At 39.2% G+C, this 144179-nt stretch overlaps 4 protein-coding genes across 18 annotated transcripts in view; 2 read left to right on the top strand and 2 right to left on the bottom strand.

The window, feature by feature from the left end:
* The window catches only part of GRIA4 (glutamate ionotropic receptor AMPA type subunit 4), a 216966-nt gene extending 208255 nt beyond the window's left edge, over positions 1–8711 (top strand). For 2 of the 8 annotated variants that reach the window (XM_042023807.1, XM_042023808.1), the window contains exons 15-17: positions 944–1078; positions 2414–2596; positions 7581–7748. In XM_042023807.1, coding sequence (XP_041879741.1) covers positions 944–1078; positions 2414–2548 — 270 coding nt within the window. In that variant the 3' untranslated portion in view covers positions 2549–2596; positions 7581–7748. Of the gene's footprint in view, positions 1–943; positions 1192–2413; positions 2597–7580 lie in introns of those variants that run through there. The other 6 variants (XM_042023805.1, XM_042023806.1, XM_042023809.1 and 3 more) reach the window with 4 other exon arrangements.
* A 22894-nt stretch (positions 8712–31605) lies between these two features.
* Positions 31606–38677, bottom strand: MSANTD4 (Myb/SANT DNA binding domain containing 4 with coiled-coils). 3 transcript variants are annotated; one of them, XM_042023822.1, is made up of 3 exons: positions 38600–38677; positions 35290–35918; positions 31606–33565 (listed from the first exon to the last, which is right to left on the bottom strand). In XM_042023822.1, exons 2-3 carry the CDS (start codon positions 35749–35751, stop codon positions 32990–32992), a joined length of 1038 nt encoding a protein of 345 aa, XP_041879756.1. In that variant the 5' UTR covers positions 35752–35918; positions 38600–38677; the 3' UTR covers positions 31606–32989. The 3 variants fall into 3 exon arrangements, with proteins under 3 accessions (XP_041879756.1, XP_041879755.1, XP_041879754.1); XM_042023821.1 differs by lacking the exon at positions 38600–38677 and adding an exon at positions 37450–38583; XM_042023820.1 differs by lacking the exon at positions 38600–38677 and adding an exon at positions 37183–38583.
* A 2435-nt stretch (positions 38678–41112) lies between these two features.
* On the bottom strand, positions 41113–57922 carry KBTBD3 (kelch repeat and BTB domain containing 3). 5 transcript variants are annotated; one of them, XM_042023818.1, is made up of 4 exons: positions 57835–57920; positions 50975–51107; positions 49431–49672; positions 41113–46690 (listed from the first exon to the last, which is right to left on the bottom strand). In XM_042023818.1, exons 3-4 carry the CDS (start codon positions 49652–49654, stop codon positions 45070–45072), a joined length of 1845 nt encoding a protein of 614 aa, XP_041879752.1. In that variant the 5' UTR covers positions 49655–49672; positions 50975–51107; positions 57835–57920; the 3' UTR covers positions 41113–45069. The 5 variants fall into 5 exon arrangements, with proteins under 5 accessions (XP_041879752.1, XP_041879749.1, XP_041879751.1 ...); XM_042023815.1 differs by having other exon boundaries at positions 49943–51107; XM_042023817.1 differs by lacking the exon at positions 57835–57920 and adding an exon at positions 57051–57695 and having other exon boundaries at positions 49943–51107.
* On the top strand, positions 57875–89206 carry AASDHPPT (aminoadipate-semialdehyde dehydrogenase-phosphopantetheinyl transferase). 2 transcript variants are annotated; one of them, XM_042023825.1, is made up of 6 exons: positions 57875–57967; positions 59261–59486; positions 72632–72753; positions 73414–73575; positions 80360–80437; positions 85203–89206. In XM_042023825.1, the coding sequence occupies exons 2-6, from the start codon at positions 59276–59278 to the stop codon at positions 85359–85361; spliced, it is 732 nt and encodes a 243-aa protein (XP_041879759.1). In that variant the 5' UTR covers positions 57875–57967; positions 59261–59275; the 3' UTR covers positions 85362–89206. The 2 variants fall into 2 exon arrangements, with proteins under 2 accessions (XP_041879759.1, XP_041879757.1); XM_042023823.1 differs by lacking the exon at positions 57875–57967 and adding an exon at positions 58214–58400.
* Positions 89207–144179: the final 54973 nt, after the last annotated feature.

Consider the following 144179-nt stretch of genomic DNA (forward strand, 5'->3'; position numbering starts at 1 on the left):
TTTATAAGTATTTTAAGGCACACAATGTAGCATATGAAGTCAATCCTGAGAGAGTTCCTTGAGAACTGTGAAAAAAGCACATGGATTTCAGGTCAAATAAATGTGCTTCATAACTCAGCAGTGAAGTATAGAGAAATATAGAATAGTTATTTACTACAATACACCCAAGAAGGTGATTGTAAAATTACGTATATTTAATAATTTGCTAAAGAAAATCCTCACTTTTATCTAGATTATGAATAATGTATAAAATTGCATAAATTCATATTTAGAAGTACACTGTTACTGAGCTTAGTAGTCCATGGGCATATTCCAGAACTGTATCTATAGTAAAATAAAACCAAAATACAATAATAGGTAAGAGGCAAATATATCACAATGTGTATGGTACAGTGTGCACTTTAAAAGGAAGTGTTTGTTCAAAGAAAGAACTTAAGCCTTATTTGTTATTTTCACCTGTTTTTTAAGTATCAGAAGCCCAGTCTAGATCTTTTAATGCCTATCACAAGTACAATTACTGGTTTTTGTAAAGATCAAGCAGAGTCTTGTCTGATATAAATGGATTTCTGGATTCCGAGGCTTCTGAAGAGCTTTACATAAATGCAGTTTCATATCAGTGCTGAAATGTCCCCTAAAGAGAGCTAGACATGTCATTGTTTAATTCTCCACGTAATGGAAGTAATGCTTTGCAGGAAGCAAGCAATGACATCCTGATATGTTGGCAATATACTTAGAATATTTTTTATGCCAACCAGGAAAACTAGTTGCTTAAAATATATTTTATAGATCCAGATAGGTCAAAATTTGCTGAAGTATGTACACAACTGTCATTAAAATTCAGCTTAACGTTGTTATTTATGTCTATTTCTAATGTTTTAGTGTGTGGTTTGTGCTTCTTGGGATCCATTTTCCAGGGTTAACTGTGTCACTTCTGTTTTCCCAGGACAAGACGAGTGCCTTGAGTCTCAGCAACGTTGCTGGAGTCTTCTACATTCTGGTTGGAGGCTTGGGCTTGGCAATGCTGGTGGCTTTGATAGAGTTCTGTTACAAGTCCAGGGCAGAGGCGAAACGAATGAAGGTGGCAAAGAGTGCACAGACTTTTAACCCAACTTCCTCGCAGAATACCCAGAATTTAGCAACTTATAGAGAAGGTTACAACGTATATGGAACCGAAAGTATTAAAATTTAGGGGTAGGACTTAGGGCCTACTACAGCGAGTGGGTGATGCATCTTGTAACGCAGTGTTGTGACATGTCTGTCTAGTGGTGCTTGCTTCTGAACAGAGCTTTATATTTTGAAAGATTTCAGTGCAAAGTGGTTCAGTTCTTTTGGCTGCAGATGTACAGTATATTATTCTATGTTGCTAATAGACATCTGCATTGCAAGGAATTTTTAACATGAAAAATACATTTTGAACAACTCAAAGTTGTCAAATCAGTTGAGAGATGACAACTATTTTAAATGAGAAAGTAAATATTCAGAGGGCCAGTTTTTCAGTACTTGATTGGAAAATTGTTTTCCTAAAGGTTTGCACTCTACTAGTGACAAGTTGCTGCAAGCCTGTATTATTCAATTTTGGCCCTGTCTGTAACCAAGATTTAGGATAGGCAACATCACTGAACCATAGTTAACCTAATGGAAGAAAAGGCACTGTTACAAGAAGTCTAAATGTTGTTTTACCTTCTCTCCCTCCTCCCCTCTCTGTTCCTTCACCCTCCCTTTGATACATGTTTTACGCTAATTGTGCGGCTTCCTCCCCCCCCCCCCCATATCGTGCTTCAGGTCAATTTTTGCCCAGAATAGTAGTCACAAAAAGTCACTAACCAGTGAATAGACCCTGATTATCATCCTCAGCTTTCAGTAACCAACCTCCTTACCTAGGTCAAGACTAGTGTATTTTAGACATTCATGCAGTGATTTTGGAGGCTGAAGCACTGATGCTGCCGAGCTGCGTCCTGCATAGCTCCCCTGAGTAGGTGTGCAGGGATGGGTTACTAATGTACTTGCTCTCATCCATACAGTGAGTATCTTGCCAACTAATCATTAGACAAATCAACTCTCTGACCTTTGGAAATGGTATGCAGCAGCAAATTGAGCTTCTAAATATAACTTTTACGTAGCTCCCAAGCTATGCTGGCTGCTTTATAAGTGAATGTGCAGCTAGCACCCCACTCTGTCATGCTAGAGCTCCCTTGCCTTTGCAAATAGCAAGCCACATGTCTCCTCTGTTAACAAAAATCTTCAGCTACATTTTCCTGAAATCACTGAGCCATCCCTATAGTGGAAGTAGGAAACACAAATCTAGGGAAACGAGATTAATAATATAATACTTATGATGCCGCCTAGAAAAAAAAAATGCTTGTAGAAAACCACTGGAGATACACTTATTATTTTTTATTTATTATTTATATAGCGCTGGAGTAGACGGCGCTGTACAATAGGTGAAGTGTGCCAAACACATAACAGGTCCCTGTCCCGAGGAGCTTACAGCCTAAAGGCACAGCCGGTACAGTACCGAACCATACAGTACAGAGCAAACACAGAGTGAGCAGAGAATGCTGTTTGAGCAGGATAGCTGGAGCGCTGCGAGGAATAGGTGGGTTCTCGGGGCGCGAGGGAGGGGGCTGGCTGGGAAACTCTGCCCAACACACTGTTCTGTGTAGTTTTCTTTTCTTCCCTGTTCTAGAAGGAGTCATGACCCTGGGTATATTCTGATTGTAACAGAGCTGCCAATTTCCCCATGTAAAAAAAAGGTGTTAGCTGTGCACTTTGTTCACTAGTGAAAATGTGAGCCATAGTATGTGTCAAGAGGACTCCAAGAGTATAGGCCAGTGTTCATTACTCTGAACTGGGAACCAGGACTTCCAGATGCTAATATTAATCTCCCAAGTCCACTCCCTACTGTCAGCAGTAAGGGTCTTAAAAAGAAGTAATCCTCTGCAAGTCATTGTGCAAAATGCAAGTGAGGGTGGTTTTTTTAGTGATGTGCTCACAACTCAGAGTGTCCCCAGGCTGGTGTAAAAGCAAGAATTCCAGAAAACATATTTCTTATCAAGTTTACAGGGTGCAATGCATTCAAAATATGGTCTTAAAAAAAAAAAAAAAAAAAATTAAGCTTTCATTTAAATACTGACCTGACTCCAATTGGCTGAGCATGCTAAACATGGCATGACTTGACAATCCCCACAGTTGTCACCTAGCTCTGTGATTCCAGTGCAACAGACACTGATTATACTTGCAGAATTTTTTTTAGTCTTAGTGTTTTCTTGTAATAAAAAATAGAGCTAACTAAGTTTTGTATTTAAAGGAAAGATCATAAGCACCTTACTCTAAAGTTTGGATTTCTGTGGGATTTGTTGCAACACAGAGATGAAGTCCTATTGGAAAAATATATTTTAAACAACACAAAAAAAGATACAAAAACGTTGCATTTTGTTTTATTGAAAATCATTTTTGGGTCAGTCAAAACTTCTGATAGTTAACATTTTAGGGTGCAGACTTTTAAAATTCACAAAAAAGTTACAAGGATTTTGAACAAATATTTACAGACTTCTGAAATTTTTTTCTGCTTATTTGATGCAATATTTACCTGAGAAATTTCAAGTGAACTTCTTATAAAAATGCTTGTGCTATATGTGGGAGACTTCCAAGGCACAGTCATCCTCTCCTGGCCACACTGGCAGCAAGAGGTGCCTGTGTGCCACATTGCACAGGGGGACTATGCCATCTGTTCCTACACGTGCTAGTCATAAACCCCTGCTTAGCTGGCATCATTACAGAGCCCACAATGATGGCTGCACATAATTCTGTAGAAATATGTCTGTCTTATGCATTTTGAAACCTTTGATTTGTTTATTTATCCAAGGAGTAAAGAGATCGTATTGGAACTAAAACCTGCTAATATGGAAAGATGCCTGGTGGTTCTAACCTGCATGAGTAACCAACACACTGACTTTTTAAGCTAACATCAAATAGTTTTAATGGTATATGTAGTAAACTAATATAAAATAGCTTAAATAACCCTCTTGACAATTAATGTTCATTACCATGATTTTTATCTTAGTTTCATTCAGTCAATCACGAGTTACCTCAGGGAAATTCACCCTGCCTGTGAGGCAGCTGAAAATGAAAATGAAGGACTAGTCTGTATGTGTGGACTGGTCTTTATGATAATGGACTAGTCTATATGTGTGGGATAAAGACATTCAGAGGGAGACATCAGTTGCCACTGCTGAAGGCAGGGAAGAAAGTTTGCTTTAAGGAGGGAATAATCCCAATCCTCTTCCCCTGGGCAGTAGATTTGCCATTAGTATAAAGCCCTTATTGTACAAGTGAAGCTGATACCAAGAGCAGTGAGGAGCTTAACATCCTTCTCTCCAGCTGCTCTAAGGCAAAGCCCTGCTGAGTTCCTCACCCCAAACCCACAGGCTTTTGAAGGGGTTGTCCCAGTATCCAGCCAGCCACCACCACCACCTCTCCATGGCCTTCTCGGAGGGCCATGAAGCTCAGGAACCAGCTTCCAGCTCAGCTGCCTTCTGTTGCTCTCCCATCCCATGCTGTTGTTTGTAATTAGAAAACTACAAAGAGCAATGAAAAACATCATTATTACAATTAACTACAAGAAAAGGTGAAGTGTTACGGGATGGCTCAGTAAGTGCATAATGTACTTATTTTGACTTGTATACTTCCAATTTCATAGTCACGAGAGAAAAAGTCATTAAAAGTTCATCTTAGATATTTGTGCCAAAGACACCTCCATGTGACCCAAGTACTAGAGGAGCCTGAACAACAAAAAACCCCACACAGGCTAGGATATTTGTATTACACAGACTGAGGATACCAGTTTCCGTAATTTCCATTTCCTGTTAGGAACAAGGCAGTCAGTGTATTCACGTGATTAATTCCACAACTAATTTAACCAAAACTAATGATAAATTTGAAAATACCTTATCACTATTAACCACATACACTTATGGCAAGGAGACTTTCACAGTTTGGGTAATATTCACAGTAAATTCTGAGACTTTGCCCTCTTATCCCAGCCACTCCTCAAACTGTGTCTGCATCCAGGCCATACATCTGAACTTGTAGCAGCACAGTTAAGCAGAGTATCAGCCTGGCTTGTTACCTATAGCATAGTTTAAAGTACAGAGCAGATGCTTACCTGGTTACTTGGCTTTATGGCACTGTCCCAAGTACAAGTTTGACCTGCTCCTCCTGGCTTTTTAAGTGTCTGAGTTGTCCTGTGGTGTGTTGCTGAGCTGTTGTTAGTCTCTGCACTAAGAGGACATGAGTTATTTCCTTGCAGCTTTTCTGTTCTTCTGTGGAAGGCTGCTGAGAAAGTGTTGTTCTCTTCTTTTTTTTTTTCTTCTTTTTTTGTTCTTTTTTTTTCCTTCTGGATGCCTTTTATTGTCTTTCTGTCCTGAGTGTGTTGTCAATGGCCATAAAGTTATTTAGACTGAGCTACTAAAGCAGTTACATACAACTCGTATATCCCATACAAATCTGAGTGCTCTCACTCAGATTTCCTGGTGGGAAACTCTGAATGGCCATGAACAGATAGCTGATCAATGTGCTGGAGAGACACAATGATGATGTTCTGGGAAATTTAGCACATCTGGAGTTAGCCATCCCTTTTCCACCCAAGTTTGCTTTCTAATCTGGTTTGGACTCTCATCCCTCTTCCACACTAAAGCACCTTTAGCTTTTTCTTGCCATTGACCAGAACATGTTCTCTGCACTTCTGCAGACAGAGTACCAGCACCCATTTGCAGTGGGACTCAGGACACGCACCATGTGGATCTGTACCACACTGCATTGTGTCTGTGCTTTGCAAATGCAGAGATTTTTATTTGCTGCTGGGAAGTAGTTGAAGTTTTTGGTACCTACTTCCTCATCACCTCTGCCACCCTTTTTGTATCCAGGTGTTGTTTTACATCAAGATATGTTTGGTAACAGTCCCTGTCACAAAGTACAGTGGGGGCAGGGAAAGTTCTCAAAGGATGTCCTTTACCAAAGCTGTGGGTTTTCGATGTAAGGGGAATGCCATAATGCCCTCTGTAAGCTGAGGCCTTTTCCTGAATTTGGGTGCTCTTGAAGACTGAAGTTTTTAGGGTAATTGGTTTGGAAAGTTGCTTTTAAATCCAAGCTCCCATCTGTGCCACAAACAGCTGCTGTATTTTTGACAGCTCTTTTTGAAGGAGCTACTGATAACAATGCAATATTAGACTGGTGCATTTCCACAGAAATGCACCAGAAGCAGTGAAAATGTTTGGGAGTTTTAAGGACTCTTCCTCATCCCTATATACTCATATATAAAATTAACTCCACATATCAAACACCAGCTCAGGATTTCACTGCTACCTCAGAAGAAGAAACTGGGCTCAGAGGGATAAAGTTCAAAATGTAGAGATTAGTAATAAAGCAAACAAAATGATTTAATGATGTTTGTCATCCCTTTGCTCCTATGCGAATGCACCCTCCTATCTCCCTTTTTTCCCCAATTGGTATTTCAGACTGCATCCCTGCACACCATTTACATAGCTTCTTCTGACTAGAAATCAGATTTCCCCACTAATTAATATCTTAACATGGTTATCTCTGAAATCTCTTTCAATGTAGTATAGTTTGGGTGCCTTGCTGCATTGTTTGACCTTAGACACTTACCCTAATTTTAGTCATCTGGAAATTACTTACTTAAACTAGTCCTCTTGGCTTTTTTTATAATCACATGAGAGAGCCCTGTTAGATTAGACTACTGATTTTTGGATGACTAAAGTTAGATGGCATAACTATAAATCTTTTAACAAATCCAGATTTTTTGCTTGAGTAATTTAGTCCCTAAACACGATATTTTGTTCTGATTTACCTGAAACTAAAGATTTGTAAGTAACAAAAATTTAAGCCTTCTCATGGAAAATTTAGACATAATGTAGAAAAATGTGGAAAACTGTATTTTGTCTCAATAAATTACATTTTCTTTGAAAGTTATCACCTTCTCTAATGGTAGGAAAATATATATATGAAAGAGATTTGAGGACAGTTCTCAGATTTGCTGATACAAAATATTTGCTCTGTGAAAATAAGTAACAATTTCTTTCGATTTAAATGACAGAATTGCCAGAGGGATAGCTGATACAGCTATTGCAATTTATAAACAATTTTCAGACATTCCTAGTTGAACATCAAAGCCTATAAACACCTGTGCATGACTTTATTCACAGATGCTAATGCTTTCAGGTTCCAAAAGGTCTTCTCACTGTATATAAATTTAGTTTGAAGCAGTTTAGATGAAGGTATTACCTCTTCAGTTAATTTCATGATCAAATTCAGATTTTATATTTAAATCAGTAACAATTTATTGTAATGAAATTTACCCTCAGAATTGCTAGTATTTTTTCCCCAGTAGACTTAAGTGCTATGTATTATATTTATGATGATTACTACTTTTATATTTAACATTAACATGAAAAAATGCAGATGTCTAAAATTTAATATTTTGGTGTTTGCTGTGTCCTGGTTGGCTGAAGGACAGAAACATTATAACACTTTCCTCTCTTCTGCTTCTTCTTCAAACCTAGCTTACCTTTTCTGAAGCCATAAGAAACAAAGCCAGATTATCCATCACAGGGAGTGTGGGAGAAAATGGACGCGTATTGACTCCCGACTGCCCGAAGGCCGTGCACACTGGAACTGCAATTAGACAAAGTTCAGGATTGGCTGTAATTGCATCGGACCTACCATAAAAACCAAAAAAATAATTGAGTGCCTTAATCAAACTGTGTTGGTGACTGATGGGAACACAGCACAGACTGTAACGACATGGGAGTGTCATTGATGAACTAATAATTTGGCTGAGAAAGGGAAGTACGTCCAAATGCGCCAGACATCATCAGCAACAATGTGTGCATGAGCTCAGCTCGGAAACCCAAACTCAGATTTTATATCAGGAAAATTCATAATTTAGTTTTGTTGGGGGGAGGGGGCTGGGAAGGGTGTATTAACAGCAACAAATTTCACTTGAGTGGACTTAAAACTAATAAGACTTGCCAATTTAGCGCATTAAACTGTGAAGAACGTGCTCAGAAAGGACACCATTTTGGTCTTTGTCTTGACAAAGAGAGACAAATAGCTATAGAAGTCAATGAACATGCTAACCTGTGTCTCCAGAACATCAATATATACAATGGAAGAATACTCAGCTGTTCAGCTGTAGAAATGAATCACTAAACTGTGATAAAAAAATAATAAATATGTAAATCCTGTGAAAAAATAAAGAAATTATTTACATTTTCTTTGGAAAAAGAGGAGTATTGAAACATGCTTGCTTTTTAACTGATGTAAATTCAGTAGAGGACAACACAATTCTTTTTTCTAACCATCTTAGGGAAAAATCATTGCAATAATTGATATAAAATGCCATCACTGTAATAAAATTCAGAGAATTTTTTTTTATAAAAGTTGTTGGTCATCCTCTTGTTTGCTGTTACCTTCATTCTGTTCCATCATTCTGTGTTCCACAGATTTGCATCTGTCTAATACAAGAAACAAAATGATAAAATGTTTAGAGTACTTCATCAGTCTGCAGTGTAGAATCAAAAGAGACTACGGGTCACTCATGTTACAGATATTATTTATAATCTTGTTCTGTGTAAGAAACTGTGGTTTTTGTACCCACCAAAAAGAATAAAACAACAAATGTTCTTATAATATTGACAGAGCTCGAGTTGTTTTCTGATCATTAGGGATGCCACCTGGAAAATAGAAAAGGGTTGCTCATTTCTTACAACAGGATTCAGGATCTTGTCAGAGTCAGTCAGAGTCCCTGAACATTTTTGAAGTGCTTTTAAGTCCACATGACAGAGGGACTCTGAGCAGCTGAAGAACTGTCATGATTATTCACTAGGTGTCTTAGTACCCGTCACAGAAACCCTTTCGGAGGTGTTAGGGAACCATTTAATGATAGTGTTTGTCCTCTGGGTAGGTCAAGGGACGAGATGCCAGGGAGCAAGGAAGTACAAACAACACTCCTTGAGACTGATGTGATAGATGATAGATGATAGATGCAGCCTGCTTGGTATCCAAGAGCCTCAGTTCTCATTCTCCAGCCTAGCAGTGGCACACCTGGGAAAGACTAGCAGCCACCATTTGAATAAAAGCCAGATGTCAACAGGAGCAGGCATGACTGTAGGTGCAAAGTTGCAGCAAGTCTGTTCTGTGATGCTCATTCTCCTTGGCCTCACAAGACCTGGCAGTGGTGTCCTAACCCAGAGTGTTGCCAGCAGTGTAACAGCTCCATGCCAGAGCCCAGACTGTGAGTAATCACAGCTTGTCATTTTTCCAGGCCTATGAGGGCTCACGTTCCAATGGCTTAAATTTCCCCAAGCCTGGTGCTGGTGCTTCTCTCAGCTGCCAGGACTCTCATGCAGAGGAGAGCAGGCCCCAGGTGGAGCCTAAGGATGCCCAGCAATGACCAACCCTCAACTACTGCCAAAAACAGCAGCCAGACACTACTGAGGTGATGCTCCTTCTGTGTGCTGCAGAGTAGCAAAGCAGGGGTTCATTTCAGTCCAGATATCAACTATATAAATACGAGTTTCTTGCCTCAAATACTCTGTAGACACCCTTTATAGCTACTGAAATAGAAAAATAAAGAATGAGAGTGAATGACTTCATCTTAAAGTAGAGCTTAAAACATCAGCAGCTGAACCACAGCAGCAAGAGGCTAAATCCTTCCACTCACCTTAATACAGGCTGAGGGAGAGCAGTTCTTATACAGAGCTTGACAGTGCAGGCAAACATGAAAATAAGGTGATGCTTACCCCCCTGAGGCACAATAGCTATAATGTGTGCAGGGGTCTCAGAGAAAAAGACAAATAACACTACAATGAATCACTGTGACTAAACTTACTTTGTATCCATGTCTTACTGGCATGTTTAGCACATTCATGAGTTACTGTGAAGTGTTCTGTGTTTCTTTGGCTGGGTTAGGTGAGTTGTCTGGTTTTTCTCTTTTTTGAGTAAGCCTGAAAGCTCCCTTCTTTTTACAGCTAAATTTAAAAAAACAACTTCTGGGTGGGTTGGTTTTGGGCTTGTCTTTTTTTTGAAGAAAAAAGTGTTTGCCTCCATTTTTCACAAAGTAACATATTAGAAGCTGAACAGATTGAGAGACTGAGTGTGAAGAATGCTGTCTATTTTGTTTTACTGTGTCTGTCTGTTTTCCAGGAGCTTGTCTTCATCCTTTCCTTGTCCACAACTGTGAGCAGTGCCAGGGCCGTCTTGGGATATTTTACTATCTTCCAGTGTTACTCCTCTTATATGCTCCACTGTCTCTTTAGCACATTATATTTATTTTTCACTTTCAGTAAACAGCCCATCACTGCTGTTAGGAATGTTGCTCCATGGAGCTCATTTTTAATTCCCTGAGTCAGGTTTCCACTTGTCAACGAGGCACCCAAGTCCTTTGAGAAGTCCAGTGTCAGTAACCACAGAGGATCCACACCAAGGATTCAGCAGAATTGAGCAGTGTGAGCAATGCAACTACAAAGCTGCATGGCCGTGCGGTGGCATGACCCACCAAGGGCATGTGGCCAGCAGCCACAATGGGGAATCACCACATCCTCTTACCACTTCCAAGCCTTGGCCTTGCCAAGGGAAGGCTTTACTGAAAAAAAACTTGATCAGATGAGATGGAGACTCCCACTTTGCTGATGCCTGTGGTAAGCAGATATAAATTTGAATAAAAATAAAATCTGGATGGGAAAATGCTACAGCAGAGAGAGTTGAACTACAGTTCAGGTGGTTGAGAAAGCAATCTCAGGGAACTGGTCTGCTGCCTCCACAGTAACTTACTCTTTTGTCTTACTCCAAGAGAGTAGCTGCTGCATGACTGCTGTGACCACAGAGAGCAGCTCTGGGGAGAAGGACTTGGGGGTGTTGGCGGGTGACAAGCTTGACATGTCTCAGCAATGTGCACTGACAGCCCAAAAAGCCAACCATGTCCTGAGCTGCATCCAGAGCAGCGTGGGCAGCAGGGCCAGGGAGGGAATTCTGCCCCTCTGCTCTGCTCTGGTGAGACCCCACCTGCAGTGCTGCATCCAGCTCTGGGGTCCCAGCACAGGGAGGACACGGAGCTGTTGGAGCGAGTCCAGGGGAGGGGCACTAAGTGTACCACAGGTCTGGAACACCTCTCCTGTGAAGACAGACAGAGAGTTGGGGTTCAGCCTGGAGAAGAGAAAGGACCCCTGTGCAGATGTCTCAGATGGCCTAAGGCATCTCAAATGGTACCTGTGAGGAGTAACTGAATTGTGTCTCTTCAGATGAGTTGTTTTCAAGAATACATTGACTAGATCTCCATGGAGTATGAAAAGACTTCAGACATGTAGTTGTCCTATAGATTTCTAAATTTAGCTATCTTGATGATGAAATGAATTATATCAGCATTTATCTGCTTTTAAAATAATTTCAGTTTCAATGTAATCAAGAGCAATTATTAACATTAACACTCACAACACTATTAGACTCATCTGCAAAATAAGTCTTCTGAGCTGGTGTGAATCACACTGTAGGACCAGCCTGCTTTGACATTCACTGTTCTATTAGTAGTTTTTTGTTCTACCCATTCAACCCTCCCACACTGGTTGTGTATTCTATTAAACACCTATTAAATTTAAAATCAGTACAGACTTGCTGGGTTGTCTGAGAACCTCACGGGCAGAATTAGTTTTATGCAACCACTTGTTATTGCTGAATTTCACCTAGAGACTATTCTGGGAGCCAAATGTACATGTTCTGAATTGAATGTGCCTCGGTGCAAACAAGAACAGAGCCTGGGGAAAGGAGTACAACTTTATACAACTGGTTGTAATCATTGTGTGTGGTGAAGGAGGACAGTGGTACCTGTTCATCTGTGTTGCTTAATAATTCTGTAATAGCTTCTGCCCTGACAGGATATCAGAATGAAGAACAAATATTCTTTAATATTCAAAGTGTAAGTATACTTTCATCCATGATTAGAAAATTACAGCAGAAGGGACCTCCTAAAGCTCTCGACCTTCAGAATTTACCCACACTAATGCCAACACCAAGAAAAGAAAGGCAGCCTGCAAGGAGCTGCAGATATTTGTTGTAGATATGGATTAATTAACACTGTTACCACAAAATGTGTAATTGGTATGCAACAGCAAGTTTAGCTTCAGCTGCAGTGTCTAAGGATAAAACGTCACCAGCAGAATTATAAATAGAAATTTAGAGCCACTTCCTTTTCTAAGTGAGAGGAGTGTCACAGATTCCAAATAACTTATTGATTTCATAACAGTTGCATTAAATGTAAGGTCAGGCAAGCTGAAACTAGTAAATAGGAAACATGAAATATTTTAAATTGGAAGGGATTTCTGGAGGTCAACTCCTTCAAACTTCCCTTTAAAGTAGATTCAGCTTTGAAGCTAGATCCAATTTCAAAGCTTAAGAGGCTTCTCATTGTTATTTCTATCACAATTTTAGCATCTCTAGTGTTGAAATTGCATAACCTCTCTGGGCAACCTCTTCAAAAGTTCTGACCACCCTCAATATTTTCCTAAGGGCAAAATTTTCTTAAATTTTGTTGTTATTCTGCACTGAGAGTAGAATCAAAAGCAGCAACACATATGCCAAGCTGCTTACCTAAATGAAGATGTGCATCATCACTGGTATTGCTGAGCCCAGAATCTGGACTTCTCTGTTAGGAGACTAAGGCACGTTATCATGACACTTCAGAGGAGTGTGCACTGCTGTCAGTCTTTCCTTAGGGCTAAAACAAGGATTCACACCCCCAGCTCACCAATCCATCATCTTCCACTAGCACCAAATACTGAAAAGTTTTAAAGGCCAGACCCTGATTGTCTTTTTAGATTGTTGTATCTCTAAGAGGTCTAAAGACCTTCAACAAGGCTAAACTGTTAAAGTGGACTTTTAAGTGCTTTAAGATAAGTTACACATTTTCCTAAGCCCTTGAAAAACAACTATATTACTTTTCAAGTCTTTGTGTATTTTAGCTATTCCTGTAAGGATTCCAGTGCTAAGGCACTGATTCTACCTAGCCTTATGCCTGATATTAATTGTTCAAATCCATGCATAATGGTGTAAAAACGTAACCACTAGTGTGGATGGAAAGATCTGATCTGGTGAGACTTTTAAACGTATTTTGGGGTAACTGTGTAGAAGTTGTGGAGAATTTCGAAGTCACAAGACTGCAGCGGTTTAAATCCAGCCATTCCATTAAGAGTCTTTCTACACATTACAGTAGTCATGAAGTCCATAAATACATAACAGAGGTGGTGTCTTCCCTTCTTCCCTCTTATATTCCAGCTACCTGCAGTACTGTCAATTGCTGGAATTTCCCTGACATTTCTAAAACAACTTTAAGAAAAAACAAAAGCCTTTTTGGCTATGGGACAGAATCAATATTCTACAAAAAACTTCATCTGTTAAAAGCTCCATCACAAAGATTAAGAAATAACTGCTGGAAAGCCTATAGAAAATGCAATGGCATTCTGAGAATACCAGATATTTGGGGTCACACTCAGTGACTTTAAACACCTCCAATTTAACTATCTAGGATCTTGTAGGATGCAGTATAAATAACTGATTTTAGATGACTGTTGGTGGGTGGGATAGTTTTGCCCTAACAATCCTTTCTGAGTTTCATTGGTGAAGACAACCAAGAATGACTCACTCAATAGTTGACATTTACGCTACAGGTGCCTACATTTGGCCAGATGACTCCTACTCATGGTGACCCAAGTCCAGCCAGCACACGGTGAAATGGAGTGAGTCTGGCACGTTTGCAGCATCAGTGAGACGAGCGCTAATCGGTGTCAGTGACACAGGGACACAAGGATGGAGCTGCTGCCATCGCTTCCAAACTGAATGCTTATCACCTTCAGCTACATAGTACCTGATGCCCAGAGGTCGCTTGTTTGCCACTCTGTGTGTAAACACACAACTTTGAGCTCCCTGCTGCTCTCACAGCTGCTACTGAGATACCACCAGCCCCTAGCGATGACTGCTTTCCTCCAACTCCAAAAGATTATGTTGCTGGGTACACATTTTGCTAAACTTGCCACTTAATTAATATAAGCCACTGGCAAGCTGGTGGGAACCCTGGTTACAGCAGCAGCTGGATGCCCCAAAATCTGAATTCTCAAAGGAGAGGTGAGAAGAGGTGGGGAGATATTTTCCTAGTGATAAGTGTATCTTCAGCGAACCTCAGGCATGATGTTTTGGATCAAGAGGGCTGAAGGCAGGTCAGCGCAGCGTGAGGCCCTCTGGAGGAACATAGAAACTCTCTCTGTGCATTTCACTAGATACATTTTCATTACAGCTAGAACTTGAGCCTGTGTTTCCTACAGCTCAAATGAGTTAACTCTCAGTAATAAAGAAATTTCCATTTTCATGTTACTCCATTAATGCTTATTTCTTCACACCAAGTGGAATGTCTACAGAAGAAACCCCAGCCAGGGGCAGACTGGTTTTCATCCTCATCACAGGAACCGTTCCATGAATTGGATCTAGGATGATAACCAATAAATTGGAAATACATGAAAATGACATCATTTATATAAAGACTAGATATAAGACTTCATTTCTTCATTTAGGGAGTATTTTAAACTAGTTCTAATACAAAGCAACAAAACAAAGTCACTGCATTAAACAGTGAATTGCATCATTCACAAGGAAAATGTACAAAGGTGCTTCCTTTTAAAATAAGCAATTATCACTCTGAATAATGTTGGGAAGAAATGCCTGCTCTTTCCCCAGAGACATTTCTGGTACAAGGAGGCCATAGCAACCCTGAGGAAGGAGGCTGTCAGACAGGTTGAGTTACACTGATAACCATGTCAGGTTAAGTTAGGTTTGATATTTTCCAAGTGTGTGATCAGTTGCTGAAGGCTTTGAAGTGGCAAGCGTGATGCAATCGAGTTTGAAATTCCTGCAGAGTTCCTGAACAGAAGGGGAGGTTTCTTTCTTAAGCATGCGGGCACAACTTCTAACCTGTCTCCTCTTCCTCCCCATCAAACAGAATCTGTTTCAGGAGAGAGAGTGCAGTTAAGGTCACTGCTTTCAGACAGGTTCTTAGGTTCTTGGAAGGCAGGAAGTTGATGTGGAAATGCTGCTGCATCCTTCTCCTCCCATGTTATTTGGTCACGGGGGCATGCAAAGCCTGAGAGAAGGCTTTAAGACATCTAAGCCATTAGCAAGCACAACTGATAGGATTTGGTCCATCATGCTGATGTATTTCCCCATGCACTCAGACCTGTCCACCTGATTATCGCATCCTCTGTTAGGAACTGAAAACCAGGAGTCACTGTGACATTAAATTAACCTAGGAAAAAAGAACTGACAAGCATGAACCCATTCTTCCTACTTTTGGCAAATTCTGTAGAATGTTTCTACCCAAAGAGGAAATTGGCTGATGCTTTCACTCAGCATTTTTGTAACCATGCTGTTTTCTGCAGGCCACTGAAGCTCTTTGGGACTGCATGTGGTCATAGAGCATTAGCAATTTGTGGTAAACCTGAAAAAAGCTCTCTGGAGATTTTATTCCCACAAGGCAACATAGGCTTTTGACTTTCCATCAACATGAAGTTCACCCAAACCAGTCATACTGTCTCATCTTGTTATGAGTCTCAATAATAGTCACAATCCACAGCCCACGGACACTTCACTTTGTGGACCTGTTCTACTGGTTGCTGCTTGGCTGCCTTTCCTCTTTACAGCTCCCTTGCTCTCCCCCACACTTTCCTAGTTCTCTTTCTTTATTTCAAGCCCCACTACAACTCTGGTCTCCAGCACGTTCCTGTCAGATCTCCTTCTGCCAAAGCCTGGCTCACCGCTTGGTCATGAATTTCTTTCACTGCCCTGAGTTTTTCCACCTTTGCTCACCTACATCAAGCCCCAAGGCTTTCTCCCACCCACTGGAGTTTCTTCCACTCACAGCTATTCTTTGTGCCAAGATAATAAAGGTCGTGATCTTGTCACTAGGCAGGCCTCCCTTGCAAGGCAATGTCATATCTACAGTTCTGCATGACAGCTAACCTTAGACTAATTTCTAAACCTCTAAACTGGTTACATTGGTGTCCCTGGGATTCCTTCCAACTGAACCAAATTCATCATGAAGTCCCATATCAAAATCTTCCTCTAATTCCAGCCTGATTAGTAGTGACAATAAAAGCACAAGGATTCCTTTCCATGTTCATTGCAGACAGAATTCCTAAAATTGAGAGATTTTTTTATCTACAGGAGTAGGAGGATGTTGGTGCATTTTCTTCCTGACTTTTTCCAGTAAAGCTACAGAGCCATTCAGCCTTCATTCTGCATTTCTGAGGTGGATTACTCCTGCTTAAGTCTACAGTTTTACATTTGTGCATCTTGAATTGCGTTCAGTTTTTCTAAACTATTTACCAATGTCTTAGCTTCATATGAAACTTTTCAGCATTTCATACGAAATAGAAAATAGTAAGGGACAACAAAAGAGGAAAGTATGTTTTAATAGTGAGCAACACTATTTCATTATGACAAATTACAAGTGCTATTAATATTTAATAAAATAATACTTCATTCTAAGGTTTTCTTATTAAAATGGTGATTTTCTGCATATACATGCAGAAAGAATGCATTTACAGAATTATTTTCAAAATTATGGTAATGCAATGTTTTTGTGGCATTAGCAACAGATGATTTTAAGTTTGTATAGTGATAGAAGCGATGTGGTGACTTCGTGGAACTGAGTGACATTATGGTGACAGTTTGGGAACAGTTCCTTTGTTTACGAGCTTGGCTTTGAAGAAGAGAGATGAAGCTTTGCAAATCTAAAGCTTCTCTGTGTATAAAATGCCAAATATCCTAACTTCTCTCTGACCAAATTTACAACTGAAAGAAGATAAATATTTCAACATTACTTCCTCAGGCCCATTTACTTTAATATCCCTTAGGAAAATAAGATTTATACCCATACAATAAGCTTGCACAAAGGGATAAACACCACATTTTAGTAAATTTGATATATCTGAAGGGTTTCCCAGTAGTTAGAAAACAGAAGTAATTTCTAGGCAGAATAATATTTTTCCTTTCCTGGTATGAAGTCGTCAATCAGAAAAATTTATCTTCTGTTTTTCAATTAGCCCCCTTGGATAAATGCCAGAAACCCCATTTATTCAGTAAAATGATTCCAGGACAAAAAAAGGTCCCTTTCTAGAACATCCTCTCTTATGTTCTTTGTTAGAAGAAAGAAGAGGAAAGAAAATATTTGTACATTTTCCAACTGTGGTATTGAAATTTTTATAGGGAATCAGCACATGCCACTGAGCAACATTTCAGTCAATGTGAAGACTGGTGTCAGCCCACAAAAAAAAATGAAAGAATGCCAAATTCCACAGTTCCAGCTACCATTAATGTCAAACAGAAAATGCACAATTGAAACAAAAACAAAGAAAGAATTCTAGCAGTATTCACAAATGTGGACAGTACTTGGAGCAAGTCCTTGGAATGAGTCACAGAAAGGCTTAATCTTTTGTACTGGCCTGTTCCTAGTGGTCAAGCAGAAATCCAAACATCTTGTTAGAACAAATCCAGTGGAAGATTGTTGCAAGGAAAGAGAGAGCATCTCCGGAAGCACCAAGCCAAGAGTTGTGAACAAAGGCTTGAAGGGGACTTACGGCACAACGGGGAGAAGTAGCAACAGCAGAAATCCAAGTTAGACATTTGTAAACAAAACTTTTACAGAAAGGTTGGTCAAACATGGAGACAGGCTGCTCAGAGAGACTGTGGAGACTCCATTCTCAGGGGTAATTAAAAGCTGCTAGATCTAGTTCTGAGCAACTTGATGTAACACTGAGGTGAGATGTCCTAGCTCTGAGTGGGGGTTGGTACAGAAACTTGCAATGCCCTTGACCTTCTTGCCAGTAAATGCTATTCTAAAAACATTTTTCAGTGTAGGACTGTTTCCTTCCTGTCACTGGCTCTGAAACATGAAACAGTATTGTTCCTAGAGTGGACAATCTACAGAGAGAGAGAGATAGGAACAGTCATTTTGTGGCCAAGCAGATCCTCCCTAGTGAACTAAAGTGAAAAAGGCAACAGAACTGGCTGACATGAGACTTTGGGGCCATTCTCAAAAGTACATTCCATAAGTGGGATTTTCTGATTTCCAAACCCTTTGCAGACAATGTGGCAGCAATGAGTCACAAAGATGAGGGAAGCAACAAGTTTCCTGGGACAGAAGGAACAGGCTGCTGAGCAGGAGGCTTACGTTTAGCATGTGATACAGCACTGTGCTGGGAGATGATGCGGAGGGTGCAATTTAAGGTGCTGATCATACACAAAATTTAACAGCCAGCAGCACACCCACAGATCCTGATTTGTCCATCCCAATGGGGAACTGGCATTCTTCACCAAGGATTATTCATATCTGGAAAATAAATAGTATTAAAAGGATGAGACTATATATTAAACCCTTGCTCCTTATAATGCCCTGCTTCCCTATAGACCCTTTGCTCTCTCCACTCCTTTCATGACCAGGTACCACATATTTCCCAAATCTCTTTCACTAGGAGAATCCCCATTTTGCAAGATCCATGTGTAGTTGCCTGGACTTCTACTGCCTGTAGGCACACAGTTCCCTATATAAAGGAAAGAGGGATATTTTCATATCTAAAAGAGATTTAGGGAAAAACATAAAGCCAAAGAAATGGGGAGAGCTGCTATAGCAAAGTTCCAGCAGAGAAAAGATGTGTGATAGATGCAGTGCTGAGGTGGTTAATATTGCTAGAGGGAGCAAACATTGGTAGCAGAGTAAATGCAAACTTGCAAATGAATCTTAGAATCATTTGGGTTGGAAAAGACCTTCAAGATCACTGAGTCCAGCTGTGAACCTAACACTTTCAAGTCCACCACTAAGCTATAAAGCCCAAGGGGTTGCTGTTTTCTGGTGTTTATTTTGGAAAAAGATATCATAATGGCAGGATTGCAAGGAGATAAGGAGCATCTGCCAGCATACAATATAATTTATACCATATAAAGATAACAGAAAAAACATTGGGGTGTGGGCTGGTCACTTGGTTTCACAAGCTAATTTTTGTGTGGTGCATGCTGACTCCATCTCACAATACCCACCTACCACCTGGGGTGCTTATTTTCTTGAGGCACTCAGACCTTGATCATTTATCGGCACGGACAATTTGGACAATCCCTTGCTCTTTTCAGAGACTCACAGGTTTACAGTTGAGAAGGGAAAATTACAAGCAGCTCATCAGAGGTCACATTTGTCACAACCCACAGCACCTCCTGTGCTGGTGCTTCTAAATGCCACTCAGGACTCACTTAAACCCTACATTTTCTAGGGTTAAACACAGCTTTTTTCCACACCCAGGAATTTGATTGCATTGTTTTGCCTTTATCTGCTAGAATACCCTACCCTCTGAAACCTCTCATGTAGATATTTCTAGACCTTAATCAAGCTATGTTGTCATGACGTTCTCTCAGATAAATTAAACTGATCTATTATTTAAGTAGCTGATTGTACAGCAGTTTTCTTCAACCTGGAGTGGCTCTTGATACATGCACCCTTGGGCTGTGTCAGCACAATGCTTTAGTCAGCCGTATTTCATACTCCTAAAAGCTTTGTCAATCTGAGACCACTTAGGCAGGAGGAAGAGAAACCTCTCTGCAGCCCTGTGAGACCCATTCAGAAGTGTGCAGTTGAAGACAGAAAGCTCTGCCTTGCCTGGTTTTAGCTGTAGACCTGCCTGACCTCTCTTCAGGGACGTGGCAGGTTTGCAGCCCCAGCAGTGACCCAAGTGAAGAGATGCTCCTACCTGCTGCCACCTTTCCCCACAAAAGCAGTCAGTGAGGGCACCCCCCAGACCCAACCACAGCCACCAGCCTTGGATGGCCAATCAGAGAAGAGGAGAATGAAGCCAAGCTCCCACCCAGGACCCTAGGACAGGTTTACCCCCCCCCCCCAGAGCTGATCCTGGAGCAACTGGCCAAATCCCAGGGCAGTCACAGACTGCTGGAGGGAGGACAAGGTGGGATGAGAGCCCGACCACGCTCGGCAGTGAGTTATTATCACATGCTGCAGTGAACATGTGGTGGCTTTTTCCCTGCCTACTCTTTGCGGGCCGACAACCTTGTTTCAGTGGGAAATGTGATGAGTAGGTGAATATGTCCCCTGAACTGGTATTTCAGGCAGAAAAGATTAATTTATGTATATTTGATAATTGGTGATGCATTTCTTATTTTGATTTCTTTTGGATGATTTCCTATATACCCACACATACGCAAAATAAAGGACAAAAAGTTTTTTGGCTGCTGTATTTTGTATATATTAGTAGCATGGTTGGTGGGCTGGGGTTTTTTTGCCAAATACATAAGAACTGATAAAACTTACCAAACAGACTCCATTTGAAACTGAAATTTCTTGTATAGCACTGGGAAAAATACTGCACAGGCACTAACAGTGCTGGCTGCCCCCAGACCACACCAGTAAATCTTGACATCAGCCTTCATTTACAGAAAAAACAGACCTCAGTTATCCCTCTCTGTGTTTTGCTTCTGGAGATGAACTGCCTGGTATTTTTGTGACAAAGTTGCCTGTCCATTTGTAACCCTCTTGGGTCAGCTTGGTGATGTTGTCAAACTTGGGTGCTGATGTATGGGAAACTACTGAAGGTGAATGCCTGAGAACTGATTTGAGCCACTCTTTCTGCTGCTGACACAAACATGCTTAGCTCTTGCAAACCTGATTGTCCCTGAAGAGTCTCATCATCTATGAAACAGCATCACTCAGGGCTGCAGAGGTTGATAGTAGTTACACTGGAGGTCAAATTTCAATAAGGAACAAGCCAAAAATGCTAAACTTAAAAACTTTGGAAGCATTTGGGTTTAGTTCTCACTAATACCTTGCTAGAATTTCCTTTAGTACTTGTTTAAAACAAGTTCCTACTTTGCTCAGTCCCTATTATTTCCCTTCCTTTCCTGGTGTAAAAAAAAATCTGTATATTGGGCAAAATTTTTCCAGGTAGCCCTCTTACCCAAGGTTTGGGAAATCTAAACAGGACACTTCAGTTTTACTCCCCATCTCACTACACTGGTTTAAAAACTAATCTAAAATTTCAGTTTGACCTCGAATTCCAGGTTGAATACAACAAAGGAGCAGAAATAAGTCTAGAAAAAATATCTCCAATAAAAATGGAAGATTAATAAGATCAGTGTGGAATTTACATTATGGAAATACAAAGACACTGTCAGAAAAGCAGCTTTATGGGAAGATATTGGTTCACCTGAAAATATAGTCTCAAAGCTCCCTGTTTCTTTATTTTCTGGTATTCATTTTTAGCTATCAAATTAAAATTAACTCTAAACAATGCCATTGTGCCACATAAACTGTATGTCCTGGGGTGACTGCATGCTACTGCATTCCCTATCATCTGCCCTATGCCAGACATGAATCCTGTGCCTTCCTGTGTCTTTAAGCTGTTTCTCAGGAGAGGGGGGAGAGAAGCCAGGCGAATTTTTCAGAGCAGGTTGTGCTCAAGGACACACACACTCCCCTGCGTTCTCTCACCGCTGCGGCAGAGTGGAGAAAAGAACTTTTCCTGCTTTTCCCAGCTCTCAATTCCTTTTCTCAGGAGAGAGAGATGGAGAGTTAAAATTCTTTGCTTTTTTTTTTTTTTCCACTGGCCTGCTAGCTGAAGCAAGAACTCTTCTGGACTGTTCAGCAACACCAGAACACCACCGGGAGGCCTTACACCATGGCCCAGAGGGGCCCATGCTGAACCCCAGCTCCAGAGAGGAGAGAGCCACACCCACAAAGGACTTTGAATCTACCCAGGTTTCTTCTCCACAGCGAGAGTTTTATTAGCTAACACTGTTCTTTTTCTGTGCCTGCGTGCACTTTCCGTGTTAAATAAATAGGTTTTTTTCACTTTCCTCTGAGGAATTTCTTCCCGAACCTGTGGGGGAGGGATGGCTGAAACTTGCCTTCTTTGTAGGGGACATTCCTTCCAGAGTGTTTCCGCTTTATTTGTCTCAAACCAGGACACTGTATCTGTCACAACTCTGGACCTGCTCACTCTTCTCAGACACTCATCCCAGCAGAGCTCTGTAGCCCAGGCCTTTGGCAAGAAATACTCTATCAGGAAAATGTGCTATGCAACTAACCCGAGCAGCTCCTGTCTGCCCTTCCAGTTTTATGATTTCCTTTTCCTTGGATGCAACACTAATTTTCTGAAAGTCTCACCACAGAAGTTCACCATTATTTTTGGAGGAATGATTTCGGACTAAAATCCATTTATCTCAGTATCATACAACCAGTTTGAATAACCAGTATACAAAGGACCTTACCTCTTCCTTTCTTTTTTTCATTCTCACAGAGGCACCTTTTTTTCCTTAGTAGACTTTGAATCTCTGCTGATGACATCCTCTTGGCCACTTGATAGGGAAAGTGGTTTAACATTCCTTAGGAGTTACTAGTGTTTGGTCTCTTCCTGAGAGTATCTCTGAATTCTCCAACTGTCCTGGCTCTCCACCCTTTTCTTCTTTGCTTGCTCCAATTATAGAAGCACAGCAATGATGGGGAGGCTGTGAAGCAGATGGAAAACCTGACACAGGACCCGAAATGTTTGTGCCGTGCTGCACAAGAATAATTAAGGAAAACAACAACCTCCTTCCCTCCCTTCCTGAAGGAGTGTTGTGAATTGCTTAAAGAATCACCAGCAAAGGTATCAGTAAAAACAAGTTTAATATAAAAGCGACAGCACGACAAAGTTCACTGGCAAGGTTCACCCTGCTACTTACTAGATGGTTAAAGCACAGTGAGGAAAAACAGCAAACAGAAATCCAGGGTCAATCAATCCAAACCAAAACAAACTGAAATAAACACAAAACTAGCTTTGTGGAGGCAGTCACAAAGGGGCGGACTAGCTTTGTGAAGTGGGGGGCGACAGGAAGAGAGTAAAGGATTCATATGGGATTTACAATAACACAACAGTGACTTACTTACAGGCCTAATTTACTTACAAATCCATAGTACTTAGGAATCCAGGAGAGCAGCATTTCTCTCACATTGGCTATAGCATATAAAAACTTGCATGCACACAGACCCTGTAGTCCAGGAGAGCTCAAAGGGTGTCATTTTGGACTGCTGTTTATAGGGCCACAAGAGAGTAGGCTCTAGTCTTAATGAAGTTTCATCCCGGCAGCACTTCAGGTTGGCACACTTTCTTTGAAGTTTGAGAACGAAAATGTCATTCCGCTTGGGTTCTTATTCAGGCAAAAAAAGTTTCCACGGCTGTCCATTAAAAAAAAAAGGGCAGGAGGCTGTTAGGCAGCACAAGTTCCTGGGAACAGATAGTGTTTCTGATAAGGTCAAGAGGAGCTCAGTCCAGGTACTGTTCATCATAGGCCGAAGCCTCTCGAGCATTTCCCAGATCATAGTATGGCCTGGGAGGAAAGGAGAGATGCACCATCACACCTCCCACTCATGAATACCACCCAACCAAAAATGTCAGGTGTGTCAGATTTGTAGTGTGCACTTCTGGTCCATGGGGTCCATCTCCATCAGAACCTGTATTCTCCTAAACCTCCTTTGGTTTATATGCACACACACACACGTACACATTCCTGTTCAGGTCTCCATCAACTGAAGAGCAGTAGAGACACTGCTGAGTTTTCTGTGCTTCCCTTGGTGCAGGCAATGGTGAGGATGCCAGCACAGTGCTCGTCAAGAGAAGGACCATGGCCCTGACACCATCTGTGCCATGCAGATCATTCTGCTGACCCCAAGGGAAGCTGGCAGATCAAGTATGGAGGTTGCTCCCTCCCTTTGACAGCTCCCTCCCAGAGCAGGTTCAGGAGAAGGTTTTCAAAGCCTGCTCCACTTGAACTGTTTTTATTTTTCCCTTAACCTCTTTCCGAACTCTTGGATAAAAAGCTGCGAACTGAAGTTCACAGAGTTTGATTTCTTTCCCAAAAGACTTTTGTTCTACAGGAAATAACTCTTTTCTACAAGAAGAATAAACATATGAACTACTCAGACTTAGCAATGCTCATGGATCAAAAGGGAGAGTATGAAGAGAGCACAAGGGATTTATTTTCTGAATGGATTTGCTCATCCTGAATAAAAGCTGGCATCTTTAAATAGACTGAATTTTCTTTTCTGGCAAACAGTCCAGCTAAACTGACAAGCTTCTGACTACAGCCTCCTAAATAAACAGCCCTGTCTCCATCTTGCAGAAACATTGCAACTATTATAAACACTGCTGATGGAAAAACAATCTGAAGGAAGGGAAGCTGGCGGGCTCCAGGAAGAAGGAGGAGCTGGCACGTGCACTTCGATTCACTGGAAGGGTCCTTTTGTGATAAAAATTAAGTAGGGCAAGTGTTTGCATTCACTCCTGCCTGTGGAAGAACTGCTTCCTGACAATATTTTGTTATCAAGATGATCTAGGGCAAAAAAATTTAGATTATCTACATATTTTATATGAGGTCAACTATAAATCAGTTCTTTATCTGACAATGCCTATTTGATCTGACAGAAATGCTTTTTCTTCAGTGTGAGACAGTTCAGAGGCTGGTGATAACCCTTAGCTTATCCTTTAGAAGTAAGAGCTTCCCTGCAAACCATTCTGGATTAGCCCACCTTTTACCCTTCATATTTCTGAGCCAAAAGATATCCCCAGCTCCAACCTGTAAGACAATCAGTGCTAGTTCTTTTAGCTGTAGACTGCCCTGAGTCATTTAGAAAGCCATTAGTGCACCAGCCACCAGCCCTAGAGCAGACCATGTGCCAGTGCTCTGGGAGGTATCTGCAGGGAGACCTGCACACATCTAAGAGCAACTGTACTCTTGCCCAAGCCCTGTGCAGGTCTTGAAATGTAGCACCCACACAATCAGACAACAAAAACAGATTTTTTTTTTTTTTTTTTTTTATGTTTTCCTTAGATTGGTCCATTTTTGTCTCCTGTCCTTAGCTCTGAGATTTTTTTGTGTACCAAACACAATACTAAAGAATAATAACACTTATCTATGTTTTGTCTCCTTTCTGTATTTTGTGCAATTCCTTAAGATTTGGGGCAATTGGAAGAGGACAGCCACGGTTCAGTAGGATGCTGAACCTCTCCTCCACCCCCAGCTGCTCAGAGTTGGCACAGACTGACCCCCGGGATCCCAGGCCTAAGGACTCTAATACTCCCCAGAGGTCTGTGCTGATACCACCCACCATCTTGGCTGCATCTCCTGAGTTCTCAGGTCCTCTCCAGAAATCCTGAGGCATATTCCCTAAGGAGGAATCACCAGGCAGACCTCAGTTCTGCAAGTGCTCAAGGTGCTAAAGTGTTGTTCAGCATATCTGAACCCAGGCATGGTAAAATTAATAATTCATCTCTTCATCTTTGCATATTCAATTTCCCCACTTTTTCTGCCATGTTTTTACTTTCGTAATTGCTGTTTTGATGCAACAGTGCAAAAAGATGCATACCAGAAGTGGAGTGACTGATCAAATGATCTGTCATCACAGTATTTCTCAAAAATTCTCTTGGGTGGAACAGTTTGCTGTTCTCAGAAACGACCTGAAGTCCTTCAACTAAAACAGTTTTGTGTTAGTAGCACATGTATAAAAGAGTAGTGATGTTTCCATTTCAAAGTCAGTTGAATACTTGAATCAATAGAAAAGCAGATTGATCCTAGAGAGCCAAGAAGAGAGGTGAGATGCTATCCATTCTGTAGCTGCCATCGTTCTTGGCTTTCACCCATGTCCCTGGAATTCACTTACTGACTCCATCTCTGTAATCCAGTTCCAGATCTGGTGTTTTTGTGTTGTTCTTTTATCATTACAGCTTGCCTTGCATGTTGGTTTTACTCATCTGCCATGTAGGGGATGCTGGAAGGAGCTGCTCTAATGGAAAATCCAAATCAGTGCTGTGTTTTTTCTTCTTGAGAAAGGGGAAGAGGCAGTGGAAGGCAGCCTCTGTCCACCCAGAATGCGCTGTCTGATGCCTCGTTTCCCTCTCTCCTTGTCTCTCTACTTGTTAAGTGTCACAATTAACTCCTCTCAGTGGTTTTAATATCCACTGTCACAGCAGAGTGTGTACTACCTGCTTCACCCATCTAGTCCTCCTGCTGCCCTCTTTCCATTGAACAACCTCTAACTGAATTCTGAACCTCAGACCTTTCCCAAAGTTTTGGTAAAAAATGACCTTGACATAATTTGCAGACACAGCCACCTCGCCTTGCTTTGGTGAGATGACAAAACCCCCATTAGGGTACTGTACCTTCAGTTTCTGAGGGATTTTTAAGTTTGTTATTTCTGACTAGTGGGATCTCGCTGGTATTCCTTTGCAGGGAGAATTTGTATACAAGAAGGATGGCAGATAGGATGTGAGATGGAAAATCTGAGGTGCAGCCCTGAGCAAAAGTCAAAGAGCAATGAAGACCTGAGAATTTTATAACATAAATAGGAAAACTTTCTATTTATGTTCAAAACCTAGGAATAGGTTGTGCCCTTATATCTGTAAAGATATGCAAGAACATAAATTTTGCTTTATCGAACCAAAGCAAGTCTGTCTGGACAGAAATTCTGTCCATGAAATTGGCTCCTAGCAGGTCCTTTTCAGAAAAGTGTAAACATGCCCCACTAGGATCAGGCTTTCCTCTGCCGTAACCTTAGGGCACTAGGATGTCATTTGTCCCTAAAGGCTACAGCCCTCTCTACCCTTCCTCCCTTGGTGTGGCTGTCCTGGCCATCCGTGTGACCCAAGTGCACTCTTGCACTCCATACTTGCAATTCTTCCCTTGCTAGGAAAGGGCACTCCCTGTGTCTTATGACTGAAAGTTGACTGCACTTCAAAAAATTGTTTGACTCACAAACACTTCCATGAAAGAGAAGAAAACCTTTGGAAATCTTTTTTTCACAGACCTAGCACTGAGCAATAGCAGTAAGATGATGAGCTCATTTCACATAACCCTTAGAACAGTTATAAGAAGCAGGTAATGGTTTTCTCCAGTACATTAAACAGGTGAATAAAAGATTGGCAATCCATTAACAGAATAACACACAATAGCTTTCTGTGGAAGAACATTTAATTTTTATCTTTCCCGGTTTGCAAACCAAAACTTTATAAAATGCTTTTCAAACTTCAATTCTCTCCTTTAAGTTCTCATTTCTGTAATCTCTACAGTGAGATAAATATTGGTCTGAAGAGAAGTATTCAAGTCACTAAATTGACAGAGGAGCAAAATTAAAAATTTGCTTCTTCCTTTAACTCTTATACACTCTGTGATGGGGCTATCCATCACAAGTGAGCTATCTCAGGATTAATCACAAGTCTGGCACAATGTAATTACTGAACCAAAAGCATTGTATTATATAGCATGAAATGAAATAGCAACTTTGCCTTCCACATTATGAACCTGTTGACTAATGATGGAGTGGTGCAATTAGAAAATATGGAAGTAACAAGACAAGGTAATTCACAGTCTACTAATGTATAGACTAAAACTACTGATAGAGTGAAGCAGGGAAATTAAAACCAATAAAACTGGAACAGAAAATAACAATGGCATTCTTAATAAACTGTAAAAGGAAAGGATGGAAGTGTCCTCTAAAGCAGGTCAAGTTTAAAAGGATTATGCACAGTGTCTGAAAAGAGCTACTTCTGGTCTTGTGTCAGTGGACCTATTTTTTTTTTTTCTAGTATGTTTTGTGATGGTTGAGAACTCTTGCATTCATTGGCATCATAAGTGTGACCTAGCATCAGGAGATTTTCCTTTAAGAGACTAGAGAGGAAAACCCAATGGGTTGTGGGCAAGAGCTCCCATTGCCCAGAGCTCCCTCCCTGACTGCCATTTGATGCTGCCTGAGTGGCAAAAGGCTGATTGCCGTGTCATTGCTAGATCACCTGGCGACACCAAGCCAAAAGAATGAGTGGCACAGCTAGTGCTTTGAAAAATCATGGGTTTGGTACAAATTGGCAAAAAAAAAAAAAAAAAAAAAAATTAAAAAAAAGAATAAGACGAAAAGATGAAGTACTACAAGTTGCCCCAAGTCCATACTAAAAGAATTCATCCCTGCCTCCTCCTATTTGCTTGGGCCATGCATCTTCAAATAAGCTGATTATCTGGAAACAAAAAAAAATACAATCTTTCTTTCTTTTCTTTTCCTCTTCTCTTCTCTTCTCTTCTCTTCTCTTCTCTTTTTTCTTTCTTTTCTTTCTTTCTTTTTTTTTAATCCTGGATTAAAATCTTTCCATAGTCCTAATACTAACTACAAACATTCTGAGTCCCTGATGCAAAACAAACCCATTAACCTAAGGAGTAATCCAGCCCATTTATCTTTTATCTTAATGTTAGCTTGAAACTTCAGCAGTCCCTGAGTGATGCAGGTATTCAGACTTACAGTGATACAAAGAAAGGAAAATGAAAAAGAGAAAGAAAAAAAAAACGGAAGAAGGAAAAAGGAAAAAGGAAAAATAAAAAGAGAAATGCAAGAAAAAAAAGGGAAAAAAGGAAAAAGAAAAAAGAAAAAAGGTAAATACTACTGCATGTGGTGACATTTTCTGACACCATCTGACTCAAATTCACCAATTAATTTCAGCAACAGCAGAGAAAAATTAGTCTTTCCTCCTCCCTCTTCTCCCACCTATCACTTCTGTCAAGGCTACTGACTGACAGAGAGTAGGATTTTTGAGGGTATTTTTGTGTTTGTAAAATATCAGCCCTAGGTCTGACTCCATCTTCTTGGAGCACTCCGTGCCTTCCTGCAGGGAGCTTTTGGGGGCAAATGAGCCTGAGAGGATACTCATCACTGATGCTCGTTTGTGGCAACTGCATGAACAGTTCTGTGAAAAGGTGAAGAAATATCAACTACGGGCTTCTGCTCCCACTTGCAAGGGGGATTTTAGAAAGTCTTCCTCTCCTGGCTGACAATTCCCTGGCTAGTAAACACACCTTGAGGTGATGAGGATACAAATGCTTACGAAATCCTAACCATCTCTTGTTCGTCTTAATAAATTAATATTTTATACCTTGCGTACACATTGTTTGCAGCATCTCTTTATGCACAGTGAAAGTTGCTCAAAATGTCCTAGAAATAACACAAGATCACGGACTCAAGGAGAGAAAGTTGTCTTTGAATCCTACTGTGCTTTGTCAGCTGTGTCCTGTTGGGACTGTGGCTGCTGTTCATCCTGGGTTGTTTCTTGGGGCTGCATTTACCTTTACACCATGACTGATGGTGGTAGAACACCGAGTTTGTGTGTATGTTCTAATATGGGTGACATTTACGGAGGTCAAAATCTTGCCCTTAGGCTTCACTATCAGGATCCCAGGTTGGTAAATCAAGCAATTAAAGCTTAAGAGAGTGCAGGTTAGTATTTAAATATATGACATTTAAATTCAAATTACCACAAAATGACTGCATTTTCATTATGAAAAAAGCAAGCTATAAAATTGATGTATTAAACTCTGTAATTTTCTCTAAATTTTATGTTGAAACTGTATTTTCAGTGATTTATCACAATACTTAATTTCATCATTCAGTATTTTCCAAGACGTTTTCTATAACCAAAAGAGGCATCATTTCCCTAGGAGGCTGAATAGTTTTTAGAAAACATAATTGCTTACATACAGCTCTATTAACATTTGAAGAAGTGTTCAAATTTCTGAAACAACTGAGAATTCAGAAATGGTTCAGATTTATCTATTCATTTTTCCCTAAAACCTTTAATGCTTTTGGGGTACAATTCCAAAGATGTTCAATGTAAAATACAAATCATTATCCTAACGGATAAATGGAGTAAAACATGAAGACAGAGGTGCTGGTATCAAGCAGCAGCTCAACCACCCGTTGAAACAGGAGCCAGAGTCCACATCTGCTCCTTCCTGGCCAGCCACGTCTTCCAGATAAGACTGTAGGAAATTTTCCTCTGTCCTGGTTTGGTCCTTCTGGTCACTACCTCTTGCAGAGCTGGCTATGTTGCCCCTTGTTCCTACTCTGACCCTGTTTGGCAGTCAGAATAGTTATCTAGAAACTTGGTCACCTCAGGGTACAGCAATCATAAAATACATGCTATCCCACTATCTCAGTCAATGTTCTGCACACTAGTCAGTCCTGACTAATTCCATGAATTTTGCCTCTTCCATGTTTTAAAAGGAAAAGGTAAGTATTTTCTCCAAATTATAGTAAGTTACTTTTAATATCAATTTGCTTGATACATATCATTTGTCCCTTTATTTTGGCGTATCGGATTTGTGAGGTAATGACTTGGTAGCAGGAGGGGCTACAGGAGTGGTTTCCGAGAGAAGCTGCCAGAAGATGCCCCTCATGTCGGACACAACCAATCCCTGGGAGCTCCAAGATGGACCCGCCCCTGGCCAAGGCCAAGTCTATCAGTGATGGTGCTAGCAACACTGGGATAATGTATTTAACAAGGGAAAAACGCACAGAAGCAAATGCAGCCGGAGCGGAATGACAACATCCAAGAAAAAAAGCCCCAGACACCAAGGTCAGTGCAGAAGGAGGGGCAGGAGGTGCTCCAGGTGCCAGAGCTGAAGCTCCCCTGCAGCCCATGGTGCAGATCATGGCAATGCACCTGTGCCCCTCAAGCCCATGGGGGAGCAGAGATCCACCTGCAGCCCGTGGAGGAGCCCACATTGGAGCATGTGGAAGCATCTGAAGGAGGCTGTGACCCCGGGGGAAGCCTGCACTGGAGCAGGCTCCTGCAGGAGCTGTGCAGAGAGGCGCTCACACTGGAGCAGGTTTTCTGGCAGGACTTGAGACCCAACAGGGGAGCCACATTGGAGCAGCCTGTTCCAGAAGGAATGCACCCTGTGGGAGCCACACTGGAGCACTTCATGAAGAACTGCTGTCTATGGGAAGGATTCCTATTACAAAAATTCATGGAAGACTGTCTCCCGTGGGAAAGGCCCCATGCAGGAGCAGGGGAAGAGTGCAAGGAGTCCTCCCCTTGAGGAAGGAGAAGAGACAGTGTGTGATGAAGTGATGGCAGTCCCCATTCCCTCCTGTATCACTTGCAGAGAGAGGTAGAGAAAATCAGGAGTGAAGTTAAAGCTGGGAAGAAGGGAATGCTGTGGGAAAGGTGGTTAAAGATTTGGTTTTATTTCACTCTCTTTTACTCTTAACTGATTGGTAGTAAACTAATTTCCCCAAGTGGAGCCAGTTTCGCCCATGACTGTAATTGCTGAGTGATTTCTCCCTGCTCTAATCTTCACCCATGAGCCTTTAGTTATATTTTCTTTCCCCTGTCCAGCTGAGGAGTGATAAGAGCAATTTTGGTGGGCACCTGGCATCCTATTGAGGTCAGCCCACCACATTCAGGAAGAAAAAACTCCAAAATTTTCCCCAAGGCATTTCTATCTGGTTGGTGTCTCCCTCCTTTTTCCTCTCTCAAGTAAGTCCCAGCTGACTGAAGTCAGACTCTGAAGTGCCCCATCTTTCTGACTGACTACACAAGGAATACAGGCTTCAGCAACTTTGGGGTGCTGCAGTGTTCAGTATCCAGGTTTCTCTTCAGATGTAGCCTTGTTTCTCTGTGAAGAAAGCCTCAAGAGCCATTTGGAGTGTAGTAGTCAAATTTATTTCCACTGTAGAAGCACACTTGTTTCAGTAATAAAAAAATAATCTTTGCAGAATAAAAGTAAACCTGTAGTGGTATAAATATATTTACTTGCACAAGAATTTACCTAAGTCACTCGACCTACATTTAGACTTAGTATTCTCACAGTCCTAAATTTCCAATGGAGTTAACAAGATAGTTACTTGCAGAACGATGAGAAAGGTGAAGTCTGGCTCAGTTAGGATTTAAACATACATGAAATAGTAGAAAGCATCCTTGGTTGTTTTTTTTGTTGTATGAATACATTGCTTATGAAAAATACTTACAGCCTTCAGCACTGACCATTTCTGTTCATCTAATTAAAATATATTACATAGAGAGCCACAGAAGCATCTTCTGGCTGCCTTGCAGACATGGCCTTGGTGCTGGCCAGGCAGAACCACCAATGAGTGTGTAAGTGTTCAAGCTCAGCTCTTCTTAGGCTGTGCTCAGTCTCCATGTCTCCATTCCTGACACTCCCATCACCAGCTACTGCCTTTCAAGGAACAAAGAAAGTCTAGCAATTTCCTTTAGGGGATCATCACAGACTCATTAGACAGCATGCCTGATCAATCAGTACATCCCTGTGCTACACTAACCCAGGTGCTCTACTCCATACAGCATTTTTAACAACCTGGTGAAACCAAGTCCAGCTTTATAGTAGGTATGGCTGATGTGCAACTTCACCTAATATGAATACGTCATGCAAAAAAAAAAAATAAACAACAGAAAAAACAAACCTATTTTCTGCACTCCCATTCAGTTCAAGCCATGGAACAACAGTAAACACAACTGCAACAAATTTAACTTGTACTTTAACTTCTAGATAACTCTTCAACTCTTTTTCCCAATTGTGGGGGTGGAGGAAAAAAATGGGGGAAATAAAATGTAATGAATCAATCTCATAATGACTCTGTATTCCCATGTTCTGCCTAAATTATACTTCTTTATCATACAGGCTATCGTCAGCACCATGTCCTCACAACAAATGCTGATTTATCTTGATCCTTCCTTACTGTTAGTACAGTGACAAAGAAAATACAAGGTTCAGCCTTGATCCTTCTCAAGGCCTCTATGAGGAGGACACCGAACTAACACAGCACAATACTGAAGACAAGAGAACATAACACTTAAGTTCTGATACACTGAAAAGCAATTTCACACATAAGCTCATTTATGTAGGCACACTGACATATTGAGCACCATTTTTTTGCAGTTCAACATCAACATTCAACTCTGAACAGAAGAATGTTAAGCCTCTAGGAGAGTTTCAGTATTAAGAAACAAACTACTTCTAATTTAGAAACATCAAAACACTAATGTTGACACCTTAGCTGAGACGTTCACTGCAAGTGACCCTCTCTCTGAATTCGAAGGCGCTCCTTCTCCACTTGCAAGCGTTCCTTCTCAATCTGCAGCTTCTCTGACTCAAATTTGAGGAACTGCAGCCTCTCTTTCTCTAACTGCAAACGTTCCTTTTCAAGTTTTAACTTTTCAGTTTCTAGATCCAGAGGCTGCATGATGGGTTTTTCTGTTTGGGGGAGGTCATTTTCCAGGGCAGGTTTTTCAGCATGCAGAGTCTCTAGCCTGAGTTTCTCCCACTCAATCTGAAGTCGCTCCTTCTCAATCTGAAGCCTCTCACGCTCCAAGTCCACGTGCCGCAACCGCTCCTTCTCAATCTGCAGGCGCTCCTTCTCCACTTGCAGCCTTTCGGCTTCGATGTCCAGTCGCTGTTTCTCCAGCTCCACCTTTTGCTTCTCCAGATTTATAAGCAAGTGAGAATCTTCATACGCTAGCCTAGCTTGAGCAGAGCTCAAATTTCCAAACTCTTCAATGTGGGGGAAGTCTGGTAGGTCATTTTCCTTTTTCGAATCTGGCAGAACTGATGACAGTATTTCTTCTTCTTCCTCAATAGGAAACTGGAGAGAGGAATGTGACAGACAAGAATTACATTCCAGTCTTTATGTCAGAATAAATTTGTTACACACAACTTGACTGGAAAGAACATACTGCGTTTTTTCATCTTTAGAACTATTCAGAAGTGTTTAGCTTGTATGTTGTGAAATAACCATGCTAGGTGAGAAGATTTTTCTATCATTACACAGGAAGAGAACAGGCTTTATCTGCAAGTTAATATCTGGTAAAGAAAACCAGAAAATCTTGTCAGCGAACATGCAAGAACATACAGAAAATACTGAACAGTTGTTATTACAGATCATTCAGAACAACTGATAGAAAATTGGATCTAGAAGACCATATGTTGTTCCTACCTTTCATAGAGCTGAGTGACATTTATGTAAGCCACTAGGCATTTGTTGTGACTAATTATTTATCAGAGCAGATGGATCCATTGGCTATGTGTTATGTAAGCTAACCTAACCTTCACTAACTTGGGGTATTCCATTCCTAAAAAACATTTAATACTGACATTTTTCACAAGCTCCTAACCCTTCCAACTCTATTAAGTGGATCAATAAGCAGGACTTGTTTAACCATTTTGTATTATCACATTTGCTGTAAAGCTATTTGTGACGCAGATGATGAGGTGGTTCGGACCACTGCTCTCAGCAGACTGTAACATTTTGTGTAGAATCATAGCCCTTATGTGCTACAAATCCATAGTACACAAGAGATAAATGGTCTCCCAGTATGTATGCTGCAAGAGAAAGGCAAACTGAGGAAGGTGAGTGCTCAGAAAAACCTTTGGACTAGAAGAAACACTGCCAGTCCTCTAGCATTAGAGAAGACACACACTGTTCCTCAGCACTGTCTGACAGTAGTTCTCACTACCATTTAACAGCTTACAGATTTTTTCCCAGCACACGTATCAACAGAGTTAAGACAGGAGTTGCTTCCCCACTCCTCCCACTCAAAAAAAAACCCAACAAAAAACCTCTCCCGCAAAAACCCAAAGCAATAAAAATGCCCCAAGCAAAATTGTTTGGGTACCCCTTTTTGAAAAGGGACCTATGTATTTGAAGAGGAACAGCAAAAGTATTCCAACATTTCACTGCACTCCAGCTGGTTGCCTTTCCCAGGACAGTCACTGTACTACTAGGAGTATCAACCTGTCTACAGAATCCACTACTGCTTGTCAAACTCACTAAAATTCTGACAGAGAGGAATAGGAATGGCTGACTGACTAATTCAAGCAATGTTTTCATCTCCTGTAGGTTCATTTTAAGAAATGGAAACAGTATCATAGTTCTTTCTGTATTTCATTTCTCTCTGTACCTGCAGGTAACATATACTTTCATTTGTTAAAGATGAGCCCTTCTCCATTCATCCATCGAGGCAGCCTGAATATTAAACTGACCAGTTTCCTTCAACAGTGTATTTTCATTGCATTGACTCAACTAATTCTTATTCTTATGTGTGGCACATTCAAATGGAAAATACATATGCAAAGACATACTCAAAGTTTAGGGATATCAAATCAATAATCAACATCCAAGACCTTACATACAACTGCAAGTTGCTAGATTTGAATACCATGTCTCTGAATAATATTTACTTCTACAGTTTAATTCACACATTCACAAAAAAGAAGAAACAGATGCTATGAAGAAACACAGTAAAAAGCCTTATGCTGAAATGAAGCAAAGACCATATTGCACGTAGCTCATGCATGTCAGTCACTCACTTCGAAATTCTGCGGATCCTCCTCTTCCTCTTCTACTTTGATTTCTGTTAAAGATCCACCGGCTTCTCTGAAGTCAGTGATATTCTGCCATTCAAAACTAGATTCAATTGCAAATCCCATTTTCTCATCCATGTCTTCATTGAGAGAGTCATCTAAATTGGATGAAGGAAGGTGAAACCCAGCACCTACCACTTTGATGTTTGCATTCAGACGTTTTCTCTTCATGAGTGCTCTCCAGTCAAGGTATCGCCTTTTCACTTCTGTCCCTGTTCTTTGCTCTCCTTCACCTACAGCATTGACACACTCTGCTATTTCCTCCCAAGCTTTCCGTTTCATCTCATTAATTGTTGTATTAAGTTGCTTCGAAAAGAGTACTTCTCTCCTTTTTCTGATTTCCTTAAGGAGAGTTTGAGTTTCCTGAACACTAAAATTGCTTTTTCTTTTTCTTTTTAACTGTTTCATTTTTTCCAGGCTTAACCTAATAATTTCACCACACCAGATCACTGAGATGATCTGACACTAATCAGCTACTAATATAAATAAATTTAAAAGCAAATGAAAGCAGAGCTCAGTTCTTGTGAAGTAAATTTTCTCTTCACTTTGTAGTATTTTTCTATTTGTCAGGCTTCCTAAGAGAAAAAGAGCAAACAAGATAAATCTCCAAGGTATACACCATATATTTTCATTTAACAACTTGACTCCTAAGTTATCATTTAAGGAATGTGTATTTGGAACTGTTTATTTGATAAAGGAAAACCATTTTGTTAAACTTTGAATATAAAGTAGTCACAGATAGTTCCTCTAATCTCCTATGAATTATAAAACCATTAATTATCCATCTCATGAACTGCTAAGGTTGATTTTGTATTTCCATTACAAAAGTACAGTTATTTTCCTTCAGCTCTTCAGAGTTTTGCCAGTTGGGACTTCCTTAAGACTGAAATTTGACACACACATTTCAGTTTGAATCCTAAATTACTTCCAAAAGAGCTGAAATTGTTATATCATTACCTCAAAAACATGAAATGTTTAGGGGACTGAAATTTCTGAGACACATTCTAAAGAAGACACCATTTCCATTAAAAAAAAAGGTAAATTAATATGAAAGGTGGACATTTTCAAGGCTCTTCTAACTTATCATAATCATAAATAAAAGAACTGGAGCAATCCTGTTGAGTGTCATAAAACAACTACTAGTTCAAACAACTGTCATTCATTAGAGGCATTCTCTAGAACACATCTGATACAAGCCCCTGGATTTCCCAGTGAAACATCAGCAAGACCTATATATTTTAGAACTCATGACTACTAACTTCCTGTTGGTAAGGACATCCTGCCTCTTTAACTCTTTCCTTTTTGAAAGCACACTGCCTGGTAAAGGACAATTCCTTCCTAATTATTATAAATGGGGTTAGTGAATTGTCTTAACAGTATATTTACTCCCAGAGATAGCTCTTTGTACCTTTCTGATATATTAACTAAAAAACATTATTATCTAATAAAAGCTGAGATTTGGGATATTCAGTTCTTTGCCATTGCCAGATGGTCTCCAGGATATTACTCTTCAATGAGGAAAAATGAGCTGTTACATACTCAAGGTACCTAAGAGACAGGAATGTAAATAAGCTAGGATTTGTACACATTCTAGATAGCCACAGGAATAAAAAAATAACATCCTAAATCTCAGCAGCTGGGATAGCATTAAAGCACGTACTAGTAGCTGGGACAACACTGTGTTTTGGATTAGTGTGACAATAATGTTGGCAACACACCAATGTGTTGGTTCTGGTTAAGCAGTGCTCATTTTAATCCCAGGACTTTTCAGTTTCTCATGCTCAGCCAGTGAGGAGGTGCACAAGAAGCTGAGGGTGAACCGCAATGCAAAATGCGTACCTTAACAGTTTGGGTAGAAATGTGAAGTGCTGGCTAAAAAAAAAAACCCCAACTCTGATGACATCATAAAGACTTCAAGGGTCTTCCAGAAAAGATGGCTACATAGAGCTTTGAGTCTGGGCCTGTCAGGCCAAAAGCAACCTGTGATCAAGAAGGCTCTCATCACTGTACCAAAGAAACACAAACTGTTCGGGTTGAAAAGAAACAAGTACTGTAAAACAAAGCTGGAAACTCCATAAACAGATAGAATATACATACACTGAATACCTTAGGCACAGTTAAAGACGGAAGCATCTTCATTCTGCCTCTGTCTTTTCTGTCTCCTTTGTTCATACCTTATTGTCTGACCACGTGTTGGACCAATAAAAACAGAAAAATTAACAAATCCACCAAACAAGCAATGAAGCAAACAAAAAGATCCATACATTCACCAGGACTGGAGGACTGTTGCTAGCATCACACTCGAATAATCCTTTACAAAAAAGACTTTTTAAAAAAGATGACGTCTTGATGATTTTTTAAAATAAGCTTGCAGGGCTTATGCTTGAGTTAAAAAAACATTCAAATTACGAGGACCTGTTGTCTCTTAAGTTTCTTTAAAAGAAAATCAGAGAGTCTGAGTATCTTTGCCTAAGGCTTTCCAGAAAACTTTGCGTGTGATTCCTAACAGATGGCTACATTGGCTTGGAGCAACTTACGCTTTTCTACAAAGGCTTTAGTATAAGAGAATCTGGGTGCTGCACAACACATCACCCAACGCAGCCGTGCAAGAAACCCGCGGTTTACTCAAACGAAAAAGCAGGCACAGAAGGGAACCAACACCTAAAAGGATAATTCAGCGAAGCAGGGAGAAAGCACGGAAGATGGGAAGCAGTTGGGGATTCAGGCTATTGAAGGCACAGACTTCTCAGGCCTAAGTTCCCCTTCCCCTGAACCAGCCACGGCCACGAAGGGGAAGAGAAAACCTCATCCCTGCGCGGGAAGCGCGCTTCGGAGGCGTGAGGGCGGGCACAGCCGCGGGTCCGGGGCCAGCTCGGTCCCACCCGGAGCGCTGCAGGAAAGCAAGGCGACAACAAAGGGAGGCGAGGGCACGGCCGGCTGCCCCGGCCAGCACAGCTCCCGAGTCCCGGGGAGCGGATGGGCCCATGGGCCCTACCGAAAGCCAGGGCCTCTCCGGCCGGCGGGGCTCTGCGACTCTCCCGGGAAAAGGAGGAACGGGACCTTGCCCGTGGGGAGAAAAGACGGTGGGCAATCGCCTCATCACCCCCAAGGGCCGAGGGCGGCGGAGCCCAACCGCTCTCCCCCCGCAAGGATACCGGGGGCTGCCCACACGCCGCGGGGGGAGCGCCTGCCCCATCCTCGGGCCGGTCTCGCTGCCTGCCCCACCCGGTCCCCGGGGGCCGCGCGCGCGACTCACCTGCGCCCAGCGCTCCCCTCCGGGCCGCCGGTCCTTTAACGGCTGCCGTCCTCCCATTGGGCGAGCCGCCTGCCTATCATTCTTCTCCGCACGCCTATTGGTGGTCCGTGTCCGCCGCTTCCCCCGCCCCGCCCTGCCGCGCCAGGCGGGCGGAATCCCCATCGCTCCTCCGCCGGCGGGGCCGCGCCGCGCAGATGCCGGGCAGCCATTGGCTGCAGCCGCCGCCTCTCTCCCCCAGGCCTGCCGCTGACTGGCTGCGCGCTGCCGTGGCCCGCCCCCCTCATCGAGGGACCCTCCGCGGGGTCGGGTGGGGTGGGTTTGGTGCTGCCGCTCCGCCGAAGGGCGCGGCACAGGGAGGGGCTCGGCGCTTCTTGGCGGCGGCCTGCAAGGGCGGGAGAAGCTGGGTCAGCTGGAGCGTGCGGGATAACCGTGCGGGATAACCGTGCGTAAGGCACCGGTGTGGCCGGCGGGTTTGTGATGCTGCTGCCCAGAGCGAGCGCGCGGCAACCGGGTGTTCCTCCCGAACTGGCGCGGTTTGTCATTAAAATGGAGAAATGACGTTTATCAGACACTGTAATTAAGAAATGCAGGCATTTTTCGGGAAATGCTGCATGTGTGAGCCACCACGCTGTTGATGTGGGTGAATACACACACAAAACCCTTTCCTGGAGCTTTCGGGCTTGGGGCTCCTCGTCCCCCCTACGACACAAGCTGTGTCTGGTCCTTGCCCTCTGTGTTATCTCCTGTTGCCTTGATGATGTAACCCTACTTTTCCGAAGTTACGTACTTCTATTCTGCCTAACCTGATCTGCGCATTTATTACTTTGCATATTCGCTAACAATTACTTGCTCAGTCCTTTCATTCCAAGTTCTTTCACTGGAGAGGTAGTTATTTGATTGATACAGCTTTCAATAAGCATAACGGTGATGAAACTACAGATCTCCCTAAAATGGTATTTTCCAGTTGCAGCCAACTATTAATTTACCAGTTTGCTTACAGGTAGTGATAGTTTTGCTGCCATGCTTGCTCATTGTGTACTGAAAATCATGTTAAAAAGGAAAATGGTAAGGAGTAGCGTGGCAACACTATGCCACTCTGATGGCATATATAATACAGGGATATTTCTTACTGAGACCCATGCATGAACTTGGCTTCCTTTTACATTATTACCAGTATTTTAACAGTGCTCAAGCGCACCCTAAAGGTCTTGTAAGCTAGCTCAAATTAGATTCAGGTGCAAGTAGGTGGACAAATGATGGAAAGTGGAAGTCATTAACAGTCTGAACCTCTGCCAGTCTGCAAAAATAATTAGTCCTAATTATACCTCATTGAATATCCGTCTTTTATTGTGAAGGAGAAACAGACCAAATATGATTAGTATCCATTAGAATAACTTCAACTAGGAAGCATATGGTTTCCTAGAGTAGCCATGCACATAAACCTAAATAGCTCTACTTTCTCCCAAAATAGTTACTCCACTTTTATGGAGGCTACTGATCACTGGTGAAAAATCCTGGTGTATACCAGCTTCCTCCAACAAAAATCCTTGGATCTCCTTCATTTATGTGAGCTGTCTTGAATTTATGTGTAATTTCTGTGTATTTTAATCGTTAAATCAGATTCTTTCTTCCTTGCTTTTGATGACAGTAAGAAAATCCCTACCATATGGTCTACTTCAGATGCAAACTGTTCCAAGTCCATGGAGAATTCCCTGGATCTGTAGAACATACATATACAATTTCCTTCTGATTGTGCACAGGGTTATGCAACTTGGGCTCTCAGATTTGGTCTGTGAATCCCTTCATTGTTCCATATAAGCTTTTAATATTGTGAATGCTGTTAGAATGCTTTGTACATGTCTCCAAAAGGATTTTGCTAGCTGAAAGGCTTTTGGGGCAAAGGCCTTGGAGTGCTGGAAGGTTAATCTGTATTGATTTAACTCTAATTTATCTACACAGGAGTCTTGGAGTTACAGAATTTTAAGTTTTGGAAGAATACAAGACAACACTGGGCTCCGTCACTTCATATTGATGTCATTTCTTCATGCCTTGGCATGCTAATTTTAGACTAAGTAGCTTTTATCTCCTTTTATTTAAAGCTACTTCTACTAGTATGGAAGGTCCATTTCAATAAAAATGAACACCAAGTCATTTGCAATACTTAAACTGTTAAAAAACCTGTATATCTATCTCATCTAACTAAAAAAGATACCAATTTAAATGAGTACCTTACAATGGTAAACTTAGGAACTTTTCAGCAGACAATTAAAATGAGCATGGGAACAGTAACTCAGTAGGCAAAGGATGTACAAATACAAGGTCCGAGGGTAAGTCTAAACCCCCGTCACTGCAGTTTCCATCCATGCTAGTTGCTTTCTTGGTTATAGCATTCAAAATGTTCTCCAATTAGAAAAAAACAAAAACTGAAAAGAGATTACCTGCATTAGAAACACTGTAGATTCTCTGCAGTTTGAACCTCACTGGAAAAAAAAAAAAAAAGAGACCCAACAAGGTTTCAGTTGCTTAGTGCTTTATTTCACAAAAGAATGAACATCTCGGCAAACGTGTAATATCGTACTTTCCACATATCAGCAGAGCCCAGGCAGCAGCAAAATGTTACTGTTCTCTATGCTTTATTGGGTGTTAGAAGGGAAAAAGTAAATTGAGCATAATGTTCAACTATAAATATTCTCAAATACATCCCTGTTTTCAGTCTGTTTTAATTAAAATAGATCTTATGCTGCCTCCTGTTGGTCTACAAACAGAAACATCTAAAATTAATCTCCACATTAGGAACTGCAGTCAGCACATTCTATAGCCTATACCTTACCTACTACCCAGTACTAACCAGAGGAGGTAAACAATTTTCTTCACAGAGTAATACCATAAATAAATCTAACCCAAAAAAATCTACTCCATTTTGTGAATATAATGAATTTTTAACAGCAGTAAACTGAATTATTACAAATATATTTAGAATATAGAAGACAAATTAATTAGTCCTTAAATAATAATCATCAGGTCTGTGCAAACACAATCAATAAAACACCTGAATAATTGATATTTATTATAACAACTAAACCAGTATGATGACATTACCAAAGTGCCATAATGTTTTGACAGCATTCTTTAAAAATTGCGATTACCCAATATAATCATCACTGGATATTAAAATCCCACATACAATATATATTATCTTCGTGTATACTATACTGGTCATGCTTATAATGTATTCTGTGACATAAAATAGAATACTATTGGAAATGTTTTGGTTACATCATTTAAGTGCAAATAGTAGATTATAATTTTACATGCATTTTGTATGTTTAAACATCACTATTTCAGTGAGAACATAGGTAATCGTTAATCTAGTTACTATTTTTAGATGAAGGTACTTTTTCATAAAGCTTTGATTCAAAGAGCTTTGAAAAGTCAGAAAAGATATCAAAAAGCTCACTTTGCATTAATTTTGTGACCTTTTTTTTTAATTGCATAACTGCTGTGTAGACTGAAAAATCTGTTTGATCCAGACCTACAACAGTTATTCATGCAAGTAATTCATATTCTTTTGTGTAGTTCACTGAGATTTCTTACATCTTTAGCAATTAATCACAGGGTTTGGAACATAGGTCCTTACTTCTATGAAGCCTTGTTTTTAACCATGACTTTCTAACACTTCCGCTTCTTCTGCATTCAATTCTGCTACCAGATTTAACACTTTGTATGTGGAAATGTGGCAAATTACCTTTTTCCTTCTGCGAGAGCTGTAGTACAGGCTTACCTGCCTAACTGCAGAAAATCAGTACCATTTCACAGTAACTCTTCTGTAAGCAACATTAGAAAGCAACTGACATTACTACATTATTTCCTGATCACTGAGTAAGACAGCTCAAGTCCCTGTGAAATCCATGAATAGTTTGTCAAACTGGGAACTGACATTAGTTCCTACACAAGCGTAGTGTAGAATATTAAAGCATGACTATTTTCCCAATTCAGCTTCAGTCAGTTTTCACTGTCTATACTGAGGAATATCTCACATACATCACTGCTCTGTCTAATGTCAGATGCCAATCTTATAGCAAGTAGCTGGGTGGAAGAGTGCCAAAAAGATCTGCTGTAGGGAAAAACTTAGGGGAAAGAGCATCACCTGAATGAGTTGCTTGCTGTTTATGTGATCCAGCAGTCTGGTCATGACAGTGGCAATTAAAAAACCTTGCAATTCTCTAATCTCTTCCAATTTGCATAGCTATTTATACCCATGTACTATGGGCATAATATGTTACTTTTCTCAATGCATAAATTGCATACTCATATTACTCAGGTATAAAAACAACACAAATACACAAGCAAAGGTGAATTGCACCTCGTATTCCAATGATGTGACAAGTTGCAATAATTATGGTTAATGAAGTCTCTATGCTACCCTGAGTAGCTTTATTAAAACTAAAACTACTGTTTTCCTATGTGTCTGGTTTTTCCTATTGTTTCAGTAAGCAGGAATAGTATTCTTCCTCTCTCTACTCAATACACTTGCTTTGCACTAACAAAAAGCAGTTGTGTCCCAATATAAAAATACTTGCATTTCTGTAACATGATTGTAAAGGTTACCTAGCTACATTTATTTAAAATATGGAGACTTATAATGAAAAAAAACAAAATAAATGTGGAAGTTGCCTGAAATACTGTAACAAGCTACTTACTTCTACAGAATTGACACACGTTAATACACAGAAATTATTGAGTGGAAGGGTTCTGCTCGATTAACATGTTCTCTAAATGCGCATAATTTTCATTTACATACTTATGAAAATTGTTATGATGAATGTTATCTAAATTTATAAAGGTATCTGATAACAAATTACAGAGTCAATCACAGAATTGGAACTTTCCATTGCTGACTGTTTAAAACAGAAGAATGTTCTAGGCAATATTAAGCTTTAAGCATTAATATTCAGCTTAGGTTTTGCAAAAAGTACATGCAGTAGTGATGTGACAATGAACTTACCACAGTTGTCTCGAGACATATGAAAGATGTCTCTGATGCCTCACTAAACTTTATTCATGTTTTAAACTGCTTGAAAAGGTGTGCTTAGATGTTTAGAACCATTATTTTGTCTGGCAGAAGACAACCTGCTTTCACAATACTTACATGGAACATAAGGGCTCTCAGTGTCTTATCTGGATACCTGGTAAAAAAGGAAATTCTCAGGCTGTGGAAGATTACAAATTAACTGATGAAACCTAGCTAATTTCATGTCCTCCTGTCAGAAGGAGGACTGACTTTGTAAGCATGAGATCAAATTTACTTCACAACGTATGGCTAGATTAATATTAGCACTAAAAGTCCATTACAATTTTAACATTATAACAGCTGACTACTTAAAGTTTATCAAGCAATATATAGTGTAGTGTTTACTGTGTACTATTTTAACATTTAAAATTACCATGAAGTTTAAGATAAAGTGTTTTAATTAATTTAAACCACAAGAGATGATTTCTCACCTCAGAAAAACTATTTACTATTGACTTTTAATATGGGGGTGCAGTTTTGTAACTTTGTATTTGATGTATGACAAGATACAAACTTTTCCCATAGTTAACGGAAGCAACAGCTACAGCTGGTTCTACAGCGTGCTGCTATCAGCAGCCTAGTGACTGCTTAGTAGGTAGCACTGAAGACTTCAGAGATGGAAGACTTCTGTTAGAAAACATCCTGAAGTGTTTTTTCTTTAGTCAACAACATGACTGAAGCAAAGATATCACATGAACCATCCATCCTGTAGAAATCCTACCTATCCTGCAGTATGTTATTGAAGTTTACCTTGCCACAGTTAATGGGATGGAAACGGAAAATAAAGCTACTACTAAGGCACAAGGATGGAGAAAAACTGGTAAACCTGAAGAGCTAAAGTAAGATGACAGGAATTATCAGTCTCTTCAAGTTAGATACCTGGTTTTAATACTGTGAAGGTCACTTTGGCTCTTGTCCTTGCTAAGGTCATTCTGATAAGATAAAGCTGACAATGAATTCCTCTTACAGGTTTATGAACATAGAAAATCTAAATAACACTAATGAAAATTTCTTTTAAACTTCAGTTACATAGGGAAAACAGTATCACAGTCAGTTTTCTCATTTAGCAATTTGTCTATTGGGACAACTGTGAATATTACAGAAATAATGGCACATGTTACACAACAAATTCCTCATGAATATTCTTTTTTGAAAAGTAGTATTTTGAAAATTATTCTGATCATTACAGAGAAAAGTTGTATATAAAATTAAGTAATACTGTCTGTATAATGACTAGCATGAATGACATTTTAATGGACTCTTCCAAAAGCAATCCTACAGCATATAATTTAAACTGAAAATTTAAACAAATGGGTACGTATTTCTCCATCTGTAAACTAATACTTAAAAAGTGTTCTAAAACTTATGCATTTACATAGACTCTTTTGACTCAGGAGTTTCAAAATTCTCCAGAGCAAATTGTCAGTACAGGTGACCAGGGGTCCCTATACTTATTAAACTGAATGACCTGACAGTAAAACTCAGTTAAGGCTCTTGGCATTGGTGAAACTTCTTCCCACTCAGACCTGCTACTGTGGTAGACTTGAACTTCATCTGTGATTTCTTCTGGAGCATAATCACCACCTAGTATATAAATTTTGTCTTCTGTCCCAACTGCCCCTGCATTAAAGCCAGCGCATTCAAAAGATCCTTCCCCTTTCCAAACACAGGTTTCTGGGCAAAAACTGTAGACCTTGTAGGTGGAGAGATCACATATGTACAATGTACAGTTCACTGGAACAGCTTTGATTAGAGTTGCATGGAAAAACTGCCCAAATTCTGCTACAAGCTCAGACCACTGATCAGTCATAGCATTATACTTGAAGAAACAGTCAAGAGATGGATTAAAGGCATCAGTAATCTCTACTTCTGAGCCAAGGACGTAAATTATATTCTGGCATGCACTTGCTTCTGGATAGTAGATACCTCTTGGTAATTGGCTTACAGATTTCCAGTCTTTGGAAAGAGGATTATAGGATTCTACATCCAAAAGACTCCGAGTTTCTTGAGCTCCTCTGGTCTTTCCACCTATTACAAAGAGCTGGTTTAAGGTTACAACAGACGTGTGCATTGTCCGTGGTTTCTTCATAGCTGACACTATGGAGAATTCATTGCTGACTGGACAGTAGCACCAGGTTTGGTCAGTGGCATCATGAAACGGTTCAGCAATATGAAGCCTGACAGTCCTATAACAATTCCCCTTGCATCCTCCAGTTATAAATATTTTTTCACCATAGCTAGATAAACTTGACCCTGGCAGATCGATCATGTGCGTATGTGGTAGTTCTTTCCATTTATCTGTTTTGATGTTGTAGCAGAATGTATGTCTGTTTTCTCCATCTTCATCAGTTTTATGAACAAATATATATTTTTCTGTTGTTGAAGGACGTGCATCTGGAAACAATCCACTAAAGTTCTGCACACTTTTAACTGCATCATTGATTATTACTGAGCAATTAGCACTCTTAAGTAAGTGTTCTTCAGAATGCAGAAAGTCCTGCAAAGTTTTTTCAGGTAACTGGTGTAATCTCACTTTTTTAATCAAATTAGGCAGGTATTTCTGCCGTGTTTCTAAGTTGTGTTTGGTCCATTGGAGGACAGCTTTCAACACTGATTCTTCCTCAGGGACATTTAGTTCATCAGCCTCAAGACATTTTTGTAATATCTCAAAATTCATCTCCAAAAAATCACTTGATCTGAGCAGCAATGAAAAGTGGTGTTGTACAAAATCTAGTGCATGATCAAACAAGCGGACGGACCCATAACTTTCTGATAGAGAAAGCAACTGTAAGCAATTCACAAGATCAATACTTTTTATTAGGAAGTCACTGCAAGCTTTGGAAAGGAGTGAAACTTGAAGAAATGATGACAGTTGGAAGAGCATTTCCACATTATCATTGGTTATCTCTGTTTTTCCTGTGTAAGCATAATCAAGAAAAGCTTTCACTGCCTTGGGTGATAGGTTACTAATAGTAACATTGCCATCATCTCGTTCTTTCATATTAACTTCAAACATGGCTCTGTGAATAAAATACAGAAAAGATACACACAAAGATTTAGCAAACAGAAGAGAACACTAATGTGGAAGGAGACAATCAGGGGCACGTAATACTGTGGGCTGGTCTAAAATAGGTCTAAAATATGGAAGTTCTTATATGAACAATGAATTTACTTGGTGTGTTTGAAGAAAAACATACCAAGAATAAGAACATATTCAAAGTGATGGCTTAACAAAATGCACCTGTGTTTTCTATGGATTTTCACAAACAGTGATTAAGTCTGCAGCTCTCAATGTGAGAGAAAATGTGAAATTGTTCAGGACAGCATCAGTTTCAACAGCTTAGGAAAGAAAGGCTGATTTAAAAAGTACATAGTATAAAAGCCCCATGAGTTAGGTCATGCACTGTGGATGAATATATAAAATTAAGTGGAAAAAAAAAAGCCTTCCAAAATGCAGGCTGAGCAAATGGCCAGAGAGATGATGGGTGTAGTCCTCAGAAATAAAAGTAGGTGAGGGATTAATGAGGAAAAAAAACACAAGGAAACTTAATTCTTGCTTTAGAGTTGACAGTGATGTATGAGTACAGGCCAATGTCAGAGAAAAAATGAGGTTTTGACATATGATTGCATGACACAATGAAACTGTGCAGAAAGTAGATTGTGACTGAATACAAAGATGATAGTTGAAATTGTGGAATGAACTATTGATCAGTAGATTTGAGGAAATTTTATTACAACTTTAACTGCCTTATTCTAAGTATGTAATAACATTTAACTATTTCACACAATCTAACAAGGCAAGATAAAATATCTAAAGTTTTACAAGCTGGTAAGTGCTGGTAACAGAACAGTGCTGCAATATCCCTTGCCCTACCCTCTCAGAGCCTAAGCATCAGGCTGGGAAGCAGTGGCTTCTGAATATGACACAATGTAATAGTGGAGGAAGAGTTGGATAAATCATCAAATGCAAAGGACAGAATCTGGATCATTAATACATCATAGTTAATTCATATTAAAAAAAGTGTTATATCATAGTTCAGTTATACACTTAGTATCTCTGTTGTATGGGATTTTTACAATCCCATCCTTTTCTGAAGCCAAAGAGGAAAAACATCACTGTGTATAGCACATACTTTTTGGGACATGAACATCTGGTAAAGCAGGAACTTGCCTGACTTCCTGAACAAGAACATAAAATTACAGTAAGACACCTGTGTCCCAAAGACCTCTTTGCATACTAAGTGATGACCCTTATAATCCTTTCCTCATTAACCCAAGAGCTATGAAATCTCTAATCAGGGAGTAAAATAGCAACTGAATAATACCAGTAGAAGGAGAGCAATGTAGACAAAGGCTTTGACTCTGGAAGCTAACAAGTAAGGATCAAAATATTGCTGAATCTTGGGTTTACACAATGAAGCCAAAACTTAAGAGAAGTCCAAAGGCCAGGAAAGACAAAAGGTGTTCCATTTTAAAATGTATCTAGTGGATTTAGATAATTTTTATTCCTTGAAGGTAAAAAATGGGCCTTGCATTCCAGGACAACTTATGAATCTGATGGCTGCTATTATCCGCTGTATTAACCGTTAGGAGCAGGGAGAGATCTCTCCTGGCAGATTTTAATCTGCAGAGTCTGTAAGTAATGAAAAGGACACATGCATTTCCATATGTGCTTAACTTCAGTTCTAAAAATTACCACTGGAAGCTATTTCATCCTAATATTTCTTTCTACCAGATCATCTCGGTGCTGTCAAGAAGTTAAAAACAAATGAAGTAGTTCCGTGTGTCAGAGAAAAAAACAAATCTGCTGCTACAGTGGAGAAAGTACTCATTTCATCTGCATTTCTTCTTTTTTCAGTAATTCTTAGAACACATCTAGCTGTCTTCTGTCATACATGGCAGACTCACTTAGACCATGGTATGTTCCAGGACATTTGAAAATAACACTCACCTATGTACGGGCAACCGAATTGAGGCCATTAACTCATTCCCAGGAGTCCATTTTTTCTGTTAGAGTCTTAGCTCTGTTTTTCGTTAACTGTGTTCAGAAACACTTTCAGTGTGGAACTGCAAGTGTGAACCTTTCTAATAAAAGGGTTAGCAAGGTTTCTTTATAAATTAATATTCTGTATGTGAATGATCTGGCTGTCCTTTAAGAATACATAGCTTTAAGCACCAGAAGGAAGATCCATTTCATGCTGAAAGGCTGAAATCTGTAGTTTAGGAAAAGTATGCATATCTGTTTAAATACCTCTGAAGACAATCTCAACCACACTGACCACTCATCTTGGACAAACAAAAACCAGTTCCATTCAAAAGTTATGTACAATTTATCCACAATTGCTCAGTACAAGATGTATTTGTAGTCAATCTGTTAAGTTTCGCAATACAAATGTGTCACAAGTCAAACAATATCCTTGCAGACCTTCAAGAACTGATATGGGCAACAGGTAACTCCTAAATATATTTAACTTGTGCCAGTTCTACCTAACAGCACAACCACACATGATTTGAAACTTCAGAGTTTGGATTGCTGTCAGAATCTGATTCACAGAGTCCTTGTGATTTTTTGAAAATACGAAGAACTGGCATACCCTTAAAATGATGTTTGAATGCTTTGCTCAAAACTCTGCAGATATATGTAAATTGTTGTAATTTTTTTTCACTTTTTTTTTTTTTTTTTTTGAATTCTATTCCTTCCCTCCCTCCCAGAGAACTTAGAATCTATTTCCTGCATATTCATGCCAAAAATAGGTTTACCTGAAAAAATCACTGCATGCTGCCAGTACACAACGATGACAGGGAATTATTTCATCTTTCACAAGAATTTTAAAATCAAAAAATATATTTTGTTCTCTGAACTTTTGTAGTACTTTTAGAATTTGTTGTCCATGACCTTCAGCCACTAAGGAATTGATTTTATTTTCAGGAACAGAAATTCCATTGCAAATAGGTCTGCTAATGTAATCCCGTTGATTGGCCATGTTTTCTTCAATCTATTCCTGAAATGGAAAAATAAGTAATTGATTCTACAGTCTTATTATTAAAATAAAAAAAACCAAGCAAAATCAATACACTGTAAAACAAACAAAGAAGTTCCCAGCATTTAATTTAGTTTGTAAATCCTATGCACAGTTAGAAATTTGTGTTATAAGTGATTTTTACACTGAATTTGATAATACTACTATTTTGTAAAATATATACACATGGCATATTTTTAAAAGTAAATTATCTGCCATATATCAGAGAACAATTCTACAGATAATACCCACCTGTAGGAATTTTTTCAGTAAAATCCAAAGGAAGCACATCAAGGAGTGTGTTTAATTGTCATTTAAGAGAAAGACTAGTCCTAGGCTTACCCTCAAAAACCCCCAAATTCTTACAATTTTATGTAAAATTAAGATAGAAAAAGAAAACTTTGTTACATATTTTACATTCCAAAAGGCTCATCACTCTACAGTTTGTAGTGGAAGGGAGACACAAGCTACTAGACTGCTTCCTAAGTGGATTCCCATGAGGCACTCTGGACTGCAATAACGGAATACAAACACCAACAGCCTGGCTGAATCACAGGATTGCTGGGGCTTACCAAATAGGGTCATTTAGAGACAATTTGGTGACAGTACACCTTTGAGTGTTTACTCAGTTGCAACTGATTTTGTCATGTACCTCTAGTCTTGTTAGGAAGCTTTATGTTTGCCCACTCTGAGTTTCATTTACAGTGGCGTAAATTAACTGGCTTTAGAACACATTTAAATTTAAGACCATCTCCCTTTCAGCAGCCAAGTCTTTTTTGTGATGAAAATCCCTACACTGAAGTGTGTTTTTTTCTATGGTAAATTGGCTTTAACTGGGTTTTACAATGAAAATATTTTACTCCACTTTGTCAACATAAAGAAACTTTAAACATAAGTATATTTTATTTACACCTATTTAAAGAGCTATTTATATATTCCAGATGCATAAACTGCCCTTACTGCAACTCTGAGTCAAGATTGCCTATTTTAAAGCTTAAAGAAACATTCCGATTTTTTTTATTCCAGGATTTTGCTTCCACAATTCCAATTAGAAACAGCAACAGGTAAGGGCCCACCTGAATTGACAGGGGACAAAAAATTCCAAACAAAACCCAGAAACAAGAAAATACTGGTTTTGGTTTTTAATTTCATGGAAAGGCTTATCTGATGACATGATACATTCAGAGCAAACTAAACCATCAGGCAGTCTTCTTCATGTGAGGTACTTTCACAGCAGACTGATCTATACTTTATCTAGTCAGGTAGCTCCAACCACAAATAGACCTCCATGTCTCCTGGAATAGAAGAGATCCAGTGATCTTGCTGCCAGCACTGGCACCCTTGGAGCAGGCATCTTCTCCTTCCCATGGCCAGACAATCTCAACGTATTCACTCTTTCCATTCTAAGCCTGAGGAACTAGGAAAATACAGAAGAACAAGACCACCATTTATTCTGATAATGTATGGCCTCATAAACCCCAACTTCCATAAATCATAAAACTTTTTCATATGTCAGAATTTTCTAGAATACCCTTTTCTTATGAATTTAAAAGCCTGCTCCTCAAAAGACTGAATCTTCAAAAGCAGAGTTGCTTCAATAACATTAATTTCCCACATTTGAATGAAACCTTTGTTAAAAAAGTAAGTGAATTTCAAAGTTAAATTTGGCATCAGGTCAAATAACACTTCTTCTAAAAGAAACGTAAACCTTTCTGCAAAATTCTGGAACTGACAATAGATACTAGGTGTCTTTCTCCTCTTACATGTAATTTGTATAGCAAGCTCCAACCTACAACGTGCTTTCTGGAGGTAAAATTTCAGTAATATTTTTATTTTTGTAAAGAACATGGAAACATCTACTGTAATCAAGTCCAACTATGCTATTTTAGGCAAGACATCATATGATCACTTTCATACACGCAATCGATGTTTCAGAAAGTTTTCTTTTACCAACCTATTACCACAAGAACTCTATTCCAGTACATTGGTGTAGAGACTGTAAACCTCTTAATTACACAATCAATTTATTAATGCTTATATATATTTATTCTTCTGTTAAAATTGTTATTTGACTTAATTTTCCTTTGTATACTTATTCACTCTTACAATTATCAAGAGTGTTGATATCCTCTCTCAACTTTCATTAGAATGAATAATTGTCAAACTTTCCAAGGTCCACTTGTAAGACTGAATTTCTGTTTTTCATTATTATTTCTTGCAATTTTCTCTTTACTCTGGTTTGATCCTAAATATCTTTCACTGATACAAGATTTGTTGTACAACATTATGGTTCAGATCTCATCACTGTCTCACTAGTCCAATTTGCAAATCATCTAGTGCATCCTAATCCTAATCTCTAATAGCAGTATCTCATTATTTTCTTAAAAGCAAAATTCAGAAGTGTATCTTTAATGTTTTGTCCATGATTAAGGAATGTAGTAATGAATGCTGTGCAATGACTTAGCCTAATTCATCCTCCTCTCCATTTAAAAAAATCTGTATTAAAAAAATTTAATTTCCAGATCTCTTGTAGCCAATTCCTGATTTATTTCATAATTTTGCTATTAATGTACCACTTTACTGAATCTGTTGATGATTTTAGAGCCCTCCAAACTATCTTAACAATTCAGCTAAAACTTGGTATGCTAAACAAGGCCAACTAGCATTTATAATTATTTCATGCAGTCTTCTACAAAGCCATATGAATTAATCAATAGGTTTTTTTATAAATATTTGATCAACTTTGACAATGGGGTAAGAAACATAGGGGGTGCAGACATATGTTGAAGAGGTCTGCAGCTCAGGAATGCTTGGGGAACACCCCTCCTTTTATTTGCTCCATAAACTCCCACAGGATTCCAATTACAAAGCCTGTCTTTATGTGGATTACCAAGAACCAAGCTCCAGTAAGTGGTTCATTAGAGTTGTGATCTCTTACTTTTGCTTTTTAAGATATGTCTGTGTGCTGTTCAGCAACCGGCCTTGCAGCATCTCCTGGAACATGACACAAGTACTGCTGTACGTGATCCAGTCTCTCATCACTTGACAAAACCTCCCTGTACTGGACATTGACAATCTTACACTGACAAATGCCCTCTTAGCTATTAGCCTGCTTTTCCAAAAAAACCCAATAAAACAACAAACCTAAAAAGTTAAACATTTGCCCTGGCTTATTTTCCTTGTAAGCCACCTCAAACAAGAGGCCAATTGGCCACTACAGTGAAAACTGATGCAAATTTCACAGTTGTAAAGGTCAACCCCATACAACAGATGTGTGGGGGACAAATATGTACTTCTCAAAACTATCTGTTCAGGTCTCCAGCTGAGGGGCCAGGCATTCTGCATGCCTGACAATGGAGTGGCAAGCAATGGCCAGTCTGTGTATGGCCACAGAGCAGCCAGCAGCTGATCAGAAGGCTGGTGATAGTAAGCTTATTTTGGTCATTACGGTGGATGAAATAAGGGACCACCTGGGAGCTCTGAGGGTAAGAGCATTCTTATGATCTGTCACAAAATCCAGTAATAAGGGCTGCCTCATGAGTTGTGCTGTTTAAAAGACCCCTCTGTTGTAGAATCATAGACTGGTTTGGGTTGGGAGGGCCATTAGGAATCACCTAGTTACAACCCTTTGCCGGTTTTAACACTGTCCTTTTCCCAAGACAGTAAGGGACAGAGCAGTCTGGAACGTAATGAGCTCATTGACTCAGATAGCAGGTAACCACACTGAGAACTCTGGTAAGACCATAGTCAAAATATGAGATACACACACATTCCTCTTAGTATCTAAGCTATTGGTAAAAAGCTACAAGAAAGTGTTTAAATGACCTTAATTGCATGCAAACAGCTGCCAAAACCTCACTGAATTTCTAGCAGAATTGTTTTATTTCACCAAAGCTAATGCTCCTTTTCCAAGGATATATAGAGAACGTAACATATTTATGATTGTCTTTTAGTTAGAACCATCAACAATCCTTCTTAAGTATTCTTATAATTCTATACCTAGAAGATACTGAAATGTTTAATTTATTTTCCTCTACTTTTCCTCTGGAAAGTCCAAATGACCTTTAGACTATCAATTTAATAACCTGTATATATGCTGAATCCTAGATATTATACTAGGAGACTGTAAACACAGCATACTGTTAAACTCATAAAGGAGATGAAAAACATGCAGGACAGACATTTTCAGAACATACAGGCATACACTAAAATCATAACCAGTGCAATACACCTCCTAGAAATGGTTTTCACATCCATTCCACTAAATTTGAAAGAGCAAACAGAACTGTGAAGTGACCTTTGAGCAGAGATGAACTTTTGTTCGTGCAGAGTCTGTTGTAGTTCCCACCAAAGCACTGATCATACTCAGATAATGTATGTATATTAATAAACACTTTTGCTGAAAAGATTTTGCTAAACCAACAGTCCAAATAGTCTTAGCTGCTACAACTGATAAATAAAATGATTACAAAAGTTTAAATATGCTAATGAAGTTGCGCACGGTGGAAGATGTGCAATTATTTCTTAGTGAGTAACCAAGGAAAAGATAGCAAACTAGGCAGAGGATGTGTAATAAGAAAGAAGCATGAACACCCAGATGAAGGTCCAGAAAGACAGTGGCAAAGACTTACACCAAACTGTTTGATCACTTTATAACAGTAAGATAAAAATATACATACAAATATGTATGACTTTGAAATAGCCTAGGGAATGCTGTTTTGTGAAAGTACTGAGCACACGTAAGTATCACACAGAGCTCAGTTCATACTTTGCCAGAAAAAGCCCGTTGGGGCTGTGCCTGCCTGACAATAGAAAGGAACAAAGCCTTTTAACAGGACTGAAGCTGTTCCCAGCACAAGGGTGTGGCCATTCAGAAATTACAAATAACACTGTGTGGGTAGATGCTCTCTCCTCTTCCAAGACAGCTGGCAAAACCAGTCTAAACTCAACCCTGATTTTGTACTTTATTACTTACAAACAATTTTAAAACAATCTATCTGCTTTTGTCTGAAAGCACAATACAGCTGTGCTACAGCACTCAATAATAAAAAAAAAAAAATTAAATCTTAGTACTTCTTAGCAGGTATCTTATGGGAAATAAATTGGTCTTCAATGGAACATTACGTTTATCACATGGCCTTCTACCAGCCTGGATTGTATGTCTTACTAGGGAACAAGATTTTAATAAAGGTACATCTAAGAGCTGGTATTTTACAGCACACTTTATGTACCTAGGACAAAAGAATTAAGCACAGTGAAGATTAAGACATTGTATAGATTTCTTTATAAAACTTTCAGTTATGTTTTTTCATACAAAATTTATCTGTACATTAATATATGTTCTGAAAAGGTCATTATCAGCATTCTAAGCTCTAATATTAAATATTTTATTGAGTCTACTGTATATCCATCAAAACGATTTGCTATTTTCATTCCTTGTCCATTCAAAAGGAGAGAAATAAATGACTTGTTAACAAGTTTTAAAGACACCACCCTGCACTACACATCTAATTTAACATTTATTAATATGAGTAAGAGTAGAACAGATATCTGTAGGATTTGGTGACACTTCTAATTGCTAAAAAGACTAAAAAGACAAGAGTGGTTTAAAATGTAATTCAACTATAAATACTGAGTACAAGTTCTGTACTTTTATATTCCATTAATGTGTTGATTGTCACTGACCGCCTAAGACTGAAAACATTAAGAAAATTCTAACTTCCTGCCTGGAAATGTCAATGCAACTGAGTCTCACAGGTTTTTCATAAATAACTGAACTTCAAATAAAAATAATATTCAGTCAATCATTTTAGGACAAGCAAAAAAAGTGCACAGGACATTTTGAGGCATTTAATCCACAAAAGTGACATTTATCAATAATAAATGTTGAGATAGTATTCTCAGATTGAAAGGTGACACAGACACTTTAAAGCTTTGTGTTCTTTAGAAGTGACAAAAAAAAAATCAACACGGAAAAAAACCCAGCATGGCACCAGTAGGAAGTAAGGAAATTGCACTAATTCCTGGAAGCATTCCAAGAGTGGAAGATTCCCATTCTGCAAGCAGTGATCATTAAATGCATGTTCCCGGACAAACACATGAACCCATTAAGATAAAGCAGTAAAAGCACTTAGAAGAAGTAAAACTGGTTGGATTTTATCTTAAAATTAAATTTCTTGAACTCATCAAGTTCCTTTGCAAATTATTTTCTTAGCCAAAAAGATCAAGAACTGTAGTTTTAATTTTCAGAAAAAAATGGAATTAAAATGACATACTGTACTTCTAATTCTGGCAAAAGTAATAACTGCAAATTCTGTAAAAGAAAATCACAGCTTTTAATGGCTTCTGTAGTCTGTCACTTTTGCATGTGATTAAAAATATGTGGTCTTTTTCAAAACATGCATGCAATATTGAGCATCTTTAGAGAATAATTTAATATGATTTATTATCATAGCATGTTTTACTTAAAATAAAGATCTGGGTTTATATTGATATGTCCATACTTATAGTACATATTATATAATGCATCTTGAGCTTCAGTTTGCATTTACACATGAAGCTCAATTTTTTAAAAAAGCATTAATCCACTGGTGAAAAAACTTGCTACATGTTTAAATCTTTTTAAGTAGAAAGCAGGACAAGCAAAACCTATCAATCAAACCTGAGGGGTTTTTTTGGAACTAGGTAAGATCCACAATTCATTAGTATTATCATCTATCAGTAACTAAATATAGATAAGGCCACTATTTCCTCTTCAGAGTGTGCAGAATACAAAGTTTGAAATGTAAGCCTCAGCTAGAGTTTGATATTGGCAAAGAGTATTTTCCTGGGATTTTTTCTTGACTGTGTTAAATCCTCCTCTGCTGTCAATTAACTTTGTCTATGGGTTTGGATAATACATAAGATTCTGCCATTCCTTGCTTTGCTAAATCATGAGGAAAAATAGGAATAATATTTTGAAATTAGTCAAATACCCTACTGATTCCTTGATGATTTTTTTTTTAATCCGAATGTTACTTCTGTGTTTAAAATATTTTGCAAAGGCCAATCTATACTCAGTTATAACTGAGACTTATTTTAGACACAAAGACCTTCTGGCCTGTGTAGAAACAGCAGTTTTCCATACTAACAGTGAGCTGGGAATGCTAAACAACAACAAAAAAGGAGGAATGTAAGAAATACCCGCAAGAACACAATTTTCAGTATTTTTGCCTCATTTGTACATGGTCAATACAGGATGGATGAAGCGCAAGTATTTCTAAAGGCAAGCAACAGAAAGACAGGCTGTAAATTTTCAAATAGGCCCTAATTTTTTAGCTATGGTTCAACTCCAGAACCAAAGGGCAAGCAAATTTATTACCTTTTGAGGATTTACAGATGGCCTATAATTGAGGGCACATGGGAATCCAGTTCTGACAACCATTAGAGTTCTTAACAGAGCAATGAGCACGAGACACAAAAGGCGCTTGTTCAGACAGATCCTTAGGAGCCAGAACCCAGCTAGGGTGATGCAGCGCGTTTCATCTGCTCTCGGGACAATCAGCTCCTCTTTATAGTCAATAAAAGGCAAACAGAGCCCAGCCCTCTGCGACAGCTCTGCCAGGGGCCCGGACGGCTCTCCAGCCGAATGGACGCGCTGACGGCAACACCTCAGCAAGATGCGCTAATGGCAGAGATGCGCCGGGCATCACCTGTCCTCAAGGGGTCGCGCTGCCACCAAGGACCACCTCCCCCTCCAGGGCATAACCACCTCTTTGTGTCGCACAGGGCCGAGGGAGGCAGAACTTAGCGGGCAACTACATTCTCTGTACCCCGGCCAGGGTTATCGGCCGTCTCCAGCCTCACTACTCCCAGCCCTGCGGCTCCGGCCGCCATCGCCCCCGCCCCGCCCGCCAGGGGAGGGCAGCGGCGTCAGCGCCCCTACTGCGCATGCTCAGGAGGCCCGCGCCTGCGCCCCGCGGCGGCTCCGTTCATTCTAAGGGAGGAATAATTCTGACAGGGCGGGCGGGATGGGGCAAAGGGATCCCCTTCTCTCACAGCGCGGCCCGGCCGCGGCATGCGGCGGTCTCCGGCACTGCCGCCTCTCCGCAGCCGGCGAAGCGCTAGTCCCCCCTGAGCGCTCCCTCCGAGCAGCGCGTACCCACCTGCAGCCAACACCCGCAGCTCACCGACCGCTCTGGCCCACCCTCCGCAGCAGCGACCCCAGCAGATTGGCTCCTTCCGGCGTCATTCTACTACTACTGGCACTCGGAATGGTTCCGCCGGCCGTCACTCCAGGTGGGAGCCCGCCCATCTCCCTCAGCGGGTTCCTCTCTGACGACACCACGGGCGCAGCTCAGCCGCAGGCGCCGCCTTTCCCCTGATCGGTCGGTACCTGGCGCATTCCGCTGTCGCTCACAGCGCGCTCTTACACAGAATTGGCCGATGCCCTCGGGGGCGGGTCCCCCCGTGCTTTCCGCACGCCCATAGGCTCCCGCCGGGACCGGGGGCAGGGACGTGGCGGCGGGGGGCGGAGCCGCGGGAGGGCGCCGGGAGCGCGGCCGTGCCGGGGCTGCGGTGCCGGGCTATGGGCAGCGTGCGCTGGGCCTTCCCCTGCGGCGCCTGGCGACCCCGCCGCCGGGAGTGGCTGCTGGCCGCGCAGCTGGTGCAGCCCGAGGAGAAGGACCGCATCGGCCAGTTTGTCTTTGCCCGCGATGCCAAAGCCGCCTTGGTACATGGGGAGCGGGGACGCGGTTGTCTCTCTGCAGAGTCAGCGTTGCCCAAATTCCTGACTTTTCGTAGGAAAACATGCCCTGCAAGGGCATTTCAGGGATGTAAAGCTAAAGGATATATATAAAAGTGTATATATATATATATAGATATAGATATATATATATATAGGATATATATAAAAGTATGAAGCTCTGCCTCACGGAGGAGCAAAGAGCGGTGTTTGCAGCCTCCCGTCAGTAGTAACTCTGAAAGAGTTCACATCTTCTAAATCGTGATACCAAATTTCGTCAGGAGACAAAATCAGCATACCCTGGCAGACTATACATAAGACATCAGTGTAATGTGTAGGAGAATAAAGCTGTTTTATATGATTCAGGTTTTAAATCTCGCCTAATAACATAGTAATTTAATACACACGTGTTAATTAGTCTGGAAGGAGTTACTTATCACTTCTAGCTGTTGAGTATTTCATTGTGCACCTAAGCAGTGAATGAATGTACTGAAAGGAAGGCTGTCAAGATAATTTTACTGTCCGGGGTGGTGTAAAAAGTATTTATTTGTGCCATAAAGTATCATAAATAAAGTAGAGAAAGGAACTACTGTGATTTGTCTAGGCTGGGACTGCTTTTCATCTTGTGTTGACTGTGTTAATAGTGATAATGTATTTGATATTCTGGTGAACTCTTTTGCTTAAACTGACTTGACTCAGCTTTTATAAAAGGGAGAAATTTACATTATTTGGCTAAAATATACAACTTGATATCAACGGTAATAAACCCACATTTTTTAGGCAGGTGGTTTTCTAGCAACCGCATAGCACAACAGTTCTGTATGAATCACTTCCATTTTATTTCATAGGCTGGTCGCCTGCTGATGCGGAAATTAATTGCAGAAGAGCTGTGCATACCTTGGAATGAAGTACAGTTGCAAAGGACATCAAAAGGAAAACCTTTCCTGGCCAATAACTTACTCAGTATCAATTCAAATTACAACTTCAATATCTCTCACCAAGGTGATTATGCAGTCCTTGCAGCTGAGCCTGAGCTTCAAGTTGGCATTGATATTATGAAGACTAATTTACCAGGTAATGCATCACGGTGACCAAAGCAGATTCTGCAGTGGTTGAGTACTGAACTTTTTCACATTTCCAAAGAACCAATCTGTGTCCTAGAAATTTAGTGTAATTAGAAGAGAGTGTATGAATGTATTATGTATTTGGGATTTCTAACTGTTAAATGCACTCCTCATTTATTTTGGGGTGCCTCGTAGGACAGATACGGATATATTTCCCATTTAGAGAAGCAGAACCCTGGGAAAATAAGGTCATGAATCCTGGTATGATATGGGCAGTACCAGCATCTGCAGGTACTTTAATTATGGATTTGGTGTCTGTGAGGTAGAAGCAGGGACATCTTTCGAGCTAGGGACAATGGGATCCATCCCCATGAGAACTTCATAGACTGTGTTACTCACTTGTCCCATAAGTATGGACATTTTATGTGTCAGCCAGCTGGCAACATGGATTCTCTGTGAATGTGCAGTAATGCTTAGTGAGAAGGGATCTTGAGGAGGGAACATGTGAGGTGCTCCTGGGAAAAGACTAAACTTACAAAATTTAGTTATTGGCCTATTTATATGTATGAAGTGACTGTATAGATTAGTGAACTTCAGGACCAAAATTAGGATTGTAGCAAAGTGTACTTTTAAGTAGTTTTATGGAGATTGTTTAGTTTGCAAATGTTCATCAGTGCATGACTGGGTTAAAGGAGAAACATACTGGGATTTATGATTCACTGGAATTCTAGTTTTCTAGAATCTTCCTTAAGCATTTAACCAGATATGACATTAGTAGTTGTGTTCTTAGAGAATCTTTCTTCACAATTTTTGGAGTTTCCCAGCATTTTATGCTGTGAAATACGTTGTGTTGTAAGGTAGAGATTCAGGTAAACCCCAACTGGAAAACTTTCTGTCTGATCACTTTACACCTTTTTAATGATAACTACAAGTGTACATTTTTGGATTGTCATGTTTAGCTAGGATGCACAGAAACTTTGCAGCAATCTGAAGTTCTTTCCTGTGACTCCCATCTGCTGTTGACCCTCATTCTGAAGATGGTAGTCAGCATATGAGGCCACAGGGTAGCCTTTGGAGGATCCCCCACCAGAGCTGTTACATGTTTTGTAACTGGAATTGTGTCCAGTGGGTAAGGCTGCTTTGGTACAGGGGCACATCTGACAGGACTACAGTAACACAGGGCCCAAATAACCAGATTAAGCTTGAAGCTGGTGCTTTTATCATAGCCCTCTCAGGCAAAGCAAGCAAGACTGTGTCCTCACATTGTCTTGCACACCCTCAGTCTGTTTGCTGGGGCAGCAGAGTTACAGAACAGGCCTTGATGCTGTGCAAACACTGCTGTTATTGGTGTGGTATCAGCACTGGGTTAGGCATAGACCTGAAACACAGCGCTCTACCCTATGAAGAAGGGTAATACCTGGACGCAGTGCCCTTGGAAACACTCTGGTTGGGCTGCCACTGGCCTTACCACAAGACTGGGTGGTTTTAATTCCTCATTCCAAAAAACTTGCTAGCTTCAGTGTGTAAATAGTGAAAATCAAAATATTCAAGCATTTGTATCTGAAGCTTTTCTTGGGAAGTGCAAAATTCAAATGTATACAGAAAAATCGAAAAATTTGTATGTGGAAGTAGGGATATCTTACATCCTCTGCTGGTATTTTATGCAGCTGTAAATGTAGCTGACATTTTAAAGGTATGTTGTCAATGCCCAACTGACCAGTTTTATGAAACTTGTTAAACTTTATTTCTAAAGTCTGAAGACTAAGTAATACTTTGAGGTCTGAGACAGACAGGCTTCAGTGTTTTTACCCAGAGAGAGAAAAATGGTGGTTATTCTGGAGATGCTGGTGATTCCAAAAACTGGATGGTAAAAGATAGCTCATATGTCTTCCTTTTTGTAATTACAATTTGTATTTTTGAAAAAGAAATAAGATACTAATGAAAATATGATAATTGTATGTGGGAAAGAGAGCCAGCAAATAAGTGATAGTAAGGATAGAACTTTAGTTCATATTACAGAGACTATAATTGAAAGCTGGCCATCTTTTCACCTAAAATTTTTCTGAGGAAGATTTTTGTCTTAGTAGAATCACCTGAAATTTTTTTTTGTTGCTGGGTTATGAATAGGTGACACTGACTTTACCAGTAATATTTTCTCTGGTAGTTCCACTGAGTGGTGCTCGTGTTCTGCAGTTGCTAAGTACGTTATATTTCTGAAGGTAGATCCACTATAAATCTCTTTCCTTGGAGCAGCTACAAGGACAAAGAGTTCCCTATGAACAAAGTACATTTCAGGAGGTTTGTTTGTTTTCTTCAAACGCTTTTTTAAATACAAAGTACTTCATCTTGTGATGTTATCCAACAGCATCTTGATTGAGGTCTCCAGTATTGTAGATCTTACATTCCTTTATTGTTCAACCTGCGAGCATGCAAAATCTGCAGTGCAGATATACAAGAGTATCATGCAGCTGAAAGTTTTGAGAAGTCTGCTGTTTTGTGCTATTATGTAACAAGGAGTCCTAGTGTACCTAAACGTTTTATGTCAATTCTTAATCCGTGCTATGTGTTTTTGTTTTACTTATTGTTCCTAAGAAGCCACCTCTTTCCATATTACTTGTGCTTCATTAGTAAAATCTGAGAAAAGAAACTACTACAAGACATAGCCTTCTTCTTCAGAGGTGAAGGCAGGCCACAGTAACAGCTATTCTTAGCACTGCCAACAGCAACAGTTCTGCAAAAGTTCCACAGGTATGCAACAGTTTATCACCTTTTTTCCTCTATTCAGGTATTAAAGTAAATACTATTGTGATAGTGGAAAAGGAAAATACCCTCTTCAGGCTTTGTGTGATGCTGCCTTTTGGTTATCTGGCAAGTAATTGTAGATTTAAGTCAGTCTTTCAGTTTAATTGTTTTTGAAGTATTACTGAGATCAGTGATTATTTTCTTTCCTTAGATCAGTTTAAGATGAACTCTTGAGTCATTTGGAAAAATCCACACTATTCTGTCAATTTGTTAGTAGAAGTGTCTGTGGACATTATTTGGCCAGAGAGGTAATGCATATGAAATTATTTTAAGCCTTTCACAAAAGAAATGAGGATTCTCACAGTAATATTAATTCCTGTGGAAAAAACTGAGCTTTTATTTTATTTTTAATTTATGAACAAGAAATTCTGCAACAAGTGTCAACTTGATTTAAGTGGTGTGTGGGATGTTGATTGACCAGTTACTTAAACAGTGTAAAGTAGAATATTTTCAGAGACTTAGGAAATAATTATGGCTTAATAAAGATTGCACTGAGCATTTGAAAAAAGTTTAGATCTTAGGCTCAAGAGCTTTCCTGCTGTGCAAGTGAATTTCTTTTCACGAATGCAATTTCTTAGCTTAGATGGATTTGCAAAGGTAAGTAAATTAACAGTTCATTCCATATCTTTGCAAATCAGCCTGCAATCTTTCTTACCTATCACATTATATTTACTTTGATCTGGACATCTCTAATCTCAGTTTTATTCCAGAATTAAATATTTGACATGCAGTAAAATTAGCTTTTCTCATTAATATTTTGGTTTTATGCTAGGCTTGCTTGTTAAAAGACACAAAAGGGTAAATTTTCTGCCTGTGAATTTTACAGAAAAATTAATTTGATCTAAAAATACTCCATTAAATGCTTTTTTAAGAAAGTGGGCTATTATGTGCAAACACTTGATTATTTGAAACTGGTTTTCTCAGAGGTAAAGAAATATAAAGAGAACTTGACTAATTTTTCTCTTTTTATTCTCATTATTGCATTAATGAGGTGAGGTAATGCAAGAGATGAGACCAGATAGATCTTCAAATCAGAGACAGGTCACACATGAATCAGAGTATCTAAGTTCCAAAAGAAGCTAATTACCATATGTCAGTCTAGCTAATGCAAGAAAGCTCTCTCTCTCCAAACAGTTTTAAACTGCTGTTTATTTTGGTGTATCCATAAGCCTAATTGAGTTAGGCACACCTACATCATGGTTAAGATATTTGACATGTTTTTTAGCTAGCAGCCATGTTCAGTTTTTTTGCACTTTTAATGCTTTTTTAGTTGCTAGTTTTTCATCTTTTCAACAAGAATTTCCTAACCTAGAAAGAAATTCCAAAGCAGATTGTTCTTTGTGCTTTTGTCCTTAAGGTGACTTAACTTTACCTTAAACAAAATTTGAACTGTTTTTGTTTTTATTGTTGTATTTCAGTAAATCTCATAGCAGCAATCAGCATTCAATCTTTTACTGCTAGAGATAATCACCAAATTGCTAGCTAATGTTACAGCTTTAGGTGTGTAGATGCAGTGCTTGAAATGAAGAAATTAACAAAGGGTTTGATTTAAATGTTACTTCTAATAGATCAAAGGAGTCATAATTTATAAATGTGTATGTAAGCACATAATTTTTAGATGTGAGGGATGTTAAAACAGCTGATATCCTTGTTGAACTAAAGAATCGGAGTGATTCTGTGCACTTACACTGGGTAAACAGGGAGGCATTTCTTTGTTCTTGTTCTATTTGCAACTGGGAAGAAACAGCCATCTTAAACGTATTCTTAAAGAATATATATTATATAGCAGTTTCATTGTTGTGCTTTATTCACATTCCTAACACAGTTTTAACCTGGAATTAGATGATTCTGTATTTGATGAAGCACCAATGCTTTGAAAACTGTGAAAGAAAGTTGATATTGTGATTAAATCTCCTCTTTACAGGAAAATCTCTTTATTTTCCAGAGAAACACCTTTAATCCTTTATGATTATTTCTTTAATAGAAAAATGTAAAACCATTTGGATTAAAGTATAAACTGATAGCAAAATGCAGAACTATAAGCTGTGGAGAGTAGATATGTTTAAAATGAGGGATAAACTAGCAATAAAGAAAAGAAGAATCCTTAACTAGGAGCCTTTAGTAAGAATCAGAGGTGGAACAAAGAGTAACTATAAGAATGCTTGTCAGATTGTTTTGGTTTTGTGAGGTTTTTTTTCCATTCCACACACTGAATTTACAGTAGTCACAATTTGTTACTTAATTGGTGTTTTGGGAAATTAAGTTATACATTCACAATGAGCAGCTAAATAGAACTGATTTTTTTTTTTTTTTTTTAACAGAACTAAAAGTGTTTCTCAGCCTGCACTAATGACAGTTAGCTTTGGCTTTCCAGATTAAGAAAGTGTAGCAGAAAAATGTGATCCAAGGACTAAGGTTAAGTAATTACTATGTAGGTCTTAAAGAATTGCCTTTTGAGGACTTTCTTGCTAACACTGCCCATTTCCAATAGCTTCAGCTCTACAGATACATATATTTGTTGCAAGAGCTGGAACATAGAAGCTGACTTTATTTTGTGTTGTCAGAAGGTTATTTGGATATTGACTGTGCAGGTATTACAGTTCAGAGCTCTCACTGGTTTCAAGGTTTTGAGACAGTCTTTTAGAGACAGACTTGCAGATTTTTTTAGACTAACTAATAAAATGGTAGAAACTTATCTTAAATATTTCACAACTCTCCTCAGTGAATGTAAAAAAAAGTAGCCTCAGCTGCATTTCCCTGATGTATTTCCTTTCTATGAGAAATTCTGATTTTCAACATAGCAAATATTTTTATATTTCCTCAATAAAGATGACAGGTTGTTCTTGTTATGTCAGGTGTTCAGGATAGTTTGGAATCGGGAGACATTTGCTGCTTCCATAGGTAGCTGTTTTCTTGCCATTTATTGGGTTGGTGCTGGGAATTCTAAGCATTCATAGCTATTACATGCTGTATTGCATTTTGATGGAAAATCCAATTTTGTGGTGTATTAAAAAAATCATTACTTGTCCTGTATAGTTTTCCTGTTTGTTCATCAGACTTGTTGGGTTCTGTATTAAACATGTGTATCTTCCTTTTTTCTTTCCTAGTAAAAACCAGTTTAATAAAAGCAAAGCAAACACTTGGAGATGGTATCTACAAGAGTAGATACAGGTGAATAGACCATTGAAGCTCATTAGTTTTTCATCTGCGGGCCTCTGCTTTTCCATGTGCTTTTGCCATGTTGCAGCACATTTATCTTCCTCTTGCATCTTTCCTTGTATATTTTGGCTGGATAGAAGACAGGTCCTGCAGTGGCAGAAGTTGATCTGTGTGATGTTAGGGGGAAGGATGTGGAGGTACAACATGCCAGTGACTAGCTGACTGCTGTCTCTTCCCTGTGCGAAGATCAAACAAAGCAAAACATGCTGGGTTTTAGCCGTCAAGTGGGACAAACAGTATTTCAGCTGGTGGCAAGCCAAAGAAATGGCTTTCTAATGTTTTGCGGTTTTTTTATTTTTGTTCATTTGTTTTTAAAGAATGTCCATATGTAGGAGAGATTGATTCCCAAATTTAAAACACTAATACTACTGTCATTATGTGGGGTTTTTTGGACTTCATTATGAAGGGGGCAAAGAGGGAAGGATGGTGTACAGACAGAGGTGGGAAAGTTTTAAGTGTGAAAATAAGGGATTTTTACTGCATTTGGCTGTGCAAGTCATGTTCTGGGACAGGCTTCTGTGCAGTGTCCTGACTTCTGCCCTTACAAAGCAGCTCTGTTGTTCATTACATTCATTACTGCAGTAGGATATTGTAAGGTTGAAGGACATACTCCCAGAGTGTGTGTCTCAATACTGAGGACCATTTCCATACCAAATTTAGAGGAGAGATCTCTCATCAGACTCTTTCAGGGAAACCAGCTCAATTTGAATCAGCTTGTGCTTTCTAAAGTCACAGAACTTCCCAGGCAAAAACTGCATTAGTCAGATCAAGGAGGTGTTAGAAAGTGTGAATCATGTAGTGAAATTCGTGTGGAAGATGAAGATGACTTAGGTACTGAGAATTGGCTTGGCTCCTCACTCCCTTTATCCAATATAGCATTTCATATACCAGATACCAACTGGATTCCAATGCCCCCCCAGGTTCTGCAGTGCTACGAGCTTCTTAAAGATGGGCCTGCTTTCCCTATAATTACACTGTCACTAAACACCTAACTTTTCCTGCTTGATAAACTGTGAAAGGACGTTCTGATGCTGTGATTAAATCTCTTTTTTTTTTTTGCTTGTGTGTTTTCTTGGACTAGTAAGTTGGGGGTTTTGCTGGTTTGTTTTCTTGGACTATAGTTATAGGTTTTCTTTTAAATGTTAATTTTAAAGCAAAGGATTAATTGCCAAAGATTTCAGTCACTATAATATCTCTGAATGTAGAGAAAGACCTTCTAGTATATTACTTCATAAAATGTAATAAAACTTTTCAGAGATCTGCTGGCTTGGTAGTATTATATAGTGTAAGGCTATACATGGTCAGACACCATCTGCACTTTTTTTTTTACATCTGTAGTTGTGTCCTCATGAGTTGCTTTGCAAAGGAAAGTATGTTTTTATGTTTATTTAGATTTTGGGGGTTGTGTTTTAGTGTTTTATGCAGCATAACTTCCTAAGTGTTGAAAGGGGGTTCCTGCTGTTCTGGCAATGGAATGATTGCTGTACTGTTTGATATATGTTCTGTAATGAAAAACTGATTAAAATGCCATTTTTTTTAGGGTAATTTTTGGTTTTGCTGAAATACTATGGCTACCTAGAGCTCTGCTAGCTGTGGTCATACAACTTCTTGGGAAGAGCTTAAGCAAGTAAAAGGTGTAAGCATAGACAAACACAAGTTAAGAAAGGGTTTCTTGTTTTATTACTGCTCACTTTCTTATTTGTTATCACTCTTTAGTTGTAAGTACATTTTGCTCAAAGAATTTGAGGTTCCTGAGTCATCTTAGTGCTTAAGACCCTGTGTATTTTAAATGCTCTTATTTTCTCCACTCAGAAGCAAGCTAAAACTGTGAGCTTGCACTCAGGTGTGTTTGCCTGCAAGCTCTTCAATAGCAAGTATATATTCTATTTGAATGTTTGGCCTGTAAAAGAACATGTAAAAATATTCTGGAGTCTGAACAGAATTTGAGAGGATCTGGAATTGTTTTAAAATTTTCAGATAAATGACAAAAAGCATGAATCTGTTGCAGACAGTGTGCTACTTGCCTTTAAAAATCGATCAGATAGGAGGTATCCAGTTGGCAGCTTTTAATTTTATTTCAGGTTTTTTTAACCAAGCCATAGCTGTGTCAAAACTGCTGTTTTTCCAGTCAAGTTTTAGAGGTAGAGCTTTCTAAGCCATTATCAATCTTTACTTCCTTTTGTTTTACTATCGAGGCAGCTTGCTTAAATGTTCATCACTGCTGTTAGACCCAACCATGCTAATGCAATTGAAACCTTAGCAGTTTCTCTAAAATTACAAAGGCTTAGTGATGCTAACTGGAGAGAAAATACCACACATTATCAAATTATTTCAGTCTCTTTATGACCTTTCCATTTCTACAATCTGGAAAACGTTGAGAAACTCATAGGAGGCAACATCAAATGTTCAGGCATTTTAGAGTTGGTGCTTCTCTGAGGTGTGCCAAGATAAAACACATCAGTGTAACATTATGAGAATAGATGTTTAACATACATACAATTGGGAGAATTGCAGGTTACTGACAGGAAGTGTAGAGGTCAGAGAATGTAAATCCTATTTCCAATTCACACTAAAGCTGTGTGAGCTAGTAGACTGAAAAAACATACATTGTTAATGTTCTATCTGGTTCTTGTAAGTTAGTCATTTATCTCACTAATTATTTGCCTTGTGTTGTTTTTAAACATCTGTAAAAGGGGTAGTTGGTATTAATAAACAATTAGGGCTTGGGCATCTGTTGCAGAAGAAATGTTTTCTCTGTATCAGTTTGCTTTGGTTTCCTTTAGGGACAGTAAAAGGTCATCAAATATGGCTTGTCCTACACCAAAAGGATTGTCAACCCAAGAGTCCAGCACTTGAAACAGATGAACAACTGAAGCATGAACAGATCTGTTGCCTAATAATGTGAAGCACAAGATAGCTGTTCACTTTCTGGGGTTTGTTTTGTATTTTTGTTTTGAGTGTTGATTTGGGTTTGGTTTTGTTTGTTTATTGTGTTTTTTCAGGAGATTAGTTGCTCAGTGAGCTGGCAGTAGTAGCTTTATAAGCTAGCTAGTTTCTATCTGACCAAAACAAGTTGAAGACTGTAAACCAATAAAACTTGAAGTGAAGATGGTCGGTCATCTACTCTTCTCACTATTTTTGAGAGGCCATGTCATGGTTTTAATAATTTTGGGTACAAGTTTGTACCCTGCCTTTGTGAAGTGTACACTGTATTACCAAAGCTGGCTTACGATTAACCTGATGTTTGTAAAAATGTAAAAAAACCGTATGAAGATTTCTGTATTAGCCTTATAGATAGTAATTTTCACTATTAATAGCATCCTAATTTACATGGATCTTAATTCTGATTGCCTTTTATTTTCCTACAAATACAGCTTGTTTGGATTCTTTAGCAGGTAGAAAAATGGGGGGAAATTACCCTGTATTTATGTACTATTTCTACAGTGCATTTGCAAACAGGACTAGAGAATATAGTCGGTTTTCTTATCCTTTGCTCCTGCCTCTTTTTAAAATCCGTCTTTTATGTCTGGTCTGTGGCATTACTTTTCTACAGGGAAAATGCAAAGCAGTTTTTTGGCTAGTCTTTAAAAAAAATTAACATAAATCCAGTTGTTATTGCAGTGGAAAACATGGCATTATGTATTAATGTAAATAGCTCATGAAAAAATCCAAAATGCACACACATCTGCACACATATGAACACACATGCTTGCCTGTATGTAGCATGTTTCCTTTCCAAGCTTAATGTTGGACTTTTTTTTTTCCCAGTATCACTCGCTATTCCCTCTTCTCGCTCTTCCTGAAATTTCTAGGGTATTGTGTGCTTTTAATTTAATGAAGAAACTTAACTTTTGGGTTAGATTTTTTTTTTTTTAATTCATAGAAAGCAATTTTTGAAACATTACTCAGCTTATATTCTTAAGGATCTAATGTGCTTCAAAGTTTATTAACTGGGAATGTATTTTAAAATCAGAGAAGGCAATATAATTAATGCTCAGTATTAAAAAGAGTTAGTTTGCTTTTTTGAAGAGTTCTGTTTCCTGGCATAGGCAAGTAAGAAGTACTTAATTAAGAAGTAAGTTTATTTCTGAAACAAATTGACAAGTGGGACCTACTTTAGAAATGCAAATTTAAAATCAAATAATTAATTGCTATATGGGACTTGTTCCTGTTCTTCCAAAGAAAGTTTTTCATAAATTGTGACAAGTATGTTTGAGGCATTTTAAATTATTTTTAATCAAAATAAAAGCAAAACAATGTAGCATTTAAACAGAAACTTTCTGCTACTTCTAGCTTTGCCCCAATCATATCTTCTATGTCATGAGAGACAGGGAAAGTTGAAGGGGGTTTAGTGAAGAGCCACCAAGGTGATTAGAGGGTTGGGGAACTTGACTTACATAGAAGTGCTGACAGAGCTGGATTTTGTGAACCTGAAGAGGCGAAAGTTCTGAGGAGAGGAATCTAGTCACAGCCTCCCTGAAATGTAGCTGTAGAGAGGATGTATATAGTTGTCTTCATGAGCATGCACAGAAACAGGGCAAAAGGCAGCAGGCTCAGGGTGCTTCAGGGGGAATTCTGTCTCTGTAGAATTAGTCTTCACCACCATGAGAACAGTAGAATACTGGACTAGGTTCTCCAGAGAAGGAGTGAAATAATCTTCTTGACAGGGCCCTTGGTAACCCAACATAAGGCTCTATTTTTCAACAGAAGGTTGCACCAGCTGGTCTCCAAAGGTCTTTTTCAACCTACATTTTCCCCATGGTTCTGTGAATCTGTCTTTCTCGGATAACTGAAGCAAATACGGGGAAATGGACTAGGCAGGGTGTGGTACTGTAAGTAATTTATGGAGAATAGTAGTCCTGAGTCCTCGGATCCATTCCTCAGAGCAAAGCAACTTACTGCATTAAGGAAACAGGGAGGAAGTGCACTTAAGGACAAAGTGCTGCCTGAGCTTTTCAGAGGAGGAATACGACAGACAGTGGGAGTGGAGGGGAAAGTACTGCTTGAATTTGAGCATGAGTGTTGAGAAGTGTAGCTGAATGGTTGAAGAAACCTAGGACAAGAAAAGGGTTGAACAATGAGGGGAAAAGCAGTAGCATATGGGATTGATAGGCACTTGGTGTACTAAATGGTTTAAGTATCGAGTGTATTCACCACATGTGGTTAAGTTGGGATGGCAGGACTGACAGTGCAGGAGCCTTTATATGCCTCTGTGCTGAAGGTAGCATAGTGTGAATAGTCTTGGGTGGTTTTTTCTGGTTGTCCTGGGCTACTGAAAGGAGGAGAACTCTCTGGAAGTAATGGAGGAGGAAGGGTACACCAAGATATTCTAAAATGTTTTGAATCACAAGAACAGACTGGAGCCTCTATACTGTCATATTAAATATTCAAGAAAAGAGAGAAAGGGGGGGAAAAGAAAAGTGGATTTGTTTAGAGCAGGTATTAATGTAGTTATTTTATTGTAAAATGGGCTATATAAACACAGAGGGGAAAGAAAATACCTTTCTCCAAGTTCAATTTTTCATTGTTACTTTTCATTGTTATTTTTCATTGTTTCAGGGAACTTGCATTGTGTAAGTAGATGGATATGGCATTTGCCTCAATAATTCATCAAAGCATACTTAACATTGTGGTTGCTTTTTTCTTTTACTGTTATTTTCTCCAGAGGGAAGTTAGTCCTGTCTTTAGATTGTTCTGGATCATTCTATTAGCTTAGTCCTGCAACTGTCTACAAAATTTCTGTCTAAAGATGTTCTCTTCACTTTAAAAATGCAATTGAGGGCATCTCTGAAATGTCACTGCCATGTCTTGTGGGATGTGTATGTCAGATAACACTTTGTAGTACAGTTTGGAAATTGTGAGAAAACCTGAATGTGTGCTTTAGTGTAACATTAGTTTGTTCAGATCAGTTATTACTGCTGCTAATACCTGTTTTTATTTAGCGCTTAGATATCTGTAGACAATAATCACTTTACAGAGAAGGCTTAATGGCTTTACCCTTGTTTAAAATGGGGAACATGAGCATAGAGAAGTAAAGTTCCTTGCCCAGTCAACTCAAAGAATTACTGGCACAGCTACAGTTAGAATCTGCGTCTTAAGCAATTATTTAGTGAATGGGTTCTTCAAAGTAGTGTGGTATTGGGAGGGGGAAAGTGTTTTGGTTTAAATATAATAATGTTTTATTTTAGTGAGAACACTGAATAACCTATCAAAGAAATTGTCTCAATATGTTCTATTCAGAATTTTACTATCCCTAGTAAAGAAAATAAGTTGTTTTCTGCCATTGTCTCTTTAGCCACCTGTAGGCCCAATTGGACTTGGATGCTTGCATGGGATGCTGATTAATATAGGCTATGGGAAACCAAGCTTGTTACAAGGTCCATAGAGTTCAGTGTACTGTAGAAGTGCCATTGATCAATATAACCATACACTCTGTAGGGTTGTCAACAAGGTAAATGCAGACTAGTGGGGAAAAGTGATGTAGCCACTGAAGAGCTGCTGAAGTGCCACACAGCTGTGCTTATTTTTAGACAAAGCTTAAATGTAATCTAAGGAATTTAAGGTTTGGTAGTTTGAGGCTGGGTTTTTGGGGTTTTTTTTTCCCCCTTGGTATATTTCTTACAGTTATTATGGACACCTCTCTACTTCCATTTTTCTTCCAGAGTAAATCCAATCGAAAGAGCTTAATATGTGTGTGATAAATTTGGAAGACTATGCTTCTACAAGTGCTTAAAAAAAGTGTTTCTTTTGTATCCCAGAATCCAAGGGCAGGAGGCAGAATAGCTTGATAAATTTTGACAAACAGCATGCTGTTTTATAAAATGTTACTAGATCAAGCTGTCAGATGCCAGAGACTGTATATGCTACTTCAGTAGTAGAATGCAATTTTTTTATATTTATATAAAATCAGCATTGGTTAAGTACTTTGCCTTTTAGAGAATGCTGGAAATACTGTGTCCTGAACAGTCATGAGCTCACTGCTTTGAGGCTGTATAAATTCAAATTGTGGAGCAGAGTTGGTTCATAAATTTTTGTTCTTACGAGATTTTTCTAGAGCAATAATGTGAAGTAATCCATTTGCTTATTATTACTACTCTGTTAAAATTTCTGTAAATATCTCTGTCTGATTTATAGGTAGTAGCTCAATTCCAAATTTCTTTCACATAATGAAGCGACAGTTTACTGAAGCGGAGTGGGATGTAATCAAGTCTATGAGTAATGAATGGATGCAGCTGGATATGTTTTATCGGCACTGGGTAATACTTCTTTTCCTGTTTAAAGTCTGCAAATGTGCACATTCTTTTCTGATATATTTTATTATTTTCATTATAGTAAAAATGTAATCATTTTGTAATTGCATAGAATCATAGAATGGTTTAGATTGGAAAAGACATCTAAGATCATCAAACCCACCACTAAACTATGTCCCTAAGCACCATCTCTACCCGTATTTTAAAGAATTTCCGGGTTTGTGACTCAACCACTTCCCTAGGCAGCCTGTTCCACTGCTTAAAAAGCCATTTGATGAAGAAGTTTCTCCCATTATCCAATCTAAACTTCCCTCGTGCTACCTGATACCATTTCATGTGAAGATATTCTTGGGCTTAAGATTTCAATGATTATTTTAATATCAGAATAATTTTGATAACCATAGTAGAGTAGGATTTATTACTACCTTTAAACACATAGCCAGAAAAAGGTAAAGGGTTCATATCTGTATGTGCCATTGAGTAATTTCATTTGAATTTAATGCAGCAAGTTAGGCTGGGTAAATACAATGCTGATAACTTTTTCTCACATTTACAGTAGTATGAGTCTTAAATTTATTTTGTCTACAATGTGTACTCAGAAGTAATGTTTATAGAACTGTTTGAAAACAGCCAGTATAAATAAAATACCTTTATTGTGTCTTCTAGGCCTTAAAGGAAAGCTTCTTAAAGGCTATTGGAGTTGGAATTGGCTTTAACTTGCAACGAATTGAATTTAATGTGTCTCCATTGCAACTGGAAATAGGGAAGGTGTCTAAGGAGACAAAAATGCTTCTAGATGGAGAAAAAGAAGAGGAGTGGACATTTGAGGTAAAGAATATGTTTTCACTAGTGATAAGCTGTCTCAACTCCTTATGGTTGCATTGCATATTTGATTTTTTTTTTAAGTGCAGTTTCATACCTTTGTTCTGTATAACCCCACTGAGCCTAGATTATTCAAAATTTAGGATATAAATCTGCAGCATTTTAAAGTATTTTTGATGATTGCATGAACACCCCATAGATACATTCTTTATAATGTATATTTATATTTTTCCTGTTTCTGGAATATATTTCCTGCACTCTGAGAAAGTCATCCTAAGGTATGCAGGAAGTTCACAGAAATATATTCGGACCTGATTTCTTGAACAGGACTAAGATTTTAAAGTTCTTCATCAGTTGGTCTAGAGTGGGACTAGTGATTAACTAACCCCGTTAGTGTTTATGTTAGATGTCCAAAATGGAGGAGGTGTCTTCAGCTCCTTTGGAACTTCTTGTCCACACAAGAAATGTGTGTTTTTGTGAGTGTGAATTAGCTGCTGTCTCTGGGAATGGACAGATGAAAAAAATTGCTTAATGGAAGATTAGTTTGGCCTCAATAGTCTAACTGAGTCTTGGAGTTTGGGCTTTTGTTTTCCTTCTTCAAAGTTATTGGGGCTTATCACTAAAACATCTATCCTTTCAGATTTGGTAAAAAATTATCAGTGTCATTTCATGTAGTTTAAAGGATACATAGGGAAAGAACTGATAGGGACGTGATTTACTGGTGGACCTGGCAGTGCTGGGTTAACAGTTGGACTTGCTGGTCTTAAAGGTGTTTTCCAGCCTAAATGATTCTGATTCACAATAATCTCAAATTATTTAATTACCTAAAAAAACAAGCTTTAAAAAAAAATTAAATTATAATCCCATTTCTCTACCCCCCAGAGGTATGTTCATTCAACCACTTTAAACAGGGCAAAAAATGGAACAAACTGTCAAGTGCGCTTTTCAATAAGATTATTCAGTTTCAAATACGTATTTTCATTTTGAAAATACCTATATTGTTGGAGAGAGCTGTTCCAATAGAGCTGTCTAAATGACAGATTTCTGCTGTATGCTTATTTTCTTTAGTATACAAGCTACATGTACCCTGTGCATGTGGTATGAAAGAGTGAATGTTCCAGTAATATTTAACTTCAGAGTACAAGTTTGTACCTTCACAGTTCATTCCATTCAGCATACCTATCCACTTCTGGTTTTGTGTTATTTTACAAGTCTATGCATACTAAATCAGCCCTCTTACTCAATTTCTGTATAGTATGGCAATATCAGTATGTCATGAAATTCACTAGTTGGAGTTACACTGGCAAAAGAAGTTATTGGGAAAGCCTGTGGCACATCTCGTACCAGAATGCTTTCTGTATAACTGCAGTGTACCATGGCCAAGGGAACATCTGCCTCTCTTAAATGAATTCTGGAACTCCCAGTTTTGGTCTTTGACGTGCCTGTGGTTGATTGACAGAAACAGCCTGAAGATGATGATGTAGATAGCTCCTTGTAATACTTAAATGCTTTCTAATTCTTTGAATTTTCCTTATTACTTGGTAATTGCTGCCAGAAGGTTCATGCAATTCTTGTCTGAGGAATGTCTCCACTTGCACGCTTGCCCTCCTGCTTCCTAGGAGTGCAGCATTATAATGGGGCAGATTCTAGTATTTCAAAGAAAGAACTTAATATCAAGTTTCCTTTAAATACAAGTTCAATTGGCATATAATTTCATTTAAATATTAACATTCATTAAAATAAAATAAAATGTTTTTCAGTTACCGATCTCTGGAGAGTCTAAAATTAAGCATCGCTTTACTTTTCTATCTCTTCCCAAGTTTCTTTTAATTTTGCGTTTGTTTTCTTACTTAAAAAAATCTTTTTTTGTTTCATCAGATTTTTAAAATAACTTTTTAGTTGAAAACACTGATTTTGAGAGATCTGAAAGAGTCACCCAAGAGCAGACATTAAGTCACCTGTAAGACTGCATGTTACTGATAGTCTTTCTCTTAGGTTCCCTGTTGTGCTAAGTTTGCTTGAGGGAGCTTTTTCTATCAAAGAAAAAAATATAATGACTTCACTTTTACTTTTCAGAACTGCCTATATCTTAGTGAAAGGAGATGATCAAAGAGAGCAAGACTGTGTAAAATTCAATTATCACATATTTTGTCTCATTTCAGTTTTAAAGAAAACCTAATTTAATAAAACTAGAAGGGAGAATTAAAGGAGATTTTATCCATTTAAATTACACAAAATATTCTGAAATCGCCTTCAGAAAGTATCTTGTAATATGAAAAAGACAACTTTAAATTCATAAAACCCAGTGAAAGATCCACCTAATACTTGTCATGACGAAAAGGTCAAGAGGAATACTAATGAGTCAGAACAAATCAAAGTTGACATTATTCAGACCCCTTGTAACTGTTCACAGTCAGAGCAAAGCCAAATCTAACTGGTGACAGAATTTTCTGTGAACAGTGCAAAAACATTTCTCTTATTTGATTGTAAATACTGAATTAACTACTTTGTTATGTAGTTGGCTGTTTGTTGTCCTTTCACCAAGGGTTCAGTTTTGCTTGGAGCATCTTTGCCCTCCTTCACTCCCCCTGTTTTCTGGCTTGAATGGAAGGAAGTTGCTCAGAAGCAGCCTCTTCTTGTTTGATCTTGATGGAAGGATTTAGCTTTAGGGTCTTGTTTTCATACAGTACTCTAGAGATTGCTACACAGATTCCCTTCAGCTGTTTCAGGAGTTGGAGGAAAAGAAGGCTTCGTTTAAAAGCATCAATTTAATTTTAAGATATGTCTGCTATATGTGTTGAATATGCTTTATTCATATAGATAGTGCACACTTTCCTCATTTTAAAAAGGTGGCTTTGTTTAGTAATAACTAAAAGACAGCTAGCCCAGTGAAGAGTGATAACAGCATTTTGTCAGGGTGTTGATTTAGGATGGAGTCTTGATGATGATGATCATTATGGGTAATTCTATATGCTCCATTTATTTCCTTTGAAGAAAATAAACTTGGGTAATTGTCCTAGTTTCATCTCCAGTACAGTTAATTTTCTTCTTAGTAGCTGTCACAGTGCTGTGTTTTGAATTTAGGATGAGAATAGTGCTGATAACACACTGAAACAAACTCAAGGACTCCAGTGTCTCATAGTGCCCTGCCAGTGAGCAGGCTGTGTGGTATGAGCTGCCTACTATGTTCAACTACGACGAGAGTGAAGTAGTAGTTAATTTTAGTTAAAAAAAAAGAAGTTGATTGAAGACAGTTATGACAAGTTCTGTCACTTAAAGAGATCAACATAAGTTTATAAGATAGATTTGTAGTAGATCTTTTATATGGAAAAATATATTGGCACTGGAACATATATTGGCACAGGAACAGGTTTCCCAGAGAACTTGTGGATGGCCCATCCTTGGAGGGCCAGATTGGATGGAGCCTTGAGCTAGGTGGTCTAGTGGAACATGTCCATGTCCAAGGCAAGGGAGTTGGAATGAGATGATTTTTGAGGTCCCTTCCAATGTAAGCTGTTCTGTGACTCTATGGAAAAAAATTCCTAGTTACCGATTTGCAAAATGTTAAATGTATTCATGACCCTTTTTTATTGGTCCCAGTTGTGTACAGCTGATCAGGAAGAATAACTGGATAGCACTTACTGCAATCAGTATTAAAGAAGAATCTTAAATGAGACATATGATATTTCTGTTTTGGTGTCTACCTCAATTTTGGATACAACTATTTTATAAAGGAAGGATATGATTTATCCTAAACTTCAGTCTGGGATTAAGAATCACCTAGCAGGACTACTGTTGCACAAATAATTTTTTGCATTTTTTCACAACAAATATTTGCTTGATATGTTTATATGCAAGTAGATTACTTCCAGAACATGAATTTCAAAGAGAGATTAGGTGGGTCAGTTTGAAACATATTTAGTAATTGCTGGTGTGCAACTGTAGTTGGCATCTTTCACCTTCAGTAAGAGAAGTTAATCCTGTTGCATTGCTAGGAATAAATAAGAATAGAAACATATTTCTAAGACTAGCTAATCCAACTGGATTCACTCATCAATCAATTCTGCTGGCTGGGAAGGTACAGTTTCCTCATAAGCCGTCTGTTGTTGAGTGAATTCGTAATGATTTGAATTCCAGACACATCATTCTGCTGAGTCTTTGAAATGCAATCATTCATTGTAAATCTCTGTGTGCTCTAGTAAGGCTTTCGTTCTGTGCAGGTAAAAACAAATTTTGGTCCATTCCATGTTTTCTGGTTTTTAGAGAGGAATCTTAACAAAACAAACTCTTTACCTTGAAGGAATTCTGTATGATTGTCCTCTTTTTGTTTAATCATCTATTGCCATTTAAAATATTAATTTTATAAGCTGGTATAGCAATATCTCCAGGGAAGCAAGTTGATCCACTGTTTTTTATAGTTTCACTATGTTTCATTAATTCCATAGCATAAAGTTTTGCTGGCCACTAGTAAAGGCCAGGAAAGATGTTCCTTTCTGTATTTCATTTGGATTTACATTGCTCTGAAACAGCAAAGATAGGTGAAGGGCATAGTTTGTTATGTTTTATTGTAAGATGCTGAAAAATCTTTTGTGATCACAGAGGATACATGAAATAAATGAAATGGAACCTTTTTCGTTCATTGGGCAGGGTCTCTGCAGGGAAGGTCTATTTAAACAGTCACTGCCTGTTAAATGCAGCTTTGAACTGAAAAAATATTTTGCTAACAGTAAGTAAAATACTACCTATAATATGTTTTTAGTTGCACAAACAAGTAGTAATATAAGTTGACTTCACAAAAAGAAAATTCTGTGCTTAAAGCTGTTTGCAGACTTCTGATTACAGGTGTAAGCCACTGCTGAATGTGCTGTACTGTGCTCTCTGTTCTGATATGTCTTTGACCTCTTGGAAAATGCAAAAAAAAAGGAAAGAAGGGTGGAAAATGAAGTAATTAAAATTGGGATGTAGTAATTTTTCCATCTAGAAAAACACAAAACACTCCACCCCAGAACTATAGAAATGGTTTAGCAACACCTGATCAAGCATCTAATATTCATAGTCTTTCTTATTTTTGAGGAAGTTACAGGAATGTGCACACTGAGTACAAGTGTTTATCTCTGAGGTAGCATTCTTTATGCTTGACTAATTTTCAGTTTTGTACTCTAGTAAAGGAGAGGAAAACCCAGTAAAATACTTCATAGGAAATACATTTATAGCTCTTGCAGTCATGTAAAGTATTGCTTATGCTGTAGGTTTGTTAGTGTTTCTTATATTAAATATTTTTCTTAATCTAGACAGAATTGAAATATTCATTTTCTTACTAGCACTTTGCAGAAAGGTATGACAACATGAGCTTGATAGGGTTTTTTTGAAGTAGGTGAGGGTTATAAAATTCTGACTGCTAAAGCTGTCAAATAGGCACAGTTTTGATGCTGAAGAGATCAAAGTAAAAGCACAGTTCTATTTCCTCACCAGCACCTCTCCACCAAGGCACCCACGTTTGCCAGAAAAGTCCCCCAGTTTTACAGTTGAACTGGTGCTACACATGAATGGAGCAGCTGCTGCCTTGGCTGAGCTGGGCTGAGTAGATCTCAGCTGAACAGCTTGGCAATTTTTTGGTTTTTTTATGTATATACAGGGCTGTTTGGGAATCACTGAAATGGTATCCTAGCAACTGAAGTCTTTGAAAAGTCTATATATTAGATGGACTATAGAGACGCCTGATGTGGACTGACACCATTGTTCTAAAAGACATCATTTTGTGTAGATTAAAAGGGGAGAAAAAACCAGGGAACCAACAACCTGTCAGGGGAAATAGGAGGAGATCATGGTGCTTTCTTTATATTATGATATACTGCCATTAGAATATTTCCCAAGGAAGCCAAAATTGGAGATTCAGTCTTACATCCAAGGATAATATCCCAATGATTTTCTGATTTTCAGATTAATGGCAATATTGAAATTGATCACTTTCCTAGGTAACATTCTTGGTATTCTTGATTTCTACTTTAAAAAGTGTGCATAAATTAAGTGAAAACTTTGGGATAAAGAAGCAGGGAAAAATGTATTTCCTCCCTTTATATATATATTTTTTAAAGTCAATGAAATTATGGCTTGGCTATAGAATAAGCATTGTTCTGAAACAGTATATAAAAGTCTTTGGGGTTCTTTTTCCTGAAATTGTTTAGGATGAATTCTTAGCCTTTCTAGAAGAAAACACTTTCAAAAAAAACCCTAATAAATAGGTAAAAACTATATTACTAAATATATAGTTATAAGTCTAAAAATATTGATTCATATTTACACATCACAGTTCTCAGACTGCTGTGTCAGGAGTTTAAAGTTGGGGTCTCACATGCTGTGTGAAGCCAAGAAGGGAGAGAGAGTCATTGGTTTAAGTTTACACTGATGCTGTTTTTCAGAATACCTTCCAGAAGTTCACAGTTCATCTCACTGGAAAAGGATAGCTAAGATGTAGTTTGGGACTTAAAAGGGACTGGTAAAGGAAAGCTCGGGTGACAAACTTGAATGTAAATATCTACAAATGGATAAGGTGATGGTAACCCATATTAACCAGTCCTCAGCCCTGTGAACATTTTAATGTATCTGCATCATTGAGCTCTCCAACAAAACTCCTAAAAAGTACTATTGCTTTTTGAATGTCATTATTTTAAAGTATTTTAAATTATGCTCTGCTATTGTTATGAACCATATTCTAAGTATTTATATAGTCTGTACTCCAAAAACAGAGTAAAGAAAATGCATTTACATTGCCGTTTTTCATCTTTACTAGGAAACCCGCTTGGATGACCATCATCATGTTGCAGTGGCGCTTGGGAAACAGGAGGGATTTGTACAGAATAATTCTGATGTAAGAAATTGTGAAATAGTTTCATGTCTTGGTGATCACTTGAATGTAAACTTATGCTGTAGCTGAAAGTGTGTTATCTCATGTATAGGGCCAAGAAGAAGACTTACCTTAGGCACAGTATTAAACAGAACCAAGCAGTATTACTGAACTGTTTCCCCTAGTTCTCTTATGCCTATTTCAGGAAAAATCTGGGAGGGAGAAATAGTTTCAGAGGACCGCAGCAGATAATGTCAAGTCTGTAATGCATGTATTCAGTGTGTTCATTCAAGAGAAGATTAAGTGATTTTTGTCACAGCCTGCTAGTACTCATGTGGGAAAGATGGTTTTCACAGAGGGAAATGGAAACAGTGAACCAATCTGGACTGCTAAACTTGTATGACACCTCACCAAGCTGATTTTAGTGGGGGACTGTCAGTGTATGTATCCCAGAGCAGATCCATCGCTCAAATACCATTACGACAAGATAACCCCTGAGACAAGCAGCAACAACCAACAGATGGGAAGAACAGCAGTGTTAGTCTTCGTTCCATGTGGTGTCTCTATTGAGAGAAAGAGCAAAGCTACTTAAAAGCTTTTCAGGATTTTCTGTGTAATTTAAAAAAGACCTCAGTCATGAAAATAGCAATAGAAGTCAAATTTAAGGGAGAGGCAGACTGGCAAGTTGTAGCCAAAACAGCCAGACAGTCAGCAAAGGAGAGTGTGACAAATTGCCGGATCTTTCTCTGGTGTTCTAGTTGCTCACGAGAAAATGGGTTAGTTGTCTTCTGTAATTTAGATACAAAGATTTTACCAGGAACTAGAAAAAAAAAATTAGTTATAGGAATGGATAAAAGCAGGAAAGTGATAATGCACACTTGTCTATCATGGTAACAAAGTCTATGTTCATGGATAAAAAAGGGAAGCAGGCCTTTTAACTAGTATTGGTTAGACTGAGAAAAGAGGTATTAAACTGCCTTTGAGGATTTACTGTGATAAATCAGCGGACAAATATTTTTTAAGAAATTACATGCATTCTGTTTGACAGGACATACTTAAGTTCCTGGTGGGGTTGCATATTATCCTTCTGACAGGAATACTGATAACTGTAAGTCTGAGGTGAAAAGAAGGTGGACGTTATTTCAAAGGACAATTACCTAAGTATTCGGCAGAAATCCAGGATTTTTAAGTATTGACCTTCACCATCATGGTCACATACCTTAAACTTATCATGACTATTCTTTCTGTGATATCAAAGGTTATGATGAAAAGTCTTGGAATCAAGAGGAGTCTCAAAGGCTTACTTGTCCACTGACTAAATTTATGATTACCTAAATTTCATTATCTCAATTCAATGAAGAAAGGTCATTTTAAGCAGGACAAGAGAGCATTCTGAGACTCCCCAGTAAGGAAATTAAGTGAAAATTTATGTACTATTGCACCGTGCCTTTTTAGGCTGCCTTCTAACAGGAACATGGAGGAAATGAATGTTGCCTTCTCTCTTAGTAAAAGAACCATAAGAAGGATTCTATTTATTGCTGGATATGTTGAAAGAAAAAGTTGTTCATTGTAGCTTAACATGTGTGTAAATGTTACCCAGTTGTTTCAGGATGTCAGTGTTTGTGTCTGTTCCCTCTCTGCAATCACAGGAGTAATTCATTATGGCCTGCTTGCAGAACATCTATTTTCAGCTTTCTTCACAAAATGATAGCATGTACCTGCAATTCCCAGGAAAGACCGATTGTTTTGTCAATTTACTGTAATTAAAAATCTCTAGTGTCAAGAGCCTTATCAAAATGCTAGTGACTGCTATATGCTTGAAGAAACAGAACATTTATCTGTGCTCTTAACCTAGATCTAGACATTTGTCTGAGGCAAGTCTCAATAAAAGATGGCTGAGTTTAAAATTCTTTATAAATCCTGTGTAGGATATAAAGTATGTTCTGTCTATCACTTGCTAAATTTCACAAGAGTTGTGGTGAATTCAGTCAGGACACACTTCCTTCAGACAAGCACGTGCTGAAGTTCAAGCTACATCTGTTAGCTCAGAGGCTTATTTGGTATGTGTCTGTGATGTCACTTTCATGGCTCTAGGCACCATTCCTGCAGCTTTACCTCATCTCCAAAATGTCCAATGAACAGGAATGTCTCAGCACCATGTCATTGTGTAAGGACATAAAGTGAGAGACAGCTCAGTCTCTTTTGCTTTCAGTCTGTATTGACAACAAAGAGTTTTTCTGTGTTGCTACAAGCAGCATAAACTATTTTGTTGTCTCTGTATTTATTCCTAGAAGTAGCTTACTGCTCAAATACTGGAGAATAGACATTTTTGTTTTTTCCCTATTTACTGACCTACCTTCATTGATGTGACAGGAAGGGATAACAAAATCCTCAAAATTTACCTTGGATTGAGTCACCTCCATTATTTGGATGTAGGGTCTACAAGGCACAATTATGAATAAATTCCCCAAATCTTTTCCTGGACCTCAACACACTGGAGTGCCTCTGAAGTGCCTGTACACCATTGCACTCAGGATGAGGAATAAACATGATGAGTCAGATCTGTGTGTGGCTGCAGGGCTCCGAGAGCACGAGATGGTGGAGTTCAGGATGCTGGGGCAGCAAGAACGGCTCACAACCCTTAACATGAGGAGAGCAGACTTTCTCCTCCTCAAAGGACAAAGAGGGGTCCTGTGGGATATGGCCTCACAGGAAAGTTGAGCCTCAGAAAGCTGCTTAACATTCAAGGATCACCTCCTCCACTCTCAAAAGAGTTCCATCTCACTACATATGAAGTCAGGCAAAAAAGCCAGAGGGTCTACATGGATGAACAGGGAGCTCCTAGCCAAACTTGGACAGAGAAAGGGAAGCGTACAGAGGGTGGGAGCAAGAATGGGTAACATGAGAAGAATACAGAAATATTATCTGAGCATCCAGGGATGAAGTTAGAAAAGCTAAAGCCCAAATAGAATTTAATCTGTGATCAGATGGACAACTAATCTCTGAGGCAGCAAGAAGCACTTCAGTAAGTGCAAAGAAGGCAAAGGGAAGGGTTTTGCTCAACAAGACAAATGTTGAAAGAAGCTGAGATGCTGAATGCCACCTTTGCGTCAGTCTTTGTTAGCAAGACTGACTGTCAGCAATCCCAGGTTGCAGGGATGAAAGAGGAAAGGAGCAAGGACGATGCGCCCTTGAAGGAAGAGGATTAGGTCAGGGAATGCTTAAGCAAACTGGATGGGTGTAAGTTGATGAATATTTATGGCATACAGGTGGCAGCGCAAGGCTTCTCTCAATAATCTTTGGTTGATCACGGGGACTGGGCGAAGTGCCCAAAGACCGGAAGAAAACAAATGTCACCTTATCGTCAATAAGGAGGACCCAGGGAATTACAGGCCTCACAGCTTCACCTTGGTTGCTGGAAAGGTGGCAGAACAGCTGATTCTGAAAATCATTTCCAAGCACAGCAAGGACAAAGAAATCATCAGGACTAGTCAACATAGCTTTGCCAAGAGAAAGTCATGCTTGACCAACTTGGTAAACTTCTGCAATGAAATGACTCACCTGGTAGATGAGGTTAGAGCAGTGGGTAACTGTCTACCTATATTTTAGTACCTTCTAAATTTGGCAGTGTCTCTCGTAAGATCCTCCTAGAAAAATGCTGAGTGGTGGGTAAGCAGACAGTGAGGTGTATTGGAAACTAGAACATTTGGGCCCAGGGTGTGGTGATAGTGGTACAGAGTCTGGTTGGAGGCCAGTTACTGGTGATGTACCCCAGGGATCAATACTGGGTCCAGTCCTGTGTAACATCTTCATTAATGAACTGGATGATGGTGCAGTGCACCCTCAGCAGGTTTGCTGGTGACAACGAACTGGGAGGAGTGGCTGATACACCAGAGGGTTGTATTGCCATAAAGACAGGCTCATCGAAAATGACTCAGTTTGTCTGATGTTCCAAGGAACACCACTGCAGAGGAGCCCTACTGAATTTTATGAAATACTAAACACTAAGAATATGTCACTCAAGCAAATGCGCATCTAGAAGAATCAGCTATATTTATGTTTAATTCATGCAAGCTGTACTATATGCCCTCCTGTCTGGAAACAATTACATTTGGAGATGGCATACAGCAGGCTGCACAGTAGTGTCCTCAAAAAAAAAACAAAAAAAAAACCACCCTAAAAACAAACCAAATCTTTTTTTTCTTTGAAATGTGATTTTTTTCATGGAGTGATGAAACTAACATGGAGACCATGACACTGTCATTTCTTAATATCTCAGTCTGCATTTAGTGTGGATTTAACATGGGGAATTGCTGGTTGATTGTGACCACTAGTTTTTAAGTAGCATTTGAAGTCTGAGAGAAGCATGCAAAACCTCAGTGACTACTGGTATTGAAAAGAGTACGAATAGGCACACCTCTGTTCTCACACAATTGTCTCAAATAATCGTATCTGCTGGAGAATGAAGTACAGTTCATTTGATGGTGGTTTTTTCTTTTTTGCTGGACTTAAACACTCATTCTGTCCCACTTGGAGCATTGTATAGCCCTTGTTCCATCAGTTTTGTGAACTGTGTTTCAAGGAAAAACTCTGTTTTTCTGTGTGGCCTGTTACATGCTTCTAATAGTTACTGCATAGCCTAAAGTAGGGGAATTGACATCAGTCTCAAATGTAGAATGTTTTCTTTCTTCTTCAGTAAGAAATACGCAGTTTAAACAGGACAGAGAATTTTACAGGAAGAAAATTGATATTTATCGATTCATGTTATGCTAATACGTGTTTTCTTTAGGTACAGTCCATGGAGCCTAACCAACCACAATTTACAGTATTGACTTTTGAAGATTTAGTTGCATCTGGTATTCCAGTCGCACCTGAGGATTCTGCATATTGGGACAATTTTTGTTCAAAGCAGGAGAGTCCAGTGAAACAGAGTTCACATTCAAGCTAAGACTGTGTATAAGAAAAAGAAACTTGTCAAAGTTCTTACGCTGTTCTTCTGCTTAATTTGAAGTATGGGAATAAGTGCACGTATGTAAATGAAGCATATTTTTCCTTATTTGAGCTGACAACCTGATTTTCACATTTTCAAAATTGATGCTTCATCAGAATTAAAAAGAAGACACTGAAAGAATTCTGAACGAAAAGCCTAAACCAACATGCCTTGTTGCATCTACTTGCCTGTGGTTCTTACACTTCAGTAATTATCCATGCTAGGAACAGAAAGCAGTTGTACAATAATGTTTATTAGTCAGCAAGTGTTTAGTATATAAAAATGTGTTTCCATACTTATTTATGCTGAAGCTTGAATTATGATGCTGCTTTTTCTATTTATAAATTATTCATTTGTTCTCAGATGGACAAATAAATCCAGGAAAATTGGTACAAATTCTTGTGCTGTTAGTGTGTGGTGTGAGTGTTTGTGCAACACTTGGTGTTTGTGTAATGCCAGGCTGAAAAGGTCTGAGTCTTAGCAGTCTGGGAGCTACATCTGTGCAAAAATAGTTTGAGACAGGGAATTAACTTACAAATATTTATAGTCTTTTCACTTCTTATCTTTGTTAATTAAAGCTTCCTGCAACTTAGTATTCTTCTTTTAACAGTTCTTTTTTGTATTTTTTCCCTCAGCAACAGATACAAGCCAAGCAGCAGTTAAATTTTCCTAGGCTTGGATTTGCATCAGTCATGGAGGGAAACCCGAAGAAAAAAAGAAAGCTATTTACTCTTTTTCCAAATAGTCTTGTAACATCTGATGACAGAATATTTTACTGTTCTGACAGTGAAGGAAGGTTTACAGAGATCTGTAGATCTTGAGTGCACATCTAGAATATTTTGTCTTCTTTTTCAAAACAAATCCTGTTTTGTGCCATTACCTCTCACTCTTCTTTTGAGAAATCATAGACACAATGTGGTCCATCTAAATTTAAGAAAACATACTGAACAGAATGATTTTTCACAAAAAGAGTTAATTTCTGTCCTACTGTTAAATATAGATCTTCATTGAATTTGAGGTTGTGTACAACTAGGCTGCACCCTGTAGTCTGGTGAACACCATGTAGAGGAGAATCTACTTGTAGAGTAACCACTGAATCCATGCCTTATTACAAAGATGAAGAAAAGTTTGAGAGAGAGGATGAGTTTTACAATTATTATACAAGCTTTTGGAGTCTGCTGTAGATAATTCTGAATTCAAACATGCTGTTAAACTCTCCTACTTCCAGTGCTGATTAATATTTTTGTTTCCATTTCCATGACTCTCTCATCCTGCATGCTAATTGTAATTTTTGGCATTTTCCTTTTTTTTCCTCTCTCCAAAACTACAAATCAGTGAAGCAATGACTTTTCCCTCCAGACTCCACAGGGGTTAAATTAGATGTTCGGTAACTTCAAATCTGAAGTTAAAAGAAATACAGAGTATTTTATATACAAATTCTAAGTTATGTATTCAAGATTGTCTTTTATAAAAATGAAATTCAACTTGAAATAAATAATTTGCAATTCACAGAGGTCCAGTACATGCCAATCAGTCACTGGACCCATTAATTGCAGCTTTGCCAGTCAATTTGAAGTTACCAACTTTTTTGCTAGGACGATGAACTGAGCTACAAATATGGGGTGAGCTGAATAAAGAAATTTCCGATCTAGATTTTGGGGGATGAGAGAATTGATTTCATATTAGAGATTACTTATTTTTGCATGGAAGCAGTGTCTCAAACCAGAAATTTTTCTTTCATTGGAAAGAGTTTTAAAAGTATTTATGAAATTATTTCTAATATTGTGCTTGCATGTAAGTAGAGGACAAGCCAGTTTTGTTAAATTATAAAATGGCGCTTGGTTTTCTTGCTAGGAATATGATAGTTTTCAAGACTATGTCTAATTAGAAAGACCTGTAAGAGTTTATTTTGGTTAGTTTTCCATGAAATAAAATCATACTTTAGAGTGGTTCATACAGAATTGTCTAAAAGACTGCAGTTTCTCACTCTGTGATTTTTTCCACGCTTTTTAATTTATACTGAACTATTTGAAAAATAAGATTAATCTCCTTTTTAATCTTCATAGCAGTAAGGTTAGGTGATGGTAATGCCTTGTGAAGAGCCCCTTGAGTCAGGTTGTTTCATGTCAGTGCAAATGGACAGAATGTTACACTTGCTTTTACCTCAGTGGGAAAGAGCAGCTGGATTGGTTATGGAATTTTCAGCTAAAAGCATGCTGCTAAAAGGCCAGCAGGACGTTCTGACTCCTTATGAATGTGAATGATCCTTCTTCAAGTCAGAAGAAAGTTTTTCGGGGTATCTGTGTTGTGGAGGCACATACTGAAATAAGTGCTGCTAGTGTGTACAAATAGACTAATGTAATTTCACAGTTCTAAGACTAATTTATTTTTTAATTCACCATCACACCTTTTGCTGATAAAAAGATAATTGAGCCCTTTATCCACACATGGCTATAACACTGACTTACTTGCATTTCCATGGAACACAGTCCTAATGGCCAGAGAGTCCCTCTGCCATTTTAGAACAGCTCCAGCTTTCCTCACCAAGTCAAGTGGTCAGCCCAGTCCAGGGCAGGTGAGCTGACCTTTGCTGTCTCCCATCGTCATTCTGTCTGCAAGAAATATTCCAGTTACATCCAGAAGCCTCAGGGCCTTTATTTCCTTCTCCAGGCCCCATTCCTTCATCTGTTTTGTTTTCTAGATACTTCCACATGAGCCTTTCCCAGCAGTGGCTGCAGCTGAGTAGACTTTTTCCCTATGGAACAGGATTGACGAGCCCCCCTGTTTCTCAAATTCTCAGATTTAGGTCTTAGATCAGATCTGCTGTCCTAGGTGACATATCAACACAGCATTTCGAAAAAGTATTTATTAACAGTCTCTGACCAAAGAATAAATTTTAAAAGTTTGGTTTTCAGTAAAAAGACTGTCAGAAGTGAGTAGATATGTTTTAGTTTGGACTTGTTCAAAACATTTTGTGTCTTAGATCAAAAATGCTTAAATGGATTAGGAACTTCAGGGGGTAAAACTGTGCTTAAGACAGTTTGCACCTGTGTGACAAGAGGCAGGTGCCATCTAATATGAAAATCTGTAACTTTGAAAAAGGGATCATGTGAGTTCACTCAGCCTTTTACAGAGTCTGTAAACTTACACAAGATGTAGATTGTTACTATCTTATGGGATGAAGTCCGCTGGTGTTAATCAAGTATGCTTAGCTTAGACAAGAAATCAGAGATGTAGCAACAGAAGTAGTGTATATATGGTTGTTAGACATATGCTCTTGGAAACATCCAGGAAACAGCTCAACTTAAACAGCCGTCTTTACCCAAGACACTGCAATAAGGCGATGATTTGCAAAAAAGTTGGACAGATGGTTATGCAAGTCAGCATAGACTGCCTTTTGTCGGAGCTTTACAAGAGTGCAACATTCTACAAAGCAGATAAGTAGTTCTTGGCAGAATTGATACAACCACATCTAAAACAGCAATTGAGACTGTCAGCCTTAACTGCTGCCTGATTCTGCAGGTGTTTGAATGTTCTAATACGTGCTTCATTATCCTCCAGAATAGGGTTAGTTTGGATTACTTCATTCTTTGTAGAAAACATAAGCATGAAAATAAATTCTGAATTTTCAAGAGAGACAACATTTTAAAAGTGTTTTGTTTTTTTCAAAAAGTCACCTTTTGTAATACGTTATTTTCTTGAGCTGTACATGCAGTTTTTTATGGCCAGACACTATATATAAATCCTGTTTCTTCTAAGATTGGGTATAATTTCTTTACTGCAATAAAACATGGACTATTTTGTGTTTGTGTTCTCTATTTGTGGTTATTATTTTATCTTGCTATTATTTAGATCCAGACATAGGTGAGATTACTGAAACACTTGTCTAGCACTCCTTTGCTATTTTGCTATATGGGACTATGAAACTGTGCACTCTTAATGACATCCTTTGGATGAATCATGAAACAAAGGTGTGGAGTACTTAGCTGGAGTACCAGCTCTCCAGTACTTAGTTTCTTCCACAATTTTAATTTTATAACGTGCAACCTAGTTTCTGACAAATACAAAATAATGTTGGTGTATTCTGTGCTGGAGTGAGTATCTCATGTTGTGGTCCAAACTGGCATAGTGTGAAGCTTAATGCTCTTAGGAAGATGCATATTTTCAAATACAAGACTACAGTGATGTCCAGTGTTGCTTACACATGCAACGAAATTTCTGAAGATTTGTTTTTTGATTAGGACATAGAACACAAAGGTTCTTTAGGTTGTAGCAGGAGCTTCTTCATACAGAAAAAAGCTCTTTTACTTGCACAAGACTTTTCTTTAAAACATTTGAAAACCTGTTTTATATTTATAAGTGATTTAAACAGTAAGAAAATGGGTATTTCAATTGAAATGCATCTTCTGTTTTCTAACACCTAGAGTACTTCCAGGGTTTGCCAGGATGCTTGTCAGGTTTGTCCTAGGGATTTAGTGATGCCTTTTGACATCTGGAGCAGGCTTGGGGCAGGAACACCAAGGTTCCCAGCATAACCAAGATGCTATGCCGGACCTATAGGCAATGCCAGAACTTGGAAGGGCTTATGGAGCTTTGGTAAATGGTGATGCTCTACTTACGAATGGCAAAGCTCTGAAGGGGTTGTGTGAGAGTTTTCTTGACATTCATACTTTAAAGTTGTATAAATGTCTCACTTTGGATTTGGTAATTACCTCCTAAACTTACTTAGGCATATAAGTCTAGTCAGTTATTCCACATGAGCACTGATATTTTCATTGCAAACTTACCCCTTTTTTATTACACCTGAGTAAGCTGGTGCATCATTTCCATCCTGTTTCTATATGTGTTGGTGTGCCTTGTGCTATGCCTTTGGTACCACAGGACCTCTAACACATCCATCTGAGGTACTTTGCTGCAACAGCTTTCAATGGGGTCAGTCCCAGCATGCCAACAATTCCTGCTGGCAGGTTGCCTTTGAGCTAAGAATAAAATGTTTTGGTACCATTACTAAACTCTAGTAAATTAATGGAAAAGACAAGTAGAGAAATTATGTATAAATACTTTCATGCTGTAATGCAAATAATGATAAGTAAATGTAAAAGAGAAGATGTACTAATGCTAGCTTTTAACTCACAGAGAGTTCTTAGTTTTGCTTTGTTCTAAGATCTCAAAGGAGATCAAAACTTAGTTCAGTCCTATAATATGGGTTTCTGGGTTTTTTTCCCCTCAAGGTTAAATAGTAGCATCTGTATTACAACTTCAAAGTCCCAGTTAAGATTTCCCAATTGTGAGTTTCTTTTCTCCCTGTACCTTAATGTTTCCAGCCTTTGAAAAAGGTTCAGTGTTTGAAAAAATAGCTTTCCTTTAATCATGAAATAGGCTGAAGTTCACCCAAGCAGCCAGTCACATCCACGTAATCTGTGGGAATCTTTGACCAGAGACAGAAATCAGGAGCTTGGCGTGCCCTGCTTCACCCAGGCTGGTGCTGCCTGCGCAGGCGGGGATTTCTCAGCTGTTCCATGTGACCCTGGTTTGCTCAGAGGAGGGGAGGACATGCTCTTGCTTAAGTGGCTCTAAAGCTGCCTCCTGATTTCTGGAATTACCTCGCTCAGCTGAGTGACATCACTACGTGGTGCCACTGAATATTAAACTCTTGATTGTGTGACTGTTGATTTTTTGTTTCCCAATGTTGGAGCTAAACATTCTGCCCTGTGAATTTGCTACCAGCTGTTTCCACCAATGTTTGCAGTTTTTGACTTTATATCAATATACTGCTGGTTTTGGCTTTAAGGCATCATAGATAGCAGTCTTAATAACTAGTGCAGAAGGGAAATGCAATAAGACTAGCAAAAACAGAAATAATCTTTATAAACATGATTATAGATTTTATATGTATCATTGCATGTTATATCTAGTAAGCTGTATATGTAATACTTTAACAATAGTATATAATAATTTAAAAAATGTATTATATATTTATAAATGTGGACTTCTATATATATGCACACATTGCTTTACAGTATCTTATCTTTCAATTAAGCATAGGTCTGTGTTTTCCTCTGCAATTAAGTAAGTACACAATTACCTATACATAGTTAAAATATTCATTTGTTATTTTTCATCAGAAGGAGGTGTTTAATATATTTAAATATTTAATATATTTAAATATATTAAAATTACTTGGGGTTTCCATTTAAAACAGCAGTCAGGCAAAAATCTGAAAATACTGCCTTGAAAATATTTTTTCTTTAAAATGAATATCCTATTTTCTCTCAGCTTCAGCAGGAAAGTTTTCAGTAATTTATCACAGCTGCCATCAGGTGAGTGGATTCTCAGTCCTTGTATATGTTGATTGTACAATGTGCTCTTCATCCTAATTGAGAGCTGTTGTGAAAGGCACAGTGAACTGCTTATTCAATAAGGTCACTGGTCTCTTTGTAAGAGAAATGGAATTTTCCTGCAGTTGTTAAGTTCAAACACTGTTTACTGAATAGAATAATATTCTCAGCAAGCAGTGTTTACTACCTGTATAAAAGCATTTTGTTAATCTTGTGATGGTTACGTGGTCTGCAGTTAATTAGCTGCCTGTACAACATTAGGAAAATGTATTAGATTAATTCTGTATAGTAAAACTGTGTGTGGGTAGAGGTTGTACTCCAGTTTTGTACTTCCACATACCACAATTACTATTCTCATGTGAGTGAGAACAGTGTATTACAAAGAGGCTGATCTTTCTGATATCATTGTTTCTGCCTAATTGCTTGTTAGGATCTTTAGATTATTTACTTTGTTAATTTAGAATGTTTTCCCTAGAGAGCAGTAGGATATTTATTTGCATTTCAGCTGGAGCAGCCAGGCAACTCCTGCTTTGCAGAAATCATTGTTATCTCTTGGTCACCTTTTGGGATAAAGCCAGAAAATAGCGAATTGCTCATTGTAGTGGAAGCACGTTGGTTTCAGTTGGATTGGGTAAAGTCAGACATGCTGGCCGTATGTGGCACTGGTTGTGTAAATGCCTTTAAGAAATCAGAAAATAAGCTTATTCTCTGAGGCAAGTGTTCAGTTAAGGAAGGAAGTAATGTCAGATGAAGGCAATAATTTCTCCTAAAGGACTGCTGAAAGAGTGAAGACCCCTTGAATGTGCTAGGAATTCTAAACCACATTTGATTTATTTATAGAAGTCAATTTGGGGACTTCAGAGGTCTTCTAATGAAAGGATTGTGGTTTTGGTTTTGTTGGGGTTTTTTTTTGAGTGACAGCAGTTTGAGTGCAGCATCAATTGGATTGAGTTGTTGAGTTTGTAGAAACAGGCTTTTAAAAGGCAAATGAAAATTCAATTGCATTAGAATTTAAATGTGTTGATGCAAGTATCTGTATGCTATGTTGTATATGTAGCATACACACATATACGTATGCCTATATATGTACATTACATATCTATATACACATAATCAGCCTTAAATGAACTAGAAACCAACCCCATCTTTATTGACTCTGTAACCAGAAAGTGTCAGAGAAGCGCTTCAAGACTGGGTAATACAAATGGTACACATACCTTGGGCTGATGCAAGAGAAAATTTCAGGCCTGGCAGCTGACAAATAAAAAACAGTGCCTTGAACAAATAGGAGAAGGAGCAGATTAAGAGATAATTTTTTTATCTGTTGGGAGCTTTTATTAAAAATATGTGAGTTAAAATACCGTGAAAAGGTGTGAATATAGGTAAATATCTATTTTCTTTGTCATTTAATGATTGGTACTTTGAGGGAAGTCAGTTGAAACTGAACAAACAAGACTGCATTGAATTTACTTTGCTTTAGCCCATTGGTCTTAAGGGCTTTTCTAGTTCAACATTCAGTGGGACATAGGAAAATCCATGGTATCTTTACTGTATAGGCTTGAAATATCTTTGAAAACAAGAGACCAGATGCAACTGTTTCAGAAAACAAATGCTTCTGAAAAAGAGAAGCTCTTGACATTGTGGGTTGGCAGGTGGAAAAACACCCACTTATTAGAAAAGCTGGTCGGCACATCACAATCAAATAACTGTGGTGTCCTGCTTTGAAGAGGTGATTTCATGGTGTTCGTGTAAGGCAGAGTATCAGAAATGCTGCCTACATCTTCTTTGTGCAGTACAGGCCCTGTAGGACTTAGACAAACGTGTTCTTGGTGTCTGTAAAATAACATTACTGGTAAGAGAATAATCAAGACCACAAGTGTTAATGAAAGTCTGAATCTCAGCTCTTGTGAATTCTTCCACCCTGAGCTCCTGAGAATGGACAGCTGTTACCTTTTGTGCATGATGATTCCCCAGCTCTAAGGTATCCCGTTTCTTCCATAGGACACTGAGTCAGGTGTTTGTCCATTACAGCATGCAGGGCTTCCCTCCTGGCCTTCAGGAGGCTCTCTTGAGAACTCACGTAAGTCGGGGAAATTTGGTAAGAAAAGTGAATCAGGCCAAGCACTGCAAACCAGTCTCCCACCTGAGCTGACAGCAACTCTTTGGAAGAAGAAGCTCTAATTCTTAAGGTAAGTACAAGGGCAGCTAAAACCAGGTTCTCTACTGTGCTATTTGTGGTGAAAACTACTGTTCTAGGATTTATAGAATCTAAGATAAGAGCCCCAGTCTGTCTGTTTTTTGTTTATGTATGTCAAAGCATGTACTTTCAATTACAGATAGTACAGGACAACGGCACAGTGGGGAGGTAAGAATTAATGAGCTTCCAATTGTGGTGATAAAATGTTTTTTAAGGAGTCTTCCAATTCTGGTGGTAAAATATTTTTCTCTATTCCTTTAGCTTCCAAAGTGTAACGTAACATTTCTGCATGTCTAACATACATTTTCTTGTCATTATTATATATGACTTTTTGTTTATTTTATTGGTCTAAAATTGCCTTTCTTCTGTTTTAACCATGGAAGGGCATGTGGTTATGTTTTAACTGGATGTCTGCTAATATAAAAGTGTCATTTTAGAATTAGTGTCTGCCTGCTGGCTATATTTCTGTGCAACCATAATAAAATCTCTTCTTGATGCCTGTGTTTCCCCTCTGTCTGTGTATCATCAGCTGAAACTGCAAGCCCCTTTTGAGAAAGAAACTGTCTCCCAGTAAAACAGAGGTTTGGTCCCAGCTGGAGCCCCTTTGCATTAGTCTAACATAAATACTGCAGGAATAATTGAATCCCACCAATGGCAAACCTAATAATCCAACAGCAGCTCCTTCGAGCTCAGATGATGTTGTTGTGCATGGGGATCATTCTGAGCTGCTGTGCTGATACAAGAATGACTTGGATGTTTGTCTCTAATACCATAAAGTGATGGGCAGAGACCTTGGGTGGCTCCTGTGAGTGAAGACAGCGCTGCCATCTTGGCACATTACATTTCTCTGTCTGAACCAGAGGTGGGTTTCAGATGAAATTTCCAGCTGGTCTCATGCCTGCCTGCTCCTCCATTTGCATTAGTAAATCTGTAATGGAATTACAGAATATCTGTGCCAGTAATGTTTATACAGCAGGCAGTATGCCAAAGGCTTGGCAATATCATAACTTAATTAAATGTGAGCTATGTATGAGCAAAAAGATAGTTCAGCTGTGCTTAGGGTATATGGCCTCTGCTTGTCAGGCTTTCCTGCTTAACCTACAACTTCTTGGACAGGGTATTTTTATCTTCTGCAGGCCAAGGTCTCTTTTGTGGTGCTGATTACATCCCAAGCCAGTTCACAAATACTTTGTAATCACAGCACACTTCCAGCGCTCTCTTCTTGCTGTTCACATTCTTTTACCCCTTTCAGTTTAATTTCCCTCTATGGGGGACCGAGTCTGAGTCCCTCTTGCAGTGGAGATTGTCCTTCCCTTGTCTGCAAAGGCACTCTGAGCCGAGGACTCCCATTTTGTACAAGTGTAATTGAATACCTGCAGTGTAAGCCTGGATATTTTCCCTCCCACTTTTATAATTTCCCTCTTTTCTTTCTCAGTTCCTTTTTTCTTATGATGTGTTTTCCTCTTCTTCAATCTAAAGCCTCTTCTATTTTTTCTCATAAAACAAATCCACATTTTACTTCCCAGTTTGCTTCCTCTTCCTATTTTCTTCTTCACAGCCCGAAGATCTCACACTGCTGTGTGCTGGCTACAGAGGTGGGGAAGGTGCATTGAGTTAGAGTGGCTCCAGCTACCCTGTGACACTGTTTTCAGGGAGGAGCACAGTCTTCCAGGTTCTGGCACAGATGATGCAATGACTGTTCACTCTTTTTGAGCAGCAGTCAGACTAGGGTTACGTTGATTTAATAAACCTTTTTTACTTTCTCTTTTTTGGGGCAGAACCTGAATTTATAATGAGGCAAGGAAGGTGTATGGCTTTGTGCCACATGGACCTCTCTGGCATTGTTTTACTTTTTACTTGGGACCTGCATCAAGTTACCAATGCATTTGCTTCCTCACGTTTGAAAAGGGCTGACACATTTCTATTATCCAGTGGTTGGATTTGTTTAGTGCCTCAGAGCCCTTGGATTCAAGCTTTTAAATAGATGAAAATGTACTGAAAAATTGTTATTACAGTTGGGTCTGTGGGTTTTGGAAAGACATCAATGGATTTTAGAGGCTTTAGTAGCTTAGTGTTCAAGCAGAAATCAGCATAATCCACTGTGAAGGTTCCTGAGTGCCTCCACACGCACTACCAGCAGAATAGAGTTTAGCTATAGACTATGCCTGAATGGATTTAGGTGGCAGCCTCCACTTTCTTTACCTCTAGCAGTGCAGGTAGACCCAAGAAGCCAATTACACAGTCACTGTGAGCCCCCTGGGATGCACTGAGCCTCTGCTGCTTCTTCGGACCTTCCAGGCTGGTCCAGTCTGGTATTGAGTCAATTAAAACAAAAATGTTCAAATTATCAGTTTAATGGAAATGATGAAATCACACACAAGATAGTTATCCTCCTCACTGAGGTGGTTGATACTAGCCAAAAGACTGCAAAAAGGAGATAACCCCACTAAAAGACTTCAAAAAACAGATACCCCAACAGTGCAGCAAGGCAAAAAGGATCACTGATTTCCTGAGGTTTGTGTGAACAGTCTGAGTGCAACTGGAACTTTTGATGAGATCATTTGCATAAAGAAAATAAAAAGTTTCATTTTAAGTCTTAAGGTATTTAGAACTTTATAAGGATAAAATTGTTTCTCAGAGGTATCAAAATGTAGTAGATAGCTGGAGGCCACTCTGCTAAGCTGTAGGAATTGGATAAATGTTCATTTAATGTGACAAGTGAATAATTTTATGTTAGCTTAATGCTTTCAAAAGCTTTTTTTATATTTTAATTGCTTATCAATGATTTATGTTGCACACCACAGGAACAGAAACAGTGACTAGGTTAATTATGCATAAAAAGTAAAATGCTTATGATTTTATTATTTTCTGCAGTACATAATAAGTTTTCTACTATTTCCCCATGAGAAAAATATATTTCAGTATATTTGAATATATTATCCAATAAATATAAACTGAGCCTTTGCTTCTCTTCAATCTTTGTCCAACAGAATTATGAGGTCCAAATGACTCATTATGTCATCTGTGATAGAGAATTGTGTATCTGGACATTTACCTTCTGGCTGCTGACTTGTATTGGACAGTGAACAAAGCTGTAATCAAAGCAGCATTTAAACTTTACATATTACCATTTTGCTGCTTCTCTTCCACTGGATGTGTAAGATCTGCACGGAAGTCATAAGAAATGAAGAAGATTGTCATTGTGGGAATAGCATGAAGCAATCTAGAAAAACTACCTTTGAGGTTTTAAAGCACCAGCCATTTTGATAGGTTTTAAACATCTTGGGGCAGCTTCAAAAAGATCTCAGGAGCAGCCATGTCCAAAAGGTGGATGTATGAGCCTGTGAAGGGAATCTACAACCCAGAAGCCTTTAAATAGCATTCTCAATAGAAGAGGTTTTGGGCCCAGAGGGACATAAACTGTGAAAGAAGAAGCAGTATCTTCTTGTTCCTGGAGGATGGACAACAGGGCAATGCATGAGCTGGAATTCCATCATTGTAGGTGACAAGGTCCAGGAGATGAAGACCCTAGGCCTTTTATGCCCACAATCATTTTAGAAATAAGAGCAGTAGAGGCAAGACAGAACATCCCATGTCCTGCTGGGCACGCACTGAATCTCATAAACTCTTACAGTTAACAAGATAATGGGTTTGAAATTCTGTATTATGTTAATTTATTATTATGTTAATTTTTTAATTGTTAACGTTATGCCTGACTAGGGAAGGAAGATGTAATAAGCTCTGCTTTGCTGAGCTCTGGCAAGAGCTGGGCAGTGTGTTATGCACAGACTGTGCCATGCAGTGGTAGCTCATGAGAAACAGACCTCAGACTCCTTGCAAGGTACAGCCCTGTACAGCAATGGAGGCAAAACTGAATTTTGCAACAAAGAGGATGGAAACAAAATAATGTGAATGCAGTGGCTATGCTAGAAAATATATAATTGCCTTTCAGAGAAGGTGAGAGGAAGGTGAGGAATGCAGTTACCCTGTGCTTCCCTCCCTTTATTCGGCTATATGTCTAATGTAAAGACACTCCTCTATTCAGACCTTCTCCCTCTGTTTCAGGGGTGGGACGTGGGCAGTCATTGGGCAAGGATTGAGGGTGGCCCAGCCGTCCCTGACACTGGGGAGGTTATTAGATGGAGTCACACAAAAGTGGTGCCTGCCCCTGCCCCTTTGTTGGCAATGAAAGCTGAATTAAGTGCCTATGCCTGAAGGCAGCAGGGGTTTGTGTGATCGCTGAGCAGCACTGCAGCCAGAAAAACTTGAAATGCGCATGGGATCAAAAGCTTGTGTTGGCTGTTGATGCTGGAGCTTTTCTGCAGGTGCCTTGCTGTCACATATTTGCAGGATCAGCATCCAGGTTAGCCTATGGTTAGTCCTACCTGGATGCAGCAAAGGAGAGAGTTAGAGCCAGCAGAGCCATGTGAAACAAGAAGAGTGTTTGCAGCTGGTGCTGCAGGTAATTGTCCTTTAGGCACTGACTGACAGATGGGCCAGGAGAGGGTCAGACCCTTGTGTGTGAGCTGAGGTGCTATATGGGAGCAAATGAGGCTTTCTCCTTTTTTATTCCAGGCACAGGAAATCTCCAGAAAGAATCAGAAAGCAGAGTTCACTCATCATCTAAAACATTTCTTTTTACCCTCTCTATGACTTGTCTCACCAGTTGCAAAAAGAAGAAACAATTTTAAAATTGTACTTAGGCTTCTGCTCTAGTTTTTGGTTTGGACTCACAAGCTTGTCCTCTCCCTCATGTCATAAATAAAAATGCAGAGAAATTCAGATAGTGTTTGAGAATGCTTTCTGGAGAAAATCCTTTCCCAGTTTCTCTTCTCTATTCTATACTAGGCTTCTGGTTACTTTTTAATTTATTTTTTATCCATGATTTTTGGTTATAAAAATTGTGTCCTTTAAGTTTGAACAGACCAATTCTCTTCTCTAACTTTCCTTACTTCAGTATCACGTTTTATTCTTGAATTTGAAACAACTTACAGCGCATGATAAAAGAATAAGATCTGTTCAAATAAATCAGCCTTGGCTGAATGGCCTTTAAAATGATCCTAAATGCCAATATAAATTTACCCTTAAATTATTTCTATAATGTAGTTATTATTTAAATTCTTGCAGGAGAACACATTTGTGGTGCTATTGCCAGACAGCTTGCAGATTCTGATGGATGTAAATGAGGATGGATTTAGCCTGGATCAGCAAAGGCAGATGTATGGGCAGACCTCTCTGCCACTGAGGTGCATCAGGCTCAAAGGCTCCCAGTGGGAATACTGGGTTCAAATTTCCAAAGGATCTGGAGCTGTGCCTAGGAAGAGTAGGGACTGTATCCACTCACTCTTGGGACCTCTGGATAGGTGTGTGTTGTATTTAACTTTTTGATTCAAATTTATTTTCAAGTTGGATCTTTTGTACAATTGTTTCAAAATTCTCCAGCCTGTTTCCACCAGATTATAGTTTGGCCCAATATTCTGGAAATAATGATCCCATTCAAAATCCACACCTTGCCTGATGCTTTCAAGGCTGGCCTTGATTTGAGTGTAGAAGTACAGGGTGTCTAATGCAATCTAATGATGCAGAGAAAGTATCTATTTAAGCTAACTGGAGCATAGCATTTACGACTAGAAGCCATTTAAGTATTCTCAGAATCACTACTACTTAAGCTGTGTTTATAATGTTTATCTAAATGCAAACAAGAACATTGCTGTTCATATCCATGTTTGTCATTTTGTTTCACTTAGTTTGTCAGGAAAAGAGTTTTGATAAACTTTCTGAAAAGAATACCTACAACTATCTAAAATAAAACTTCGATCGGTGCAGGAAACAGATGAGGAGGTTTTTTTATATTAAAATTCCTTGTTTACAAAACCTGATGAAGTTTTCAGTAAATCTTTTCTGTATTAGGTGTTTAGAACAGGTCCTGTACCTTGGCATATTGCAAAATAATAAATAAAGCTAAATCAATAGGTGTTCATCCAGTTTGCCTCTCTTTGCTGTAAAAGATGTCTTTCGTCCTATTCATGATTCATACGCTTAGGCTTCTGTCCCCTTTTCACTACTGCAATTCATCAAGCAAAAGGTTGTATCTGTCACAACGCAAAGAACAGAAGTGCAGTGAGATGCTACCTCTAAAAGGTATTGCTTGACAACACAATATTAGGTCAAACACAAAGCATGTGTTGTGTAGGTGTCCTCTAGAGAAGCCTGTGGACTTTTGAGGACTCAGTTTTCAGCTAGCTCAGTTCCCTTCACTGACCTGCCCACCATGGTTTCAGTGCTGGTACCCAGGGGGGAGGTTGAGTGGCAGAGGACAGGGCATGTGGAAGAGCCTCAATCACAGCCTCTAGCTGCTTCTTGTGCAGGCTTCCATATGAAAAAAAAGGCCCATTTTTAAAGCCCAGCATTTATTTCAGCACAAAGCAATGGTGAGATATCCCTGCCTCTTACCTCACCACTTGTTGCAAAAGGAATACTGATGGTGACCAGGGTTCATGTTGAAGCCCCACAGCTAATGGTGGCATGGAGTTGATGTCTTGCTCTCCATGTGGGTGACAGAAACAGCACCTGAATTCCAGAGTGCTCCTTACTGGGAGGACCATCCTTGTAGCTACTGAGCCCAGGAGTGGGTGGTGACTGCTGTGCCCTCAGCCTGCTCTGCAGCTTGTGGGAAGCAACCACCCATGACTGAAGCTTCACCTTTTACAAGCTACTTTTCTAGCGGTGGATTTGGCCTTTCGTGGTGCTGGGGCACAGACCCGAGAGAGGAGGAAAGTTTTAACCATGTGTTTGAAATGTCAGTGATGTGCCTTTACATTCAGCAGTGCTGAGTACATGGGTGTCCTTGGGGAAGGACACACATTATCAAATGGAGTCTATCGGTGCCCAGCACTGGGGGGCCTAAGTGCTGTGTTGGGTTTTAAATGCTGTAATTTCTGGTGTCCAACATGAGAAGAGAGGCTCTAACTTGCTGCCTGCTTTCCTCACAGATACACTGAAAAAAGGTTAATTGGCCAGATTTATTGGTATTTGGGGCTGAATGAGTTTTTTCATACAGCTTGATTAGTTCTCCAAAGAGATGCTCCAAGTTATGTTTCCTCAGGGAACAAGCAATTTGTGGGAGTTCCTTCTGAGTACATCCCATTCCCCATCTACCACTCCCCACCCCAAAAGCACACACTTTCCCTTGGCACTCAGTTGTCAATCGGCCTCGGAGCAGCACCACCTCCCAGGTTACTCCGCCTTTCATGCAGCTCAGTTTCTAACCACATTAACATACAATGTGTGTTTTGGGCAAAGGCTCCTCTCATTTCTTGAAGGCACTTCTCTGCTTTTTGGTTTTACTCTGAGTGAAAGGTGAACACTGATGTTCTTGGCTTTGGGGGTCTTCATCCACTCTCTTGGTTAAAAAATTTAATAGTGGCTTATCTAAGCAGGGTGGTGCCTTCTCTTCTGAGAAATTAATCCTTAAGAGCTCACACAAGATGTTGAAGATGTAAAAGCCTTAACATCAGTGACAAATTGGGAAAATAGTGATTTCAAAAATAATTCTAAATGAAAGTATTTAAGTGACTTGCAGTACATTAAAATTTATCATGTCATATTATACATTACCAAACCCCCCCCCAAAGAAACAGAACAACAGATGCAAGGTTACTGTATCATCACTGTTATTTTGAGAAGCAATATTATGCTTTGTGCTTTGCACAATGCTGCATTGGTGACAGGTCAGAGAATTACTTCAAGAATGCAATTTCATTTGTGCCGACGACAACTGCTTTGGAGAGTGTGTACTGACTTCAGTGAGAATGGCAACTTACATCCAGCCTAACATGGAGTCAGCACTGGTGCTCGTGTAGGGAGCAGGTGTTTATTTTGCAGTCTGTCCCCAGTGCAGATGCCTTGCAGGAGGCAGGAATGGCTCCTGCACTGCTGGTCTGAGGTGTCTGCAACTGAAGGCACTTCCCCAGAGAATATGAAGTATTCTTTGTCTTTATTTCTGTAACCTAAGAGCACTTCAAAAGTCTATCTAAAAATGGCAGGAAAGCAGAACAGTAACTTGACTTGTCTTAGACTAGCACTCTCCAGGAGAGGAGAAATAGGAGACTAATAATTACTAACCTTTCTTGGAAAATTGCTTGTCTAAATAGCTAAAGCCACTGTAAGTCACTATTAAACCCAATGACCAAGTGTTGCTGGGGAAAGAGCATTTCTTAAAAATCTTGCATAGCTATTTTCCATTCATTTTTAAACAATCATCTGTGATTACTTCAATTTTCAAGATGCAATGAACAGAGAGAGCTCTGAAACTCATTGCTTTTCACTGTTCAAGCCTTATACAGCTGAACCTGTTAGAATAAAACCATCTAAGAATGTACAAAGTAGATAAGGGGTTATTTTTGCTTTCTGATAGAAGTGGAGGAATTTTTTAGTAAACCACTTCAATTCAGCATTTTTAGGTGAAATTGCAGAGGTTAATATGTGCGGTTAAGATAGAGCTTCTGAAAAAATTGTGTCTTGATAGTTATTTGGAAGATATTAGCTACAACCTGAATCATCGAAAATATAACAGTTATTGTTTGCACTATGAGTTTTTCATATCTTGAACATTATGGAAAACTTCTAATAAGTGGTTAAAAAAAAAAATTAAAGATTTGAGTGCCAGCAACAGAAGCCAAAAGGAAGGTGAAGACAGTCCAGAGATTTATATGTTTCTCAGAAATAATTGCTCTTCTCTTTGCAAGCAAAGGTCACTTCAAGAAGTATGAGATATTGCAATAAGAGAATTTTTAAAATAAATTAAAATCAGGTGTGAAATCTTTTGGAAGATAGTATAAGATGGAAACCAACTGAATTTGCTGAGTTATAAACAACTTCTCCAACTGGATGTATGACAAATGAATGGCTGTGCCACTTGAATCAGCATGGAAATTCTGCAGCACTTCATGCCAGATCTGAAATGGGAGAGGTTGCTAGTTATCTCTGCAGCATTTCAAAACTGTAGAAAAGAAATTAAATTAACTATGCAAAATATAAAAAATTGTGCACTCAGATGTGAATTTTCCCACCTGGAGAAGAATGGCTGTCAACAGTGAGGTAATGCCTGAAAGTCAAGCCAGAGGATGCAGTCTGGCTGTTGCTTTGAGTTCAGGGGCCATCTGAAAGTGAACAAGTGACCCAAAGGCAGCATCCAGGTTAAAAAGTTTTTGCAACTTTTCATGAAAAACACTGCTTATACTGATTAATATTAATATTAAAATAAATGCCATGAACATATAGAGGGAAAACCCACCTCTCTGCAGAAGTACTTATGATCCAAGCAATGAGCCAAACACAGAGAGTGAAAAGGGTAAAGGGATGGAAATGAAGATTTTTTTCTAGTTCGTTCATCAGTTTCTGATAGGAACACCAGCACAGCAAATGCATGGAAGTTTCCAAGGGGAAAAATAAGGAAATATGAACCCTTTGTGTGTTGATGGCTTTACACCAAGCATCAGGCTCCTGCTCCACAGTACTGACCAGCTCATCCCTTGGCTGCTGAGAGGAGCCCCAGTCCCTGCCTACGAAAAGCGCTGCAGAAGTGAAATAAGTGTAAGAGGTTGAATAAGTTGCAAATCATTGGGTGGGAAAGCAGGGACAAAGGCTTGGATTTTCCTTATAGAGCTGCCTACTTAAGCAGGATAGTGTTGCAGGCATTGACATGCTTCTCTTTGTTTAAATGGGCACCACAAGCAGATTATTTTGATGGCAGCACTATGCTCAGACCCAGACTATCATTTCTTTTTCACTTCATCAAGCTCCCTTTCACTTTCACTGTCAATTAAACCCGAGAAAAATCTCACTTCGCCTCTTCCCCTCTCCAGAGTACCCCAGTACAGTTACAGAGAGGTGAGAATGGAGAGAGGGTTTCTTTGCAACATTCACTGTCTTTAACAGTGACTTATCTCTCCTTTTCATTTTTTTAACTGCTCCTTTGCCAGCATCATTCTCCTGACAGTATTTGATTACAAGTAGCACCATGGCACAGAATGAGATAATATTTGGTATTGAGAACAAAATTTACATTTGTCTGAGAGAAATAGGTGCCACATAATTTTAATTTGCTATCAAGTACTCACCTGTAGGATGATATAATAATTAAATACTCTTTTTCAGAGTTTCTTAAAACACTCCTTTGCTCTCCCCCCAACCACCAAGCCTGTCTTGTCACTACAGATGCTTATCAGGTTGGTCAGGCAGAATTTCACCTTCATAAGTCCACGCTGATGTGTGCAAGCACAACCAGAGTGCACTCAGTCACCTCCTCCAGCTTCTGATAAAGATGTTAAGCAGACAGGTCCCAGTGTGTGGTACTTCCCTTGAACCACTCTGTACTGCTCTCCTGTTGAAAAATCTGGTCATTTTATAACCAAAGGCAGTCAAGATGGTCAGGCAGAGTTTATCCTCAGTAAATCTTTACCAACTGTTCCCAGCCAGCTGCTTCTTGTCCTCGGAAATGTTCTGTAAGAGGCCTCACTTGGGGAGGAAGTTTTCAAGTGAGGCTGAGTGACCTACAAATCCTCACACTGTCCTTTTGACCTTTTTTGAAGGGGTGTGCATCCTTTGCCTTTTTTTTTTTTTTTTTTTTTGACTGATACACACTCTTGACTGAAGGGACAGGTGACAAGGGATGCGTATCTGTCAGTGCTGATGTCTGCAGCAGACTGAGCTTTGTGCATCTCCTTTATCTGGAGGAACACAGGCTCTTCTAGGGCACAATTTTTACCAGCTTAATAAAGAGAGCTGTTTGGACATACTGAGTTGAACTGCTGGCTGAAAGTTCCACGTGTCTCCAGGAGCAGTGGGATTTGGGGGACCAAGCTCCGCTGGGGACGTGTGTGAGGAGTCTCAGCACTTCAGGAGAGGTTTGCTCCTGTGACACCTGAGTGCCTCAGCACTGCCTGCCACTGAGGTGCGGAGGGTTGCAGTCACATAGGGAGCAAATTAAAACCTTTGTATCCTTTTTATTTTTATTCTCCTTTTAAACACTAGAATATGTGATTTCTAATTGGTGACAACTGCAGCAAATCCCAAAGACTTTAAGCATCAATCAAGGATTAGCATTTGTTGGTTTTTCCCCGTATGCTACTGAAAAGTATGGCCTTTTATCAAATACACTGTGCCTAAGATATTCAGGTAGCATTTGTATTCTGGCACTGGTGCCATTAGGAACTAATCCAAACCTTTTTTCCTCCTAAGACACTGAGGAAATCATTGGATATCTTATAATAACAGTAAATAGCAGAGATGGCGTGACCTCTGTGTGTTATTGTGGATATTTTGTGTATTACCTTTAATTCAGCTGTCTATAAATTCTCTTATGAGTTCTTCTCACAACTAATATTTCCAAGAAAATCCATTTGGTTAAAGTAGAAATTAAACCTTCCAGAAACTATATACAAGCAAACAATTCCCTCTAGCAACAGTTTGCAGATGTAAGTTTTAAAAGCAGTTGCAGATGTGGGGACCATGCATGGCGTTTCTCCTCTTTGGACTGTCTCTGGTGTACTAAGGTCACTCTAGTGCCAGTCACCCAGCTGTGTGGTCAACCTTCTACCCATGGATCCTTTATTAAAGGCAATATTTGTCTGCTGGAGTCCTGAGGAGGTCTATATCTGCAGAATTGGCTTTTCAGTCCATTTTGTTGGATGTGATGTGCTGTCTCATCACCTTATCCTTAATTACTACTTCTTTTGAAGATGAATATCTTAACAAATGGTGACTATTTGTATTAAAGATTTTTAAATCAATTATTTTATTCTAACTTCCATTTACTCTTAAGGCTGCTGTGAACATTAAACAATATTTGAAATGTCACTACAAAATATAATTATGGAAATAGCTGATTTTCATGCAAAATTAGCAGAAGGCAAAAAACCCAGAATTTGAAGAATGCCATTTTAACAAATCTAATTTAAATATTTCAAAATTTACTTCATGAAATCATAATGAGCTATAGTTAATGTTCTGTGAATATCTTAACATTTTCCTTAATGCTTAGTTTTCAGCTTTCAGAACAGAAGAACTTGGGCAGATTTTGCTGTGGATTTTCAAGAAAGACAGGAAAGAGATCCTTCTGAGCCTTGAAAGCAGTCGTCACTTCCCTGTTGGCACAGATTCTCTCCATGTACAGAGTTGTAAACACCTCTGACACAAACACAGACACTGCAACATTTGCTCAGAGAATTAGAGCAAAAGCAGCTGTTCAAACTCTGGATCTGAAATTCTTTGAGTGAACTGAGCACTGACTGAAAATCATGCTTTTTAAAGTGATCTGACCCCGTGACTAGAATATAGAATGTTTGAACAGAGGGAGAAAAAAAATATAATTGCAACTGAGTTGAACTCTGCAATGATACTTTCAAAGATGCTGGGTCAGTTTGCATCTCTATATCCCCAGTTCCATCTGGGATATAAAGATTCAAACTTTTTGTACCAGCCTCAGGAGCAAAACCTCTCATGCATCTGGTACAGGTTTTGCTCCCAAAGGAAGAATGTTCATCCAGTCCCTTCTCCCACCAAAATTTTCTCTGAAACTCAAATTTTTCTTTTGAACTGGGGAGGTGAACTGGTGTCACTGTCTAGAGTAGCTGTTAAAAAAACCCCCATGTTTGGTCTGAATGTTCATCTTCAATCCACCCTCGAAGAGGTGTTCACCCTCAGGTCCTGGCACAGCCCATAAGGGAGCCCAATGGCAACACTGCAAAATGTTGCACTTTCTGATTTCAATTGCAGTAGAATTCATGTGCTGGTCATGAGGTGCTTACAGGAATTCTCTTTCATTTCTCTCCCAGTTCCCCTTCTCTTAGGACCCAGCAGGCAGCCAGGGAATATAGCACACCTTCTTTCTCTGCCCTTAGCAACCTGATGCTGTTCTTACACAGAGGGTGGACAGATGAGAAAGAAAATCCCAGTCCCTAGTGTTCTCTCCCACCTTATGAACACAGACAGCTTTTAAACCTCTGTATGTGCCTTTCCTAACACAATTACATTCACAGGTCCTTTTAAGTGTACTAGATTAAAAATTAAAAAAGATGTTTGGAATGGAACTGCCAACCTGAATTTGCTTTTGTCAGTGTGTTGCATAGCAGCCTGGATGACAGGTTTCTTTTAAGACCATATTTTAGTTGAAGCTTTGTTTTTCAATTCCTTATACAAAGCATGCAGGTTTGATTTCTTTGTAATGCTTTTTCTTGCTTATCAGTTTCTGTAGCAGTGTATTATCACACCCATTCTTGGAAGGAGCACTGCAGCACAGAGGATTTGCTTGCATTAGGTTATCAGAAATGTGGTTCAATCAGAGCTTAAAAAAAGAAAAAGAATAAATTACAAGTCTTGAGATAAAATAACTCACTTCAGCACTTCATTTTTATATAAGGAGGGCAGGAGAGTAAATTAAAACTACACAGATAATCCTACTATTTTTAATTCTTGAATTCAAGTGCTTTATCCTCCTGAGATAGTTCCTTCAACCCATCACTTTTTTGTGCATAATGTATATAAGTATTTATATATAGCCTGCCTCTTCACCTACAAATAGCAGTTACTGTTTCGAAAATTCAGGTGATAGGAGAAGAAGAGACTTTTTAAAAGCCTGACAAAAAATTGGTGCAGTGCAGGGGAATGGTAAATAGGAAGGAAAAGCAGCAGTTTAACAATATTGACAGTCAAAGCCTGTAGCACACAACCTTTGGGCTGGCAGCTTGGCATGCACAGCCAGTCTGGCATTAGCACTGCCTCAAGGGAGGCCTCAGTCTCTTTGACCTTGAGAGTCTTTCAATAAGCAGAAAATGGGATAATACTGAGGTAATACCTTCTCTCCTGAGGGATGTGCCATTGATTAGCAGCTTTTACATGTTGTTATTTTGTTTATCATGGAAAATAGCCTCAGAAAGAGCAGGTTGCCTCAGTTCCCTGCACACAATTATACGTTTAAGGGGCTGTGGGAACATCAAGTTAGGTGAAGCAGACCACAAAAATAAAGGAGAGCGTTGCGTTAAAGGCACAGCTGACACAAAAGCTGAGCAGGGCTTCTGCAAACACGCCATAGTGAGGAGCGAGGGTCCTGACATAGCCCAGCCACAAATACCCTGGTGTCCTGCCCAGGCAGGTCAGCATCTCTGGACAGGTCACTCCACTCTGCCCCAAGGCCAGAGACTCTCAAGAGTTTTCTGGTTAAACAGTTCCCTGTTAGAAAGTGCCTCCTCAATGAGACTGAAATGTGTAGTCAATTTTGACACAATTCAATTTGACAAAATTCAGCTTTGAATTTTGATTTTACTTGGGGAAAAAAACCCGTTGGTTTTTAAAGTGGCAAATAAAACATTTCATCAATGATTCTTTGCTTTATCCCTTTTGAATTATTTTTACTTTTATAGTTCTTTCTGGCTTGCAATTTGTTGTCTCAGAGTTGTATGTATAAATAAATCAGACATGAAACTCAATCAGTGATCATTTAAAAATAATATTTAACAAGAATTTTCACAAATTTGCCCTTAATTTTTAGGAGAAACCATTGGAGTCATCTAGAGCCCGATTCCGGCATGATATGCTTCAGATTTTCTTCTGTACATTTCAGTTTTAACTCCAGTTGTTGGAATAGGAATCCCCTCTAAGCACAACACCATTACTTATCTGTACAGACAGTGCTGAGTTCTCTGGGAAGCAGTGTTCAGACACACAGAAGTGTATTTTTCACTGAAAAATGAAAAATGGGAGCAATGCACGACAATTCTGCTCAGCTAATACAAACTGCGCTCTTAGAATATTAACTACAAATTCATCAGCAAACTATGAACTCCAGAGAAGAACATGAGAAAATTAAAGGGGCAGCAAATGTAATTTAGTAAGTAGATGTAAGGTGGGCAGGTACTCTAATACTCCAACAGTCCAGTCGCCCAATAAATTTATGCAGAAATGAAAATTTTGATAATACAGTGCATCTAACTAGGTTACACCACCATTAAGGGATATTCTGAGTACATCAATGCAGTAATTTACCATAAAGAAGCAAGCAATCTATTTTCCTTACAGGAAAAAATTGAGTATGACACCACCAGTAAGACAGATTTAGAAAGGATTTTTTCAAAGGAGTTTGGCAGATAGCCATCCATTTTCCAATTAAAATCTAATTGAGTGTCTGGTTTTCCCTGGTTTGTATCAAAATCACAGAAAAAATGTACTTGTTTCCATCATATAACCGTATATTTGAGTAAAACATTATTTGCTTGGCTATAGCATATTTCCCCAAAAAACATCAATGTCTTCACCTGAAGGTAATAGAAATCTTCAGCTGAGGACACCAAATGATAGAAAAGCCCCCACCTTCTCAGGTGCATTCTTAATCGCCATCATTGTTCATATCTCATCTCTTCATCGTATGTATGATTTCATTATTGCTCACATCATTGCTCACACCAGGCTTCACAATTCCTCACCGCATGTTTTCCCTGCTAGACATCTGATACCTACTTTGAGATCATGGATTTAAAACGTCCAGTATTGATGGGCTTTGCTCTGATTCCTGTGATCATGTAATAGGCATGCTTATACACCACAAGCAGTTTAGGCGGCCTTGTTGTTCATCATATTCTTTCAGTCACACATAACAATTTTTTCTGTTTTCAGATTTCATTGTGATGCTGTCTTGGAAAAGCAATGTACATTCTTTTTGCTCTAGCAGTTCAAGGTGTTTTTCAACCTTTATATAAAGACATACTGTTCAACATAGATGTTTATTATTTGTTTTTACTCTGAAGTTCTGAAATCACCCTACTCATAAATACAACATCTAGGGCAATAGCTATTTCCCAATGCTGATCCAAAAAAAAATTTGTAATTGGTGTTAATTAGAGTTACCCTCTTACTAAAGGCATGTAAAACTAGTAATAACAGAAAAAAAGACTGGCCTTGTTTATAATTTTGAAAACAAGAGGTCTGTTAACCTGTTCTATCCAAGACTTCCCAAATATGGATTAAACACATCCACAAAGTATCAGTAGACTTTTTAGACCTGCACCAGTTCAGAAGAGTGCCACAAAATGTCTTATATTACTAACAGTAAGTTTTGAAAATGCTAAAAAGATAATGATCTCCTGATGTTGAATTTTGCTCTCCAACAGCTGGATTGCAATGCTTGGTTCCGGTTTGTCAAAACTGATCAAAATGCCATTCCTCTGAGGAACATACTCCCACACACAAGCAGCCTTGGGTGGTATGGTGTCATTTGGGTGCCAGGCAACCTTTGGTATGATATGGGTATGTTTTAAATTGACAGGTCCCAAAATAACAAGCTTAAATTCCAACAGGAGAGCTGTTGGATTGAAAAGGATTTCATGTGCAGCCAGCAGGTAAAAAAAGCTGGGAAACAAACTACTAGCCATATTGTCAAAAGTGCACAATAATGCAATATTGATTTTAAACTTGAGCAGTTTTGGCATATAGAACAGTCATGAGGAAAATGTGTGTCTGCCTATTAGACCTAATTCAAATAAAAATGGATTCAATGCAGATCTTTGCATCAAGCTGATAAACAGTCTTGAAAGGCAAATATGCTACTAGCAGCACATGGAGTAATGCTCATTTTTCAGTTTTAGAACAGAAAATGCAGGAACAATAGAAATACTAATTTCTGAATGCTTTATGTACTTGAAAAAAATCCTTAAAAATCCTCTGCAGACCTTGAAATTGTCTGGACCATCTGCTTGTCAGAGAGTAGCAGCTGTTGGCTGCTTCCTGGCAAAAGGTGATTTGGGTGCTGAGGCTGAGCTACTGCAGCACCACTGTCCCCACACCGCCAAGGTGCAGTGCCCTATGGCACTCAGACAACAAGGGCAGAGCGGTGCTGTGTCCATAGCTACAGCCCAGTGACTGCCACACAGGTCTGCAGTGGCAAGGCAGGACCATGGCCAAGCCAGGAATTCAGGTCACCAGGCTGGGGGGGGGAGAAATGTGGTACCATGCTGGGTGCACGCGCCCCTGCAATGAAGCTCAGGCAAGGACTGAGCTCACTAACACAAGTCCTCAGTGAAGAAGTGGGGGCCCAAAGTCTTACAGCCCTTGTGCTGCATGTCTGAGCCAAGGTTACCCAGTCACACTCTATCAGGGCAGGCTTGGAACACAGGCAGCCAAATCCATGGGAGAGGGGAAGGACTTGCAGAGCTTCTCAGTGCAGTCAGAGCCCTGACACTGCTCACCTTTGGGTAATACAGATGAAGACCTGGACTAACAGCACTTACAAACTTTCAGAGACCTGGAAACTTTCAGAGATCCTTGACAGCCTGTGGTCATTGCAATATCAAGCAAATGCAACGAGTTAACTTATTCTCTGGTACCTCTCTGTTGGTAGGTTTTCAACATCAGAATATTCTACTGGACCAAGTCATCCTCCAGCAGATATGACAGAAGTGGGGAACATTTGGATAACCAGTCCATCTAGGTTTCAGTGAAGAAATAACAACTATAAACAAGCTGTAATGTGCTATTTAGCAAATCTAAAAGCTGTCTCAGCTGTACAGAATCCACAGACCTGATTTTTCTCACTGGTGTTCTGGAGAAACAAAACTAGAATTTTACGAAAAAGAAATGCTGCAGAGCTGTTTATTCAAAACAAGCAGTTTTGGCAATGCCCAACAAATACATGCAAAAGAATGGAAAGTCAAAAACGTCTTAGGACACTCAGTGCTTCCATACACATTAACCTTCTGCACCTTAATTAGCCACTGCCTTTTTAGTCACAGATCACCAGTACAGTCAACAGATGCCTTAGTCTGCCAGCATGGTCTACTTTCAATTCTGACAGGAGAGGGATGGTTGAATACTGCAGAAAACAGGTTCTGTTCTAATGAGTCAAAAAAAATGACAGTCAATAACCTTCTGCTTGTGGTGAGTGCAAACTTTTAAATACCATTGCAAAGTGTGAATTGCATCTGGTCTTCTTTGGTGTGAAGCTAGCTCAAGTGTTAGACTTTTAGGAATACATGTCAAAAATAAACCTTGTAATGTGCTTTTGTATTAACTACCTGGCTCAGCGTGGTTGCACATGCTCATATACTTCTCCAATCTGCAACTCAGCTTCAGAACTCTGTTCATCTCATGCTATTTGTCATAGAGAGCTGATTGGTGTGTGGTTATGTTTCATTCTATTTAACATGTGAAAATATTTCTGTCTTAGCAGTTGCTGGTGTTAAGCATATGTGTTCATCTCAGGGATGCAACTCATTAACTACTATGGAAGTTCCAGGCTATCATTTGTCTGTTGTTTTCAGTCTTTGAAGTAATCCCTGTGGTGTAGGACTGAACAGAGATAGTCTGGAGTCAGTTTGATGAGTAACATGCTCCTCATCAGGAAAAACAGAATGACTCAGCAGTCCCACAATCTCAAATGAAGACTCTTCAATGGCACCAGCTGAACAGGTTACAAACCAGCCAGCTTGCAATCAGTTCACACCCATCTTCACAGGGGTGGCCACTGTGTCTTGCAGAAATAAATAAAGAGCTGTGAATAAAGAAGACAGAAAGCAGACTACTCTTGGGAGCATTCCTCAGCATGACTAAGCACACAGGGAGCTGCTGATGGACTTGACAAGAGGAATGTGTTTGTTGAATCGCCAGGCTCCTCAGAAGAGAGTGTTTTGCAATTCTTTGTAACTGTTCATTCTTCAAAACTTCTGAAGTAGCCACCATGATGGACAATTCTGCCTCCATCATTACCTGTGTGACTGTCACATGAGGGTTACTAACATGCCTTCTGCCTTGGATGGATCCTAATGAGATCAGGACTTAATTGTATGTCCACCCCCAAGGACTACTTGCTGGTAAACACTTCTAGTTAGAAAAGTTCCAAACTTCTGAAGCCTGAACATTTTTTAAAGTTAATACACTTGAGCAGACTTTGTGGATTTTCTATTTTGGAGAAAGGGAGGCTGAGTGGCAACTTCATGTCTCTCCACAATTTCCTGACAAGGGCAGGTAGAGAGGGAGGTGCTGAGCTCTTTTCCCTGTTGTCCAGTGACAGGATGCGTGGGAATGGTTCAGCTCTGCAGCAGGCGAGGTTCAGACTGGACATTAGGAAATATTTCTTTAACTAAATGGAATATTTCTTTACCAGTAATCAAACACTGTAGCAGGCTTCCTGGAAAGGTGGTCAGTACCCCAAGCCTGTCAGTGTTTAAGAGGCACTTTGGCAATGCCCTTAATGCAGCTGGACTGGAGCTCTTCTGTCAATGGCACCTTCATTTTAGGGGCAACTCAGTAATAGAGTCAAGTTTCCACAGATGTATTGTGTAGTGCATGAGCAATAAGCTCATTGCTGCATAGTAGTGATGGATCTACTATTTTCTCATGTGGCTGCTGATTTAATGCATTTAAAACATTTTTTAGGAATGTGGTATGTTCTGGACAGGAAAAGCTGGCAGTGAATTCACATTTAAAAAATTAAATTGGATCATTTTGTCTCTATAATTTAATAATTTTATATAGTTTATGATTAATAATCTGATCAAAAAGTACAACATTCACTATTAAAACTGTTCACTGTATTCCAGCCTGAATTTGATTTACTTCAAATTCAAGCCATTTTACATTGTTATGCTCTTAGCTGCCAGATTAGAGTCCACTAATGTATTTGTGTACTGTACTAGAAAAGGAGCTAGAGAACCAATTTGAAGATCAAAGAGGATTAGACAGATACAGCTGCTTAATTCAACCATTTGAATTTGTCTGTCATTAAAACATATTGCTTTGGTCTGGACACTGAAGTTTTAATCACTGTTGATTTTCAGCTCTAAGAATTAAATTTGATCAGGATTTTCCATTATAGGAAAGGATTTCTTGTTTAGAACAAACACACAATCAGGAATGCTATGACTATATTTTGCAAGAAGCATCAGTATGATTCCTCACAGAGAACAAAACACCCTCTAGGCTGTAAGAACTTTTCTTATGCAGAAAAAACAGTTGCTTACAAATTATGCTTCAGGGGACCCTGTGACAACTTGTAGCACCAACAGGCAATCCTTATACTAAAAAATCACCTCCCACTGCTGCAGAAGCTTAATAACAGCATGTCACATAACATTGTCAGAGCTCATGACTGGGACTGTTATTTTTCAACTCCATTGAGCATGGCAGTGAGATAACACATGGCCACAAAAATCAAATGATGGGGGGAAAAATCCAGCACTATCAAATCAGTCTCTGGGTAGTTTCAGAAGTTCAGTCAGGTAATTGAAAGAACTGTTGTTTGTGCCCGATTCCCTCCTCCTGAGTGTGCTAAAATGCACTGCCTTTTATTGCATGGGAACAAATACTTCCCTAATTTCTGGTGACCATGACAAGGATAGCTGACACAATCAGAGAAAACATCAGAGGCCTCTGACTTGCTCTGCTCCATGCCAGAATTTAAGAGGGTGAAGCATGAACACACACACAGTCTCATGGCACTGATGGGCAAAGGGAACCCCATGGCACTTGCACCCACCCAACTGTGGTTATAGACCAAGCCAAAGGCACATGGGATAATCCTGTTCCTACATCTGTGCAGTCTAAAAAACAACAAATATTGCAAGACTAATGAAGAACATAAGGAACTACAGCCCTGCATTACTTTTTTGGAAGTCTGAATGTTAAACCTCCAGTTTTAACAAGTAGTTATAGCAAAGCAGTAATCAAAGCCAGATTCCCCATTTGCAAAGAGCTCAGCACAGAGTTCTGGGTTGCAAACACAACCTCCTGAGGTAAATTTGGATAATGTCTGCTCTAATCTGCTGGCACACCCTGAAATGCTGTTCTGACCTGCCAGAGTCAGCTCCAATGCATACGATTGTCCAACATGGCCATGGGGTACTCACTGTCTCATGCTTACATAGTCACCTTGGCTTCCCCTGGGAGCAGTGTGGTGGTGCAAGCTGTATTGCCACCTGCACAGTGCCAGATGTGCAGCTTAAAACCTTGTTGCAGAGGCTTGCAGGCCCCTGCAAGGCTGAGGAGGGCTGACTTGAGAAGATCTGACCATACTGTCCACAGTTGCTGCTGTTTGGATTTGTAACTCAATGTTTCACATTTTCCCAGGAGCATCCTCTCTGGGAGCCACATAATAGTATGGGATTCTGCACTAAAAAAGCTGAGTATAATGACATTTAAGGGTATCTTTCTGAAACAATAATACAAGGAAATCTCCTTCCTCTGTGTATTGAACAACGTAAGCATTTTGATCATGACTTAGGAAAATTTGAGAATAAGTTCCTATAGAGCCTAATTTCAAAAGCAATCATGGCACTACCTCCAACTCTGCATTGCATGCCTCTCTGCATCAGGACGTATGTGTGTGCCAGAAAATGACTGCTCTGTGTTGTATCTTCTGGTAGCATCATGTGGCAGACCTCCAAGGACTTTTGCATGGCTCTGCTGACTTTGCACCACCCCTCATGGTGAATAAGACAGGGGATCTGGTAATAACTGTCATGTTGTCAAGTTGTCAACAACTTTTTGGCCTCAGTTTTCACTGGCAATTGCTCTTCCCACATCTCTGAAGTCCCCGAACCTCCTAAAAGGAAAAAAGCTCAGTGCATATTCAACTGAAATGCAGGCCAAGCAATAGACAAGCCTTCTTGATCAGGATAATGCCCTTAAGTGTATCAGAGATGATTAAAGTTGGAAAGCAGAACATAAACATGATTTTAGTAGTAACTTCAACAACTTTCTACAAAAGATTTTTCCTCCAGGCATCTGAATAGCAACAGACATTCCCAGAAGCACCTTGCTTCTCCAAAAGCATACATCTTCAAAACAAGCAATGAGAAGGAAAGAAAGCAGGAAAAACAAGAGAAGAGGGAGCAGGCAAGAGGCAAACCTCAAAACTTCCAGCTTCCTCCAACTTCCTCTCCTCCAATCCCCAACCTCAAAGAACAAAAAAAGGACCTCAGGACAAAAGAAGTCCAAGTGAGTCTTAGGGAGTTGAAGGGCTATATGGGAAACCCTCTAGAGAAAGCACTTCTGCTGGTTTCCAGAGGAGGCACTTCTATCTTCTGGGTATCAAGAACAGAAGTAAAAGCTTTTTGTAAATGACAAATTCTCATCTGCTTCTTCAGTTTCCAAATGTGGGCAGACTTCTCATTTTCATCTTGCCCGTGAGCAATACTCAAAGCTACCAGAAGGAGGAGGAGAAGAAGAAGAAGCGGGAAAGTTAGCTAAAACAAATAAAGGTTTTAAAACTTAAATCATCATGATGTCCCTTTGTTCCTGAAAATTCCAGGCAAAAGAAGCAAGAGGAGTCTTCTAGCAACATTGTCTGTCTATAACTACAGGTGCAAACATGCAACGCAGCAGAACGGGCAAGCACAGCAGAGTGTGCGTAGGAAGAGCCTTCCCTGTCACGTGGTACTAGGTCCCAGTTGCACCCCAGGTTTGGTGCTATCTGCAGTCTTGCTGAGGGGGGCATTCTGTCTCCTCCTTTAGATAATTGATAGAGATATGTTATTCCCCTTGTTCTTGGCCTCCAGAAGGACTACAGCCCATTAAACACTGCTCTCCAACTACCAAAACCATCTGCTTGTCCACCTTCCATCCAAAGATCTTGTGGGAGACACAGACACTGCTCTCCTTTCATCCAGAAACACAATCATTTCATTAGAGAAGGCCACCAGGTCAGGTCTGTCCCATCTCTCTGTACTAATCCTATATCCTCAAACAGGGTCTTGTGGTTTTAAAAGCCCTGTCAACAAAACACTCCCTATTGACAGTGCTAGCTATGGAACTGGCTGTGTACCTGCAGGATCTATCACCTTCTCCTCAAGCCCTTCCCTCTCACTGGCAGGACCAAGTAGAAACCGCACGGGAACCCATGGTCTTGACTATTTTCCCCAGAGACATGTAGTCACTCCAAGCACATTCCATCTCTTCCTGGCCATATTGTTGGTGGCCATTTGGAGGAGCACTGTGAGTTTTAGTCCAAGAGCTGCATGAACCTCAGTAGTCTTTCTCCTGGCCTGTACGCCTTAGCTAGGCTCTTTCCCCCATTTCTGGCTGGGATAGTTGTGACCTTGCCTCTTTTCCACAACAAAAATTACTGTAAAAAAAGCCATCTGTATGACACTTCTCCCCTAGGACTCCCATCCCGTATCCACCATTTGTTATGAGAACCAGCCTGTTCTGCAAAGATGCTAAAAGTATCAATTTTTGGTGGTTTTTGGGTGGGGGTTTCTGGAGTATTTTTTTTCTGTAACATGAGTTTTCATTGCCTGAGTAGCTGTTTTTTTCAGGTAAAATAACACGTCCACATGACCCGGATGGCTGATCACAGGGCACTTATTTCCAGCTTGTAGCAGTATTTCACAGCTCCCATTCATCCAGTACATGCATTGATTAAGTAGAAATAAAGAAACCTGAAAACATGGGGAGGACCTTATCTTCTCTGAACCATTCAGCTAAGAGATAAAACATCTAAATTCAACAAAAATAATTGTAGCAATTAATTAATACAGCTCTGCAAGGGAGAGCACTGCGTCATTTGTTCTGCTCTCTGATCTAACTCAGTCTGTTGGTCTGTCTTCTAGAGTGAGATGTGCTGCCTTGTCCCAGTGTCTCCAGGATTTCACCACAGCAGGATTTCAGTCAGATTATTAAGAGAAGATCCTTTTTTATCCCTAAGAGAATATCTTCTCTTGTTCACCAGCTGCGAAACTTTCCTCATTAAGTTATGTCAACAGCAGGAGATTATTTCTTACCTGCTTAAGAAGCGCACCCTGGTGCCCTGGTTATGCTTTTTAACTTGTGGGAGGGAAAGAACTTTTTCTCTTAAATTACCTTAATACTGAAAGTTGCCTAGCTTCTCTTTTGGGAAAGCCACCCCTACGGGACAGAGACCATATACCAGCTGTCAGTTCACTTCTCACCAGTTGAGAAACATTCAGAGCCTTCTGCAGGGAAAACTTCTCAGCTGAGGATCTGGTTTGTCCAGACTGAGACTGGTGTCATTCAGGGCAAATGAGTTCTTCTTCCTTTGTCTGGGCATGTGGGGGCAGTTTTGTTTCTGGAAGAACTTGAGTCAGTTGTAAGAGTTAATATCAGCATCTCTCAGTTATGCTCGGGCTCCTCCTGAGACACTGCAGGACTGTGGGCCCACCAGGACAGAATAATCCTAAGCAATTTCTGCCTCTACTCACCTTCTCAAAACTGAATAGCCCCAGAAGCATCAATTCTTCGAAGACTGCAAAAAAATGCCTGAACTTGGAGCAGATGCCCCTATACTGGATGGGAAATATAATTTTTGTCTCTAAATCTCTTTGCAGATCTGACTCTTTTTACTTTACTGCCTGTTTCTGCCTTCGTTAGAGCAAATGATCTCAAGACAGCACAAGATCATATTAAATTAGTTGTAAATAATTGCAATGGTCATTAAATATGGTGAACAAAAAGTGAATATTCAAATAGAACTCTTTCAGATTGGTCTGAGCCTGACAGAGAAGTGCACACTTGCATAGCCATCTGGACATTCTTGACAGTGAGGAAAGACAGCAGCTGGGAAGCATTCCTCAGACAGGGCCCTCATTACAAAATTCTATGTGAAGAGCCATAAAACTCAGAGATCTTTCTTGGCTGTTTTTCACCTATGTTAATTTTGTCTATGTAAGAGGGAAGGAAATCTCAAGGAGCAAGGAGCCACCTTGGCACCCATTCTACAAGGTCTTGTTTCAGGGTCTAACTATAGGTTTACACCATTTATAATATCACTCTGTTTATAATTCCACTGGGACTATTACAGGATGAAATTAAGTACTGACTGGAATTACTCCTGATTTATACCAGAGGATGTCAGAGCAAGCTCACTAACTGCTTATTATCATGTACTTTAAATATAATTTTTTAATACTACTTAATGCTCTGAAATCTTTTTTTGCAGGGACTGACACAGGCACAAGATACAGGGTGTTAAGTACCTTCCATAAACAAGTCCTTGAGGAATTTCTGAAGCTCCTCTTGCTTCCCAGGGTGCTCAGTTTACTTTGAGAAGAATCCTTGTTTTACACTGGTTTTATTTTTGGCTGGTTGCTTTGATACAACTTGTAGTAGTTTGCTCTGAGCATATCAGCATTTTCATTACACAAAAGTTGATCTGCAAATGAACAAGTGGTTATTTTGTTTTGTGTTTTCTTGCTACAGAAGGATTTCACTAAAACCAAGGCAGTATAATGAGCACTCATTCTTAGAGTTGGATGAGATGAAATGGGAGGGCTATGTCACAGAAAGTCCAAAGAAGGGCTTGATAACAGCACTTCAAAGGGGTAAGAGTCTTCTCCTCAGAAGGGGAAAGTTTTAAAATATACATCTGACCTTTAAGTATCTTTGAAAAATATTATTAAGGATAATCTGTCATTCTTTACCTTTTATGCTTCAGACAGAGCATTTTTGACAGAATACATTTTCAGTCTACATTTTCAGTCCAGTCTACAGTGTTTCAATACATTTTCCAGTACAATCTACATTTTCAAAGTTCAGTGGCACATTAACATTTACAGAAAGTTTTAATAAAAGTTTGAATGCCAGAATCACCATGGGATTAATTAATTAATATTTTTAAAGCACTTTGTAGAAGAAAAGTGCAAGAGGAAAATATGCTTTCTTATTTTTGATGCAAATTACATTTCCGTAGTGCAGATTTTCAATTTAACTTAATGCCATAAAGGTCCCAATGCATTACTCAGTTTAGACGTGTTTTTGCATTCAAACTGTTGAATAGAATGCTGAAACACAGCTAAATGCCATCCTGAATTAGGACTATCCTATAAAAAAAGAACAGCATGCAGAAATTCTCCTCCTGGACCAGTAAAGCCAATGACAACAGAACAAGAGATACTGGAATTTCATTATGAAACTTTCATAAATGCATTGTCTTGTCCCTTAGTATCCTGGTACCGGCTCCTGAATGGAACAGAGTGCCTCTGTCTCCAGAGCTGAAGAAGTTTTCTACATGAAATAAACTAACTTAGATGAAATGCAAAAAGGTAGCCAGAAAAATAAAAATACCTGGAAGGAACCACGGTTCCACGTTTGCCTTGGTTAGTTTGGATGGGCTGATGAAAATTCCCTGTCAAAGCCCTGATGAGGGCAGTGAGGGACCAGGCTGCATTAGGGGTTGCTAAATAGCCCTGAAACTGTGGATCAACAGAATAGAAATGTTTACTCTTTGTGCTGAAAACTTTTGTCCTAAATATGTGTTCTTTGCCTTAGATGTCTGGTTCACCAGCTCTGTGAGAGCAAAGGACCAGCACCTACACCATACCTACTAGGGGATCACAGCAATGGACAGGAGGAAGCAAAAGTGCCTGGGATGGGGAGACAGGCAAGGATCACAAGATCACAAGATCCATCCCAGAGGGGTCAGAGCTGGAGGAGCAGCACTTATACTGAGTGGTTTCAGAAAGCTTTAGAAAGAAGAGATTGCTGTTTCCATTTTAACTTGACTTGTGACAAGAGCTCTTGAATCTAGTGAATGAAGCACTACAAACTCTGGTGACTGGAAACTGAAATTAGATAAATTCAGGCTATAAATAAAGTTCTGTTTTCCAGAGGGAGGGTAGCCATCAGCCAGGCAGATCCCCAGTACACCTGCTGCAGTCTCCATCACCAACATATTGGTCTGTTGGGAAGCCTTGAAGCAAATTCAGAGCAGGTCTCTGTTCTATGGGGTGTCACACTAGAGAATCTGTCCTTTTATTAGCTAGAACTTCAATTTCTGTTTTTCCAGCATTTTGATCAGAGATTATTAGTAATGCCTCCCTCAGGTCTTCTCTTTGCTGTTTCCTTCTGTTGCCAATGACAAACAGTCTGAGTCACCTGGACAACAAACTCTGTGACAGAGGTTTCTGAATATCCCTCAGAGGTTTTTAAGTCTTTCTCCATATAAATCTCAGTAATTTTTTTAAATAAAATTACTGTCCCAAATCCTTAGTCACCTTTGAATTTCTCAGCATTTATTTTTAAGTGCCATGCAGTTCAGAAGTGTTCAGTACTAAGAAGCACTTCTTCCTACAATATCCCTATCTGGTAAAAAACTGAACTACCAGGGGCACTTTCAGTTTAGCTTTTGACTTTCTTTTCTTTCTCTTTAATCACTACCTTTAAAGAACTCTTCCAGAAAACTGCAGTAACTGCAGTATTAAGGGAAGTGAAACACTGCTGCTATTTACTAGTGGCCAATAAGGAATGAGCTGTTTCAATGTGTTGTTAACACACTGGTATTGTTCTTAACTTTTAGAAAAATCATCTCTCTTCAATTATGCATAGCAAATCATGTAAGCCTGCAGGACTTGCCTATCAATGATCCCCAAAAGGCATCTCTATCCTTGCCATCAGTCTCTGATGTGGTACATTAAGAACTGAATTCCTTCCACCCATTGGCCCACCATTAGGTTTTGTTTCATGCTGGTGATCTCCCTGAAACAGAAAATGTGACGTTTAGAAGGAGAGGGAGAAAGCAAAACTAGTTCCTTTATAACACAGTAAATAAGCATGATTCATGAGGATCACTGCCTCATGAATTGCAGTGCATTGAAATGACCACTAAAAACTGAGTTTGTCAGAAGACACTGCATAAAATAATAAAGAAGAGACTCAAAAATTTGGGCAGATGGTCTTTTAAGTAGAGGTTAGAGGAACTGAGTTTGAGATTTGTGGCTACATTTTGCTGGTATAAAAACCTTATCAAACCTGATACCTAACGCTCCTGAATTTTTTTGACCATCAAAGCTAAATTTAAGTACTAAATCTTTCACTCTGCTTTTTGGAACAACAATTGCATCTTATATGCAGTTTAAGATGCCAGAACTGAGCCTTTTTCAGACTGCATGTGCTGAACCTCACTATGGCCAATTCACATTTTGTAGTTCTGCAATGCAGAGGATGGGATATAACCCAGAAGAAACTGCCCTGCTACCCAGCCTGCCAGGGCTAAATTGGTTTGCAAAAGGAGGTACCTGTAGTTCTATAAAACCCCAGAGTTGCAATGAAAAACATGAGTATGGCAAAGCTTTCCCTATTTTAGGTCTTCAGTGGTTTCTTTTGCATTTTTTAATGGTGCATATAGAAGAATGAGAATGGAAATTATTAATTATAAATAATATTTGAGCTTGTCAGACTAAGACAAAAAGATGTAATACCGGATAAGCCTATGTATTATATGTCAATTCTGTTGTGACTCTCCAAGCTGCAGCTAAAATAGCTAGCTTGGAAGTTGTCTTGTGGATTTTGAAAGTCAGAGGAGAGGCTCAACTTGGCAGAAAAAGCTTTTGCATGGCAGGAAAAACACTGTTAGTTTAGAGCTAAGCACAGCAGAAACATCCACCTTTTCTTCTGAGAAAGCTTAGATTTACCTGTGGAAGGTACATTGTGAGAAAAATAAGAACAAGCAGAATGTGAATAGAATTCAGGTACTTGCTGGCCAAGGAGATCAGCTTGGTGACCTATATCTTCATCTCACTTTCTGACAGCTCTCGTAGGATCAGACTGCAATGGTCTTCCAATAACATTTACAGGTTGCCACGGACAAACATTCCTCAAGTTTTGATAAAATAAGAGAAGCTTGGATGAAACTATCTGGCCCATAACAGGCATCACTACCCTTTTTCTGACTCACATCATACATCTTCAAATCTGGAGACAGCAAGAGGGATACCTGATACACACCTGAAAATATGAAACTATTATTTATTGGGTAACAAACACAAAGATATCTGGGGTTCAAGGACCCTGGTGACACTTACGTCTCCACAAGGCACCCCAGAGCCTTTGCTGGTAGGACAGGAGGGGAAGGGTTGGCCTCTGCACCTCCTGGGTTCAGTCCTCAATGGTGCTGTTTTTCCATCTCCCACTGATCCAAAACCTTAAGAACCCTGGTGACCAGGCATTTCAGTACAGCGATCCACCTGGCTGAGTCTCTTGGTGGAGGGAGGCTGAAGTGGAGCTTATAGAGGGAGAGGCCACCTAAGGAGCATGGAACAGCAGAGAGATTGTGACAGAACCACTGTCCTCCACCTCTCTCCCTGTCCTTTTCCCTAGGCAAATCCACATGTATTATTCCTGGCAGAGGCAACACTGTGAACTTTGCTATTAAATTATTAAAATTCATCTTTCCTGGTTATGACATAGCTGCAGCATTATTGTGAGCATTAAAATGTTTATTTAAATGTAGCAGTCCTTGAAATATCTGTTTTCCCAAACTATGACACCAGAAGCATATTGAACCTGACAAAAAGAGCAGAAGAGGTGTTAGAGCTATCTTTAACCATACCAGTTCTAGACACAGGAGGCAAACCTTCTTCCCCTTACTGCATTGGCTGCTCTTCCATGCTCTTCAGACATTTTGTGAAGAGGTGGAGCTCTCACTTGCTCTCACGTGGGACCTGACTTTATAAAACACTTACACCCTCCTAAAAAGTGCTGCATTCCATTACCAGAGTTTTGCCCAGAGCAGCTCCTGAAGACACCATAGTATGGTAGTAGGTACATCGAATGAAGTTTCCAGAAATTAATCTCAAAGAAAAAAAGAGATTCTTCTTGCAGGCAGTGCTGCAGTTGAGAGGCAGAACTCCTCACCCCAAGTCATGGATGGCAAAAGCTTCCATGGCTTTCCTGGAGAGACTGGAGAAGTCCACAGAAGAGAAATACACCAGGAGCTGCTAATTTCATAGAAACACTTCCCATCTCAGGAGGTGCCTGAAGGGCAGATAGTAATGGGCTGGGAGAAACATCAGTAAAAGGCCATATATATTTGTCCTGATCCCACACGGTGCCCCAAGCTTCTTGGCCGCTACTTTGGAAAAGAGATCTTTTGACCCACTGTAGGAATTCTTACGCAAGATAAGCAAAAACCTGATAAATGGTGAATCATATACTTACATATACGTTTCTTTCCCATGAACTTTTTAACAATGGTGTAATAATTAGACTAAAAAGGAAACATCTATACAACACTTACAGAATAGATGGTGTAGACCATGAGGATATTTAGGTTTTTGGTCTGTGTTACTATTGTCAAGATTTGCAGTGGCTTATTCTGCACCTTCTTATGCCAGACTATCATTGCAGTCTCCGTTTGTGCTGTTATTAAACTCAGCTTCTTGTTTAATTGTGGATAAAGTTGATGCCCAATCTGATTCAGTTCAAACAGCACAGATAAAAGTTGTCAGGAATCTCACATCTGGGTCTGTCATTCATAAGCGGCTTTCATGTGGTTTATTTCTGCCTGTACCTCCTGCAATCTTCAAAGGCACAGGGAATTAGCATTCTGCTGCTCAGCTCTGCCACTCTGGCTCCTAAAGTCTGACCTTGACAGGGAGAGAAAAGGAAAACTAAAAATTATACCAAAATATCCCTGTCACAAATACCTAGATAAATTGATTCTAGATACCTAGATAAAAGACAAGGATGTGAGAGAATACAATGCATATGGACTTGCCAGCAGAGCTCAAATCTAAAAAAAGGTAGGGGCCGAAAGTCGACGAAAACCATTAAGACAGAAGTTCTAAAACAGGTGCCTCTGCTCTGTGTGCAGCATGTGATGTAGAGGTATATAAAAATCCTTTGAACTACCCTCAGATGTCTACCAAAAATGAATCTTTGCGTGTTGAAAAAGGAATTGCTTAAAAATAGATTTAAGTAAAGAAAATAATAAAATGTCTGGAAATTTATTTAATGAGACAGTTTCTGAAGTACAGCACAAAACAAAGATTATGTAACGGGTGTCAAGATAATAAACTGTACTCAAATTTTTCTCACACTTCTGAGTCATTTAGCCTGCTGTCCTTTTGAGCTGTCACTTGAACAAAAGCAGATGAAATGAACTAATTTGATAGCTTATCTCATTTATCTTTCTTTGGGAAGCATTCCTTTTCTCCACAAGTCTCTAAGAGTAGGCTAAAAGGAGAGACAAATATAAGTGAAAATGCCAGGAAGAAAGACAGGTCTTTTCATTAGCTGAAAATCTGAGATACCTATTCTGGGCACAGTTGCTGTGTACACCACATATCTCTGATAACTGAGTTCAGAATTTAAAGAAAAGTCATGGAAATTCTCTCTCTCATTGGAGAGTCTTTGAGAATGCAACAGCACAACCACAACACAACAAGATCACAGCAAAACTGCAACGTTGGGAAAGAATACCCAAACTGGTCTGGCTATCAGGAGTCATACAGCATGACCCCCCCTGAAGCACATTTACAAATTGCAGAGCAAGTTGTTCCATCTTAGGGTGCCTGCCCACAAATAATGCAGTTATTTGCACTCCTCTGGCCATGGAAATGTGTTGAGACCACCAGTGTTGTCTTGCTGAGGTCTCAGCAGAAGGCTCCTGGTGCTATGTAGCACAAATAATAATAATAGCCAACATCTCTAATGAGACATCTCATTGAAGGCATTGGGAGGGTGCCAGGCTCACCCACCCCTGTGTGCCTGTCTGAACAGACGTGTGCCTCTTAACTCACCTGTCAGGGTATCTTTTTCTTGCATTCTTAGAGAACCCATGATTGTATCTCATTTTTCAAACAATTAGTTGCTGTTCTTTTCTTAGCAATCACCTGGATTAAGACAGACACTTACAGGGGATTTAGTAAGGCTTGCTTCATTACCCAGCCTAGGTACACTCACGCTTCCAGCATTCTGAAAAGGTTTAGGAGATTGAGGCATGTATGAAAATTGCATGAAACATAAACTTCAGTGGGATTTTTCGGAGGTGATGTCAATGTGTCAAACTCTCTAACAGACAAGTGGACCTGGAGCTCAACAAAATAGATTTACTTCGGAATATAACTGAAAACAGGCTTATGTGTGGGGAAGTATCTAGCAGCTGTACTAAGGTGCTCTGAAATGTAGTATGCCTTAAACCAGTCAAGATGAGATCAGTGGAGATTTTAAGAACTCACAGAAATATATAGAGGATTATTTGACAGCATTATCATCCACAGAAAGAAGTAGGGAAAACCAAGCAACAACATTCTCAAACACAGCCATCACTCAGTGTTTGAACGTGAAACAAGAAATTCAAAGCTTTAGCTTTGGAAGTCATGCTATTCTGTAACACCTCCACTGCTTTATCTCTCCCTCTTTTTCTTTTTGGCATTTATGGCTATTTCACATTTTCTGTATGGCTGGGGAGAAAAATCATTGGATTGTAATTCCTAAAGACTTAAAAACCACAAGGCAAATAGACCTTGCAACATTTCTTTTATTAATCTCTTCAATTTAAATTGAAGGTGGTTGATATTTTGAGCCAGGATCATGATTTTTGAATACTTAAAATACCTTTTTGTGGATCTGACCTTTTCTTTTTGTAATTCTGAAGGAAACTATAGAGCACTGGAGTACAGGAGAAATGTACTAAACCACTCAAATCTATTTTCACACAAACAATTCAAACATTAACAAACAAAAATGAGAATTAGTCAAAGCAGAGATCAAGGGAAGAGCCAGTATGAACACAGATATTATGTGTGTTAATATTAGGGATTCTCCCATATTATTTTTATGAAGAACAATGCAAAAGCATGGATGAATAACAACTACTTGAATAGCAATAAATAGAAAAATTATAAAATAGGTAGGAGAAACACCTAATACAAAGGAACGTAACAGACAGCCATGGTAGTAAAAATTTTTTTAAAAAAAAGTCAATCTGATGAAACACTAGGTAATATAAAAATCAAAAACAATCTTTTAGGGTGGGATTAATCTTGCCTAATCTAAACCATTTGAAATGTTAACTGTTTAAACTTTAAGCATTTCATTATAATTGTCTAGTTTCTTGTGTAGTCAGTGGAAAGAAATATGTTACAGCCAAATTTCATTCATCTCACCTATCTCGAGCAATCTTTAGCGTGGCTACTTTGAGAAGATCTGGTCTCTCTTTTCACTGTAAGGGAATTCGGAACCACTACCTTATACTAGACATAATGGACAATTAAGATTTTTTGAGATGAATTTCACTCTCACATGGGGGGAAATTATAGGGAAAAAAAAGCCTATACAGATTTAAGAATGATGGAAAGAAGAAAAACAAGTCAAAGATATAAAATTACATAAAAAGTTTTGTGCAGTTTTTAAATGGCATTTGAAGACTTTTAGTCTGTGTTTTAATACTCTAGTAATTCAGACAGGCTTCTCCTCTGAAGAATTTCTAAAATGTCTGCTTTTTACTCTTGCATGTGGGGAATCTAGGCAAATTTAAGAAAACTAATTTATTAAAATATGGAAGCCCAACTCAAGTGTCTAAATTTGAAGAATGAATTTGATTGCACAGCTTCAAAACAAATTTTGATAGAAAAAATTACAAAAGACACAGAGATAAATAAATAAAGGCAAGAAGTTTTTGTCAAAGCTACATTCTGTCAAAAAATTATGAATTTTCTTTAAAAATTAAAATTTTTAAAGAAATTAAATATAGTAGGCATTTTACATTGAGAAAATCAGTGACGCTGAAGAAGAAGAGGGCTAATTGTGATGTGGGTAATGTATTAGTGTAACTACTTTAACATAGGTAGGGAGCCGCTCAAAGACAAAATGAAAATGGTGTTCTCCAGAGGGTAAGTCACCAGGGAAAGGAAAAGTGAGGATCCTCAAAAATTGCTTGTAAGATTAATTTACTAGTGTTTTCATTAATTATCTGAGCTCAAAAACTAGTATGTGATGATAAAACTCTCTGATCTCATGACTTTGCCAGTAGACAGGCAGGTCGACAAGAACAGCATGAGGTTGGGTATTGCAGTGGGATTAAACTTAATGGTGTATAAAATGAAAGACCATGTGGTTAAAAAGACTTTCTGCAGTAATAAGGAATGCATCAGCTGAAACTGAATGAGGCAGAGAAATGGTGCTGTGTGAGCACAGGTATCTTCTGAGACACCGTGGGGAAGTGGGCATGAAAAAGTAAGAGTGTTCCTAAAACACATTGGGAGAGGTATTTCCAGCAGAGGCTGCATGTCTGTTTTACCTGCATGGCAGACTGAATTTCAATGCAGGTAAAAAAATACTAATGGTTTTTTCCAGAAATATTAATGCTTTTTGTGGCTTTTGTGAGACTTCCTCTGCCATTCTGCAAACCTGCGTTCACCGCTGTGTACTCCCCTTGGCAGTGCCAAAGGAAGATGTGGCATATAATAAGGGATAAACACATTTCATGAACAGATATTTAAACCAAAGCACAGTATTACAGCAGGAGGGAGAATGCCAAAACCCAACCCTTGATATACTCCAAAATGGATATATAGTGAGCAGGAATGTGTTTAGGGTCAAAATAATAAAAATTAAAAACTTCCTTGTCATCATTATATGCAATTAATGAGACTTTCAATAGAAGGCGTCCAAGTACTTTCATGATAGAGCTCAATTGTCTTATGGAAAAAATGATACAGTGATGATACAATTCAAGCAGAAGACTGGACTCACTGATTTAAGAGCAAGCTTCCAGTTGTCTGTCACAAACACATGCATTACCGACAGAAAACAGTGCAGAACAACCAGTTCAGGAGTAACAGGCTCTTTTCTAGAACATTTTATTACAAGACTTTAGAAGATTCTACAAGGAAAAGAAGAGTGTCTTTATTTCCATTTGTGGAGAAATAAAATGAGGCATACGAAGGTAAAATGTCTTTCCTTAGTTACCCACCAGGTTTGTAGAAGATAGAATAAGGTTCTTTAATTCCTGTATAACTTCCTACTTCTGGAAATGAGTGTGAAATGAGGGTTTTTTCTGTTAAAAATTTGTAAGCAATCAAGCTTATAATTAGAAACAAATACATACCATGGCAATTTTCCTTTTGGAGATGGTCATAAAAGAGTAGGGCTGTTTCCTAGAAAACTGTGCATTTTTGCATTTGGGTATGCCTCCAGGTGTGAAACAGAGTGTTGTTTGGAGAGCAATAAATTTAAAGAGCTCTGTGTTCCTCAATTCCCACAGGAAAGTGTAGTCCATCAGCTAACTCTCTTTCAGACTTGGGTCGTGTTTAGTGTGGTCCTGCCCATGCACAAACCAAGGAACTTTGTGTCTTGCTCCTAGCTGACTCACGTCTGGTATGGGGGTGTCTGCCCTGGAGATCCCCAGATGTCCAGGTCTAGAGACAGCATGGATGGGGCTATGGATGTGTAAACACAGCCTTAAGATCATCCCAGACCATGATGACACTTACTTTTATCAACCTGACTTTTTCTTGCAGGATGAATTTGGATTATTCAAACAATCTGTTCTAATGCCAACTTTTCAAAAGTTTGCTTTAGCATGCTAGACTAACAGTGAAGAAAGGAAACACCAGTCACAAGATGAACAGAAGTTATTTACTCTGACTTTGTTGTGTAGATGTGCTGTCTATTCAGATTAGCTGGATTGTAATTGCCTCTAATTCCATTTCATCTCTGTTTTCAAAGCTGTGTTCATTCCAATTGACTGTTTCTTCATTTTCAGTCACAGACTTACATAAAAGTATTTCTGTTTACCCAAAAAAATAGAACTTTGTAATAAATTACTTTTCTACATTTTTAGCAAGAAGATGCCAGAAATCATTCAGTAGGGTATGTGTGTATTAGATACTGCTCATTGGCTCTCACACTTGAAAGACTTACAACTTTAAAAAAATAATGCATTTTACTGAATATGAACAAAATGTTTACAAATATAACAAAGCACTGATCTGCAGCCTGAGGTTTTTAAATTATCTTTACAGCTCTGGGACATGATATATATAGTATGTATATTACTGACACAGGACGGCTGGATTATATCACAAAAAATTCTGTATTTTTAACTGCATTAATTCTTTGATATGAATAAAGCAAGAGAACTACTAATAAAGTAATTTCAGTAATGTTACTTTACCTTTCAACAGTCTTATCTGGACAATTGCTGGATTTTTAGTTGCATTAATTATCCATTTCTTTGGCTTTGTAACAGCATTGACAAGGCACTCTATGCCATGGCACTCACACCAGAAACTTATTCATCCTGGGTTAGGGTTATGGAAAGTCCAGGAAAGTGGTAGATTTTGGGACTCAAAATGACTCACTGAGAGGAAACGGCCTGAGTCATTCTCTCTCTTTCACTTCACACATTCACACTCTTTTTTTCATATGGCTTTTTCCAGTGCCTGTGGTCCTCTGGCTTCAGAGCATATGGAAGTAGTGTAAGGCAATTATCATCAGGAAATCTCTTCTAGGGAGTTATTACATTGCCTCTCCCAGCCCTGACTGACTGGAAAGAACTGAAAGGTTGTTGCAAAAACACCATGGAATACCAGTTAAAAAGAGCAATTCCTTCCCTGAAAAGCTGAATGATGTCTTTAATCCACTCTTCTCCTAATCCACTGCTCTTCCTTTACACTCCCCATGATTTTAAATGTATTGCACTTTTGTGACATACTATCCAGATTTTGTGCCCAGTTTTTTGCTTGTTTTCTTTTAATATTAGCTTAAATGTTTGATTGTTTCTAAATTGCATCACATCTATTATTAATACACAGCACAAAGTCAGTAATTTTGGTTTTGAAATTTGATCAGAAATAGCAAATTGCATAGGGGATAATTTGTGGTAGAAATTGTCAGCCAAGATTAAAATGCATTTGAATGCAGAACAGAGACATGCAATCAATTATGTTCTTAAGGAATACACAAATATATTGGATTTTTATATGCAAATGCTGTCACAACTCTGAGCCCTTATAAATATACAATGGTAATTGTGACTGTGAACATCTTGCATTTCACTCGTATTCCCAAATGCAAAATCTCAGCACTCAGGAAAACTGTTATGAATTTATAACTCTGCCTAAAAAACTTCAAGTCTGTGAACAAATAAATGGAGCTTCTGTTAAGAATCCATATTTTTGCCAAGGGATTTTTCTTGGAAAGTAGATTTTTATACTTTTTTACCAGGTACCTTCAAGCAGAGAATAAACCTTCTTATTTCTTTGACTGTAAAAATTTGTAGCCTTTCACTTGGCATCACAGACCCACCAAAACTCACAAATAACCATCATGGAGCTATTTACTCTTCATTGATGTACCCTGTAGTGATTTTCACTCCATCCCACAGTCAGTCCCTGAGCACTAGTATTCCTGTATGTGTCGCAGGACCCTAATACCCTAATATCAAGGGGCATCCCAAAAATAAACATCATGGTTTATATGACTAGCTAGATTAATATTTCATATCTATACAAACAGCTATAAGGCCAAACCTACCCAAACCCAGCGAGAGAGAGAACAGAACCTTTTCATTCCTAAGTGCTCTGTTTAGTCATAAATGTATTATGTATTATGACTGGCATATTAGATATCTTTGTCTGTCATATTTTGGCTCATTGTTTAAAATCCAGAATTACAGCTGAGTGGTCTTCCTCTGTGTGTTTGAAACAGCTCATGGACTCCTTTTACATGAGGATAAAGGTGTTTTAGGCTGCTTACCTGCCTGCACGATCCTGGGCTTTGTCAAACTGTCTCAGAAAGACAGCTCTTCTGTAAGCAGTAAAAAAATGTGTTTTCCCCATCAGTCTGGTGTTCACTGACAACAATAAAGCCCTCTTTGTGCAGCAGTAGGATCATATGGAAATGCCTATTTCTCATCCTCACCTCCCTCAGAGGTGCCCTCAGTTCTTCAAGAAGGTTGTGTTGAAGTCTGGCTAGCAGGTCTGGCTGCCCTGGGCACAAGGATGTGCTCTGCATCTGCTTCTGTGCCAATTAATTCCCATATAATCATGGGCTTGTACAGGTTTGTGTTGTTCCTTCTCTGCTGAAAAAAACAAAAACAAAAGTGTCTCGTATCTCCATAAAACAGGCATAATGGAGTAGCTAAGCAGGCTAGTCAACTCCCAGAGATCTTGTGTGACTAAACAACTCCTTACTAATAATTATTCCAGAAAAAGTAACTTCATAGCACAGTAACAACAGCAAATGAAGATACCTGGTAGCAATGGTACCAAGGGCAGTTTACCCCAGAAGATTAAATGAGCTGTATGGTCTCTACCAGAAATCATTTCCGGGGGACTGTGAGGAGCACCGAGACCCAGGCATGAGAGAATGAGAAGCAAAACCACCCTTGGTATGGATTAACCAGCTCAGGAAAGTGTGGCAGTGAATAAATGTCCATCCCCACGACAGGGACGCAGGTGTATGAAATCAAATATTCAAGTTTAACATTTTGGTCATAGAACTGGTCAAAATAAGTGAACATGCTCTGAAACATTTGAGGAAAGCTGAGGAAAGAGGTAACAACACTTCTGTCTGGAGTGGTTGTGCCTGTTGTGAGGACAGAAATCACCACACAGCACCTCTGGGCAGAGGCTGGGGCAAAACTCTGAGAGGACTCCAGGACACGACTGTGACACAGACACCAGCAAGGGGGTGCAACAGGGTGGAAGGGCCAGGTCAGGCACGTTCTGCCAGAGCCACTGCTGGAATATTGTGTTTGTAGCCTATAAAAGTCACTATTCACCTCACAAAAAAGAGCAGTAAAGGCCAACTATCGATTTTCCTGTCTCTGAAAATTGCCTCTGGTAGAGCAATTCTAAGGCTCTGCCTAGATGTCTAAAGACAATCTGGCTGAAATTAAGAGTTGAAATAGTTTTCAGCAATAGGATAAATAGAAAGAATAAATACAAAATCTCATTTGTGTGCACAAAAAGGAATGTTACATATTTTGCACTCTAGAACTTGTATTTTTTGAGACTTGTTTTTAAAAAAAAATTTAAAATGTATTATTTTCTTTCATGTAAGTTATATTTCATTCATATGTTCACCTAAACTTAATTGATGGGAAAATGTAAATTTTTCATTAAAATAATGGGAAACTATTAATGAGGAAACAATTTTTTTGTTTTCATCAGATTTGAACTTAAACTTGTTATACTTTGATTAATATAATAATAAAAATTTTTGTTATTTGTCCAACTTTAACATAAAATTGAGTGTTCCAAGGATGGTTGGGGTTTTTTTTACTTATTTGAGACCATCCTGCAGCCAACTGTTATTTTCCTGAAAGCCAGTTTGTTTAATTCCACAGTTCTTTCTATCACATCTAGGTACCTTTCAATGTATTCTCCTAAGCAATTTTGTCAAACAATGTTTCCCACAACTTTCAAATCGACTGTATGCATTTAGACTTTGTTTTCTCAACAGCCTTCTGCAAATTTATCTTGTTCTTCTGCAGTCTCTGGTTTCTTCTACACAGGAATATTGAGATTATTTTTCCCAATGAAACCCATCAACACTTAATTCTATTTTTTTAATTCGCTCTACTCAGTTCTTTCTCTTAGTTTTGAGCAGGTAAGAGCAGGATGAGCATAAAAGTTTTGGATCAGTTTGCTCACAATTTGCCATCACAGAGCTTTAGCAGAATTAACTCATATATGTCTTCCGTGAGCAAATTAACATCCCCTTCTATGGTCTCTCACTGGCACTGTAATTGGAACTGTTTCATAATGCAGACATGATTCAATATTAATTGGTCCAGAAGCTGGCTATAGTCTCAGTTCTCAGGGCATAACTTTTGCAGAGCAATTGCTGTCAGACCCCCACATTCACAGAGATTGCGTTGCTGTAGTTTTGGGTACCCTCATTGCAAGGGGGGTTGGGCTGGATAATCTTTAAAGGTCCCTCCCAAACCAAGCTATTCTATGACTCAATGATAATGTTGATTCATGTGAAATATCTTCTGTTCTGGGCAGAAGAGTGACATAAACCAACTTTGTTACCAGTTTCTGCTACTCAAGATCTAATCAGTGAAGTTGCCTCTAGTATTCCAAAGGGCAGGTCGATGATTCTGACTTCAGTTTTGGGGTTTTCTTAGAAGAATATAGCTTTAGGTATTCTCACCACCAAAAATACTTTTGAATGTGCTCGTCAAGGAAAGGAACACAAGGCCCCAGATACTCCTTAGGACAATATTTGAGAGCATAATGTGTCCCTCCTACACTGCTTGCACTCGGTATCAGATCTCAATAACAGAAACAGGAGATCTCAGTATCCCAATAATAGAAACAAGAGTGCATGCAAAGGCATATGGGGCATATTTAAAACACTTAGCCACTACTCCTGATGCAGTCATTCCAACATGTGCTCAGATATGGAACATTATAACACCATGAACACATCCAGATGTATTTTATCGTGGCCTTGAAAGTGCTTTTCCTCACATCCCTGAATAACTATAATGCTTTGAGAGCTCCAAAGCTCAGCAAATAAGGAGATTATTCAAGATTTTTTTAATTCTCTGCCTTCCCAGACATGCCAGGCTGGATATATGCCCATGTGTGAGAGGCTACAAATGTCTAACCATCCATGAGGGTGATGGGTCATAGGTGAGTGGCACAGACACTGGCTGATGCTCTCTGCAGTGAGACAATCTGCACAACAATGGAAGTACTGAGCTGTGGCTCCTCAGACATTACCTCACATACCCAGTTCCTGTTCCTGTGAGGAGAAATTAAAAATGGGTAGACATTTCTTCAAGAATAGAAGTCAGGAACACCCTTATGAGCTTCACTGAATACCTCAGAAGTCATGAAAGACAAGCCATGAAGGTTATACAGATGCAAGGCATTTCACAAAATCAGTGGGGTTCCAGTCAGTGCAATGATCTGGCCAGCAGCATACACTGCATACTTAGCACCTTGCTTAGACAATATTGCCCTGGACCTTGTTCGTGCTACCACAGTTTTTCAAAGCAGGCAATGAACGAAATTGTTCAACAGGGTTTAAAGATGAACAAAATAAAGCCTAATTAAGATGTGAAACATTCTCATGGGACAATATGAACATTGCAAACTTAGTTGGGAAATGTCATAATCCAGGACTATTAAAAAAAAAAAAACACTTCTAGTTTAGGAAGTCCCAAAGCTTCAGATTGCTCAAATCTGGATGCCAACACTAGTTCTACTTTCGCAATCCCTGTGCTGATAATTGTTGTTGGAGCAGCAGACTTGCTGAGATGTATCTTTGGTTTGAGCCAATACAAATGTCCTAAAGTGTTTAAATTTTTTTCTTTTTCCTCTTCCTAGAATAGGCATGATAGGAGATGCAGAGTGCTATTCAAAGAATAAAAAAAAGTTTTAAAATAAAAAATGTTTTTCAAGATGTTACCATCCAAGAAAAGGGACAGATGGAAAGAGGCAGATGGAAACAAAAAGGAATCAGTGGCACAACATCAGTCAACACGAGTATCATGCAGCAGTTTCACCACTATAAGTTTGTTCCTGACATTAGGGCAAGAAATGTTTTAAGAAGAGTCTTGGGGAAGGATAATGAGGCATTTTTACTGGTGTTTACAAAAAAGTCCTCCAGAGTGTGAAGATGAAAATGCTCATTTGCTCTAAATTAGGAGTCAGGGATTTCACTTTATATTTTCATATTTTAAATTCCTGACCAAAATTCCAATTATTTTCCATTACCAGTGTTCTGTTACTCGAAATTATAAAAACTCAAAGTAAATGCCTTTTCCTCTGTATCACAGCTGTGTATATTTGGAGGTCTGAAGGCCTTTCAAAGCCTTGCTTGCTTTGGTGCATATTCTGTGGCATGTGGGCTCCAAAATAATGTGGTGTGACAGCTGTCAGCCCAGGAACCAGAGACAAAGTTGCGCCTGTAATAAAGAGTGTGACTTAATGAACTATTAAAATATGCTGGAGAGAGTTGAAAACTAAAAAATCCAATGCAACAGAAGAGGAAACAGGTGATACAACAGTCAAAACCACTGGAGGTAAGAAAGAAGAGTTGATGTAAAACCCTTCACTGGACAAAGGGATTGCTCCTGTCCTTGCCCACTTTCTTTTCCAGAGTGGTTTGTGAGGAGATACACATCTCCCCTCCAGTGAGCCTTCTGTATGTCACATGCAGATTAGATTACTCCTCACTCAGCAGCTTCAGCTAGGCAGCTGTAGTGACCCACCACCCATAAACAAAGCCCTATTTTCACTCTTGCTAATGTCTCCATGCTGGAGGGTGGTAGAGAAAGTGAGCAGTAGAGAGCTACTTGGACTGTCTCATTGGAGACAGTGGCCTGTGTACACAGTACACAGTGGGCAAGAGGACTCCTCTGTCACCTTCCTGGACTCAGGAAAGCTGAAAGAGGTGGGGGAAGCAATTCAGAAATACCCTCACCTTCAGTACTCGAGGATCCCACTCCCACAGCTGCAGAGGAAATGCAGCCAGGAGTTGCCATACTTGCCATCTGCACTCTCCACACACAGCTTTCAAACCTCTGCTGCTTCCTCCACAAGTCCACGATAGGCTTAGCTCTGTGTACAAAGTGTACTTCTATTTCTGGTTCATCTTCCAAACGTCCTTGTTAGCGGGATAAGAATAATCCCATTCTAACTTGCTCTTTACAAAATTGTATCACTACTTCAGCTGGGTGCTATTCATACTGAAATCAAGCTTATGTCTTTTTAAAGGGAGAAATGCATCAGTTCTGGCCACCTACTGAGCTACCATATTTCATGCCTAGAGGATTCATCGAGCACCTGTTGATTTTTCAGAAAGAGAATGAAACCTATGTATATTTGCATCAGTTTTGAGGTAAAAAATCCTAACCCTGAACAGTTGAAAATCTGACTGCCAAGAAACAGAAAAAAGCCTCAAACCATGGGGGAGTTTTAAAAATCCATGCTTTTTAAGATTATGGTTTTTAAAATTCCTAATGAAATTTTAGAGACAAATTCCAAACATTTCTCCTCACTCTAAAGGCAAGAAATCCTAACCCGTTTCACCTCAGTAAATTCACACTTTTTTTGTTTGTGTTGTTAATGTTACTATTTAACAGTATTGCCATGAACTTCCAGAAAGCAGCTGTATGCTTACTTCACTTAGCAAGAAGAAAGTAACAGAATAAAACTCATCTTGCTTTACTTCATTCCTTCAGTTTTACAGCCAGGATATTATGCAGCTTAGTGGTCTCTGAGCTGTAGTGAAATTCAGAGCTAAAACCCACCAGTTATACCCAGAGAGACTTTTGGGAGCTGCTCTGTCACATTAAGCAGGATGCTTTAGCAGATCTTGCCTTCACACCTGAGAGCCTCCATGCTTCAGTCCCTCATGCTTCTGAAGCTGTCACTCACTGCTGGCAACAGATTCAACAGGGAGCAACATGTGGCACATTACATGAATAAAGCCACTTGATATTTCTCCTCAGCTGCATGGACCTTTCTCACATGATTTGTAGAGTCTGTTTTCTTTTTGTGTCTCATGACGAATGGCAGCAGTGATTGTGATCTGTGATCCCTTAATGAAGACAGGAATTTCTCAGTCCCACATCCTTTCAGCACAGAGTTTTTAAATCTGAATTTATATTGACTGCCTGTTACAGATGGGGGAGGGGGGAGTTGTATGCATGTAAAAATACTTTATGAGTAATATTTGAAAGTATCTTGTTCATTTTTTCTTTAGTGTTTCCCACAAGTTAAGCATTAGATAAACTCTACCTTGTTACTTGCTAACTCATCAGTAAATTAATTCCTATCCAGTACTGGATAGGGTTTATCAGTGATCTTTTCCTCCCATTTATGGTTTTGAATGTCGGAAAGGAGTAGTTTGATTTTGGAGCTTTTCTATAAAGGCATTCCAAACATTTTACAAATTAATTAGGATGGGTAATTCTTGAGAAAGATGGAGTCACTCCTTTTTTAAATGACTTCAAGTAATTAATGTCCACTGGACAAGCTACTGCACTTCTGGGTAGTGTCTCCAGTCATTAGTAATCCTCTCTGTTTAAGATGGATATCTCATTTCTTCTCTAAATACATTTGCTACAGCACCTAGCTATTTAATTTCATTATGTTTATATGGCCAAGACTGGAACCCTCACAACCCTTTGTCCCCTTCTGCCCACTAAGGTATTTAGAGATAGGGCTTAGTTGCTGTTTCTTTTCCCTGCTTGATAACCAAGGTTCTTCATTTGCATTCTAATGCAGCTCAAGGTCAAAAAGCCAGGCAGCAGAAATGGCTCTAAGCTGCCCGGAGTCACTTTCCCCTCAGGCTGAGGAAGGGAACAGGTCCATCCAATGCTGCCTAATGGCTGTGCAGGTCTACAGGGAAGATCACTGCTGCAGTGCTGCCCTCAGTTCGGAAGAGGATGGGATGGATCATAAAGCGGTCAATGCTTGGGATTCTAAAGATGCAGTGGAGCTATGAAGTTTTCACATATTATGGCAGCAAATTATAAGGGTAAGAAATTGTTCTATTGTGGTATAGTAGTACCAGTACTGAGGAAAAAATTAACTGACAATGGTATTAACTTTTCCTTTTCCCTGATGTGCAAAGCAATAACAAGGACAAGCATCTTAAAACTGAGGTCATCATATTCAACCTTGAAATTAGCTGTAATTTTCTAGAAATGTCCAACTGTAGAGATTACATAGCGAAGAGATACATCTTCCATTGCATTGGAGTCTTTAAAATGAGATGAGATGTCTTGAACAGAACACAGAATTCTTTAATTTAGTTTCTGGGAAAAAAATACATACACAGATTACATATAGAGGATATGAGATAAGGTACTTAGAACAACAATTTCTGGTCTTAGAATTGAGAAATACAAAGAAATCATTCCATTGCATTAACAATTTTTAAGAAGAAGGCAGGAGCACGGCCAAGACTGTGGTACTGTAAGCAACATCCAAGAGATGGTCCAGCACTGTGGAGGAAGCAGTGCTATTAAGCTAGCTTTAATTTATTCTTAATTCAGATTTCAGTGATGTTGGAAATACCTGTATAATAAAAATTTGTTTTTACTTTAGTGCTTGTGATACCGTAATAGACTGAATGACTTTTTATAGACAAATGCTGTGATTACTATTTACAATTCATTTTCCTTGTTATAACCTTATGTGATATACTTAAAGTCTTTTAATTGCTTGGTTACAAATTCATACACATTATTATGTTAAATTTTACATTAAAAGATAATGACTGTTTAAGGAAAAGTACTGTATTCTTGACGCCTGTCATATACCTGACATTACAGGTACACATTCTCAGTTTTCTGAGAGTTTTTTTCTGGATTCGTTTCTTTTTCTCAATTACATCTTGTGGCAGACACCCAGTAAGAGTAGGCTGTGAAAATTTCTGCACCAGATCTAGTAGTTTTCCTTTCAAATAAATTATATATAGAATGAACAGTGTAGTAGTGCAGTCCTCTGTACTCAGAAGTGATCTATGAAAGCAGTGCAGTCAAATTTTAATTACTATTCATGAAGAAAACAGAACTGCTGCCCTGTTTCAGGAGTCTAATTTTAGGGCCTAATTAGTTGCTGGTTTGTTTGCCCAAGTGCCACTGAGGTGCAATTTCTCTTTTACAAATCCGTTTTACTCCTCAACTAATGTCAGACATAAAAGTCTCCAGTTCTTCTTGCTTCTCAGTGACCCCTAAATAGCAATGTTCTGTGTAAGAAAAAAAACAATTTTGTGTCTCAGTTCCCTAAATTTCATGTAAAACTGACTGAAAGCTTTTTAATGTCTTTCTTTTTCCCCTCTTTGCTAAAAATTGTACTGTGGTAATAGTCTGTGCCTGTTCTCCAAGTTAAAGTTCCATGACACTCAAAGTTTCTTTTGCCCTTTGAAAACCAGACATCCAATCTTTGGTAGAATCATCTCTCTGCAAAGTACAACATTTACAGCAAGCCCTCAATTTTCAAAATACTATGCAGCCTTTTAGCCATTAAAATCAATTCCTGAACCAAAAACATGCTTTTATTGTCAGGAAACCTATCTCATCGAGTGATTATTCTGGTTACACCAACCTGCTACTCTAATTCTGCTATTTGATGTATCAGAATCACCTGTAAATGATAATGTACTCACTGAATATGTTATTTTCCTGTCTCCTTTTTGTCAGCACAAAGTATTTCTTACTTAGTTTCGTCTATGCCATTTAAGACTGCTAGTAATATTTGATATTATTTTATTTATTATGCATTATAAATAAATTAAAAGTATATAGTGATAAAAATCACACACACACTCAGCTATATGTATGTAAAAATTTGACCTGACTTATAAACCAAAAGTCTAGCTCTCCTTTCCTGTGACTGCTTAAGGGCTTCAACTGTTCAGTGCAACAAGAGATGTTTGGACAAACCTTGGTGTTTAGTGCCTGCTGTGCCAGCACTGAAATTTAACAGCTTGAAATGCCTGATCCTGCACCTAGGACAGAGTAACACTGGGTACAAATGCAAACTGGGAGAGGAGTGGCTGGAGAGCAGCCCTTCAGAGAGGGGTCTGGGGGTGCTGCAGCTCAGTTTGGGTCAGCAGTGAGTCCTGGCAGCCAGGAGGGCAAAGCCCATCCTGGGGCAGAGCCCATCCTGGGGTGCATCAGGCACAGTAGGTCCAGCCAGGCGAAAGATGGGATTGTCCCCCTGTGTTCAGAGCTGGTGCAGCCTCACCTCAAGGACCATATGCAGTTCCATGCCCCACAGTTTAAGAAGGATGTGAAGGCACCTGAATGCATCTAAAGGAGGGCAACAAAGCAGGGGAAAGGCCTGGAAGGAATGTCCTGTGAGGAGCAGCTCAGGACTTGGGGCTTGTCTAGTTGGAGAAAGGGGACTGAGAGGCAACCTCATTGCTCTCCACAGCTTCTGAGCTCTTCTCCCCGTTATCCAGTGGCAGGGTGTGTGGGAATGGTTCAAAGCTGCAGCAGGGGAGGTTCCGGCTGGATGTTAGGAAGCATTCCTTTTCCAAGAGGATGGTCAAATACCAGAAAAGGCTTCCTGGAGGATGATACCCTAAACCTGTCAGTGTTTTAGAGGCTTTTGGGCAATGTCCTCAATGCCTTAATGCTTTATCTTTTGGTCAGCCCTGAAGGGAAGCAGTTGCTTTAGGTGATTGTTGTAGGTCCCTTCAAACGGAAACGTCTCACCTTGCCTCACCCTCCCACGCCCCCTCCCACTCGCCCTTCCCCCCTTTTGAAAACCTTCTGCAGAAATCAACTACTTCACACTCAAAAAAATAATTGTGAAGCATTAAAAATAGTGCAATTGCTACAGAAACTACACCATATTAATTAATGGCAAATGGTTTTCCTTTTTTTTTCCTTACAGAGCCTAATTATTGGTCTTGCATTTTTTAGGTTTTTCTTGTATCTATGATGACAAGGAATTTGCTTCCCTGAGGTTGTCACGTAACCAGAGTGTGAGCTCTGCATCCTGCACTGTCCTCTCGGACTTTTTTTTCTCTCTGTGACTCTTCTGTGGGACACTTTGCCACACTCACTTGAGGTAAGCCTGCCATAGGAGGAGGCATAACCATGAAGGGCGTGTCAGAAGCATCGCTGATGTTCAGGCAGACGTCCCAGCAGGAATAGTTGCAAGGGACTGACTTACTGTAACAAGCAAGACAATCCTCTATCCTGAACTTGTATTATCAAGGTCAGCCTTTTATTACTGCTCAGAAAATTCAAGCACCTTGATGCAATCACTCCTACATTCCAAATCATGACACTATTTAAAAGAAATTCTATGACATGAGATCTGCTGCCTGAGGGCATATTAGCCATATGTCCTCCTCCCCTGCCCTGTGATGCTTTGTGCATGGTCTGCCACAATTTCCCCACATCCCTTCGTCTGTGTTTCTTATTGTTCTTTCAAGGGCAGCACGGCAGAGACTGTAGATCATTTTCATTTAATCTTCATCCCTTTCCTCCTCCTCTCCATTCATCTTCCTTTGTATACCCTGATGTGCAGGTGAAGGTAAGATGGGAATTTACAGACTGGCTGTAAGAATGCTGCCCTTCACCTGCATCTACCCTGATATTCACTGGCCAAAGTATGAAACTAAGAGAGCATTGAAAATGAAAATGCTGAAAGGAATAAATTTGCTTATTGTGTTTTGCCAGGCATAGGCTCAATGCAAAATGAATGTACACTTATGAAAGAGCAATCACTAAAATCAACAGAGAGAATCTGACTGACTTCAGTGAGCCCTCAGTAATGCCCTTTCTGCTTAAGGATCTGTTATAAAAATAAGATCTCCACAAATGCATACAAATAAGGTACTTGCATAGTATTGACTTAAAGCTGTCTCAGAAATATTTCCTTTTGATTCTCAGTCCTGATTATAATTATGCTGTACTTTCACACTGCATTTATTTCTGGTATAGCAGCATTGCCATGACAACCCCAAATTATGTCAATATATATGCGTGTTTGAGCTAATTCCTTATTAACAATTAAAAAAGAGAAAAAATTAATCAAGAACAGAGCCAGAGAGCACTGTCTGTGTCATACAAAAAACAGGGCATTTGTACAAACCTCAGAGCATTTTCCCCCAAAGTTGCAATAAAGGACAAAAAATTTTCTTATTTTCTTTTTTTTTTTTTTTTTTTTTTTATTTCAGCCTTTCTTGTTTGATTTAGCTATAGTCCTAGAAGGAAGCTTGGCTGATGTCAGCTGTATTACAGCAGGTCTGGATTTCACTCAAGGGGAACATAATTTTTCCTTTACACTGAGCATTCAAATTTGTTCAGTTTGTCTCCTGCAGCCAGACTTGACCAAGTGCCCTTGCTGCAGTGCCCTTGGTCAGGAGCAGGTACAGAAAGAAAAGGTCTGAACTCAGCATTTATGGCTGTGCAGAGATCCAGGGCTGTCACAAGGAGATGAGAAGGAGTCCCTTTCACCATTTTGTTCATGTCTCCCTCCCCACCATCACCAAGGAGCTGCTTCTGTCTCCAGAGATGTCCACAATTCTCCACTTGAATTGCAAACATCAAGACTGACAGACCTTTCCTACCTCTTTGTGCTGATTAGATGTTATGTTATTGACCATCAATACTCTTAAGAGTACTCTGGAAATGAAACAGTATCACCATTCAACTCCTTGCAGGACCAGCTGTGAGAAGGGCTTTTGTGAAAAACTGGATCAAGCAGTAGTTTTAATCTTGATTTAGCGTTCTGGGGGATATGCAGCAGACTTGCAGACCTTTCTGACCCTTCACAAAACAGAGGAAAAATATAGATTTCATTATTAATAGTGATAATAAATAATAGTAATTAATAATAATAATGATGCCGTCAAAATATTATAAAGGTTGCTTTTATTGCTCTGTGAAAATTAAAGCATTGACCTTTTCCTCAGTCTGATTTTGTAAAAGCCAGCTTTATTTGCCTCAATAAAGTGATTAAACAGCAAGTAGGGGATGGTAACCATACATTAAAGTGGGAGGAAAAATCAAATGTCAGATAAGAATTGCCTGAACAAAAGAATGTAAGACCATCTTTTAAGTCATGTAAAGAGTCAAAGTAAGGTTGCCAAGGAAACCTTAACATTGCTTTACCTATGGGGTTTTTTTGTTGGTTTTTTTTTAATTATGAACTTAGCCTCCTCATTGTGTCAAAATCAATGGGAATTTTGAGTCCTATCAATTAGTCTGTGGGTTTTGTCTTCTTTTTCCTTTCTTTTTTCTGTTCATTTGTCATATGATATAACAGAATGTGAGCATACTTTTCTGAACATCATTTATGCCAGGTAAAGGGAAAATGGTAAGGTTAAAGTAAAAAGACCTCTCAAGAATAATTTAAGGAAAGAGAAGCTCATAAAAAACAGCAGCGTGGCAGCTTTTCTGTATGGCTTTGAATAACACCCTTGACAAGATAAACCCATATTGATTGGACTGATTGTAGATAGCTGGCTTTTCAGCACCATCTGCATGCTGTGGCAGTCTATGGTTCTCATTGTTTGGGATTGTTATTCAGGCTGATAAATTGTATGAAGGATTTTGTTTTCCATCAAGTCATTCTTTGTTCAGCACTGATAGCATCATAATTAAGTAGCAGTCAGTGGCTCTGAATGTGGATAATTCATATGAATTATTTCTAATAAACAAAACGCGTAGAATGTATTAAAAACCATCCTTAAAACAGACTCCCTTGCTCTATGCTGCATCCACCCCCTCTGACACACCCAAATTAGACAAAAAGCAGAGAAGGTATTGGCAGGTTTCAGCTTTCCTGTTCTGTGAGCTTTGTTAGGGAGTGTTAAACACATTAAGCTAAGATGCCTGCTCTCTCTTAACAAAGAAATTAAATGCTCTAGGAACACATGGACAGAAGCTAACCAGGACAGAGGCAAACACAGATGTGTTGGGGTCATAAACTAGCAGTACTTATTAAGTAACCAGTTTATCATGAACTGCATCCTGCACTGAAAATCAGCATTCACTTTGTGATTAAGTATTCACTGCAGAAG

The sequence above is a fragment of the Corvus kubaryi genome, unplaced genomic scaffold (genome assembly GCF_017639235.1).
Source record: "Corvus kubaryi isolate FWS band 111438036 unplaced genomic scaffold, C.kubaryi_AGA036_p1.0 37256, whole genome shotgun sequence".
In the NCBI taxonomy this organism is placed as follows: Eukaryota; Metazoa; Chordata; class Aves; order Passeriformes; family Corvidae; genus Corvus; species Corvus kubaryi.

Bases quoted from the DNA above. Each gene is read 5' to 3' on its own strand.
- MSANTD4 (XM_042023822.1), bottom strand. From the start codon at position 35,751: ATGAAACAGTTAAAAAGAAAAAGAAAAAGCAATTTTAGTGTTCAGGAA. The intron at 33,566-35,289 runs GTGAGTGACTGA...TCCTCTCTCCAG, and splicing joins AGGATCCGCAGAATTTCGAA to TTTCCTATTGAGGAAGAAGA.
- KBTBD3 (XM_042023816.1), bottom strand. From the start codon at position 49,654: ATGGCCAATCAACGGGATTACATTAGCAGACCTATTTGCAATGGAATT. The intron at 46,691-49,430 runs GTAAACCTATTT...TTTTATTCACAG, and splicing joins GCATGCAGTGATTTTTTCAG to AGCCATGTTTGAAGTTAATA.
- AASDHPPT (XM_042023823.1), top strand. From the start codon at position 58,257: ATGGGCAGCGTGCGCTGGGCCTTCCCCTGCGGCGCCTGGCGACCCCGC. The intron at 58,401-59,260 runs GTACATGGGGAG...TTTATTTCATAG, and splicing joins GCGATGCCAAAGCCGCCTTG to GCTGGTCGCCTGCTGATGCG. The intron at 73,576-80,359 runs GTAAAGAATATG...CATCTTTACTAG, and splicing joins AAGAGGAGTGGACATTTGAG to GAAACCCGCTTGGATGACCA.